General features: G+C 55.1%; 26 protein-coding genes across 27 annotated transcripts; 10 read left to right on the top strand and 16 right to left on the bottom strand.

The window, feature by feature from the left end:
* Nucleotides 1-5,106: 5,106 nt before the first annotated feature.
* IUM83_06092 (uncharacterized protein) lies at nucleotides 5,107-5,775 on the top strand (the record flags this gene model as incomplete). Its single annotated transcript, XM_067930272.1, has 1 exon — nucleotides 5,107-5,775. The coding sequence occupies one exon, from the start codon at nucleotides 5,107-5,109 to the stop codon at nucleotides 5,773-5,775; it is 669 nt and encodes a 222-aa protein (XP_067782614.1).
* A 6,383-nt stretch (nucleotides 5,776-12,158) lies between these two features.
* IUM83_06093 (Glycine cleavage system H protein) lies at nucleotides 12,159-14,195 on the top strand (the record flags this gene model as incomplete). The annotated part of the gene is made up of 3 exons (XM_067930273.1): nucleotides 12,159-12,410; nucleotides 12,498-13,242; nucleotides 13,840-14,195. 3 exons carry the CDS (start codon nucleotides 12,159-12,161, stop codon nucleotides 14,193-14,195), a joined length of 1,353 nt encoding a protein of 450 aa, XP_067782613.1.
* A 4,167-nt stretch (nucleotides 14,196-18,362) lies between these two features.
* Nucleotides 18,363-18,671, bottom strand: IUM83_06094 (mucin-like protein; the record flags this gene model as incomplete). The annotated part of the gene is made up of 2 exons (XM_067930274.1): nucleotides 18,363-18,552; nucleotides 18,610-18,671. The coding sequence occupies 2 exons, from the start codon at nucleotides 18,669-18,671 to the stop codon at nucleotides 18,363-18,365; spliced, it is 252 nt and encodes an 83-aa protein (XP_067782612.1).
* Nucleotides 18,672-22,804: 4,133 nt separating this feature from the next.
* On the bottom strand, nucleotides 22,805-23,530 carry IUM83_06095 (cell 12A endoglucanase; the record flags this gene model as incomplete). Its single annotated transcript, XM_067930275.1, has 1 exon — nucleotides 22,805-23,530. One exon carries the CDS (start codon nucleotides 23,528-23,530, stop codon nucleotides 22,805-22,807), a length of 726 nt encoding a protein of 241 aa, XP_067782611.1.
* A 772-nt stretch (nucleotides 23,531-24,302) lies between these two features.
* IUM83_06096 (Cell 12A endoglucanase) lies at nucleotides 24,303-25,022 on the bottom strand (the record flags this gene model as incomplete). 2 transcript variants are annotated; one of them, XM_067930277.1, is made up of 1 exon in its annotated part: nucleotides 24,303-25,022. In XM_067930277.1, the coding sequence occupies one exon, from the start codon at nucleotides 25,020-25,022 to the stop codon at nucleotides 24,303-24,305; it is 720 nt and encodes a 239-aa protein (XP_067782610.1). The 2 variants fall into 2 exon arrangements, with proteins under 2 accessions (XP_067782610.1, XP_067782609.1); XM_067930276.1 differs by having other exon boundaries at nucleotides 24,303-24,512.
* Nucleotides 25,023-26,263: 1,241 nt separating this feature from the next.
* IUM83_06097 (cell 12A endoglucanase) lies at nucleotides 26,264-26,986 on the bottom strand (the record flags this gene model as incomplete). Its single annotated transcript, XM_067930278.1, has 1 exon — nucleotides 26,264-26,986. The coding sequence occupies one exon, from the start codon at nucleotides 26,984-26,986 to the stop codon at nucleotides 26,264-26,266; it is 723 nt and encodes a 240-aa protein (XP_067782608.1).
* A 693-nt stretch (nucleotides 26,987-27,679) lies between these two features.
* On the bottom strand, nucleotides 27,680-30,849 carry IUM83_06098 (cellulose synthase 4; the record flags this gene model as incomplete). The annotated part of the gene is made up of 2 exons (XM_067930279.1): nucleotides 27,680-29,725; nucleotides 29,830-30,849. 2 exons carry the CDS (start codon nucleotides 30,847-30,849, stop codon nucleotides 27,680-27,682), a joined length of 3,066 nt encoding a protein of 1,021 aa, XP_067782607.1.
* Nucleotides 30,850-32,432: 1,583 nt separating this feature from the next.
* Nucleotides 32,433-33,421, top strand: IUM83_06099 (uncharacterized protein; the record flags this gene model as incomplete). The annotated part of the gene is made up of 3 exons (XM_067930280.1): nucleotides 32,433-33,179; nucleotides 33,244-33,264; nucleotides 33,374-33,421. 3 exons carry the CDS (start codon nucleotides 32,433-32,435, stop codon nucleotides 33,419-33,421), a joined length of 816 nt encoding a protein of 271 aa, XP_067782606.1.
* Nucleotides 33,422-34,010: 589 nt separating this feature from the next.
* IUM83_06100 (thrombospondin-like protein) lies at nucleotides 34,011-41,144 on the bottom strand (the record flags this gene model as incomplete). The annotated part of the gene is made up of 2 exons (XM_067930281.1): nucleotides 34,011-34,369; nucleotides 39,776-41,144. The coding sequence occupies 2 exons, from the start codon at nucleotides 41,142-41,144 to the stop codon at nucleotides 34,011-34,013; spliced, it is 1,728 nt and encodes a 575-aa protein (XP_067782644.1).
* A 780-nt stretch (nucleotides 41,145-41,924) lies between these two features.
* IUM83_06101 (necrosis inducing-like protein NPP1 type) lies at nucleotides 41,925-45,477 on the bottom strand (the record flags this gene model as incomplete). The annotated part of the gene is made up of 2 exons (XM_067930282.1): nucleotides 41,925-42,178; nucleotides 45,000-45,477. 2 exons carry the CDS (start codon nucleotides 45,475-45,477, stop codon nucleotides 41,925-41,927), a joined length of 732 nt encoding a protein of 243 aa, XP_067782826.1.
* A 618-nt stretch (nucleotides 45,478-46,095) lies between these two features.
* On the top strand, nucleotides 46,096-53,466 carry IUM83_06102 (thrombospondin-like protein; the record flags this gene model as incomplete). Its single annotated transcript, XM_067930283.1, has 1 exon — nucleotides 46,096-53,466. The coding sequence occupies one exon, from the start codon at nucleotides 46,096-46,098 to the stop codon at nucleotides 53,464-53,466; it is 7,371 nt and encodes a 2,456-aa protein (XP_067782646.1).
* Nucleotides 53,467-53,922: 456 nt separating this feature from the next.
* On the bottom strand, nucleotides 53,923-54,202 carry IUM83_06103 (uncharacterized protein; the record flags this gene model as incomplete). The annotated part of the gene is made up of 2 exons (XM_067930284.1): nucleotides 53,923-53,980; nucleotides 54,060-54,202. 2 exons carry the CDS (start codon nucleotides 54,200-54,202, stop codon nucleotides 53,923-53,925), a joined length of 201 nt encoding a protein of 66 aa, XP_067782645.1.
* Nucleotides 54,203-55,535: 1,333 nt separating this feature from the next.
* IUM83_06104 (uncharacterized protein) lies at nucleotides 55,536-56,010 on the bottom strand (the record flags this gene model as incomplete). Its single annotated transcript, XM_067930285.1, has 2 exons — nucleotides 55,536-55,695; nucleotides 55,760-56,010. The coding sequence occupies 2 exons, from the start codon at nucleotides 56,008-56,010 to the stop codon at nucleotides 55,536-55,538; spliced, it is 411 nt and encodes a 136-aa protein (XP_067782828.1).
* Nucleotides 56,011-71,983: 15,973 nt separating this feature from the next.
* Nucleotides 71,984-72,942, top strand: IUM83_06105 (Ubiquinone biosynthesis protein COQ7; the record flags this gene model as incomplete). Its single annotated transcript, XM_067930286.1, has 5 exons — nucleotides 71,984-72,175; nucleotides 72,258-72,317; nucleotides 72,389-72,509; nucleotides 72,587-72,723; nucleotides 72,793-72,942. The coding sequence occupies 5 exons, from the start codon at nucleotides 71,984-71,986 to the stop codon at nucleotides 72,940-72,942; spliced, it is 660 nt and encodes a 219-aa protein (XP_067782827.1).
* Nucleotides 72,943-73,104: 162 nt separating this feature from the next.
* On the bottom strand, nucleotides 73,105-73,461 carry IUM83_06106 (Dynein light chain; the record flags this gene model as incomplete). Its single annotated transcript, XM_067930287.1, has 1 exon — nucleotides 73,105-73,461. One exon carries the CDS (start codon nucleotides 73,459-73,461, stop codon nucleotides 73,105-73,107), a length of 357 nt encoding a protein of 118 aa, XP_067782643.1.
* Nucleotides 73,462-73,577: 116 nt separating this feature from the next.
* Nucleotides 73,578-75,776, bottom strand: IUM83_06107 (putative transmembrane protein; the record flags this gene model as incomplete). Its single annotated transcript, XM_067930288.1, has 1 exon — nucleotides 73,578-75,776. One exon carries the CDS (start codon nucleotides 75,774-75,776, stop codon nucleotides 73,578-73,580), a length of 2,199 nt encoding a protein of 732 aa, XP_067782642.1.
* Nucleotides 75,777-92,064: 16,288 nt separating this feature from the next.
* Nucleotides 92,065-93,593, bottom strand: IUM83_06108 (THO complex subunit 5 B; the record flags this gene model as incomplete). Its single annotated transcript, XM_067930289.1, has 5 exons — nucleotides 92,065-92,269; nucleotides 92,342-92,396; nucleotides 92,937-93,147; nucleotides 93,231-93,472; nucleotides 93,545-93,593. The coding sequence occupies 5 exons, from the start codon at nucleotides 93,591-93,593 to the stop codon at nucleotides 92,065-92,067; spliced, it is 762 nt and encodes a 253-aa protein (XP_067782764.1).
* A 1,607-nt stretch (nucleotides 93,594-95,200) lies between these two features.
* Nucleotides 95,201-96,700, bottom strand: IUM83_06109 (Glucan 1,3-beta-glucosidase; the record flags this gene model as incomplete). Its single annotated transcript, XM_067930290.1, has 1 exon — nucleotides 95,201-96,700. The coding sequence occupies one exon, from the start codon at nucleotides 96,698-96,700 to the stop codon at nucleotides 95,201-95,203; it is 1,500 nt and encodes a 499-aa protein (XP_067782763.1).
* On the top strand, nucleotides 96,345-96,575 carry IUM83_06110 (uncharacterized protein; the record flags this gene model as incomplete). Its single annotated transcript, XM_067930291.1, has 1 exon — nucleotides 96,345-96,575. One exon carries the CDS (start codon nucleotides 96,345-96,347, stop codon nucleotides 96,573-96,575), a length of 231 nt encoding a protein of 76 aa, XP_067782640.1.
* Nucleotides 96,701-97,288: 588 nt separating the features above from the next.
* Nucleotides 97,289-98,761, bottom strand: IUM83_06111 (Glucan 1,3-beta-glucosidase; the record flags this gene model as incomplete). The annotated part of the gene is made up of 1 exon (XM_067930292.1): nucleotides 97,289-98,761. The coding sequence occupies one exon, from the start codon at nucleotides 98,759-98,761 to the stop codon at nucleotides 97,289-97,291; it is 1,473 nt and encodes a 490-aa protein (XP_067782865.1).
* Nucleotides 98,762-100,245: 1,484 nt separating this feature from the next.
* IUM83_06112 (Conserved oligomeric Golgi complex subunit) lies at nucleotides 100,246-102,734 on the bottom strand (the record flags this gene model as incomplete). Its single annotated transcript, XM_067930293.1, has 5 exons — nucleotides 100,246-100,252; nucleotides 100,414-100,757; nucleotides 100,826-101,213; nucleotides 101,280-101,866; nucleotides 101,964-102,734. The coding sequence occupies 5 exons, from the start codon at nucleotides 102,732-102,734 to the stop codon at nucleotides 100,246-100,248; spliced, it is 2,097 nt and encodes a 698-aa protein (XP_067782820.1).
* A 1,477-nt stretch (nucleotides 102,735-104,211) lies between these two features.
* On the top strand, nucleotides 104,212-106,749 carry IUM83_06113 (Betaine aldehyde dehydrogenase; the record flags this gene model as incomplete). Its single annotated transcript, XM_067930294.1, has 1 exon — nucleotides 104,212-106,749. The coding sequence occupies one exon, from the start codon at nucleotides 104,212-104,214 to the stop codon at nucleotides 106,747-106,749; it is 2,538 nt and encodes an 845-aa protein (XP_067782864.1).
* Nucleotides 106,750-109,258: 2,509 nt separating this feature from the next.
* Nucleotides 109,259-109,834, top strand: IUM83_06114 (putative 2-oxoglutarate dehydrogenase E1 component; the record flags this gene model as incomplete). The annotated part of the gene is made up of 2 exons (XM_067930295.1): nucleotides 109,259-109,699; nucleotides 109,790-109,834. 2 exons carry the CDS (start codon nucleotides 109,259-109,261, stop codon nucleotides 109,832-109,834), a joined length of 486 nt encoding a protein of 161 aa, XP_067782605.1.
* Nucleotides 109,835-110,677: 843 nt separating this feature from the next.
* Nucleotides 110,678-111,715, top strand: IUM83_06115 (putative glycosyl hydrolase family 5 protein; the record flags this gene model as incomplete). Its single annotated transcript, XM_067930296.1, has 1 exon — nucleotides 110,678-111,715. The coding sequence occupies one exon, from the start codon at nucleotides 110,678-110,680 to the stop codon at nucleotides 111,713-111,715; it is 1,038 nt and encodes a 345-aa protein (XP_067782822.1).
* An 869-nt stretch (nucleotides 111,716-112,584) lies between these two features.
* IUM83_06116 (oxoglutarate dehydrogenase (succinyl-transferring), E1 component) lies at nucleotides 112,585-116,047 on the top strand (the record flags this gene model as incomplete). Its single annotated transcript, XM_067930297.1, has 4 exons — nucleotides 112,585-112,811; nucleotides 112,918-113,238; nucleotides 113,369-113,480; nucleotides 113,570-116,047. The coding sequence occupies 4 exons, from the start codon at nucleotides 112,585-112,587 to the stop codon at nucleotides 116,045-116,047; spliced, it is 3,138 nt and encodes a 1,045-aa protein (XP_067782584.1).
* A 12,951-nt stretch (nucleotides 116,048-128,998) lies between these two features.
* IUM83_06117 (Transglutaminase elicitor M81C) lies at nucleotides 128,999-129,645 on the bottom strand (the record flags this gene model as incomplete). The annotated part of the gene is made up of 2 exons (XM_067930298.1): nucleotides 128,999-129,009; nucleotides 129,102-129,645. 2 exons carry the CDS (start codon nucleotides 129,643-129,645, stop codon nucleotides 128,999-129,001), a joined length of 555 nt encoding a protein of 184 aa, XP_067782821.1.
* Between the last annotated feature and the right edge of the window lie 8,486 nt (nucleotides 129,646-138,131).

The raw sequence follows: 138,131 nt of genomic DNA on the forward strand, positions 1-138,131 counted from the left end.
GGCCCCCACCTCGACTCGAGCCTGTCAGGTGGTGAGCGTCGTGGTGCACGTCGTCGCTGCCAGCATGTCTGCTTCACCGAGCCCTCGGCAAGGGTGTCAGCTCCTCACGTCGGAAGCTCTCGGCCGCGCTCTCCGGGTAAGCTATGTGAGGTCTTGAAGCATCGCTGGGCCCCTCGTGCTAATCATCCATGTCTTCTTTTGCATACCACAGTATGACCCAAATGCATTCATCGTGCCCTTCCCTCCTGAGTTCACGGCTAGGTTGGTTGAGGCCTAGGCGGGGCCAATTTCCGTACAGCGGGGCACCCCGAGGTCTCCCGCCATTTCCTGTGCGCGACCCTCCACCGAGCGGTGGTGCTGCGCCCAACCCCAGCGCCCAGGCTCGCTCGCCACCAACTCCCGCTTCTGATTCGCACAGCGGGGTGGCAGCAAGCTCTGAGTCCGCGGGTTCGGGTTGCGTCAACGGTTCACCTCCTTGCTCCCCGTGGAGTCCTCGGATGGATGAGCCTGGCGGCATTTCGTGTAACCCTACCCGGCACTGCCGGCCCGAGGAGGGTGAGGTCGCGGAGGTGGCCCCTCGGCGCCCACCCCCCTCGCAGCGATGTTCTCAAAGACGCAGTCCGGAACGCCACCGAGGATATGGTCCGGGAGCTGCAGGACCACACTGAGCAGCGCTTCGCATACCTTGGCCACCTCGTGGTGGGCTTGGTGCGCCATCCTCCACTTCGTCTCGACTCTGATCTTGACCAGCGACTGGAGGACGCCCAAACCCTCGGCGCGGTAATGCATGCGCTGGCTCCAGATGCGCCGTCGCCCACTCCCGGCTGAGAGGCAGAGATGGCGGACCTTGGGGGGGGGAAGTTCGCTATGACCAGGAACAGCTCACATACAGTGACGCTTTACTGCGCCGAGAAGTCGACGAGCGTCGCAAGTTTGAGGTACTTTGCAACCAAGCCTCGTTCGAGCGCAACCAATTCGCTGAGGAATTCCGGGCTGCCCGGGAGGAACGAGACTTCCTTTCCCGCTAGATGGACATCGCGGCGAATGCAATCCAGCAGAGCGCTGAGAAGTCTGACAATTTGAAGGCTCGGTGATCAAAGTATGAGAGCTCGATCAGGGAACTTCGGGCGGTCATCAAGTAAGACCGAGAGGGGTTCAAGACGGGGCCAATATCGTACACGAGGGCGGTGGAGAGGTTTAACACATTCCTCCGCCAGTAAGACGCTCAACGAGACAGTTTGTGCGGCCTCGAGCTCCCCGATGACTCGTCACTTCAACCCGTGGTTTCCTCGTTGCTCGGAGAGCTCGACGAGCTAGGCTTGCGATCGTCTGAGGTCGCGGTGGGCTCCAAGCGTCCTCATCCGGTCTCCTCGGCGCCGACTGCCAGCTCAAGTGTCGTCCGCTCCCAAAGTGTCTCCGGGCCACTGCATACAGCTCGCGTCAGCATTCCGCCTTACTCCTCGGTCGAGCTGTCGGACGACGAGGGCATTGCTGCCCCGCCAGCCAAGCGTCAGAAGCGTTCAGCTAAGGTCTCAGCGAAGCCATCGTCTCAGTCCAAGCTCCCGCCGACGCCTGCGGCATCAAAGTCCCACGTTCAAGCCAGGCGTACCTCTCGCCTTGGCAAGCCGTCGGTGGATCTGAGGGCTAAAGCAGCAGCGAAGGCAGACAAGTCTCGGCCGGATTCTGGTACTATTCCGCAACTCACAGTCCAAGACTGGTCGTCGCTACCGCACGGATTTTCTCCTCCGAGTGGAGGCGGGACTGGCAGCACGACGACTTGGCCGACCGACAGGTCTCCAACGGCGAGTAGTGGTTCTCGTTCTCAGTCACCGCCGGAAGTCTTGGAGGTCGACGCCGACAGCTCGATCCACGCACCTCCTTCGCCGCATCCGTCTGACCCTTCGACGAACTCACTGCCCAGCTCGCCAGCTAGGCTTGAGGACACCGAGGTTCCAACTTCACCTGCAATCCAGTCGGGGTCTCCGGACGACGAGTTTGAAGCTGACCGAGACCTCGAAGAGAAGGCTCCGGCCCCTGTCGACCAGGATTTTTCATTCAGGGAGTCGGTGGTGATCAAGCCTCGTCGTGACGGCCGTCCGGTTTGTCCTGCTTCTACTGTGACCTCGCTCCAGTCAAAAGCTTCGGTCGAGCAGGAGAATGCTCCCGATGACTTCGTCTTGGGCCTCGATGGAACATCGGAGGCGGAGCCCGAGGTTACGGACCTTACCGGACGTGATGCTGGAGATGGGTTTCGGTTTGGGAAGCCGTCCGAGAATTTCTGGAGGGAGAGTCTGTCAAAGAGTTTTCCCCAGCAGCAGAAATCAGCCAAGGCGAAGAAGCCCGCAGCTCCTTCCTCAAAAGCTCCCTCCAAGAAATGTCGGCAGCGCAAGACATCGCCACCACCGAGTCTCCAGCGTGAACGTGGCGAGCCTTCAAAAAATCGGCAAACGGCTTCTAAGGATGCCACGACTGGGCCAGCTCGGAAGACCGACACCTCGGCTTCGTCCAAGAAAACATCTGGTCGCTCCTCGTAAACCTCGCCGGACGACGCTTTGGATCTTCTCGAGCCTCCTTTCATGGCCCCGGGTGCTTGGGCCTGCTGGCAGATGTGGCGAGGTGCGGGCCAATTCCCGGCTTTCCAGATCGAACCTTGAATAAACATAGACCGCCGAACGTCGGACTAGAGCTCATAAGGCTCAGTCTTGGGTTCTCAGCTGAAATACCTCAGCTGAGCCCAACAACGGCTCGGATGAAACTTCCCAGCTCCGGTCCTCGGTCAGGCGCGGCGTGTGCACCTCCCTTGCGATCCCCTTGACGGTTCTTCCTAGGGCTACGCTTTGGGCCCAGACGTCAGCCAGCCACAGCAACCTTGTTCCCACTTCAGATGTCTCCAGCGCTCTCCAAACGAAACCTGCTACCCACTCAACAGGTCTCAGCTCGCACGTGTCCAACCCAATCTGCCCCGTGTTTTCTCCAATACAAAACACGACACTCCACACGTAACTTGTCCACTTCTTCCGAGACCTTGGACCTGGTCTCCGTAGCTTCTTCACTTCCTCCGGCGGCTCCAGCTGAGAGCCGCTTCCACAGGTCTTCACTCGCCCCTCAGACCTAGAGTGGCCCCGAGAAAATTGGTTCGGTTTGAGCCTGTCCGTAGTCTGGGTTCTCGCTCTGCACCCAGGGACGCCCGCGCACCACGCTCCAAAATGAGCGAAATTCAGCAACCGCACTGAAGACTTGAGCCTATCTCAGCCCCCGCGTAGTCGCTCCGCCGAAAGCTCAGGAGAGTCACTTACTCCCCGAATATACGAAATACGTGTCGATAATGTCGTCCAGATCACGTAATAATAGAAAATAGGTCATTAAGCTCCTCCTCACACCGAGGCACACTCAAAAAGACAATATGGGGTTGAGTTTTGATGGAACCGGTCCTCGGCACCCTTTTACACAAGGAAACACTCTCACTTGCGTCCTTCGGGGCAAATTCGATTCTAATTCAATTATTACACATGCAAACAAAGACCTATCAAGTGGGGGCGCACAGCGCCGTTCAGAGAGCACCCACAAAGGGTGCTAAGACCATCCTGAGAGCTGCCAGTGTGCCTAAGGCATTCGGCGCTTCAACCTGAGTTTTAGCCAATAACGGGCCGAGCCCAGCAAAATCCAGCGTGGTCAGGCATGGATTCGGCAGATCTTCAACGAAGCTTCAGTGATGAGTGGCTGATCCCCGGTGGCTTATTGGTCGAAAGTGTGTCGTACCCGGGTACAGCTGGTCCCATCACGGCTGATATATGAGTCCGTCATCATTTGATGACGCGACCCTCCAGCAGCGCGCATTCACCGTGTACCCATCGGCCACTCTGAGCCCCCATAGTCTCAGGCGAGATTCCAACTGAGACCCCCGGCTTAAATGTCCACCAGTGTCCGCATCATCTGGGTCGCCAAACTGAGACTCCGGAGCGTCCGCTGAGCCCAAGCACATCCCGCTGAAACATCTGAGCCGAGAGATACAGATTCCAGCTGTTCCGGCTGAGACCACCCAAGCTCAGAGTAATGAGATCTGAAACCAACTGGCTTCAGCTGAGACCAGCTAGTCTCAGTGGTCCAAGCTGAGACCCGGGGACTTCAGTTCTTCCAGCTGAGACTTGGAGACTTCAGCGCCTTCACCACCAAAGCTGGCCGACTCTCAGCCGAGCCGCAGCGAGTCCAGCTGAGACCAGGTCGCCTCTGTTTGCCGCGCATCCAGCCATCAACAGGTGTCTATCCGGGACGTCTGAGTTCAGCATAGCTTAGTGGGGTGACCGCAATCCAACTTCACAGGAGTCAAGCCAATCCATAGTCAACTTCAGTCATCGTGGCTTCAGAGTCGCAATAGTCTCAGCGAAATAGCTTAGCCTCCCAGCTGAGACCTGGGGCTTCGGCCGACAGTGTGTCCATGGTCTCCGAGCCAGTTCTTGTTGAAGCGGCGGTTCCTTTAAGCCAGCTGCTCTCTCCTATCCACTAAGGGTGTGCGTGGGACATAGAGTGCGTTGGCGGCAGGCTATTGACGGGTACGCCAGAAAGATCTGAGCGAGCCTCGTCACACAGAAGATATTGGAAGTTCGGGTGCCTCGGCCTGCTGACAGTGAAGTCGCGGTGGAGTACTCGGCCGAGGGCATTGCTGCCTTCGCGGATTGGGGAAGCTCGGCCCATCCGTACCAGCAATTCTTGGCGAGCCTCCCTGCTGATCCTTGTTTGTTCAGCGCCGCCGAATTCATGCCGGACGAGCGCATCTCGATACGGGCAGATGGTCGTCCGTTGGTGGTCAAGTTCTGGCGACAGTTCAACGGCCGAGCAGTCGGCCCCACCGAGAAGAACGACTTGGGTTTCGATTTGTACGAGCGTTCGCATTGGATTTCCCCGGCTGCTGTCGAGTGATGGGTCCAGCAACTTGCCGAAGAGCTCGGTGAGAGTTCTCCCGCTTACGTCGAGGCGCTCGAGGCTTGGACCGACTACCACTCCAACCGGAATGGGCGTGCTGATCGTCTCCGCCTCCGGATCCCCTACCGCCGGTGGCCTCGGTGTTACCCGGATTCGCACGGGCGCATCCATTGTACCCCAGAAGTCATGTTCGAGCCCTCGGTTCCCATTTACTCGGTGGATAATTTGCTGTGGACCCCTATGACTGCTGACTGGTGCACCGAGGTGACGGAGCTGGATGGCCACGAGCCCTGGCGGTACGGTTGGGTGGATGTCCCTATGGCGCATCCTTATAACACCATCTTCGCTCCCTGCAACCCAGCGGTTCCGGTCTTCGTTCCCCGCGGAATGACCCTACAACAAGCTGCGTCAGCTGTCACTGTCGATCCCTCGCTGGGCTTCAAGCTGGTCACCGCGCCGTGGGTTTGGAAGTTCACTCGCTTCCACGATTCGCCGGCTACAAGGGCCTCTGCTGAAGCTGATGACTCGGCAGCTGAGGGCTCGGAGGCTGAAGAGGAAGAATCTGTGCGTTCCCACGGCGGTGCATCGACAGAGCGGTCGGCCCAAGGCTCGGTTGAAGAGGCTGCGGACGCTCACGGCGGTCGCGCGGATGAAGCTCCAGCTGCCACTCCTCGCTCGGAAGCTCGTGCAGTTCCTTCGGCCGAGCACTCAAGCGACGAGGACTTCGACGACGAGCGCGCGGCCGGTGGCTCAGCTCCGGAAGCTGGAGGTCGGAGGCTCAACCCAGAACCGGGGAGCCCCAAGAGGCGCGCCTCACGGTACTCGCTCGGGTCGCCTCCTAACTCGGACCCTTGAGACCTCGGTCTCTCGTTTCCACTTTCATGTTTGCGGCTGTAGTTAGCTCAGAGTCTCTCAGTTATTGTAGTGTCAAGGTAGCTAGCTCTCAGGCTTTCGCTAATCGTCTTTTCATCATCTTTGCGTATCTCCTCATCTCTCTCCAATCGTGATCTCCACTCGTAAGCTCATTCCAAATTACATGCAAATATAGAATCATGTTGGTGCAGGTAGTCATTTTCGTCTGCTTGGGTGGGCTGCATCGCCCCACCGGCAGTTCATCATTCGCGACAGATTGCAGTTAGTCCTCGTCAGCGACTTGGACCATGTGCAACCGTCGGTCGCAGCGCTTCTCGCGCAAGTAATCGTACAGCAGGCCGCCGCAGGACAAGTTGACGGCCGGCTCCCACGAGGGTTCGTCATAATCGGCCCACTTCACCAGAAACTCTCTGACCGAGCGCTCGGTGCTGTTCGAGAGTGGAACTCGATTGTCTAAGATCGCCTCCACCTCGTACTCGCCAGCGAGCTGGTCTGGCTCCCGGCTGTCCTCGGGCAGCAGCTCCTCGTCAAAGTCTAGTATCGATCCCTCGGTGACTTCTGGGGTCAACCGAGTTCTCGGCCGATCGCCGAATTCGCTCGCCGCTTTTAATCGCGATACATGTACCACCGGGTAAAACTGGTATCCACTTCTATCAGGCAGCTCCAACTCATATGCATACTCGTCGACCTTTTTCTTGATACGAAAAGGTCCATGCCAGCGATGTGCAAGTTTCTTTGTCAGCCCAGGTTTCACGCGTTCCATGTATAACCACACTCGATCTGCAGGTTTGAACAGAGAGTTCGCCACCGACTCTTCGTCGGTTCCATCAGTTCTGCCGACTCCTCGTTCACCGTCGGAAACGTCGCCTTGTACTGACCCAGGCACGGCTGCTCTTTCCAGTCTACTCAGCGTGGAGTTGTGCTTCTCAGCACGCCGAGCCTTCTCGGTCGCCTGATACTCTTTAGCCATAGTCAGGGCAATCTCTTGTTGCCGGTTGACTTCACGTCGCCACGCTAGGGCGGCGGACCGCCGGCCGAGCCCTCGCTTTAGAGATGACGACATCGCTCGAAGGCTCGACCGAGCGTCCCAACCATGCACGAGATAAAATGGGGTGTCTTTCCTTGTAGAATCATGCGAATTGTTGATAGCGAAGATGAGCTTTTCCACAATCTCATCCCAATCTTGCTGGAGCGGGTCCTCCGCATACACCCGCACAGACTGCATTACGGCCTTAACCGAGCGTTCCTGCTGGTCGTTTGCTTGTGGCCGATAGCTTAGTGTAGCCCGAGACCTCGATTGCATCATCTCGGTGAATGTTTGGAAGACCTCACTCATTAAGCGAGGGTCACGATCATGACGTATCAACGACGGCGCACCGAACCTTCGGTAGACGCACACCTCGAACGCTTGTGCCAGACAGAGGGCTGAAGTGTCGGTCATGGCTTTACCCATACCAAAACCCGTGAATGCGCACTGAAATAGCAACAGTGCAGTGTTCCCTCGCCGAGTCCTCGGCAGAGGTATAACGAAGTCCATCGATACAATTTGCATCGGGCGCTCGGCCACGGAATTGTGCGACACTTTTACTTGAGCTACAGTCCGGGCACGAGCGCACATGCCGCTCCACATCAGCGAACAAGCCGATCCAGTAATAGTCCGCCTCAACTCGGTGGTAGGTGCGGACGATACCATGATGTCCGCCTCCAGTGAGTCATGACAGCTCTGTAGGATCTCCTAGACCATCGTTGTCCGCACCACCAGCCTAAATGTAGTCTCGTCGGTCCGTTCATTTCCCCACCGACGGTTCACTCCAAGGAAATAAAGCAGTCCATCTTCACTCAGCGCAAACTTGTCAGCCATTTTCCAGGTTATCTATAACAAACGATAAATTAACACGCAAAAACTTAAAGTCATTGTTTCGAAATTATGACCTCCTCCAGAGTAACCTTACCAGTAATTGGCAGATTCCGGACCGGAATCTGGAAAGCCTAAATAGAGATACACTTGTGCGCCTACACAAAAACCACACCAATCAGCGTCCAGTTATTCATTCCGGACTGCGGTGACTAGGGATAGCAATCGCACTTAATTGAAAATTGCAGATCCTCTCTATGCGTCCATTCGGCATTCTTCGACAAGCGGCAGCGGACAGCGGGGCGTAGGAAAGCGGGGCGACGGACAGCGGCACAGCGGATAGCGGCGAGCAGCGTCCCGGCGGAGGACAGCAGCGCGGAGGACGGCGGCGCGGCGTAAAGCGGTGTGGAGAGCGGTGTCACGACAGACAGCGGCCCGGCGGGCTGTGCTGCGGAGGCAGCAGCGCGGTGGGTTGCGGCCCGACCAACGCTGCGGGCGCTGTGTCCCTCGCGAGGTACGACCCCCCTCCTCATCTCCAACGCCTGTGTAGCTCAGAGAAAGAGTAGGAAGCTTCGCTTCCAGATCGCCGGTTCGAACCCGGCCTCCAGCATTTTGGTTTGGTTTACTTGTGACTTGTGATGTATATCAATATGTATGTGGTTTGTGTGTGTTATCGTATGTATGCAGTGTGGTGTGTCGGTGCATAGGAAAATGGTTAGGCTACGTCGTTGGCCGTCCACTGGTGCGACGCAGGCGTGTATGCGTCGGAGATTGAGCCATTCGCCTTCAGCGTTAGATACTGTTCCGTGAGCGCTCTGTACGCTGCCGGGTGTGACGCCCGTAACGCTCGCCAGCACTTGCGAGGCGAGGAGGATTTTGTCGTCGGCCTCTTGCCGACGTAGCTGCGGAGACGCTCGGTCGCAGCGCGGTCGAGCGAGAGGGCGAGCCTCCATAGATCGTGCTTCCACGCTTGGTACGCGTCGACGTTCGACCGATGCGGTGGTGCGGTAATTGTACAAGGTGTTTGGTACAGTACAAGCATGATGTTGACTGCTGCTTTTGCGTCCGCTCGCTTGTTCTGGTCCTTCTTTCCGTTCACGGTTTCCCATATTTTGTTTGTGTACCAGTTAAAGACGCAACCAGCGAGCGTGGAAGAAGTAGCTGGAGCAGGTAGCAGAGCTGGATCAGTCGTGCTGACCGCGGTGGCATTTGCAGCAGGGAGTATAGCTGTCGTGGGTTTGGCGTCTTCTAGACGCGCAAGTCGCTCATTTATCGGCACTAACTGCTTCAGTATGTTCTCCATTGTCGATGCAAGCAGCGTGTCGCCCCCACTGACTGTTTTGCTAACTTGTCCGTGGTTTGTTGCGCGCCAGCGGGCGGTGAGGTACTCGCCCCATTCGCAGCACGTCGTGGTGCTGATGTGGCAGCCAAGACGAGCGTTTGCGGCCGCGATCGAGCGATGCAGCTGATACTCGTATCACGTGAGTTGTACAGTGGAGCCACTGTGCGCAGCGTCAAGGACGGTCTTCGGGTGCATCAAGAGGGCAGCGAAGGTGGCGTCAACAACGTCCACAGCTACATTGTATTGTGCGTGTGGAGAGCCAAGGACGTGTTGGTACAGCTCGCCACGCAGGGTAATAACTTGACCAAACTCGACCGCGGAGAGACGATGCTGCAGATCGCCAACAGTCGGAGTTGCGACAGGTAAGTCTGGTACCTCGTACCCTGCTAACACCTTGCCTACGCATTGGTCCTCACGTGTTGTCGTCCCAATGTAGGTAAAGGCCTTCGTCAGCGACTCTAACAGCCACGCACCCCTCGTTGATATCCACTGGACGGCGAGTTTTGGGCAGGTATTAGCGTACGCTGCAGTGCCGCGCCGCAGAGAGTGACTCGTCATATTGGGCGTCACAGCCTGGGCTACAGCAGAAGCCATTTTGGCAACGGTGATACGGATTACCTCGGTAATATCGCTGGCTACACTTGGTCGTTTCAGTTCTTTCTTGATAGGTGGTTTAGCCTCTTCATCGTTGGCCTCCTCCAAGCTTTCCCAATAGATGACAGCTTCTTCCTGGGAGTACGTGCGGCCGCCAGGTAGATCAGGGTCAGCAAATCGGGGCACTAATGGAAATAAATATTGAGAGGGTTGATCATAGCACACGAAGGGCATTCCGAAGGCATGCAGCATACATCGCTGCTATCGCACAGGTGAGTTGTAAATTGATACACCTTGAACAACTGAGGTCTTAATACGCGCAATATTTAAAAAGAGCTCTCCTGACGCCGCGATCGTCAACTGGTGCTTTCGGGCGAAGCAAGTATCGATAGCACGTGCCACATCATAGTTAATAGAGCTGCATCGTGCACATTTTTAGCCCAGCGGCAACGTCCGCGTGTATGACTAGGTGTCCCGCAAGTGCACAAAGATCATCAATTTTGCACCCAGGCGCATCACTCTTCTGCACATTAGCACGTAAATTTTGTTCTTCGATAGCGCTGGCCATTTTGTCGCGTATTTGCCCGATATGTTTCGAGTCGGACAGGGAAGTTGGGTAGCGTTCACGGAGAAGATGTACAATTTGAGAAACAATACCCTAAAGCAGTCGCCTGGGCAAGCAAACCATCCGCAGCACGGGCCCTGTGGCTCTTTTTAGTCTGTAGAAATATTGAAAAAGCTGTTAGCAATGAGTGGAAGTTTTGAGTGGGAAGAGTAACACCGCTAGCTATCGAACTATGCATGCTATCTAACACTGATTTTGACACTCCTGTCGAGGAGAGGAACTCCCCAAAAACTTTTTCTGCGCCTAATTGTGCCTGCCGGGGTATCGAGACCACGGGACGCTCGCTGCATCTCCTCTATTTAGAGTGACTATAGACGCTTCTACGTTGTGATTCTATCTTTAGTATTGTATGCACACTATCTTTGGGTGTGTTTTGTCCGGCACATGGTAGATTTATCTGATAAGAATACTAAATATATGAAGTTTTGTATAAATACTTATTTGCGCTAAAAGGAAAATTCCAACTTTTTCCGGAAATAAGTCGGCACACACTAAACCTACCCCTAAACCGTGAGGATTGGTTGAAATGCTGCAGCCGATCCACAAATTGTAAAAAAAATAACTGTTGATTGGATGGGACAAGTGCACCAGCTAATGATAGGGGTCGGGTGTCCGGCCAAAGAATACTTATCCTACAGTAAAAGGTTACTAGTGACAGCTGTCAGGTGAGCAACATACTCACGCCTAGAACAAAACAAACCAACCAAAGTGCAAACTATTGGTTCGAAGTTATATTTCACGACCTTTGAACCAATTCTAGCCGTTACTTTGGTTTGAACGTTACCAGACCAACGCTCTTGAACCATTCCTGAGGTTTGGAGTTTCGTGGTTTGGAGTTGAGCTTCAGCTGCAACCGATGGTTTGCTTTTTCCGCTGCCTGGTTGGTCAATATGGCTCTCTGTACTCCCGGCGGGCTCTCTTCAAAGGCCGCGCCCAAGCAAGCGGCATACCCGAATAATTAGAATCTGCGGCTGGTATCGGTAGCAAGGTTAGCTTATTCGCTTGCACCTCCTGGATGGCAGGATTTGCATTCCCGAAGGCGGTGAGCATCTCACCCTGATGCAGCTTTCGTCTTTGACAGCGGCTCCAGCCTTCAACGACGCTCGGCCTTTCGGCTGTGCAGCGCGGCACTTCTCGATAAGAGCCGCATCGTGAACAGTTTCAAACCGAGGTTTTTAGCCAACCACATTCTCATGGTTTGCTTTGGTTTGCAGTATCTCACTCGGTTCAAACCACTTCGAATCAAACCACGAAACCGTTTCGAACCTGGTTCATTGGTACTTTTGGTTTCGTTTGTTCTAGGCGTGAACATACTGTTCGGTTTATGCTTCTGTAAAAATGACGCGCTGTCTGTGATTCCCCGTTTTCCGTCTGTGATGTTATCGTTTTCTCCTCCTCATTTGTAGGTCCAGTTGCTAACCCTAACATTGAAAACGCAAATTGGCGTTCACTTCTTAATAGGACAGGGGCGATACGGTAGAATATCAGCAACTCTCCGACCTAACTTCAGTTTTGTATAGCCTTTAATAGCCAATCACAGCATTTTTATTTATTTAGGCTAATCATCATACGTCTCTTTTGGATTTCGGCCAATAGTTTTCGATAGGGGTAGGTGAGTCCGGTATGCTGGCACGTCCGACGTATCGGGTCGGAGGCACACGCAAAATATATATGGATGAATAACATCATCTCTCCGACCTCACTGATCTTTTGTATGGCGTTTTTTCGTGAATATTGACCGATGATTTGCATTGATTCTGTTTCCACCAATCCACTCGAGACATAGCTCGTATTTTTTACCAATAAAAGCTCAGTATCAGACAGAGGTCGGAACCCCCTTAACTCCGACGTATCGGGTCGGAAGCAAGCCTCAGATATGTATATCTGTATAGAGAAGGCCGCCCAGCCACATATCATTTAGATATCACCTCCCTCTCCGACCCATTACGATGAGCCTCAACGATCTCAAGCCCGCCAACACCAAGCGCGCGCGCTCGACCGCTCTAAAAGCGTTCGAGCGCTTCCTATCGAGCGAAGGGACCAGCCTCGAGCACGTTGGCGCTATGATCTTTGCCGAACCGAGCCGCGCAAGCGCCATCATCCTGACGATAATGGACAAGTTTGGCGTTTATCTTGCTTTCCGCGCTGGCTCGAAGGGGCAGTATCTGTCACGGCACTCCGTGGCACAGTACTACCGACAGGTGAAGTGCTGGCTGCTCGATGAATATCCCGTCCCAGGTGGTGCTGTTGCAAGGCAGCTACTAAGTATGGGTCGCACTCTGGAGTAGCACTGTATTAAGCGCGAAAGCGGTGGTTTCGTGAAGAAGGCGGTGGCATGCACCAAGACCGACTTGCAAAAGATGGTGGGATACCTGTATTCAACAGCTAGCTGCGCAGAGGACTACCAAGATGCTGCATTGCTATGCTTGCTCTGGTACCGGTTTGGCCGCGCTTCGGACTTGACCTTCGTCCGCAAACAGCAGCTCTCCATCGGTGCTGCAGGGGTTTTCTTCATCCGCTTCATTCGGATGAAGACGTCTGATGAGCAAGCGCTGTCGCTTTTCCCCGACGCTGACTTCCGGTCGTGTCCGTTGCTGGCTCTTGCGCTTGCGCTGTCATCTCAGGAAGCTCCATCGACTGCGCTGTTGAGCCATCTTCCAGTGCTAACGGCCCACGTTCCAGTTGAGCTGACTGCCTCTGTCCCCCTCCTGGAGATGCTTGAGGGCTGCGACGACCAAACTCCTTCAAGTGCACCAGCTCAGTCGAATTCATCCAGGGCACCATCACCTCTTGGGATCCACGCTCAAGTTAATCGTCTCCTCGATCGAGTTGCGGGTCCATCTGGAGTGGACGAACCGCTGAGCACGCACTCCTTTCGCCGAGGAGGAGCTCAGCATGCAAACGCTCGCTCGGACTTGACAGCGCGGTGGATCTTCGACCGCGGAGCCTGGAACATGACTACGACAAACAAGGAATTTGCGTACGTCTTCAATACACCGAAGGAGGACCACCAAGTTGCGAAGGTGCTCAGTGGTAGGGCACCAAAGCAAACCTCTGTACTGCCGTCGCTGGAAGCCTTCGACTCGACTACGCAAGATCAGATCCATGAAGTCAGCCATAAAATATTCAGTGCAAGCCACTCACTGGGAAATCCGGCCTTCAACATCAGCGCTGCTGTGCGAGAAGTGCTGACTGCGACGCTGATCCTTCACTATCCGTCGCTGTTAAAGATTAACCCACGCGGTAAAGTAGTCGCGAAGATTGAGCACTGCACCGAGGAATCCGGAGTGACGACGACCAACCTGCTCACTTGGTCACAGCAGCTCGCAAGATCATCAAACCAAGCAAACGGAGTCACTGAAGACATGATCGAAGGAAGTAAAGGAGCGAAAGCTGCATTCGATCATCAAACGGCCTTGATTGAACGATTAATCGAGCTAAATCGACAGCTGGAAGCACGCGTAAACTCGTTAGAATCTGCAAACGACAGTAAAAAAGACGATATAATCGCACGACGAGGTGAGCAAGGATCGAAGCGACTGCGAGAAGATGAAACAAACGTACCCCAGAAGCGCAGACGCTGTTCGAAGCTGCAACCGCTAACCGACACCTGGTTTGCGTGGTATGCAGGAGATCCGCGCGGCTGGAGATGCAACGACAAGCACAAAAAATCAGACGCCAAGCAGCTTGTGGGCTTCTTGAAGCTCTTTATCGAAGATGGATACGTGCTCGACGAATCATCACCCAGCTACAAGGACGATGTTCGTCAGCTTGGGGAGTTAGCATCAGGCAAGGTCATGGCGTTCTTGCGGTTGCGAAACGTACCCTCATCAGGATCCTGCGCTGTGCTGAAAGCGCTTCGGCAGCTGCATCGCGAAGGAAGCCTGGACGTTCTCATCGGAGACTATCGGAAGCGCCTTGCCATCGGAAGAGTTGTAGTTCCTGCACCAGTACACCATCAAAACACACTCAAGCAAGTCCCATAGTCCAACACAATAGCACAGTCATTGTTCCTCGTGTTTGTTGTTCTTGCTTCCGTTGATGCCGCTTGCGTGGAGGTCTGCATCGTTCATTCAATCATAGAAATTTTACCGATGGGTGGAATCGAACCACCTTCATCCCTTTCGGGAGCTCTTCCATTGAGCTACATCGGTGGGGGTTAGACAACAACATCGCAGGATACTTTACACTGGAGTGCTCGACGGGGAATTAACGACCACAGTTCTTCGTGGAAGCGACAACCCTCTTAGGTGCACCGATGCGCGGCACAACCCCCTCAATTCACCCTCCCGGGTGGTCAATCGAGCACTGAGTGCGCAGGGCAAACGGCGCAGTCAAACTTACGCGTGCACCACTCATTTGTTAGGTTATTTACGCGCGTAATTACCTGCTGTCATCCTATTTACGAAAACCTTCCCAAATTAGTTCGATATAAAGTTCTGTGATATGGTCGGATTCTGGTCGGAGTTGCATTCACGGTCGGAGACGTGATGATATGGCAAGACAAATTCTAATATAATTGCATATCACACGCATATTTGTCCCTGTACCGTCGTTCGGGTACACATGTACTCTGTAAAAAAAATGTACGAGCGTACATGGAATAAATTTATTAATATCCCACATTTTTTTTTAATATTAAAATGTGAATGCGTTGGGGCCTAGCGGCTCGCTACGAGTCAGGCGTGCATTAATGATGAAGAACTTCATTTTTATTTACGATTTTTATTTCAATATAGTGCTACTTGCAAAGTGGCGGCAGGGTCGCTGGAGGCTGCCGGAGGGCGCGGCGTGACGATTGCAGGTGCTCACCAAACGGGCAGCCTGGCAGCCGCCCTGCCGGGTAAGCCATCAAGGTCGTCGGCGCAAACTGCTGCCCCCGCTGCCACTGCCGCCGCCCCACCGCCGCCTCCTGCCGCCTCCCCGCCGTCCACCCCACTCCCGCCCCGCTTCCGCCCCGCTGTCACCGTCTCCTGCTGTCCATGCCACCGCCTCCTCCGGCCTTGCGTGATCGGTGTGGCACACAACTAAAAGCATAAACTAATATATCAACTTGTAAAGGTATGTGTTATGGGGTACCAGTGTTTTGGTACAGGTCGGAGGTCGGAGAATTTATCGCCGTCGGGAGCAAACTGTTATTAACTAAAGGCCGTTCTTAACGGAGCGGTAGGCTGGGTGTGCGGTGTGCGTAGAGAGTACCACTCTGCGCGTCGTCGTTAACCCTTTCACTACCAGAGATTTATTACGGGTCTCCTTCGACCTATAGCTCAGCAAATCAATTTATCGCACAGAAGAAATTTAACCAATCAAAGCGACAGATTAGTGCACGTGGTGTTGCTGGTTTGCTTTACGGTACTTCCATTCAAAAGTTTGAGGGGTCGAGCAGCATGCAGTCGCGCCCTAACCAGTTGTGTCGCTACTGCGGCAATGATCCGTGCGAGTGGGAGCAGTTCGGAGAGGACATCGTGGCGAGCCTACTGAGGATGCTGACGTCCGAACAGCGGCGGCGAGGCGCGCGCAACCCGGACGCCGTGTCGCTGCAGCTCTACCATTATCTTAAGTACGGGGTTTTAGCCAAGCACCACACGCAGCAACTGCCAGTCTGCATTCGCCAACACCTCGGACTCGTGAATATGCAAACGTAGGTAATATTTACATTTTATCCCTACGCATCTGGTAATGTAAGCTCATCTAGTTTTGAAATGGTCCTGTTCTTTTTCAGCCGTGGGCGGCCTGTAGCAACTCCATCGGCAGCCGCAATTACTTCGTCCAGTGCGGATCGAACTGTCAGCGAGCGTGATGTAAATGCATCACGATAGTGAAAGGCTGTAAAGCATTCCACGTGGTAGCCACGCAGGCACGCAGTGCACCCATCCTTAGATTTTTTGGAGAGCCCCCTGAGCGAACAAAGGTAGCAGGTTAGTTTTCCGTTCGAGTGCTTGGTGGAGTTTCGTGTGAGCATGTGCTGAATTGTGTCTGTGCCCACAATATTTTGAACAGGCTGTCGCTGCGGTGCTGCCTGTCGTTTCCGCCGAACTTGTTGAAAGTATGGTGCAGTCATGCTGTCAGCGACTCGACGCTTGAACTCGCGCAGCGTGACCTGCTTGCAGTCAGGCGGGGCTACTTTTCTCATTAAGCAGAATGCGTTTATCAGCGAGAGATCCATTGCCCACGTAAAGATGCTCATCTCTAACCGAGTTTCCTTCCGCCGAATTGGATTGGTGTTTGGAGTTGATCAACTCTATCTACCCCGTTCATAAAAATATTGTAGACAGCTATAATAGCTGGCACCTGTAGTATTTTGCGATGCAAGTTCTGTTCACTAGTCCATCGACGAATTGGAGCGAGACCATGACACAAATTAATTGCCTCTTGCGATGACCCACTCAGGACGCGTTGGGTAGGAGTTCCACTAAGATCATTTGAATAAAACACAACGGGCTTCTTGTCCAAGAAAATAATGTAGCCGGCATTCTTTGCGATTCTCATGGTAGGAATGAACTCCGTCCTTTTGGAAGCTGGAAGCTTCTTCTGGGCACGTTTGTGAGCCTCTTGAGCTTTACTCCAGTCAGGCTGAACGTCGACAGCAGCAACTAGCTCCCAGCTGCCGCGAGGCATTATTTTCACACGAGCAACAGACATTGCAATTTCGATCTCATTCCACTTCCCCATTTGTGACACCTTACAGGTTCCTATCATACGCACTTCTCCATCCGTGAAAGCTGACACAGCTTTTGCCAATGCATGTCTAGTATAGCAATTATCACAAACAATGATCCGGCGGCCTGCAGCGGCCTGGTGAATCTGGGTCATGTGCCCAACCATCGCTACCCACAGAGCCGAAGCTGAGTCACGTGCCACTGAAATATCGTCTCGCGATAACGTCCGCTCAAGCGGCCTCCGTAGTTCAGGAAACATGCTGTAATAGCGCTCTGCCGGATTCCTCGGTTCACTATTGCCAGATCCATTGTCGTTGATAGTATGAATGTACAAGCTCTCCCACCCAACTACAGCGTAAAAACGTATGCCGTACTTATCGGGCTTACTCGGCATATATGTCCTGGCGGACGATCGTGCTTTAGTTCGTACTGTGTTCTCGTCGAGGCTAGCAGCACCAACCGGAACAGCAACCTCCGCGAATCTACTTTGGATATGACGTAGCAGGTCTCGACTATGCCACAGTGGATCCATCAGCTTGTAGGTTTCGGTAGCGCTACCAGGTGCATGAAATTGGATGTTAGATCGTATACATTCAAACCTGTTCCGGGCCATAGTCTCAGCCACGTCCTTCTGCCCCAAAAACGCTTCTCAGACCAAAATTCCTTGATTTCTGTTAAGGGCAAGATGCCCATTGCGATCTCCAGACCCAAATACGCGTCAAACTCCACTGTCGACACCTCAGCTTTCCCACTCCCGCGCAACTTCGTGTTCGTCCAGCCTCTAAGAATCTCTCGATAGGTGGCGCTAAAAAAAAAGAGAAAATAACCCAACTTCTTGTCGTTCTACAAACGCTCGGCGCACTTGACCTAATTGAACGATGTGCAGGTCGCTTTCGTTAGCGATGCCATCGACATAGGCGTTCCCTGTTCGACCGCTTGGTGCAGCGTGCGTCGGCGCAGCCTGCATTCGTGTTGCAGCGAGAAGATCGCTAGCTTTAGCCTCCTCGTCATCGTTGTTTGAGCGTGGAGAGGGGGTATCCTCTTCCAGGCCAAGATCCGTGTCGATCTCCCAGTCTCCGGTGTCGTCATTGGCTGCATTGAGCAGCGCCTCTAAGTCCATTTTTCCACGAGGGTGGGGGGGGGTCTGTTGGCTAGATGAGAATAACGAGTATGGCAGGTCACGTGAACTGTTTGTGGCTCACACGGTAGTGCATTTTACAGGTTCAGGGAGACCTGTTAGGCTGTACAGTGCTTTGCCGTCGTCTCGTAGCTTTTAGTTTTGGCCAATCGCATCTTGCGATTAGACCTCTCATGGGTCCCTATGGAGGATATTTATCGCTGGACACCACAACGAAGGCAACCAGTCACCACAACGAAGAACCTGAAGCCTATTGGCCAAAATTAATGCAGTACGTGACACTGCAAACGCCCTTAATCTGATAACACTCGCGCCCCAACGAACGAGAGAGGACGGTGCATCCTCGTAGGTGGAGGTCATGGGAAGGCCAGCAGTAGGCTGCGGTGCCAGCTGAAGAATGAGCACGAGTATTCGCACTGGGCCTGGCCCCAGGTGTCGGTCGCGATGTCCGCGAACTCGACCACGGTCCCGTCGGCGATGCCCACATCAGTCACCTTCAGGTTCAGCGCCTGCTCGTCGAGGGCTTGTGAGTCGTACCTGCGCGACCTGGACGAGAGTTTCGCGCGCCTCGCGCTGCCCTACCACGACGTGCCCACGACCTACGTGCGGGCCGTGAGCGGCCAGTGCAGCAACATGTTCGAGTGCAGCGGCATCTTCGGCTCCATAGGCTGCGCGGCCAACTCGACGGAGAGGAGGCCATACTCAGCTTTGACGGCGTCGACGTCACGGGCTACGCCGTTAGCGGGGCGCCATATGAGAAGTTATGCGACGATGACGAGACCTGAGGCTACTTCGTGCGCGACGATCAGGCCGGCAAGTCCGTGTCCAGCGCTGCCAGCTTCGGCATGTAGGTGTTGTTGTTGTTGTCGAACTGGTGCCAAAGCTGGCACGGGATGATCCATACGAGACGAGGCGTAGAATAAAATCAAAACAACATCGTTTCTCCTCTTATTCCTGATTATTTCGCCTTGCAGCTTTCTCTTCTCCGTTGGCACCCACGAGTTGGCGGTCAATGGCGTGGTAACAATGCCTCGTGCCGTTTAAAGGTTGAGGGAGGAGGAGAGGAGTCATGCTTAGGGCAGAAGATGACGCGCGTGTTGTAGGAGATGAAGGTGGGCATATATGAAAACATGGATATCTTTTCTGTGACTAACTGTGATGTCTTCACTGTGCGAGCTGTGTGGAATCTCCGCGCACTGATGAGTAAGGATAAAATGTATCGTTAGCAACCGGCGGGTGATGGGTGAGCTTCGAGGCAGGTCGTTTTCTCTTGCTCATGGTTGTTTCTTTTACTCGTCTACGAGAGATGGTATGAGAGTATGAGACTCGTGTTGATTTCTTTCTCTATCACTCTCTCATGTTCACTCACGATCTGGTCGCGTTCTGGTCGGATGGCTAGGAAAAGACCTGCAAGTTCGATGGATGGATTGTATGGTCAAAGGGGTTTTCTGCTTAGGCTTTCCTCCTCGTGTATGGCACGTGTAGAAGTCACACAGGTGGTGTGAGGTTAATGGTTGAATATTACCTCGAGCTCTGCTCTCTAGTACGCAAGTGTTCCCTATCTACTCTTCGTCGACACTCATCCGCAGCGCTAAAGCTGTTAGATGGCGTCAAACCACTTGCATCCCTTCGCAGAACACATCCACTTTTTGTAGTCTCCGTTGTTGCTTTTGATCACTACGCACTTGTTAGCATTTACAGCAAAGTCTCTGATGAAGTGGCCTGCAACTTCAGGATCAGGAAACACTGCGTGCCGTTCTATCTGGTCGTAGCCATACTACTCCTACAAGTCGATAGGCATTGAATTTGTTGGATGATCTACACTGGTGTTTAGCAAAAGCGCTTTGCCAGCCCAGTACTGCACCCTCCGTCACGTTCGGCCCCTCTGCACGTCCCAGTGCGGCTTGACTGCGAGCGTTTGCCTCCTGGATGTCTTACGAGTCTCCCGCTAAAACGTCTCCCGCTAAAACGTCTCCCGCCAAGCCGTCGCAATGGCAACCCGGTTGCTGCTTCGTGAAGGAAGTGGCTCGTAGTTCACAGGTTTGCCTTTGAGAAGTTCTATTTAACGCCTTGCTAACCCCCAACGTGCACTTCAACCGTTCTATAAACAGACATTAATTTTGACCAATCGGCTTCGGGTTCTTCGTTGTGGTGTCTGGTTGCCTTCGTTGTGGTGTCTAGCGATAAATATCCCCCTATGCACCTAAAAACCACTCCAGCCGGCTGGTAGTCAAAGGGTTAAGGGCCGTTCTTAACGGAGCGGTAGGCTGGGTGTGCGGTGTGCGTAGAGAGTACCACTCTGCGCGTCGTCGTTAAGAATGACGGAGTGTAGGGCGGTAGGCCGCTGTACCAGACTGTACCTGTGTCCGAGAAATTGTCTCATTCACAAAACGCCCCGAACCCCCTGTGGCAGATACTACGTATGTTCCATCAGCTAGTCGATACGGACGACGAGGAATGGAGCAGTTCGTCCAGTGATGAAGAGATGAATGACATTGTCGTGTGTGTCGCTGCAGCGACGCAGGCGCTTGCCATTAGAGAAGATTATTTCTGTCAGTAGCGGATCATTTGGAGCGACCACGTAGCAGTCCTACGGCGGCGAAGCTCGTTTGAGAGGAATTATCGGATGGATGAAGGTTCTTTTGATCATCTGTTGGAGTTGCTGCGCCCAGATCTGCAGGTAGATGCGCTCATGTCGACGGTTCGCACGGGCGAAGCCCCGATTTCTGCCTAGGTAGTTTTGCACTGTACACTGCGATGGCTAGCTGGCGGATCTTACCTCGACATTTGCACTATTGGCCACATTAGCCACGCTTCATTTTGTCGCTGCCTCTACAAGGGGGTTAACGCAATAACCACATGCCCTGCTCTGGCCATCAAGCTTCCGAGAACACACGAAGAGATCGAGAGGACAGCAGCCGAGTTTGCAAAGTGTAGTCACGAAGCTGTATTTGAAGTTGTATTTGAAGTTTATGCATGGCTGACTGTAGTCCTTTAGCAGATTCTTCCATATCTGCTGCAGCTTCTCCGCACAATGGTACACGATAATAGCAGGATTCACGTCACCAAGACTGGCTAATCGTCCAGCAAATTCGTCAGAAAACAAAACGTTCAAAAGTCTAAAAGGGCATTGCTTCTGCTTCAGGGGTGGATCACTTCGAGTTTTCTTCTTCTTCTCAAACAACGCATCGTAAGAAGACTCGTTAATCTTCCTCTGAATGATCAAGTCGACCATAGCTGCTTTGGTCTTGTTCTTGTAGCCATGGACACATAGCTTCTTGCACAAAAATCGTAGTTGCTTGTACTTAAACGACGACCCGGGTAGATCTTTGATGTACAGGAATATTTTTTTCTCGTTCTGCACTTGCTCCGTGTGCTGCTCCGTGCACTGATCATCACCTGCACGCTCGCTAGATGTGAGTTCCTCCATAATGACTTCAACGTCGCCGAGAGTGATAGAGTCCAGTTGAAGGTATAGAGAAGCAGCATCAGCGGAAGCCGACGCCGACGTGCGAACAAAATCATGGCCAGCGAGCAGGGCATCAGCGCGTTCACTGCTTTCGACGATATCCTCACACTTCTCCTCCTCTGCCTGGTGATACTCGTGTCGCGCTGGTGGGGGGAGCGTGGATTCGCTGCTCGCATACTGCGCTACGCGGGGAGAATGACTGCCGCCACTACAGCCAGACAACTCGTCTGCTTGAGCGAGAGGACGGAAGGTGCATGCGATGGTCGTGTCCTGGGTGTCGGAGGTAGACACGTCGTCAGCGCTGGGACCCGAGAGCAAGTCAGAGGAGCTCGCGCTGGGCTGGACAATGGTGCGCAGCAACCCTCGAGGGCGTTCCATTTGGATGGAGAGTCTGAATCTGGGCAGCCTACCACGGACAGCGCACACACACACACACCCTCGTGGTGGGCGTAGGGAGCCTACCGATCTGTGATCGAAAATTCCCTCGAGGTAGTCCCGACTGCTGCACAGAGCCGGTGCGCAGCCTACCCGAGCCTACCGAGCCTACCGCACACCCGCTCCGTTAAGAACGGCCCTCATGCATGCAACAGTTCAGATTGTCCGAAACACGGCCTGCTACTTTTCGTCAAGAGGAAAATGTGGGGCCATGAGCCATTTGAGTCCCAACGCGGAGGCATCTTATTCCGGTAATAATGCAAACAAACCGAGCGAGCGCCCGCGAGCTATGTTCTTCGGCTGCACGCCTCCTGCTACTACATGTACGTCCTTGCCGACCGACGCTGGTCTTTTGGAACCGACAGCCCGTTGGCGCGATGGTACATGTAAAAGTTGGGCTGGAACCCCCGATCTCGGATGCTCGGTGGGGACCCGTAAGTTACGGCGTACCATATTACTGTACTGACGATGTCTCATACTACTACAGTACTAGTACACCGGTACATAGTAGTACGTAGGTTTGAATAGGCGATTATGGCCACCTCAAAGACTCAAAAACACCCATGTGCCGTGGGCCACAGCAAGCAACGGATTCGTCATGCACGACCGCACGAACACCAGGATCTTCCTCCGTCTTGCTTGCCAAGCAGAGTCAGAATGCCAGGTGGCATCGGGAGCACCAAATCGATTTGCTTTGCTGTACTTCGTGGTGAGGGCGAAATTCAGACGAATGCTGCATGACTGGACAGGAAGGAAGGCGTCGAGTCCAACCAATATGGGTTGCCGTCGCTGTGAGTTGATATCATCAAAGTCTTTTCATTCAGCAACTGGTTTCTACTGCGGACTAAATTCGCTTCGCCGGTTATGAGTCTACATATCAATCAGCTTCGGTGCTTAGGCCGTGTTGACGGCCGCCGAGTACTTGTACACCGTGAAGGTGGCGTTCTTGCCCTGGAAGGGCTCTGTGCCAGCCTGCACGTGGGTCAGGTACTGGGTCGTCTCGATCGTGTTATCCGCCGGGAGCTCGTCGAAGAACTGTCTGAGGTCGGCCGAGAAAGTGTAGGTGGTCTGCTTGGCCACGTACGTGAATACCTTGGTCTTGTTGTTCCAGCCTTGGTACAGGTTGAAGTCCACGCCGCCCAGGTTGACCGACTTTATGGGCTGGCCCGTGACCGTCAGGGGCCAGGCACCGCCCAGCGCGGCCAGCCACACCATGAGCTCGTACGCGGTATCGCCGCCGATGGTGGGGCTCGTGAATAGGTCGTACGCCACGTTGGTGATGATGTTGCCGTCGTACGTGTAGTTGTAGCTCATGGTGGTGGGGATCGACTTGACGTTGGCCACCTGCACGGGGTCGAACTTGAGCGCGGCGTTCGCGTACGACTTGACTTGCCAGTTGTCGCCGGCCCAGTTGAAGTGCGTGTGCCACGAGATCTCCGAGCCGCTGCTGCCGTCGACCGTGGTGCACTGGCCGCCCTGCGGGTCGTTGTCCTCGCCCCACAGGTTGTTGTACACCGTGTAGTCGCTGACCACCTTGAGGTCGTTGCGGCCACAGAACTCCTGCGCGTTGACGGCCGAGGCCGCGGCGGTGAGCGCGAGAACAGCAGATGAGAGCTTCATGGAGACTGACTTCGTTGGTGTCGGGGTCAGGAGGCAAATTACCGAGTGCGTACAGCGCGAGGAGTGGGTGTGCCGCGAGGATCACTTTGCTTGAGAAACAACCGGACCGGAATCCCAGCCGATGTGGTCCCATCCCGAATGCAAGCACGCTGTGCGTTCGTAAATTCTGCTCACAGCGTAAACGTAGTCCAACAGCCGGGCCCACAAGATACAAGACCTGACTCAAGCGCTGATTCGCTGGACTGTTGAGTGCATCACTCCAGCAGTTGCTCCATTACAAAATACTGCATCTGCGAAGCTCGCCATGAACAGCATGCGGCGCCCTGCCACGCTGGCTGCCAAGGAAAGAATCACGGCCACTGAAAATCCAGGTGTGTTTGTGCTCGAAGGCGTTCGGAAAACTCTCGTATCGCAGACGGAGTTTGGGACCTTGAGCAACACATCCGATCACAGTGCCATGGAGCAAAATTAACGCTTACAAATGCCTCCCCGACAGTACGAAATCGTCAGACGTGAGCTTGAAGTTGTTGCGCACTACTGTACAAGTACAGTCGCCTAATTCGACACCCTTATAAACCCATAAATCTAGATAATCGATATGGCGTTATAACATTTTCAAGTTAAACAAAATCCCAAGCAATTATCAACTATGATTTCGAATATAGTCCACGCTGTCGAATTAGAGGTGCACATCTGTGCATGAACAGTGTATTTTTTTATCTTCACATTTCTGACGCTGTGATTTGATGAGTTTTCCTTGCGTTGATGGGATTTAGTTGACCTGCGCCGAATAAGACGACACGACCAGCTTGGCGTTCTTGCCCTGGAACGGTTCCGTACCGGCCTCCAGTTTCTGCAGGTACTGGGTCTGGGGTAGCGTGTTGTTGGCCGGGAGGTGGTTGAAAAACTCCTTCAGGTCGGCCGAGAAACTGGTGGCCTGCGTCTTGGCGACGTAAGTGAAGACCTTGACCTGCTTGTTCATGCCCTGGTACAGGTTGAAGTCAACGCCGCCCACAGTCACGGAGGCGATAGGCTGTCCGCTGGTGGTCAGGGGCCAGGCGCCACCCAGAGCAGCCAGCCACACCATCAGTTCGTACTCGACATCTCCAGTCGCAGATGAGCTCGTGAACATGTCGTACGCCACATTAGCGATGATGTTGCCGTCGTAGGTGTAAGAGTACTTCATGGTCGTAGGAATCGAGGAGATCGCAGAGACCTGTTTGGGGGTAAAAGTGAGAGCGGCATTGGCGTACGACTTGACTTGCCAGTTATCACCGGCCCAGTTGAAGCTCGTGTACCAGGAAACTTGAGAGCCACTGCTGCTGTCCACGGCAGTGCATTGGCCGCCGGAGGGGTCGTTGTCCTCTCCCCACAGATTGTTGTACACGGTGTAGACGCCGGCCGCCTTCTGGTCGTTGCGGCCGCAAAATTGTTGGGCGTCGGACAGCGAGGACACCGCAGCGAGAGCAAGAATACCGGTCGAGATCTTCATGGTATTCGATTGTGGCACGGTTGGTGTTGTGTAGCAGTGCTGGTCAAATTGCAAAGTGGTTGAGATGGTCGAACGAGTGCCGAGCAAAGATAACTTTGCTGCGTGTATCGTTGTGGTCCTATCCCGAAAGCTTGCTCCACAAACAGGGATCTATATGTTGCACACTGCAACCTTTACTGTGTCGTCACGCCTGGCTCAGCCTCTTACATACCCGTATCCTGCTTGTTTGTTTCGTTTTCATGTGAGGTATATTACCGTCAATTAGTGCCTAACGACCTAGTGAATGCCAAGTATCCTGCTGGTACGAATACCGAATAGTAAGTAATATGATCATAAAGCGTGGAATTCCAAGTACAGATTGAATGAAGACACGTTATTTACAGTATTTTCTTACATTAATGTACGCTACGACACGATTTTGCCCAATTTTCGAGAAGTATAATGCATAAAAAGGCGTGATTCGCTATGGAACAGCGACACTTTCGACCGAATGACCCTGTCAACTTGCCCATAGTATTGCATGACGGCATCTCGAATAGTATATGTATGTATATGAGGCTGAGGAAAATACTGTAAAATGTATGTCGTTTAATTTGTGCAGGTAGATTGTCAGAAATGCCAGCAAAACCATGAGAGACGGCATCTCATTACGAGATTGCGACTCGCAATTTGCGAGAAGCTCGATTGGCTACAGTCGGACTGAATACACTGTGCATTTATTTTTTGTACTGTATTACTATCGGAGAGGAAGTGGCAATTCTCCCGCTTTGAGATTCCCCTTTGTTTTCCAGCCTGGAATCCAGGATCTGAAGTTGGGATCTTGACAAATCCAGCTTCGCGCTTGTTTAGAGAGAGTTTGTGCATCACCGACAAGACGGCAATGTCACACGTAGCTCCTCCTCTCGGCCCATAAAGCCGCGAGTGTTCAAGTATCATGCTACATGTACATATTTCGAGCGCGACATCGACCATCCACGGAGCTGCACTCGACAAAATCGAGCGATACGCGGCCCCTGGTTTATGGCGTACAGAATGGCACTTCGGCAGCAAAAACATTTTCTTTGAAGGAGGACAGAACAACAAGGCATGCCGGAAAACGAGAGCCCGCAGCCACAAAAAGGATTCGTGGATTATGGATTTACTTTTTAAAGGATGTACCTATTCGTGCAGCGGTGTACATGTAGCCTACGACCAAATCTGGACGCTATCGATCGATGAACCAGAAACCTTGCCATGTCGATTTACTTGACCTGCGCCGTGTAAGATGACACGACAAACGTGGCGTTCTTGCCCTGGAACGGCTCCGTGCCGGCCTCCACCTTCTGCAGATACTGGGTCTGGGGCAGCGTGTTGTTCGCCGGGAGTTGGTCGAAGAAGTACTTGAGGTCGCCCGTGAAGGTGGTGGCCGGCTTCTTGGCGACGTACGAAAACACCTTGACCTTCTTGTTGTATCCCTGGTACAGGTCAAACTCGACTCCGCCAGCAGTCACCGTCTTGATGGGCTTGCCGCTGTCGGTTAGAGGCCAAGCACCGCCCAGCGCCGACAGCCACACCATCAGCTCGTACTCGACATCGCCAGAGGCAGATGAGCTGGTGAACAGGTCGTAGGCAACGTTAGCGATGATGTTGCCGTCGTACGTGTACTTGTACGCGATGCTCGTGGGGATCGACTTGACGGCCGAGACCTGCTTGGGGCTGAAAGTTAGCGCGGCATTGGCGAACGACTTCACCTGCCACGAGTCGCCGGCCCAGTTGAAGCTCGTCTGCCACGACACAGACGAGCTGGAGCTTCCAGTCACCTCCGTGCACTGTCCACCCTTGGGATCATTTTCCTCGGCCCACAGGTTGTTGTACACGGTGTAGTCGCCGACCACCTTCTTGTCGTCGCGGCCGCAGTACTGCTGGGCGCTGACGGACGAGGTCAAAGTGACGACGGCGACGGTGGCAGGGAGCAGGAACTTCATGGTGCTTGTTGGTCTGAAAGCTAAGGCTGATGTTGCTGGTGTGAGGCAAATTGAAGAGTGAGTGAGAATTAATGTTAGTCAAGCTCGAGGAGCTGTTCGATCTGTCGACGCCGATGTTACAGCCGCCGATCTCCTGGCATTGCATCCCATCTCGAACAGCTTCGTCCGCACCTTTCCATGCGTTGCTCGCCGCTAATACAATGGACACATGATCTTCATGACATAAACAACTGGCCAAGGCTATCGCATGACAGCGGTTCACTCTTGGGGTCGCAGGCAAAGCTAGTTCTTCTGTCGGAATAAGACTCTTACATGCTGGTTGTCAAGGACAATTGGTATGCTTAGTAAAAAGACGCTAATGCTTAAGCGTATGGCTCCGAGCCGTTGGCTCGACGACAGTTGGGGCGAACTTGAGGTGTAAACGTCGAGGTGATGATGAACGCCTGCCGCTCGGTGGATGGGGAGGCTACAGAACACTCAATCGACGAGACAATGCGAAGCTACGCAGCGCGGTACTATCCACGATCTGTATTTTTTTCAGCGTCAGGCTCGGAGCGGCGCTATGAAGGCACGCTCTGCTCCGTCGCCGAATGATATGAAACAACCACGTCCTAGTGCATGCAAAACCGAGCTAGCTAGACGTATTTCAAGTGGAGGCTGCACTCGGCCACCTCCCTAGCCTCTAGCAATCACTTACCCGAAGATGGAGTGGTTGGGCGTCTCGACGTACACCCAGATACACAAGATGATCAGCACGAAGGCGAGCGAGAAGCTGCCCACGATGTTGCCCTGGTCCGTCATACTCTTGTGGCTCCAGCCGAAGTACGTCTGCACGCTCATACGCACCATGGGGCCCAGCTGACTTGCCAGGAAACCTCCCAGGAACAGCGACGCGAAGTACAACGGCGTACCGTGAGTCGTCGCCGCGTTGTTGTAGCCCGCGAAGTAGCGCACGGTATCCCACATCATACCGAAGACCATAGCGAGGAACACGAGCAGGTTCGGCAGCTCCATGATGCTGTTTCCGCCCAGGGCACCGGTGTTGGCCCACGCAGCCTCCTTGCCCGTGATCTTCCAGTAGATAGTCTCGAACACAGCCATGACGTGCACGAAGGCGTACGAGAACCACGTCTGCTGACTACGCAGCACATCGTCGTTATCAACCGTACGATTCGACAGAGCCGACAGGATACTCTGCGCCACGATCTTGGGAACCAGAGCCATGAGCAGACGCAGGCCAGATGTGTAGATCGGAGCCTGCCCAGTGTACACGAAGTAGCCCGTGATGTAGAAGAAGAAGATGGCCGGGAACGAACCGATCGGGTACACCGTCAGGTTCATGAAGAACACCCAGCGCATGAACTTGTTGATCTTGCGCTTCGGCGGCAGCTCCACCTGCGGCGGGGTCCACTCCGGGTCGACCAGACTCTTCTTGTTGCGCAGGAAAATCTGGAAGTTACCCTTGGCCCAACGCTTACGCTGAGCCAGAGCAGCAGCCACGGACTCAGGCACGGCGCCCTCGGCCAGACGAATACGGTCAGCCTCCTCACCTTCCAGGTCCTTACGGAAGTAGTAACCCTTCCATCCCTTGTCCACCATCATCTTGCCTGTGTAGGCATCCTCAGTCAGCGAACCGTACTGAATACCGCACACCGAGTCCAGGGCCTCACGACGGAAGATAGCGTTGGTACCAGCGAACGAAGCACAGTCGTAGCCATCCATACCAGTCTGCGCCGAATCGAAAAACGTCGAGTTACGGTGGCCGCACGGGTCGCCAAGACGCAGCTGCAGGCAATCCTCGAAGTACTGCGGCGTCTGCACGTAGCCGACCTGGTTCACCGACACGTGGTCCGAGTAGTCGTCGGCCGACACGCCTACGAACTGGTTGCTGTCACGCTGGCTCACGGCGCGGTTGCACTTGTTGCACAGTCCCTTCTTCTGATTGATCTTGCTGCCGCAGCTAGCGCACATCATGCGCTCGGACATGGTGTTCTGCGTCTGGCGACGGTGGACGCTCGACTTGACGTGTCCTGATGCGTTGTAGCAGTCCTTCGAGCAGTACATGATCTGAGCCTCCGGCACACCAGCGGCCTGGCACAGCGCACAACAGATTTTGCCGATGTCACCGCAGCCAGGAGCGCAGCAGCGCGTGATCTTGGAGTTCTGCGGGGCGTCGAAGAAGAAGGGCAGGGTGGCCTGGATGAACATCTCGTGCGGCTTCATGTCGTTATCCAGAATGATAGCGTAGCGGCCGCACGCGCCCTCGTTGTACAGCACATTGTTGATGTTGCCGGCCTTCGAGTGGTGCACCGGCGGCTTGATGCGGCCCACGAACGTGAGCTTGGGCAGGCCGTGGTAGTGGTAGTCGTCACGCACCGAGCCGACAGCGCAGTCGACGCGGTTCACGATGCGCGGGTTCGACGAGGTCGGCATCTTGACCGTCGTGTGCTCCTTGCGCCACTCGTCCACCTCGAGCTCGTACGACTCGCACACGCGGTCGTACATGAACTGCGCGACCTCGTGGCGCACGTCACCGGCGTCCTCAATGACGCCGTAGTTGACGCTGACCTTGGGCACGTTGGCGCCCGCCTCCCACTTGGACTTGCAGTAGCCGTCGTCGCAGATCCAGACGTGGAAGAGGTGCGGCGGGTAGTCCAGGTTCATGATCCTCTCGAGCGTGGCGATGGTGTCCTCGGCCGGCTCGGCGTAGTGACACAACAGGATGTCCACCGTCGGCCACTACAACGACAACAGCAGCAGCAGCAACGAAAAGAGATCATGAGTACCGCAATACACGAAACCAAAAACAATAATGCCAACCAGGTAGTGCGGTGCAATTCTACCTTCTCGGGGGGGAAGTGCGGCTCGAAGTCGCGCAGGTAGCGGGCGCCGCGACGCACGGGCTTCCACATGCCGAGGTAGTAGAGGAAGCCGAGCGAGATGCTGATGAACTCGGCCAGGTAGAAGAGGAAGTACGAGACCCAGTCGCCGATGTGGGGCTCCTTGAAGCACTGCACGGTCTCGATGCCGGCCGACCAGTGGTACCATTGCGGCGGGTCCCAGACGCCGTTGAAGGGCTTGTCACCGCACTGCAGCGTGTCGGCGTAGAGCAGCTGGATCTCGGCGCACGTGTCCGTCTTGTACTTGACGTCGCAGGGCTCGATGCCGAGCGGGAACCAGAGCACGATGCCCGCGAGCTCGATGAGCGCCGTGAGCACGAAGATGACGTACCAGAAGCGGTAGCTGAAGCGGCCCTTCATCTCGTACACGCGCACGTTGGGCAGGTCGCGCTTGACGACGTTGCCCGAGCCGGCGGACATGACGGTGAACTCGAGCGCGTCGAACCACATGGTGAAGTCCTGGTCCGTCTCGGGGCACACGAGCCACGCGCGGTGGCGCGTGTGGATGACGATGCCCCTCGCGGGCAGGTCGAGCCGCTCGCTCTGCTCGAGCTTGAAGGCGTCGCGCAGGTCCACGGCGCCCACGACGAGCTCGCCGTTGCGCGAGTTGAAGTACTTGCGGCAGTCCACGTCCGTGTGGAAGTAGTACATCTTGGCGCCCTCGAGCGCGAAGTAGCGCTTGCGCCAGCTCTTGGCCACGGGGCCCTTGAACTTGCGGCTGCCCTGCTTGTGCATCCAGCCGTGCACCGTGATCTTGCCCAGGTCCTCGTGCTCCTTGGCCTTGGTCAGCTCGCTGATGGCGCTCTGCGTGTCCATGGTGGCCTGGCTCAGCAGCTTCTTGCCGGGCGCGGCGGCGGTCGAGACCTGCTCCGAGTACGTGTAGTCGTTGGCCAGCGGCGTCTGCTGCGAGTACGACGCGTCTTCGGGCAGCGCGCCGAGGCCGGGAGGTTGCCGATTGGCCATGGCGGTCGAGGCGAATTGGGCGAACTAGGAGGGGGGCGAGGCTTTCTTTGTGTCTGGCTGACGGCGGCGGGGGAGCGCGCTGCAAATCCAGTCAGCTGCTGCTGGATGCTGTGACGGTCGGAGAGGCGAGCGCGACTGCAGCGGGGTGGGGGGCCCGATGGGATCCAGGAACGCGAGGCGATAGCCCAGGTATTAGACTGCAGCCAGACTGCCGGACGCTCGCAATGACAGGAACTGGCGGCCCCCAGCCAAGCGCTTGGTGCAGGCGCTCTCTTCCTTGCGGCCCCGTTGTATGGAAGACTGTATGGCCCGGCGCGACGCGACGACGCGTACGGTACGCCACCGTGCAGAGCAGGGCGCGATTATTTTGCTCCTCCGACCGCAGCCATATTCGGGTGCGCGGGTGTATATCGTTTTGCAGGGGATTTTGGTGGGGTTGAAGACAAATCAGGGCGGCGAGGTGCGGGGGGTATAAGGTGTTGGCGGGGACGGCGCGTGGGGCTGGAGGAGTAGGGGAACGTGACGTGGCCGCGCAAAGCCGGGCGGGTCGTGGCGAACACACGAAATTCCGCGAGCTGAACGCTCCAGGGCGGTGAAGCCACTTGCTGCATGCTTCCTGTGGGTGGTGCTGCCTGCATGCATTGCTATCTGTAGTCGCCATCTGCGCTCGCTGTCGCAGCGCCTTAGATGTTGGGCGGACGGCGGAGTGCCCTCAGCCGCGGGTGCGGGCTGGGGGGGGGGGGGTACTAATAGCAGCGGGGGAGGCGCCCCACGCGCAGTGGCTGCTGCGTATAGGCTTTCGGCAAAACAGGGGCTCCGAGGGAAGGCCGGCCGCTCCTCGCGACGGTCTGTCGTCGTTGAAGCCGAGACCTCTCTCGCTCAGCGAGACTCGCTGACTGGTTGTGTGGGTGTGTCGGCATCGATTGCCACTCCGTTGTCGCTTTTGGCACCGCGGTGTGCATCGCTGGAGCGCTTTGGTGCCGCCACCTACTTGACGGATCGGCGCCCGTCACGTTCGCCTCCCGCTAGTCGGCAGCGGCGATAACGTTGGCGGCGGTGATGGCTCCGGCGCCACGGGTGACAAGCAGCACCGCGAGCGTCTCCTCTCGCTGTCATCAAACGCTAGCGTGCCGCTCTCGGCGCGATTGGTGAGTTGCGCGTCGTCCAGCTTCAAGTCTTGTGGTACTTGGTGTGCTCCTGCACCACCCGGCTACATGCAATACCCTTGCTGGAGGACTGCCTTCGCAGTCAGGCGGCAGTGTTAGCGGGCGTGGAATATGTAGCGGTCGGGGCGATGGTCGCCTTCACCAACACACGTGTTTTCAGCAGGGTATAACAACACTCGGGCAACAAGTCGTCGCGCCACCAGCGCCAAGCTGCAATGCAGTTCAACGATATACACCGCGCCACGCCGCGAATATTATCTATTGAGCCTCAAGACGACGTCCTCGCCGAAGCACCACCGCCCGATGGGCTGCCTGGCAGCTCGTTTTCCACGCTTGCCTCACCCTGATTTAACCTGCGCACTCCTAATAGCGGGCCCTCGAAAATATAGAAGGCCGCCGCACCGGACCGCCTTCAACATGGCTACATGCGACGAGGAGCTCACTTGCAAAGATACTCGGCTGTGTGTAGCAATGGAGCTGGGGATGCACCTGCGCGGCCTCTCCGCGGACCTCGTGGCGCTCGTGGCCTCGTTCGCCTGGGACCTGGACTCCGCATCCGCCGCCGGCCTGCTGGACGTGGTGCGCGCGCTGCTGCGCCTGCGCCGCTCCAGCCCCGTGCGCTGCAGCTTCCGCGCGCTCAACGCCGCGGCGCAGAGCGGCTTCCTGGACGTGGTGCGCGCGCTGCACGCGAGCGCAGTCGCGCCGTGCTCCACGTTCGCCATGAACATGGCGGCGGCCCACGGCCACCTGGACGTGGTCAAGTTCTTGCACTTCCACCGCTCCGAGGGCTGCACGAGCTACGCCATGGACGCGGCCGCCGCCAAGGGCCACCTGGACGTGGTCAAGTTCCTGCACTTCCACCGCTCGGAGGGCTGCACCACGGCGGCCATGGACCTGGCGGCGGCCCAGGGCCATCTGCAGGTCGTGCAGTTCCTGCACCGCCACCGCTCGGAGGGCGCCACGGTCGCCGCCATCGACAGAGCAGCGCAGAACGGACACCTGAGCGTCGTGCAGTTCTGCAGAGAAGCCAGGCAGGAAGGCTTCACGCAGTTGGCGATACTGTGGGCCACTGCCAACGGACACATGGACGTCGTGCGCTATCTGCAGCCGATGAGGGGCCGGCGCAATGCACTGGGCGCGCTGCTCGGAGACGGACGGCTGCTTGTTTGTTAGGCTGGAGGCATGATGTGACTCACCCACATCAGGCACTCACATGATGTGAGTGGAGTTTTTGGCACTCGAAGTGAAGGTATTGGTGAGAAGTAGGGTTGCATGTTGTATTCGATCTTACGCAATGTGGTTTATGGTGTGTGTCATTGGCCTGTTGTGTCATTCGTTCTCTTGTCAATAAATCGCAGCAACGGCGCTCACAACAGCCAGAGCTGCGGCAACTTGTGCACGGCTGAATTTGGTGGTGTTAGGTTGTGGGAATACCCTAGAGGCTGCAAAAGACGACGACGCAGCCTTACCACCGCCAGTGGAGGTGGTGGGATGGTACTGGAAGCTGAAGACGATACTGCAGCGCTGCTGCTGCTGGTAGCGGCGATGATGGAAATGTTTGCAGTGCTACTCGAGGCAGCCGACGCACCCGACGATACGGCCGCGCCATCGACCAGGTACACCCGGAAAAGTGCTTCGTAGGGAAGGACATTAGCACGAAAATGTACGTGGTTGACGAGGCGGCTGCATCGCCGTCGTCAGCCTCAACTAGCAGTGATAATGTAGCACCTACAACACCAGTACCAACACCTCCATCAACAGCAACACTACTACTACTACTACAACCAACGCAACCACCACTACTAATACCACCTCGTCTTCGACAGCAATTTAGGTCGTGCACTCAACGTCGGTGTTCACCGTCCTGGCTGATGTGAGCGCTTTCGCTGCGATCTACTAGGTATTGACGAGGAGAATGAAGGCCTAGCACAAATAGCTCTACAGCGATGCATACATGAACACCATTGCATGATCGAATACAGCGTACAATTATGATCAGAATGCCCTTGCTTCGAGTGCCATAGTTTGGGCGTCGAGGAAGGCTTCGCTGGTGTCATCTGGCGGCGAGTAGTCACAGCTCTCCTCGTTGTAGTCGCACTCGCGATAATCGACCGTCTCAGGACACCAGTCGTCGCAGTTGTACGGGTCGTCCAAGATCACGCGTGTTCTTGTCTGCAGCCCGAGATCATCGCAACCAGTTGTCCAGTCGGACCATTCCCCCATCGTGCACTCCAGCCCGCGGCACGATCCTTTCTCGATTAGCGCTGGGCAAGCCGTGCCACCGTTGCTCGCTTGCGTCACCACCTTGCGCGTTCGTGATCGTGTACCAGTACGCGTCGTACACTTGGTCCAGGCTGTCCAGTCACCAACAACGCAGTTCACTGGTGTTGCCACCGTGCACGAGGCTGTGTCCGTCAAATTCAGGCACCCTGTTCCGCCGTAGAGAGGCGCTACCGTGATGTTTCGCGTACGAATCCAAGTCGACGTGGAAGCGTCGCACGATGACCATGAGCTCCACGAGCCAACCTCGCAGTTGACGGGGTCACAAGCTGCTGTCTCCGATAAGGGCAAACACGTCACTCCGTCGTAAAGCGGCTGCGTTGTCACTGTACGAGTCCGGGTCTTTAGCCCAGATGTAGCGTCGCAAGCTCCAAAAGCACTCCAGTCACTGACTTTGCAGTCGATGGGCTCGCAGAACCCTTGCTCCGTTGCGTTCGGGCACGCACTTCCTCCATACATTGGTGCGACTTGAATCGTACGTGTCCTCATTTTGCTGCCGGTCACCGGATCACAGGACGTCCACGACCCAAACTCGTTCATGACGCAGTCCACACCATCGCAAGGTGCTGAATCGGTCAGCACTGGACAAGCGGCACCATTGTATTTGGCCTGCTGCAGTATATCGCGGTGGCGTGTCTTGTTCCCTGTGGTCGTATCGCACGCCCCCCAAACACTCCAATCACTAACGACGCAGTTGACAGGATCGCAGGTTGCGTTTTGGGAGAGATCGGGGCACACCAGTCCTCCGTACAATGGAGGGGCATTAATCTGACGAGACCGAGTCTTGACCCCGACGACATCGTTGCACGGTCCATAGTCAGTCCAGTTGCTTACCTGGCAGTCCACTGGTGTTGCAGTCTCGGATTCGTTGGTGGCATCACAAGCCAAACCGCCACGAACCGAATGCTGAAGAATTGCTCGAGTTCGTGTCCGAATTCCCGTGACCGGGTCATACGCGCTCCAAGACCCCCAAGTATCAAGCACGCAATTCACCGGAGGACACGGAATTGTTTCCGTGAGCGGCTCGCAAGCTTTACCGCCGTAGAGGGGATTCTGCGTGATCTGTCGAGTGCGTGACTGGGTGGCATCGGCATCTGTACAGTTGGTCCAGTCGCTAAAGATCCCAACAATGCACGGCACAGGATCGCAAGGTGCATCCTGTGTAAGGTCTGGGCACTTGCATCCACCGTACAAATCGATCTGCTTCACACGCCTAGATCGTGTCTTGTTTCCAGTAGTGGCGTTGCACGAACCCCAATCGTCCCAGTCGTCCACCTGGCAATCCACTGGATCACACGACTTGGTTTGAACAGTTTCGGGGCAGCCGATACCTCCGTAAAGCGGAGCTTGGAGTACAGGACGAGTTAGTGTTCGACGTCCTGAGCTTGAATCGCATGCCGACCACGTAGTGTCCCAGTCGCCCACCACGCAGGGCACCGGATCGCAATTTGCGATCTCTTCCAGTGCCTCGCACGCAGTTCCCCCGTACAACGCGCGTTGCGTAATTTGGCGTGTGCGCGACTTTTTACCACAGCTCGAGTCACAGGAAGTCCAGCTCGTCCAGTCGCCCACAGCGCAGTTCACGGCGCCACACGGAACATCTTCGCGAGTGGCCCCACATACCAAACCTCCATAAAGCCCTGGTTGAATAATCGACCGTGTGTGAACCGAACTTGTGTCGGTGCCATCGCTATTGCAAACGCTCCAGTCGGACCAGGGCCCCATGATGCAGTCAACCGGATCACAGACAGCCGATTCTTCCAGGGCTGGACATTCGTTTCCACCATACATCGGTTGAGTCGTGACTGTGCGCCGATGCGTCTTGGTCTGAGAAGTAGCGTTGCAGCTCTCCCAAGACCCCCAAGGATCCACCACGCAGTGAATCGGGTCACATAGCAAGTCGTTCATCAAATCTGGGCAAGGCGCACCGCCGTAAAGCGGACTTTGGACCACAGTACGATTCTTCGTCTTCTTGAATGTCACGAGGTCACACGCGCCGTAGTCGCCCCAGTCGCTAACCTTGCAGTTCACTGGATCACACGCGATGGTATCATTGAGTGAAGGACAATCGGTGCCTCCATGTCGGGGGACCTGGGTCACTGAGCATGTGCGAGTGTGCAGTCCTGTAGTGGCATTGCAGAGACCGTAGTCACTCCACGGCCCAACTACACAATTGATCGGAGCGCAAGGCACGTCCTGTGTGAGGTCAGGACATGGAGTGCCGCCATAGAGCGGCTGTTGCGTCACATTTCGGTAGCGGTGCTGCTGGGGGTCGTCGGTATCGCACGAAGTCCACTCAGACCACTCACTCATTGCGCAGCACACTGGATCACACGGTTTTTGCTGGACCAAAGGTGGGCACGCTAAGCCACCGTACAGTGGTTGCTGAATAACTGTGCGAGCCTGCGTCCGATTCCCTGTGGTGGCATTGCAGTCGCTCCAGTCACTCCAGGCGGATACCGCGCAGTTTACGGGCTCGCAAGGCCCCTCCGATACCAGCGGGGCGCATACAGCACCTCCATACAGAGGCAGCTGCAGGATTGCCCGATGCTTGAAGCGCTTCCCACAGGTATTATCGCACGCGCTCCAGTCGCCCCAGTCCTGATCGACAACGCAATCCACTGGATCACACGATGCCAAGTCCTCAAGTGCGTCACAGGCCGTACCATTCCGCTGAGGAGGTCGCGTTACGTCACGCGAACGTCTTTTGGTCCCAGTGTTCGAGTCGCAAGCCTGCCACGAGCTCCAAGCACTAAGCTCGCAGTTCACCGGTGGACACGCTCGAGTTTGTTGAAGTACATCGCACTCGGCACCTCCACGAACGGCATTCTGAACAATTGAACGCTCACGGGTTTGAGTCGGCGTGTAGTCTGTACAGATACTCCAGTCACCCCAGTCGCTGAGGATGCAGTCAATTGACGGACAGTCCAACGACTCTGTCAACCACGGGCAGTCGACGCCCCCGTAAGCGGCAGGCACGAGAACAGCGCGTAATCGCGTCGTGGTGGCGTTATCCAGTCTGCACGGACTCCAGTCCGTCCAATTCCCCACAGAGCAGTCCACCGACGGACAAACCGCTGACTCGGTTAGATCGGGGCACTCAGCACCACCACGCACAGCTGGTTGGACGACGGTGCGGTTCCGAGTCTTTGAGTATCCGTTAGTGTCGGCATAGCAGTCACTCCAGTCACCCCAGTCACTCACCGTGCAGTTAATGGCCTCGCATGGCTGCTCGTCTTTCAGTACAGGACACATCAGTTCTGCAGCAATATCGTCCATATCAGAATCGCCACAGGTCGACGGAGGCGGCGGCTGCTGTACAACGGTGCGCGTACGAGATCGAGTCGGGGTGTCTGCTGTGCAAATCGCCCAGTCGCCCCACTCGCTCACGATGCACTTCTGACAGCTTCGCGTCTGTGTGAGTGGCGGGCAAGCTTTGCCACCGTTCGCAGCTTGCACACGAACCGTTCGTGATCGAGTCTGGGTATTGGAAGCAACGTCACAGTCACTCCAAGGACCCCACACGGTCACACCGCAGTTTACCGCCTTGCAATCCGCGACTTCTTCAAGTGGTGGGCACAATGCACCTCCCCCACGAGGTGTTTCTTCACATTGACGAGTACGCTGTCGCTTGCCATTAGAATCACACGCGCCGTACTCAGACCACCCGCTCACTTTACAATCTCTCGGAGCGCACGGGTCCGTCTGAGAAAGCGGTGGACACGCCTTCCCCTCTCCTTTCGGCTGAACCAGGATAGATCGGTGTTTTGTTTGCGTCCATGTGGCTTCATCACAAGCCCCATAGTCACCCCAGCACGAAACCTGGCAATCGACGTTGTCACTGCACGGTTTAGTCTCCGTTAGTGTCGGGCATGATTTTCCGCCGTCGTCCTTTTGGAGCACTCTACGCGACCGCGTCTTGGTGTTTGTGTTAGGATCACATGTACCCCACGCACCCCAGTCGCTCACGGTGCAGTCCACTGGCCTGCAATTCTGCGTGTCTTCAAGTGGAGGGCACTCCGCTCCGTTGCCGGATCGCGGGGTGAGCACCGGACGTGTGCGCGTACGGGTGAATTTGCGACTTGAACAGCAGCCCCAGTCACTCCAGTCACCGACTCGGCAGTCGATATTTGGGCTACAGCTACGAGTTTGCTGGAGATCCGGGCAAGCCTTCCCGCCAGGGCCCGCGGTTTGAGTCACATTGCGAGTACGCGTTTGGGTACGGGAGGCTGGATCACAAGTCGAGTAGTCCGACCAGTCCCCAACTTCACAGTTCACCCGCTTCGGACAACAGGGCTGCGAGTCTTGAAGCGCTGGGCAGCATTTGCCACCGTTTTTCGGCTGTGTGATGACAGACCGGTTGCGCACGCGCACGAGGAGGCTGGAGTCGCAAACACCCCAGTCACTCCAGTCACTCACGACACAGTCCACCTTCGGAGCTGGCCTCTCCTCCATCAATGCCGGACACACAGCGCCACCATCGGGCTGCTGCAACACTGTGCGGAATCGGCGCTCCTTCTGTTCATTGCCGTCGCAGGGCGTGAACGGCGACCAGGAGCTAACGCTGCAGTCGACGGGCACGCATGCTTGCACTTCTTCGAGCTTGGGGCACGCGGCGCCGCCAAAGTTTGGTGATGTGATAACGGAGCAACGCCGTGATCGCGTTTTGGTGGTCGGATTGCATCCGCTCCAGGAAGTCCAGTCGCTCACCTTGCAGTCTACAGGCTGACAGGCTTCTTCTTGAATAAGCATCGGACACTCGAGACCTCCGTAGGCACAAGGTGTCGTCACACTTCGACGGCGCATGCGCGTACCGCTCGTCTTGGAGCAGTCGCTCCAGGTACCCCAGTCGCTGACTTGACAGGACACGGGAGCGCAGGCTACTGCCTCAGTCAACGCTGGGCATGGTGCACCACCGTCCTGAGGAGAAGTCAAGACTACGCGAGAACGGGAACGCTGCTTCGTGACAGGATCACACGACGAATAGGGACCCCAGTCGCCCACTTTGCAGTCCACTTTGCAAGTTGGCACGGTTTCTTCGAGGGCAGGACACGTTTTGCCACCGTCAGCGTCGCGTAAAACTGTTCGTCGGCGGCATTTTGTCGCCCCACGGAGCTCATAGGGCCCCCACGGACTCACTTGACAGTCGGTCGGGTTGCAGTTTTGCTGGTCCACGAGCGGCGGGCACACTGTGCCGCCGTACTTGGCTGGGCTCACGATAGTTCGGGTGCGTTGACGTACACTTGAGGCTGTGCAAGATCCCCAGGCAGCCCAGTCACTCACTTGGCACGATTCAGGTTCGCATGGAGCTCGATCCTCGAGTACAGGGCACGCAGCACCATCGCCCACCGGCTGCAGCGTGATCGTTCGCGTCCGTTTGCGAGTCACAGTGGCAGCATCACATGCCCCGAACGAGCTCCAGGCGCTCACTTGGCAATCACCACAAGCCACCAGCTCCACTAACGCCGGACAAGCCGCACCGCCATCTTGTGGCTGCGTCACAACCGTGCGAGTGCGTCTGCGTTGAGTCCCAGGAGGACACACGCCAGCTCCGTTGGCGTCCCAAACCCATTTGTTCACTTGGCAGTCCACAGGCTGGTACTGCACCTCTTCTTGCAGCGGTGGACACGCTGCGCCTCCATCACAAGCTTGGATCACCGTCCGCGAGCGCCGCTTGTAGCGCAGCCCGTCTGTATTCTTGACGAAGTACTCGTAAGGGCTCCAGTCGCTGACAGTGCAGTCTTGAGGCACACAAGCTTGAGTATCAACGAGCGGTGGGCAGGCTGCTCCTCCGTAGCACGGCGTCGTCACCACAACGCGAGTGCGTTGACGCTGCAACGTCTTCGAGTCGCAGGAACCCCACGACGTCCAATTCCCCACAACACAGGGCACTGGATCACACGGCGTCGTATCCACGAGCGTTGGGCAGTCTGCTCCACCGTTGACCGTTGCCGTGACCACCGTCCTCGACCGCGTCTTGGTGCCCGTGAGCGGATTGCACACGGAGAAGTTGCTCCAGGCGCTCACCACACAGTCGACACACGTCACCGTCTCCTGCAGAGCAGGGCAGTCTTTGCCTCCGTCTTGTGGCTGCGTCGTGACAGTTCTCGTGTGTCCTCGGAGCTTCGTCGTGGGGTCACACACCCCACTCCAGGCCCACGCGCTCACGACGCAGTCCACAGGGTTGCACGGCACCTGCTCGACGAGCGGGGGACAGGGCAACCCGCCGTCAGGTTGGCACGTCACCACGCGCGAGCGAGTCTTGATCGCCCCCGAGATCTTGAACGCGCTCCAGGGCCCCACCGCGCAGTCCACGGGCACACAAGCTTGAGCATCCACGAGCGCTGGACACACCGCGCCTCCGTAGAGCGGGAACGTCTGCACGGTTCTCGTGCGGGACTTGGCCTTGAGCAGGCAGGTGCTCCACGGCGTCCAGTCGGTGACGGTGCAGTTGACGGGGTCGCACGGCACGCTGTCGGAGAGCGCGGGGCAGGCGCCGCCGCCGTCCTGCGGCTGCACCGTGACGGTCCGCGTGCGCGTCTTCCAGCCCGTGAGCGGGTTGCACGAATAGTTGCTCCAGGGCCCGACCTGGCAGTCCACGCGCACGCAGGGCTGCGAGTCCTCCAGCGGCGGGCACGGCGCCCCGCCGAACAGCGGCCACACGAGGACGTTGCGGCGCCGGGTCTTGACCGTGGAGTAGGCGATGGAGCAGCCGCTGAAGTCGCCCCAGGGCCCCACCTGGCAGTCGACGGGCGACAACGGCCACGACTCGGGCTCGGCCAACGCCCCGGGCAATGTCGTTGCGGCTGCTAGCGCCAACCAGGCGAGCCGGAAGGAGCTCGGCGGCATGGAGACGGAAGCTTCTGGTGCAGGCGGCGGATGGGATCGCTACGCGGGACTTGATGGGTCACCGATCGGCCGACTCGGCTCTCAAGTAGCGGGACGTGTTTTCACGAATGCAGGCAGGCAGGAGAGAGGAATCTTGGCGCCCGGATGCGTGTCAGCCGTCCGTCGGGGACTTTGACGGCCATGGGGCGAGATATCCCGCCGTTTCTCGCCCTTGACACGCATGAACAGTCGCTGGATCGGTGACGGCCACAGGCCGCGATCTTGTCGTGGTCACCGCAAGTGGCGAGGGCCAAAGGCGCGCATGGCACTTGAGTGAGCGATGCCACCAACTCCTTCGCTGGAGTGCGGGCGACTGGTGTCTGCCATCAAATCGCCGATGGCCATGCGCAACCCGAAAATAGGGCAGATTTGATACTCGATACAGCAGGCCATGCGACCGCAGGAAAGCGCAGCGAGCACGAAGTACAGGTATTATTACATACTTGCTCGTTCGGCGACGGAGGCACCGATCCGGCGCTTGCTCGGCGTTCGCCCCAGCTATCGCCCCGGCAGAAAAAATGCTCTTGGACAAAAGTGTACGCGACGCGGGACTCGAACCCGCAACCCCCAGATTCGAAGTCTGATACGCTATCCATTGCGCCAGCCGCGCTTGCTGGTCACCACCGATGCAAAAAAAGGAAGGAAAAAAAAACAAGTTATGCATGCCGTAAAAATATAAACCGGAAATCAAAGTAATTTGGTTTGATTCAAAGCCGAGAGTGCCGCTGGAAACGGTCGAGACTACAAGTCACTGGGTGGTTTAAACCAGCCGTACTCGAGGTCCGTCTCGAAGTTGGCATCGTTGAACGGGACTTGAATGTCCTGCCCGAAGTTCGCCGTCTCCAGGCCCTTGCGCGCCTCGTCCGTCAGCTGCGACCAATGGATGAGGTCTTGGAAGTCGCCCACGTTAAAAGCGACATCGATCGTGTGGTACCTGTCGAATGTGACGTTCCCAGAGTACTCCATCTGAGGGTGCGTGCCGGTCATGGAGTCCTCTGCCATGTCGGCAGGATGATACCCCACGTTAATTCATTCCACCCCGAGCTACTGCGACACCGAGCAGCGTTTGATTCGCCACTGCCGGGTTGTTGAGCCAGACGATGACGTTGATCTAGTCGTGGCGTACGGTGGGATTGGGGTTTCGGTCACTTGAGTTCTTAGGAAAGTACCAAGCGTATATGATGACCCAAATGTCGCGGTACCACGCAGACCGGCTGTAGACTTGCGAGCCCAAGGTCGGCCCCTTGCACTCAGCGTCGGACGCCTTGGGGTCCAACCCTCCGCTCGTGTCGCCGGCAGCATTCACAGCAGCGTACGAGTGGTAGCCGCTCGTGATCAATAGACTTGGTTTGTACTTGATAGCAGCCTTTTCGGAGATCGTTTTGGGCTCAGGTTCGGGAAATGGTTGCACGTTGTCGTAGTCGATGACACCAGCGCTCACTGCACCAAGTGCTGAGAGATTTAAGCCACCAGAACCCACACACCAGGCTTGAGGCTTGCTCTGGTGGGGATGCATGTGGCTATCCGACCCATTTCGGGACCGGGTTCTGATACCCCTCATTACACTATGGGGCATTTTTCGGCACTCGGGGCCTCCAGCCCACCCAACTATCCTACACCGGGGTGCGGGTTGGCAGGGCGGACCACTCCACGGAGTGGCTGCTCGTCCAAGATATTGCCTATCTCCGGCCTCCGTGGAAAGTCCCGCACTCGGCGGGGATCGATCCCGGTACCTCCCGGTCTCCGCGTCAGGGTTTGACCACTGGCCCACGGGGATCGGTTGCACCAAGTGCTGATAGCGCCATGGCTAAACGCAGACCATGTTTCATCGCGACGACCGGAAGATTGGTGACTGGTACTGGTGGTCGTGTGCTCTTTGCGGAGAATTGGAAAGTGATTGAATATGCCTTGCGCCCGTACCAGCTCTATCAGGTCTTGGAGTCCAAATATTGGACAGACTGCCAATCGATACGGTACATTCACTACCGTTCTTCACATTATGCGTTTCGACGACAGGGCAATATTGTACACATGCGTATCAGTTTTTAAACTACAGGTACTGAGTAGTATTCATGCAATGAGTAACTTTTAGGCATCACTCAATGGAAAACACCTTTTATACTATTTACTGAATGATTATTGTTAGTTTGATTTCTGGTTAGGTACATTACAGTCGTCCACTCTAGCTAACGACTCGTCCAGCAGTAGCCTACACAGCTTCTGTTGGCGTTGTTGGATCCAGATAATTGATTTCGGTCTTGTATATGTTAGACGTATTTATTTACAGTAGACTTGTGCAGATGTAACTTAGATAAATACGTACGGGGCTTCCTGCACAATTGATGCACAGCGGCAACCTGTTGTACAACGTGATCGCTTGGCTCACTCTGGCTTCATCTATCCGGAGCAAACAAGACGATCCCATCTCAAAGTAGTTCATTAGATAACGGTATCGTAGATTATGGAGCAAGGAATCGTATCCCTTGAGCCTCAAGGGCCTCAACTGTTACTTCAGGTTAATTAATTGTTGCGTACTATTACGCAACGCCATGTGCTGGATGTATCTATGAAAACAAATAGTAATACATGTAATCCATACCACGAATCCGTCGACCTTACCGTCAACACCGGCACCGCCGACTAAGACAAAACTTCTTCTCTGCTTTCATTTCGTCCACCACCTCTTTGTTGACGCCGGCTGTGCTTCATCTGCCAGCGTGGAGATAAGTGTTTGTGTTGATTCGAAAGAGTTGTTTGTTCGTATTTGAAAGTGCTTGGATGAGGAAATAAGAACGAGGTAGCTAGGTAATATTGATAATGCAATAAGCAATTTGCAACAGCATCGTTTCCAATTCGCGAGATATTATGCGTTCGTTCTGCTAGCATTTCTACCAAGCGACTGCCCCCAGTGGAGCCACTTTGTGGTAAGGCAGCACAAAAACTGTCCGATCCAGCCCCGCTCGAGATTCTTTTCGAAGTTGGGGTTATTATATGGGAGAGGAATGTCCGAGTCGAAGTCCGCTGTCTCCAGGGCATTGCGAGCAATGGATGAGCGCACCGGATAATCCCCACCGTTCACGGTACCGTACACTGTACTGTAGTGCAGCTGAGTCCCCCCCCCCGCCAATGAAATAATATTGGTTAGGCTGTTCAGCCAGCTAAAGCTGTCCTCCCAGTAAAATAATATAAATACAGAAATTATTGTATTTCTCAACTGTAATTATTTACTATTTGCCTGCAAAATATTTAAATCAATATTATTGCAACTCAATATCATACCTGTTGGACGTGTATACAAAAACACACACTAAAATTCAACTAATATTTGTATTATTGCTGTTTTCATTATAATTATATATTACTGGCCCCTTGAATATTGCAATGATTATTAAAGGAGATTTTCGCGTGCAATGCAAATTTTTATTTTATTTTCCGACCCCTGCACTCTCTACTATCCTACCCTAGTTGAGCAAGAGTAGAGCTGGAAGTAGCGACGTCCGGTTGCAGCGCTGTCCGTCTCGACTTACAGCACGGTTGCGCCAACTACTGCCGCTGATGTGCAGAGCAGCGCCAACGAGCCGAATAACAGGTTCGACGCTCCTGAGGTCACAGATGACCCCGTCGTTGCGTTTGTAGTCGCCGGAGTTGTCGTTGCTGAGGTCGTACTAGCCGTATCATTGGTCGAGGAGCCTAGCGAATCTGAACCCGACGTCGTCGTATCCAGCGGTGCTGTTGTTGATGATGAATTAACCAAGTAGAACTTTGCGCTGTATGATGAACTGCTATCGCCACTGCCGAGCATCACCACGCACTCACCAGTATTGAGGTCGGACTTGGGCACTGGCTCAAGATGATAAAACGCGTTTGGCCCTCCACACTCGTCGTCGGTACCCAGAACCTCCACTGTGCCGTTGCTATTCACCACTGTTGTCATGGACCACGTCCTGCCGTCGTCTTCGTGAGCGACATGGCAACTACCATCGGCTAGGAACGCACGGGTCAACATCGGCTGAGCGCAGTTGATGTCGTTGAATTCTTCTGTCACGACGTACGGGGAGCCATCGAATGCCGTGTTCAGGTACTCGGTTGCATTGGGAACGCAAAACATTGAAATGCCCGAGCCCTGGTAAACCTTGCAGCCGCTTTGGTCCTCGCACTGCCCGCTGATGACGTTCGCGAGCAACATCTTAGAACACCCCGAGTCCTCGTAGTAGGCGCCCACACTGTCGGTGCCAGCTGCAGTGTTGATCATCATGATAGCCAAGCCAGCAGCGGCAGGTCGCAGGATCTTCATGTTGAGCTTGGCAGGGCTGATGGGCGAAGAACGGGCTTGTGTGGCTGCGGTTTGGATACTGAGCCTTGGACCGGAGTGGGAAGACGGCAAGGACGAAGGACGAGGTGACTTTGTCGACGTTACGCCTCCCCTCCGAGTCTTGTTTGCCGAGCCGTTGAGGGCCTGAACTGGAGGCGCATGGGGGTGCGTGGCGCTATTCCTGTGCATTAGCGTCAACGTCATTTACAGGCAACAATCACTCCGACCTACTTCAACTTGACAATCACTCATGCCTGTCAAAAATGCGCTGAAGATCGCACCCTTTCGTGGGCGACTGCTCAGGGGCAAAATCTTTGCGAACGACCGTTCATGCTTGTCATCGGTGGCTTTGACCAGCAAGACAAACACTCATGCCTATCATCGGACGGTTGGCACGCAGCGGAGGAAAAGATCGCGCTTTGACAAGCATCAAGGACCCGAGGTGCAAGGCTCCGTCGCCAGTGGCCTCATTCCCGAAAACGCCGAGTTCGAGTCACGTCCAAGGCTCTCAGCGGTCAACAACAAGTCCCCCGCAGTGTCCCCAACGTCAATTCAAGTCGAGTCGAGCCAACTGTCAACCTGACACCCGCAGCGTGAGGCATGCACCTGGACCCCTTCCGCCTCGCCGCCTTGGCGCTGGCGCTGATGACCTCGTCGCGCGGTGCTTCAGCTGAAGGGGACACCTTCTGGGGGCCCCTTGGAGGGACCTCCGCCTATGGCACCTCCGCCTATGGCACCTCAGCATATGGCACCTCAGCCTATGGCACCTCTGCTTATGGCACCTCCGGCACCTCTGCCTACGGCACTTCTGGTACCTCTGCCTATGGAGCCTACGGGGGGTTTAACGTCGGCGGCACTGTGTCCAGCATCATCCAGAATGTCCTTCCTCCAGTCGACTGCCAAGTGGGGCCCTGGAATGACTACGTCGGCTGCTATTCCGCCTACTCCTCCACCAAGACTCGCCGTCGGTCTGTGATTGTCTGGCCCCTCAACAACGGAGCGGCCTGCCCTGCCCTCGAAGACACTCAGCCGTGCATGCCCCAAGACTGCCAAGTCGGCCCTTGGTCCGCCTACACCCAGTGCGATGCGTTGTGCGGCAAGAAGACCCGCACACGCGCCGTGATTCTGCCGGCCCAAGACGGAGGCGCGGCCTGTCCGTCACTAGTCGACACGGCTCCCTGCGACCCCATCAACTGCGTTGTGAGTGACTGGTCTCCGTGGAGCACCTGCCTGCTGGCCAAGAAGACTCGCTCGAGATACGTGCAGGTCTGGTCCCAGTACGGCGGCACGCCCTGTCCGGCGAACCTGCTCGACGTGCAGCCTTGCACCCCGGTGGACTGCGCTGTGACTGATTGGAGCCCGTGGAAGATCATCGGTCTCAAGAAGACGCGATCCCGGGACATCACCTGTCCGGCTGATGGGGGCAAACCCTGTCCAGCGTTGGTCGAGGAGGCGGTGTGCAACCCCGTCGATTGCGTGGTGAGCGCGTGGTCCTGGAGCGGATCGTGTGACCCCACTACGAAGCTCCGAACACGAACCCGAGGCATCGTCACCGCCGCTCAAGACGGCGGCAAGGACTGCCCTGCTCTGCAGGAGACCGTGACGTGCATCGACTGGGTGGTGAGTGCCTGGAGCGGCTTCTCCGTCTGCAACCCGCTCACGGGCACCAAGACGCGAACGCGGACGGTGGTCACGGCAGCGGTCAACAATGGAGCTGACTGCCCGACGCTCGTGGACACCGTCCCGTGTGACCCTGTTCCCTGTGTGGTTGGCAACTGGACGTCGTGGGGTTCCTGCGACTCGAAGACGTTGCAGCGCCAACGCACTCGCGTTGTGGTGACGACGCCGTGCTACGGAGGAGCAGCCTGCCCCCCGCTCGTTGACACTCAAGCTTGTGTGCCTCAAGACTGCACTGTCAGCGACTGGAGCCCTTACGAATACTACGTCAAGAATACGGACGGGCTGCGCTACAAGCGGCGCTCGCGGACGGTGATCCAAGCTTGCGACGGCGGTGCAGCGTGTCCACCGCTGCAGGAAGAGGTGCAATACCAGCCAGTGGACTGCAAAGTGAGCAAATGGGTTTGGGACGCCAACGGAGCTGGAGCGTGCCCTCCCGGAACCCAGCGCACACGCACTCGCACGGTTGTAACCCAACCACAGGATGGCGGTGCGGCTTGTCCGGCGTTAGTGGAGCTGGTGGCTTGTGGTGATTGCCAAGTGAGTGCCTGGAGCGCGTTCGGAGCCTGCGACGCCGGAACCGTGACCCGAAGACGAACTCGAACTATCACGCTGCAGCCTATTGGCGACGGAGCTGCCTGCCCAGTACTTGAGGATATCGCTGCGTGCGAGCCTATTCCCTGCCAAGTGAGCGATTGGACTGTCTGGGGCCCCTGCACAGCCTCCAGTATTCGCCAACGCACCCGAACTATCGTCACCCCTGCCAAGTACGGCGGCACCGACTGTCCGCCGCTCGTGGACCAGCAGAATTGCAACCCAGTTGACTGCCAGGTGAGTCCTTGGGGTCCCTACGAGCTCCTTGGCGCGACAAAATGCCGCCGACGAACGGTTCTACGCGATGCCGACGGTGGCAAAGCATGTCCTGCTCTTGTGGAAACGACGACGTGTAAAAAGGTGGACTGCGTGGTGGGCGACTGGGGGTCTTACTCGGCTTGCAACCCCATCACCAAGCAACGCTCTCGCTCCCGTGTGGTCGTCACTTCCCCTCAAGACGGGGGTGCAGCATGTCCAGCTTTGATCGAGTCGGTAGCCTGCGCTCCTGTCAATTGCCAGGTCAGTAGCTGGGGCACTTGGAGCGACTGCTCTCCGATCACCGGCAAACGCACGCGTCGCCGCACTGTGACGACGCCCTGTGCCTACGGAGGCACCGACTGCCCGCCGCTTATCGACGAGGACAAGTGCCAACCTGTGGACTGCAAGGTCAGCGACTGGACGCTGTGGAGCGGATGCAACCCGCTCACCAGGACCCGCTCGCGCATTCGCTCGCTGATCACCCCAGCCAGCTACGGCGGAGCGGCGTGTCCAAACCTTCTGGAGACTCAGGTTTGCGTGCCGACGGACTGCATCGTGAGCTCCTGGTCGCCCTTCACGTCCTGTGACAACAGTAACAACGGCAGCGGCAAAGAGCGTCGATTCCGAACGGTGCTGCAGCAGCCCGACGGTGGAGCTGCGTGCCCGCCACTGATGGAGGAGCGGCCAGCGCCCAAGGTGAACTGTGTTGTGAGTGACTGGAGTGACTGGGGAGTGTGCGACCCCGTCCTGTTCGTCCGCGTGCACAACCGATCGGTGATCACCGAAGCGAAGAACGGCGGCAGGTGCTGCCCAGCGTTGCAGGGAACGCAGCCCTGCTGTCCCAAGCGCGTAGACTGCAAGGTTGGGGCCTGGTCGGACTACCCGACTTGTGACCCAGCTTCCAACACTCAAACACGCACTCGCAATGTGACTCAAGCCGCTGGTCCTGGTGGTAGAGCTTGTCCCGATCTCCAGCAAACTCGCAGCTGTACTCCGAGCGTGGACTGCCAGGTCGGAGACTGGAGCGATTGGGGAGGCTGCTCCAAGAGCAAATTGGTGCGCACTCGAACACGTCAGGTCACCGTCCCGCGAACGGGCAAGGGGGCCAAGTGTCCAGCACTGAAGGACACGCAGAGCTGCATCCCTGTGGACTGCACCGTGAGCGACTGGGGAGACTGGAGCGCCTGCGACTCGGTCGCCGGCCTCAAGACACGGACCCGAACTGTTTTGCAAGATGCCGACGGCGGCAAGAAGTGTCCGAGCCTCACGCAAACGAAGACGTGCACCACCAACGTGGACTGTCAGGTCTCGTGCTGGGGCGACTACGGAGTTTGCGATGAGTCGGTCTGGAAGCGCACCAAGACTCGGTCGATCCTCGTGCAGCCGAAAGGCAAGGGCAAAGCGTGTCCCTCGCTCACACAGACGGATGCGTGCCCACCACGAGACTGCAAGGTGAGCGGGTGGTCTCAGTACGGAGCCTGCGACGCCAACGGGAACCGCAATCGCACTCGACAAATCGTGACTGACGTCCGCGGCGGAGGCAAAGCGTGTCCGCCACTCCAGGAGACCGGTGTTTGCAGCGCCGTCAACTGTGGCGTGACAGCTTGGGGCACTTGGAGCGACTGTGACGCCACTTCCAACATGCAAACGAGATCTCGATCGATCCAAGTGCAGCCTGCGTACGGCGGTACAGCTTGTCCACCGCTCACGCAGACCCGAAGCTGCCAGAAGTGCATCGTGAGCGACTGGAGCGACTGGTCCATCTGCACGGCGGACACGCCCACGCGATTCCGAACGCGGGTGGTTGTTCAGCAGCCCCCGCCTCCGTCGACTTGCGGCAATTCTGACACTGACGACGTTGCGGTGAGTTTGCAGTGCCCTGTGCTGAGGGACGTGCAGCCGTGTGATGCCATCAACTGCACCGTGACTGATTGGGGTGACTGGGGCGACTGCAATCCCGATACCTACGTGAAGACTCGCAACCGCACCATCGTGCAGCCCGCAGTGCGTGGCGGCACCGATTGCCCCGACCTCACGGACACTGCTGTCTGCCCCTCTGTGGATTGTGTCATGGGGGACTGGACGGACTGGAGCCCGTGCGGACTGAACGACCTCATGTCGTCGCGTTCACGTCAAGTGCTGGTGCCTGCTGCATTTGGAGGCGCCGAGTGCCCGTGGCAAATGGAGGGCGTCGACTGCCCGTCCATTGACTGCGTTCTCAGTGACTGGACGGACTGGAGCATCTGCACGGACGACACACCGACACAGACTCGCGAGCGCTCAATTGTCCAGGATGCTGTTCGAGGAGGAGCTGCGTGTGACGTTTTGGCGCAGTCTCGCACGTGTCCTCCCGTGAACTGTGAACTGAGCGACTGGAAGGCGTGGCAGGTGTGTGATGCCAAGACGGGAACGAAAACGCGCACGCGGGACATCACACGATCTCCTCAGCGCAACGGAACGGCCTGCGACGCGCTTCAAGACATCCAGCCTTGTGACGCTGTGGATTGCATCGTCGACCCGAACTGGGGCGACTGGAGCGCGTGCGATAACACCTGCGGCAAGCGCTACAAGAACCGACAGATCCTGCAGAACCCGCTGTATGGCGGCGTTGCTTGTGCTGCTCTGGTGATGGAGGGCCCCTGCGAGCCTGTGAATTGCGCCGTGTCCGCGTGGAGTGACTGGAGCGACTGTGATGCATCTACTGGCATGCGCACGCAGACTCGCAACGTCACGCAGCAGGCTTTGTATGGCGGTTTGCCGTGTCCTGCGCTGGTCCAGCAGAAGCCCTGTGATCCAGTGTGCTGCACTGTGAGTGAGTGGTCTCCGTGGACATCCTGCGATACCGACGACCCACAGCAGCACCGCTACCGAAATGTGACGCAACAGCCGCTCTATGGCGGCACTCCGTGTCCTGACCTCACGCAGGACGTAACTTGTCCTCCGATCAACTGCGCTGTCGGACTGTGGAGCGACTACGGGCTCTGCGACGCTAGTTCAGGTCTGCGTACTCGCACACGCTCGGCTACACAGGTACCTCGACATGGAGGCGCTGACTGCCCAGCTCTCAACAGCACCATCGCCTGTGATCCAGTGGACTGCAAGGTCAGTGACTGGAGCGACTATGGCGCGTGCGACGCCGTGACGTTCAAGAAGACGAAGACTCGCACGGTGGTGCAGCAGCCGCTTTACAACGGTGCGCCTTGCCCCGATCTGACCAACGACTTGCTGTGTGATCCGATTCACTGCGCCGTGGGCCCGTGGGGGGCTTGGGAGAGCTGCGACGCTACATCGCAAACCAAAACGCGTCGGCGAACCATCACTACGCAGCCGAAGTATGGCGGGTGTGCGTGTCCAGCATTGACCGATTCGGCGGCTTGCGATCCGGTGAACTGCGTCATGGGACCCTGGTCTGACTGGAGCATTTGCAATGCTGACGGCACCGACACCAGCTCATTCCGAACGCGGTCGGTGGTGCAGCCTGCGCTTTATGGCGGCTCTGCATGTGGAGCCACTCGCGAAGAAGTGCCATGTGGAGCTGTGAACTGCGTCGTGGGCAACTGGACGGGCTGGTCGAGCTGCGACGCAAGCTGCGGCAAGAAGTCTCGCACTCGTCAAGTCACGCAGCGCGCGTTGTACGGAGGAGCGGCATGTCCTGCTCTAGAGGACCTCGCGAATTGCGATGCAGTGGACTGCGTGGTGGGCGACTGGGATGCGACGTGGTCGGCTTGTGACTCGAACTCGGGGCTCCGTACGCTGACTCGTCCAGTGCTACAGGCAGCGCTCTACGGCGGCAAGGCTTGCCCCGTGACCATCAAGACCAAGTCGTGTGACCCGGTTGACTGTACTGTGAACGACTGGCAGAGTTGGGGTGTCTGCAACGCTGATACTGGGAAAAAGACACGCGTGCGCACTGTCAAGCAGGGCGACCTGTATGGAGGATGCAAGTGCCCCGACCTCACTCAGGACGCACCCTGCGACCCTGTTCCGTGTACCGTTGGGCCTTTCAGTGACTGGACAAACTGCACAGACGCCGATGCAACCACGTCGCGCACTCGGCCGATCACGCAGATTGCTCTCTACGGCGGTGATGCTTGCCCCTCGCTCACGGAGACTGCCGCCTGTCCTCCTGTGGACTGCGTGCTGGATTCGTGGGGACCTTGGAGTGACTACGACGCTGTCACTGGAGTCCGTACGAGAACTCGAACTGTCCTCCAGCCGTCGGTGCGTGGTGGATCGCCGTGCGACGTCACCTTGGACTCGCAGACTGCGCCGCCTGTGAACTGCCAAATGGGCAACTGGACCGAGTTCGGCCCGTGCAACGACGTCGCCGGGGTCAAGACTCGGTCTCGCCCGATAATCGTTGCTCCGAAGTACGGCGGACTCGCATGTCCTGATCAGTTCCAGAACACGACCTGCGACGCGGTGAATTGCGTGGTGAGTGAGTGGAGTAGCTGGGGAGCGTGCGATTCAAACACCGGCAACAAGACTCGCCGTCGCGATATCCTGCAGAAGGACAAGTACGGTGGCGCCTGCTGCCCGACACTCACAGACTCGGCTCCTTGCGATCGCGTGGACTGCGTCATGAACGACTTCGGCCCGTGGACGTCCTGTGACGCTACAACTGGGGCCAAGACGAGAACGCGCACGGTTCAAGTCGCGCCGTTGTACGGAGGAAGTGCGTGTCCGAGCACTACGGAGCAGGGATTCTGCAACCCCATCGACTGCAAAGTCAGTGACTGGAGCGCTTTCGGAGCTTGCAACACTACATCGGGACTGAAGACTCGCACGCGCACGGTGACCACGCAACCGCTTTACGGTGGAGCAGCGTGTTTGCCTCTCACAGATTCGGCGGCCTGCGATCCTGTCAACTGCCAGGTTGGCGCGTATGGCTCGTGGTCGGCATGCAGCGCAGCGACACTGACCTCGACGCGTACGCGAAAGATCATCGTCAGTCCGGCGTACGGCGGCATCGATTGTCCGTGCTTGACTGAGACGTCCCCGTGCAAGATGCCAACGCCGACGAACTGCACAGTTACTGCGTGGTCGGACTGGACCAAGTGCTCTAGCCGGAGCGGCACGAGGACGCATACTCGCAAAGTGGTGACGGCAGCGACCAACGGAGGCACGGCATGTCCTGCATTGAGTGAGACCGGTTCGTGTGCTGGGCTGACGTGCACGATGGGCGCTTGGTCGAGCTGGACGACTGGCTGCGATAGTTACGGCATGCAGACCCGAACGCGCGTGATTCTGGATGACCCATACACGTGCAGCGACTTCTGCGAAGCTACTATGGACTGGCGCGCGTGCACCTACAGCAACTCGACCAACGACTACTCCCCTCCTGCGGCGAGCCTCCTCCTCGCTAGTGGTGAGATGGCTCTGGAAGCTCAGGCGTTTGATGAAGATGGAGACCCAAGCCACGTACAGGCATTGTATGTTTAGTTTGCATGTTTGCTTCGACCAAAGTGTAGCGTGCCGATCGCTTTACCATTTCTTTTCTCTCTCGCTACCTACTTACCCGTTCAATATATTTTTGTGAAATGTGATCCGACAAGAGGAAGGTCATGATAGTAGAATACTCCGTTTTACTACGTAGTAGGGCTTTCGTCGCATGCGACTACAAAGTCGACGTCGCTAAAACTGCAAGGCCCAGCGTTAGTGACACGGTGGGCAGAGCTGAAGTTGAAGACGATAATGCGGTGGTTATTGTGTCGCTTGCGCTGCCAGAGCCACTCGAGGAAGCAGAGGAGGTGGCATTCGTACCATAGACCAAGTAGAGTTTCGCCGAGTGAATTTCCATGGGGAAGCAGAGGCCCGTGTTGACGTTCGCTTTTGGCACAGGATCGAATACGTCCCCCCAGTCGCCAAGCTCGCACATCTTGGTCCTGCTCTTGACGGTCACAGTGCCATTTGCGCTGACGAAAACCTGCAGTGCGTAGTTGAGGCTGTTGTGGCACTTGCCGTCGGCACGGTAAACATCGGTCGACGTTAGTTGCTCGCAGTTGGTGTCGTCGTAGTGTTTCAGAAGCACGTACGGAGTGTCTCCATACGCGTCCTTGAGATATTCGTCCTGCGTATAATGGCAGAAGTCATAACGAGTGCTGTTGCCTTGCACGCCCATTTCTTCGACGCATGGTGTCGTCACGGTGCAAGGAATCGGATTGATCGTCGAGTACATGGCAGTGGATCTCTCGTCGCAGGTGGGGCTTTCGTTGACCTCATGAATGCTTGAAGTGCCTCCAGCAGCGCCAGGTCGGATCACACGGAAGAGAAGCACCAGAATCGTGGCCAAGCTGCACGGTCGGAGAAGCTTCATTGTCGAACGGCGACGGACTGCTTGAAATGGCAGTTGCCTGCCTAGTTGAACACATTGCGTCTCATGCAATGACATCATAGCGCTTCTTTTTACGTTATTTTTGCATTTCAGTACCTAGAAATAGTCGTTTTAATCCCTGTACGCTGAGCTACAGTTTTACTCCCTTAGCAGCAAAGTGCCTTTACGATGAATCCTGCCATGACTGTCACAAGTTGAACTACCAGTCTTGACTCTGCGGAACTGACGACGATAGTCGACGGAGTTGCTGCAGATGTAGTTGTAGCCGAACTGCTCGTATCTGTTGTGACCATTCCCGCTATGACCGTCGTAGTCGCTGGGATGCTTGAAGATATGTTGGCTTTGAACGAGCTCCCAGTGCCGTAGGGAACGCTGTCCCCGTTATTCAGCTGCGACGATACACCGAGTACGACGTGAACAAGTTGGCGTCGCAGCCGACATGTACCCACATCTTGCCATCCATCCATCACTTAAACAACTCGCATGTAGCCTGTTTGAAATCGGTGGCACTTGCCATCCGCCAAGAACGCCGAGTAGATCGCAGTATTCGGAGTCCCGCAGTCGTTGCCGAAGTAGTTGTCGGTGCGTACTACAAGAAGGATATTCTACGTCTGACAACTGTAGATGGGGGGGGGGGGGTCAGAGAACCTCTGTTTTGTTAAGAATTAACTACAGAGTCCAGGATTTTCTGTAGGCTTTGCCTAATTGATACGTTGTCCGGTGGCCAGCTGGGGCTAGACTCTCGAATACAACACCGACTTAATGTTTCCTTAAGTCTTGGAGGTAAGCTGTTGAACTCATACATCCCCGGGGTAATTGTACCTCGTCGCGACAGTTTGATTAAGTTCGCCGGGCCTGACACCTCGTGAATTCTGGTTGTTTCCCACATATACGAATTGAACTTGTTGAAGATGCCTGGATCATCTGGGCGTTGGGTCGCCGGCGCAGCACCTTGAATCATGACATGTACTGTGCTGGAGAGTGAGATTTGACGGAGCTGCTGCAGGGCTACTTGAAGGATTTCTCCTATCCACTCCCGTGACAACTGTAGATGAAGATGGGGGTCTAATACAACGTAGTATTTTACGAAGCTGGTGGACAAATCGGGTTTCTTTTTTTTTTTATTAAAAAAGCAGGCGTCAGTGACTTGCCGGAGGTCCCTGTTTAAATGCTCCGATCACATGCTGGTCGTAACAATCGTGAACTGGCACGACACATCAATTGATGGTTTGCTGGACACCGACACCTGCAGATCTTTGGATCCACAAAATCCCGCATCAACATCAAGATGTTCGAGACTGTGCTCGCCCCTGCCGATTTCTTTGGCCTTCCTGCAACTGGGCCATTTCAAAGTTCGCATGTTAGTTTTTCGTTCACTTCATCAATACGTAAGATACGTACCTAAACCATCGCCGACGTCGCTTTATAGTAATCTTCAAAGTGCACTCGCGAAACATCTTAACCGAGTCCACGTTCTCCAACGGAATTGACGGCGACATCCACACCGGGCCTTCAACAGTATTGAGTTGTATCGTGCTCTGTCCCTTTTTAATGGGCTCGGTTCTTGTGCGATGAACGAGCTCCCAGTCGCAGATAATGTTCTTCTTGCGCCCATATCTGCCATCGGACTTCCACAATCCGGGCGTATCCATAACGCGCAGCGAGATGCACGCACATGGAGTAAGTTCTCCTTTGAGCTTCGTCAGCTCGTCTGGATACATCCAGACATAAGCGCCATTTCTGGCAGCGCAACGCAGGTTGGATCTAAGACCAACTGTGAATTCATCGAGAGGTGGGCTGTGAAGCTTCAACAAGTCTCTAAGAAAGCCCAGGCGCGCCAACCAAGGCATTTCAGTACCATCCGCAGACTGCACTTCGCCAGGAATTAAGTTGGCCCTCTCGAGAATTGGTTTGATCGTGCAGGCTTCTCCAATTAGGCTTGATGAACCTGCAATAACAGCGGTGGTGTGGATCAGCAAGAGATACGAAGAGACACCAACTTCACCATGCCTTACCCGATAGAGCCACTCCGACGGCTGTACTGGCAACAGCAACAGGGATTGCTGAGGCCGCGATAGAGAGTATTGATATGCCGACCTACGTAATAAAAATCTTAGTATCATTGCAGTGTGCCACCCTAGGGATGAGAGGGTGTGTGCATTTCTTTACAAGGTGGAATCACCTTAATGATGCTGGCGTGCTCAGCGACAAACGTTTCAAACTCGCTAGGAACCGTAATTTGAAGTGGGTCGTGGTAACACCTGCCAGTGAGATCGCTATGCATACGTAGCTCAATGATGGACCCATCTTTCGGGTACGACAAAGTCCACACCGCAGGAAATCGACGCTTATCGCTCTCGACAATCAGTTTTTCCAGTCTCTCCAGGTAATGATTCGTGCGAAGTTGTTCAATTTTCCCAGTCTTGGCCCATGCACACTGGAGAAACCATCCAAAGTCGGGGGGCAGCCAAGGTCTAGTTTTTCGTAAACGCTCCTCATCTAGTTTGTTCTCCATTAGTAAAGTAACTGGTTGTGGTTCGTCACCAACAACGAACCGCTCGACCCCTCGGTGCGTAGGTGAGTCTAATCCCGGGTAGGCAAGCAAAACTTGTTCCATCGCAATCACAAAATACCGCATTTCTGCCCACGCAAACTCGTCGGTCAGCGCGATGACTTTAATCGTAATAGTATCACATCGCGCATCCTTATTCCCGAAGTGGATTCTAGTGGCAAGCTCTCCAAGAACAAAACTCGTCAAGAAATCCGCTTCGACCAAACGTTCAACACCCGGCTGATAGCACTGCACAACGAAATTTACATAAATCGCCTTGGAAATGCCAACAGGCAACGAATACTGCCATGTTGCGCTGCCGGACCCAATGATGTGGTGCTGTTCCTGTGTGCTCGTTCGCTGTAGTGTTGCGCTGCGATTCGAACTTGTTCTCGTCTTCCAGTAGGTGGGAACGATGATGTCACTGTCGAACACCATCTCATCGCTGATTGCATACGCCAAGGAAAACTGTCGCAACAGACGCTTAAACATCAGCACCATATCCGGTGTTAAAACGTTCCACCACGTAAACGACATGAGTAGTGTGTGCTGTAGTGTACCGTCACGACGCAGCATATCGTAGCAGTCTCCTACCCGAGTCTCATGGGTATGGCTGATAATTTCGCTGACGATGTTAAGCATAATGGTCGGGTCCAAAATGATCCAGTTCCGAACATTCGGGCCTTCGTCTTCGTCTTCGTACCACAATATGTCCCCCAATCTGTGAAGTGTTCGAAGAATCTCTTGGCACAAACGTGCGCTGTTGTTCAGTGCACCAATATCCTTCAGCAAACGGGGGATCAGAACATCTTGTGGTAGGATCAGTTGTTCAACAGACTGCCTGGTATCAGCGGGGAACGATAGCCGCATTGTGTAGATGTATTCAAGAACCTGAGAATAGGTTGGTGTCATGGGGAAGCTGAGGTCACCGTGAGCGGATATCGTATTCTGGATGGAGTCTCGTGGTAGCCGGACAGACGCGATATTTGTCGCGCTAGTTGCCACAAGATCTTGGTCAAACTCCAGTGTAAGTGCGCGTGCCACAAATTCATCCTTTAGGGGCGGGTCGCAGTAAAAAAAAAGAGGTCGCAGAAAGAGAACCCGCCAATCAAACGACCCCTCACCTCTTTTTGCATGTACACTCCCAACAAGAGGTAGCAGAGGTCTTTTGGTCTCTTTTTCTGCTAGACACGCATTGACAGATCTATCGTAACATTTGTCATTCTCTCTCGTCATGAATCCAAGCGACACGACTCTGGCATGCGCAGCGGCCTCGATATGTGTGCTTGCCGTCGTCGTCTCCGACAAACGCACGTGGCTCGAGCCTCCGCAACACCAGTACACCGTGCCGCGAGCTGACTGGGATATGATTCGGTCCCAACAAGTCTTTTCCGTGGGCTGGTTTCGACGGCATATACGCTGCACTCGTGATGCATTTGAGGAGATATGCCGCCGCGTTTCGAGTAGCTGGGCCACCGTTCTACCTCCGTTGGGAAGCAACGCAGAGGTGGACATTTCCACACGAGTTGCGATCGCTATGAATTATCTAGCACACGGAGGCTCCATGTACAAGGCAGCTAAGCTAGTTGGCCATGGGAAAACGATTGCAGTGACGTCTATCCACCAAGTGCTTGCAGTGCTGGAGACCTGGGTCGAGAGAACCATCACGCCACCGACGCGGGCGTCTGACTGGGAGCTGATTTGCAGTGAGTTTGAGCACGTCAGTGGCATGCCGGGTTTTGTTGGGGCTGTGGACGGGTGCCTAATACGAGTAAAACGTTTTGCAGACTATGACGGCTGGTACTGCCGTCGCGGGTATCCGGCATTTAACATGATGGGTGTCGTAGACCACCGCCAGCGATTCATGGCATATTCGCTACGCAACGGAGCTCAAAACGACAAATCCGTATTTAATCGATCAATTTCGCCCGCGAGATGCTCGATACAATTCCACCCGGAACACACCTCGTTGGAGACGCGGGTTATCAACTTCTCACTAATGTATTGACCCCGTATCTGATCCTCGCGGAGATGACCCGAGCCAATCGTTGGTATAATTTGGTGCACAGTCGAACACGTATTGCGGTGGAGCAGTCGTTTGGAAGGCTCAAAGGCAAGTTTAGAGTGTTCAAATCGGATCTGTCACTACAAACGCCTACAGACATGGCGTTGGTCATCAAAGGCTGCCTTGTACTTCACAACTGGATCATCGACCTCGATGGAACACCTGCACTTACTCCTGTGGCTATAGAAGACTGGATGGAGATCGACCGCGCATGGAGGGCTACAGAAGAAGTGACGGGACAGGAAAAGCCAGCTCGCGACAAGCGCGACGCAATTAGAGATTACCTGTTTGCTTGTCGCGTTGAGCAGTTCCTGCTGATGTAGTTGTAATAACAGCGTTATCAACAGTACTCTGCATGAAGGCCAATATAGCAGCGTTTACTTGACGAGATCCATCAAGGGAGGCTTGCATCAGCTGGAGTGTTTTCTGTTGATTGACAACGAGAGCGGTGATCTGTTCTTCCATTCGAGCCATCTTGGTCATAAGCGGCTGAACGTCATGAGATGTCCCGTTGGAGTTCAATCGTAAGCTTAGTGACTCGGCCATCGCCGCCACCGCGCTCGCCAGATCCATCTTACGCTTTCGAGCCTGACGCTTATTGGCCGCGCCTTCAGTGACAATGGTGCGCGGTTGCTCTTCTGGCGAGAGTGAAGCCTCCGAGGTGATGGAGCCCGTTTGACCGAAGTCACGGTTTCCCATCCCACTCAGATCGCCAAAGTACATGATCAGCGTAGGCCAGATGCTAGGATACTCGAGCGGATGTTCCGTGCTATTGCCGGTCTGGGGCTCACTGGCCTTGATGTTGTTGAATGTGGTCTTTAACCCCTGGAACTTGTTCTTGAGCTGCGAAACTTTGCATGAGCGGCGGTTCTCCTCGTTAAAATCATCTAGAATGTGAGTCCAGGCTGCAGTCAGCTGCGCTTTGCTCTTTGAGCCCTTGAAGGCGGGGCCGTACTTGTGCATCCGGAGGAACAACAGCGACTCCGCGAGGGCATCGCTCCACTCTATGCGCTCATCTGGGCTCTCCACTGTTGCCCCTTGGGCGTCTCCTAGATCGGCTGCTTCTGTGAGGCTGGCCATGCTTAACTTTGAGCAAAAGTTACACTCACTCGCATGTGAATTTCGTAAGGGAAATGCGAAAATGTGCTGTGACCCGACCTCCACTTTATTTGCAATAAAAAAACCAAAAAGAGAAGAGGTGCGACCCGCCCCTTATTGACTATGCTACTAAGTACTGGAGAATGCTGACTCGCTAACTACCGTTAGTAGAAACACGATGAGCGAGTCGATTTTTTTCGCTCTAGAGGCTCTGCCATGACACCGTTTTGGAAACTGTTCCCAGCACGCTACTAAAACGCTGTGGCGCCTGAAAACGACTATTTAGTTTCATCGATTAGCTCTCAATGCGATCATATACAGAACCGATCAGGCTTATGAACAGACCCTGACATTTCAGTACGATGGGAAATGACAGTAGAGGTGACACTTAGTGTCGGGCCGACGTGAATGCGGCGGGGCATTCACTACGCAACAGGCAAGGGCAGACACAGGTGCTGGCAGCTTCGACGTGAGGCAAGCGTTAGCGAACCCAGGTGTCGATACCTTAAGTGTGCAGTCGGCGATGGCAGATGGCGGTTCTGCGGCTCATGACGTGCTACTGCTAAGGCTACCGTCTGTAGTTCAAGTGCATCGCTCGTTTGCATCGTCACGTTCCATTGCTCTAAGTTTTGGCTCGGGTATTATGGACTTCGTAGGCTACGCACCCGCGCATTGTTGCAGTTGGACATCAAGACGACGACTACGATGATTCGGACGATTCGTGCTGCAACACGTTTGCCGTTAGCGGGCACACTAATGCCAAGGGGGACATGAAGGTGGAAGTATCCGATGACTTGGATACTCCTATTTCCAGAAGCAAGGAGAAACCGGATAAGAAACTCAAGACGGAGTTCAGCATCGCATGCTGATCGGACAAGTTTAGAATTCGTAGGACCTACAGAATCTAGCTCTCACTTTTTATTTTCCAGTCATCGCAAAGTCGAGTTCAAGTTACGTAACGCCAACGCTTACTATGCCTGTAACCGGCGGTGCGTTGGCTTTCCTTGGCCCTGCCCAGACAAAGAAGCCGGCAGATTTTCAATACGTAGAAGTTGTGGTGGTATCGGGTGACACGTCAACGGTTGTTGCTGCGGAACCCGACGATGAACTATCTACGGAGGCATTCGAAGTACCGACTAGTTTCATTGTACTCCGCTTGGTCTCCGAGATAGAGCACCGTTTATGGCTAGGCTCCTACGTCGCACACCCTGTTATCTTTATCCGCACTTCGACTGAAGGAGTGGATGTTTGGACGTACGGAGTCGTGTCCGGCTACGCAGCATCGGACAGCACAAACACGCTTCACGTGACCAGTTCCGAAGGCCCTGTCCGACTCCCCTTAGTTGATGCGCACTCAGCGATCAAGGTGGACCCGCTCAACTACGCGCTTCAGGCAGGATGCGGCGTAAATGCCACAGTGCTCAACCCATTAGAACTACTCCACCAACAGAATGAAAATGTCACTGCTTGCAGCAAGAAACGGTCAAAAATCCCGTCAAGTATAACCGAGTCGCTGTCTGTCGAATTTGATGGGGACGCCATCACTCCCCTGGTGAAATCATTAACGCTGCAAGTGGTCTACGTTCGACGCCAGCATATTGTTGATTTCACGACGGCCCCTCGAAACAAACGACCTGGTGATCTTATAACGACCCGTCCGGTGCGACCAGCCGTCCTCATCAAAAGACCCGCGGCACCAGCTACATCGCCGCAGGACGGCTGGCCACTTCTGGGCGCAAGTCCGCGCGACGCACGCCGTCGCGACAACTGGAAAGAGACGGCGTCGGCGACTCTGGTGATGCGTCTGGCGCAGAGGAAGCTGGTGAAGATGACGACGGAGCGGAAGAATGTGCCGACATCGACTTCGATTTCGATGACGACGATGAAGGAGATATCAACGCTGTTCGCCACATAAATTGCACGCTGTCTAAGCGAAGGCGTACGCAATCACCCTCTGACACTGAGAACGAGAGTTATCTTATAGCCAAAGGTCCAACTGCACACCGGGATGGGATTGTATTCCGGCCAACAGGAGAATCCACGCTGCTATCGTGAACAAGCAACATGCAGGTAAGATCCCTCAGACACTTCTTCAATCTGTGCAACAGGCCGAATTCGTTGAGTTTCTCGCGACCCCGGGGGTGCTGCGATCTCTATATTACGTTGGATTTGGCCTCGCCTTATCGATTAGGCATTGTCGTCGTGAACTCGTGAACGACGAAATTGCCGCTGAAGAACGAGGTGTTAATATGTGGGATTTTTCGGCCAAGAATGGCATCGAACCCCCGCCCAACGCGAATTGCTACGGGGATATCATCAGCGCTCTAGCCACACTCCATAAGTTCGCCCAGGTGTTCTACAACTCCGAAGCCGCTAGCTTCATTGCGACGGCATGCGACTTCGTGATCAGCTACAACGACCACGCACAACCAAACCCGGCCATGGCTAGGTTGCTGGCGTTCCGGATCTATGGGTAGTTCGTCTTTTCCGAAACCAGCTCGTCACAGGTTTTTTTTAAAGACAACAACAGAAGTCTCTGCTCAGTTCACCCGCAATGATGACAAGCTAGCGGCTCTTCGAGACTCCCAACATCTGCTGACGATTGTAGGGAAACAGCGCTCATACCCCCAGGAGCGGCACCAGCGTGCTCCGAAGCTGAGTCAGGAGAGTTTCATTCCCCCGACAGTGTTTGCGACACTCCCCAAGGCAGATGACGGGCGGCGTTTGTGCCTTAAGTACTTGTCCTCCGACGGCTGTAAGGTGGTGAAGTGCTCTAGAGCTCACTTTCGGCCTGGAGCCCTCTCCGGCGAGGCCAAAGTACATATTGCTGAAAACTGGCATGGATTGGCGACAAAGTTTCAAGACTTATGATGTCACGTGCAGCGTAGTGGATCCAGGGCTGTTGATTCAGAGATGACCCAGGAAACGCTGTACGAACGGTTCTTCGCAACATTAGTCAGTATCCGCAAGAAAACTCAACTCAGTACGCTTGAGCACTGCCGCAACTATGCTCGTGACGCCGGACTCCAGTATCCAAACACTGACCATGCAAACACGGGTGAAATCGACAATGAACTAGTTCAGTTTCGGACCAACATCTGTGAACAACAAGGTCTATCCCTTGCTGACACCGTGCGTTTACTCAGAGGTCAGACCCCAGATGATCCAAGACCGAATAAGGGGCTTTACCCGCCCCCCTCTCGATTCATCACTGGTTTCAACGATTGCTAGTTGGAACGAAATTGGGATAAATGGCGTCACTCCTAGGTGGACTACCTCCTCACCACCACCCCAATCCCACCGCCCAACCAACCATCGCAGCACCGTGGGTAAAAAAAAAACATATTCGCCGCCACATTCGGGCGGGTCAACTCGAAGGACGATATCTTATCGTCAACTCGCGTCTTCTTGACATGCGGCCCAAAGTCTTTATCAGTCCAATCGTTACTGTTGACAAGGCAGGTGGCACACAAGGAGACATTCGCTTGGTCAATGACTACTCGTTTCAGGAAGGAAAGTCGGTGAACGATTACACGTACAGAGGAAATTTCCCTCCTGTCGCGCACAATCCACCTTGGGATATCGCTAAGCGTATCCACACCGTCAAACAATCGCATCCCCACTTGTTCGTGCTTATCATGCTCGGTGATATGTCTGGGGCGTTTCGCCATGTTCCAATTCACGCCGATGTAGTGCATATGTTCGGATTTCTTTTCGAAGGGTTCCTCGTATTGACTTATCGTGTGGTGTCGGGTGGTGCGGGTCACCTGCCTTCTACTCCTACGTAGCTACTGTCATCAATCATCTCTACGAGTACGGCAATTGCTTAAATCGACAATTTATCGGCAACGTGTGGTGTGATGATCACACGTGTGTGGAAGTCGACATGTACCACAACTGCCACGATGCCAATCTATCCCTTTGTCGAGCGATGGCAACGGTTCTCGGTCCGACTACAATTAACCAGCAAAAAATTGCAACGAGCAACGAAGTGCAAGGCACTCGGATTGCTATGGGATACCGAAGCGGGAAACGTCTCTATCCCAGTGGACAAGCTGGCAAAAGCCGCTGGCCGCGTCAACAATCTGATACATTCTGCGTCGGCATCTAAAACAATGATTCTTGAGACTATCGGAAGCCTCCGACACGTTGCCAATTGCTCCCGCCTGCTCGTGCATTTTTACAAGCTCTTCAAAGCATGGCATGTACATTTACACGCTTCGGACTTCAAATATTACCAACACAGGTGCTAAATGATTTGCGCTGGTTCCGAGCTGTGCTGGACCACCCTGAACAATTCAACAAAATCCCCGTTGCAGATTTCGCATCCAGCACGGAACCGACGTTTGATGTCTTCATGGACGCTAGTGGCGCATGCCTGTGTGTGCTAGAACCCATGCGACGGGAGTACATCCGTCAAAGATTTACTACTACTGACTCGCTGGAGTTATCAATCGACATCAGAGAACTACGCAGCGCAGTGCCCGCTGCACTGCATTGGGGATCTTATTGGTCGGCTTCGTCATCGGAAAAGAAGAGTGTTCATGTCAAGCTACACATCGATAACGCAGCGCTGTTAGCTGGGCTAACCGCCGCGCCAGTCGGCACCCGGTTGCCCAACTGTACAACATACTGCTATCCTTGGCAGAATTCCAGTACAATATTTTGCTGACGGCAACTCACATCCCCAGGAAGCTCAACGTTATGGCCAATGCTGGATCCCGCGCTTGGGATTCCTCGCACTCGCTTTATACCCTGTAGCCTAATCCCTCTTCTTGCTGGAAACATGTTCCACTAGACGCCCCGTTCACAGATCTCTCAAATATTTGGGAACAATGCTGCGAAGAAACTCCCTGGTTCGCTCTACCGCTGCCAAGTACCGTCAATACTGGCGTCAGTGGTGCGGATTCGCAAGGCAAATGAAGTGGTCTCGCTGGCTGTCTCCAGAAAACGCGTCACGCCGCCTCGAATATTTTGATACTCAACTGTGGGCTCATGGTTGGAATTTGAACAACCAAGGCAACCAGCATAGAACAATTCTCCTGAAACTAGCGGGCATCCGGTGGTACCACCGGCGACACAAGAATATTCGCCTGCCAAACAGTCCACGTTTGGAATTATTACTTGCCGGCATCAAGCGACTGTCATCTCCACGCAGAAAGAATCAACCGCTTACGCCGCCCTTTTTGCGCCTGCTTTATCGTTCTCTCGATATCACTCGGCCACAACAACGTCTATTGTGGGGTAGCCTGCTCATCGGCTGCTTCTTTCTGCTACGAAGATCTGAATTGCTCAAAATCGGGAAGTCCTACCACTTCTACTGCCTTAAAACGAGTAATGTCTTCTTTTCGGACGACAACGGCAGACAAACGCCCTACAAACGCGCCACATCGGTCACGATCGGGTTAGAAGGAGCCAAACACAACCAATGTGGTCGTGGTTCATGGCGCACAATGAGTTCGTCGGGAGACAAGCTGTTGTGTCCGGTGCAAGGTCTTCGTCACATCCTACGAGCAAGAAACCAGCTCCATCAAGAGTCGAATCGCCACCTCTGTGCTGGCCTCACGTCCCAGGCAGTCGTTCGTATCATCAAAATGACAACTCGCAAGATCGGTGTCCCATCGTCAAAGTACTCGACGCACTCCATTCGAATCGGAGGTGCAACGGCTCTAGCTGCCGCCACTGCCAGCAAACTCGCTATCAAGTTCATTGGTCGGTGGCTCTCCGACTGTTTCGAAGCGTATCCAAGGTATGCAGCAACATCGTCTAGGGGGCTATCAAGGATAATGATCCGCTGATCCGCACCGCAGTACCCGGCAACCATTCTGGTGGTGGGGCCGTTCGCCGCGCCCTACGACTCGGACAAGCTCAATAAATTTTCCCTATACCCCAACCACGACTGCGTAGGAAAGTGGAAGTATCCGTTGGCTTGGATACTCCTATTTCCAGAAGCAAGGAGAAACCGGATAAGAAACTCAAGACGGAGTTCAGCATCACATGCTGATCGGACAAGTTTAGAATTCGTAGGACCTACAGCATCTAGCTCTCACTTTTTATTTTCCAGTCATCGCAACGTCGACCCGCCTCGCCGCGCCCTACGACTCGGACAAGCTCAATAAATTTTCCCTGTGCCCTAACCACGACTGCGTAGGAAAGTTGATATACATGATGATACACAGGCTGTTAGAGATGTCGCGTGACCGGCAGGAGCTCCTCAACCTGTGACTTCGGATGCTAACGTTGCGATGACTCGTAGCATCATCGACGTGTTGACTGTTGTCATCCCGGAGCACGTACAAGTCGCAGGAAATTACACAGCGTCTACGAAGATGGTGTTCCACCGTTGCAAACACGTTGCGCAGACCGAGGCGTTGGTGCTGCAGTACGAATACTGGCCGGACGGGGTGCAGCGGCGTGCAGTAGTAGCGGTGGCCAAGAAGCTCTCGTACTGGCTCTTGCTCACGCAGGAGCCAGCTCGGGTCCACGGCGTACTCGTCCGAGGACAGCAGCACGTTCAGGCAGTCCGAGCACGTGCGCGGCTGTGAGTACTAGCTATCTACGTTCGAGTTGCCAGTGTTGGAACTCAACGCTTTTGGCCACGTCCCCCACAGTCGTGGCATTGCTGTCGGCCATGCTCAGGATACGCACGTCGACGGTCTCGGAACCAGCGCCGCTACAACAACAACAACAACAACAACTGCTGCTGCTGCTGCTGGTGGTGGTGGTAGTGTTGCTGCTGCTACTACTACTACTGCTGCTGCTGGACGTGTCATTGACGTTGGCATAGGGGGCGGAGGAGGGTCCGTGGCGGATGAGGAATTGTCCGTGGTCCCCAGCGGCTTGACCACTTTCGTAAGGCTAGAATAGCGTACCGCAACCATATACCTGCTAAAGCCTTTTTGCCTGCCACCTATCCGCTGAGCATGACATGTTCAGAGGCTACATGTGCATTCACTTTAACCCCTTCAGTACCACATTTTTGATCGTTTTTATCCTGTAGCCTACAGGGTTGTATAGTACTTGGTCCTAGTATTTGCGGAGTTTTGAAGCGGTCAAAGGGAATCCCGCCTGATCCCACTGATGTAGCGTATCCTACAGGATATCGACAACGCAACATATACCAATATCCTGTAGATGAGCTGTTGCGATCAAAATGTTGGTGTTGAAGGTGATGAGCTGATCGAGAACAAGCCAATTTTACCCCTAACACGAAATCAATCCGCGCAGTCTTTGTGCACTGCAACATTCGGTGGTGGTATGGTACTACTGTATTACTAGCATTCATTGTGGCCCCGCTTCCTCACTATCCTCGCTGTTCGAATTTGCAGCGGTTCTGCGGAGCTCTGCGGCGATACCGGACTCCTTCCGGAGTGTCCGAGCCGTTTCGCCACATTTCGTGCCAGATCTGGCTGCAAGTGGCTGTGTTCACGGGACCAGTCGGGTCGTGCGGGCGGGAGCGCTGACAGAGATAGATGATGCCACTACCATGTGCATTTGAGCACGTCCGGCAAAGATACGTCGTCTCCCATGCAGGCTTGTGCACGGCACGTCGTAAGATGGAACACACCTTACATACATACTGACGCCTTTTTCGTTGTATGCTGTCTCCAGCACGAACAAGTCGAAAGCTTTCAACCTGCTCAAGCACGTGTCGTGACGGTACCGCAGAACGAGGGCGTGCGTGTGCTCGTGGTGGACTACCAAATAATGCTTCTATCGAAAGATCGCCCTCGAAGTCGCTCGGGCCGACAGCCAGCAGCGTGATCTGCATCTCGTCCATAAAGTCACAATGCGTTGGCGTCGGTTTGTCAGGGTACTTACGTGCAAACAGCTGCGTGTATATGATGTACATGTTCACCAGCGCCATGTCGACCAACCCGATAAAAATGGTGTGGTAATACTTCTTGAAGCGCATAGCCCTTTGAATTGAAAAGCGCTGAAGGCGTTTTTGATCATGTGTATCAGCGCCCCCCATGCCCTCATTGTAGTCTCGAACCAGTTGGGGGCCGGAATTTGCTCAACACGCGCGCCATCGCGCCGCCCCACTGTTGTAAGGGCGGTTGAGCATCCTGTTGCGAGGAAGTAGACTGGTTTATCATCCATCCACGTGACCGCAACCATATTCGATAATACGCGCGACTGTGCAATCCGATAAGATCCCCTGTGGCCTCTGGACTCTTTCTTTTTGTAGACAATACCCGTGCAGAAGCCCAGACGATCCGTACGAATGGTCCTAACGTGGAAGAGCCCACGGTCAAGAAGCATCGAGGAGTGGAGAACACTTGTGTAAAAGCGGTCTGTAATGATAAGTCGATTCCGTTGCCCCTGTAGAACGATTTCTATATTGCGTAGTACTGCGTTCTCTGACTGCAACAAGTCTCACCGATCACTTTGTTCGCGGCCTTGATAAATTTCCGCTCGATAGCAGTAACCCGTTGCTGAGTCGCACGTCAAATGGCACTTTGTCCCCCACAGGTGGGGTTTCGCCTTTAGGTACTGCCGCATAGGGTTGAACCGACTTCTCATCGGAATCATGCCCTCATCAAAGGCAATCCGAGGCCCTACGGTCATTCCCCTGCTGAAGCTGTTGTTGATAGCATCCTCAACTGGCTTGATCTTCCAGGTTTTCACTCGGCGCGCGTCTGGATCATCATTGCTGCTGAAGTGCAAATAGCGAACGATCTCTTCAAATCGATGTCGTGCCATATACTTGCCGAACGTGCCTTTGGCTACTGCACCGTGAGCATTGGCTGCCCAATGTCGTGACAAATTCCCACGATGCGGACACATTGCCCGCCCACACAGCAACCCAATGAAGTTCACTAGCTCGTAGGGCTGGATCTCCTTGAACTTTGCCATCTCTCGGCGTCGTTGGGCGGGGCTCTTCGGTTTGAATGCATTGTTGCGGGCGCGCATACGCCGATTCCACTGTGCTAGTTGTTCAGGAGAGAAATTGCGTTGCCATCGCTGATATTCATTTGACGCATCCGCGATGTTCACCCACAGGTCTTTCGGGAGCATCAAAAAGAATTACCATTCGAGATTCAGGCCAGCTGCTTCGGCGATATCAGTGGGGACAGCATGGTGTTGATTCAGCTGAGCTGCAGGAAGCTGGAGACCACGACCTGTAGCAGACAGCATAAGAGAATTAATTTTGCGAACATATCCTGTACCATATATACAATGCTTACTCGTGTCTTCCATGCGAAGGTCCCAACCCTTGAGCGTATGGAGACGTAAGTCAGATTTCGACAAGTCTTGAGTGCTTGCGGAAACGTACAATAGATACAGTAGATCCGCTTCATCGTTGCTTGGCTCTTCACTGATGGGTTCCGGTGTGGAGGGCTTGGCTTCACTCTCGTAGCTGCTTTCGCTCTCACTCACATCGGGATGATACAGACTTTCGTCATCGCTAACGTCATCATCAACACAGAAGTTATCTTCATCACCTGACTCCAAAAAGCCACCGCAACTGGATGCAACGATGGCAGGTGTGTCAGTTGGAGGTGGCAGGGAGCGTCGTGCAGGGGTCGACATGGCGAGTACTCGTCGAACTGGAGGCGTGCTTGCTGTCGACGATGACGTCGACGCTGGTGAATGAGCCAACACCGATCGCTGCTGCGACGGTGTAATCGGGAGAGCAGCCTCCTTCGCTCGCTTTGCTGGTGGTTCCAGAGCCTCTGTGGACACCAATTAGCAATTAGAGTACTCAACAAGATGTTTAGTCCACCAGTATGGGGTTCCTTGCCTTGCTCGGGTACAAAGCGCAGCAGTTCATCTTCACCCCAAAACACGTCCACGCGGCGCTTTTCATTGGCCTTGTTGGCCCACCCCTTCGGCGTGTAGTACTTGGTAATTGTCGATATACCGCGCGGTGGCTGGTGGCGCCATCCGCGCGCACGAAAATTTCTCCACATTGCGGAGAAAGACAGCTCGACCATGGTTTCTTGAGATCTGGGTTCCAGGCGGCGCGTTTCTGAATGAGACGTGAGGGAAGCGCGCAAAAGGAGTGCCGGAGACACGCAGCAGGGAGGATTTTTCCCACTATGATACTACTGTTGGAATTATTAGCTCGATGTTTGCAACAACCCCATGAGACTTAATCTCAGTCGGGTCACTTGGTATTTGTATACGATTACTTGAATAACTATACGAGTTTTTATCCTGTAGAATACAGGATATCAAAAAATTTATCCTGTAGGATACAGCACGTGGTACTGAAGGGGTTAATGCTCACTAGCTAAGCTCAAGGATGCATTCGCCTCCCATTTGCCTTATGCAAAAAGCCTGTTCATAGATCTGATCAGTTCAGTATATGATCACAATGAGATTCTACCGTTCCATCCACTTCTTTTCAAAGCTATCCGCGCACTTCCCCACGTTTCGTTATTGCGTATGGCGTTGCTGTTATCAGCTCTTGACGCTGTGTATTTCCAGTTCCATTTCTATTAAAATTGATTTAATGCAAAAATAGCAAGCAGCAGAAGGCACTGCAAGCGTTTCCGGAATCCGGGTGTCATTTAAGGCGTACTTGGCATCATGAACTAACTGAAACGGATCGGAAGCTTGTTAGATTGCCTCTGTAAGCTCCAATTTGTTGATGTCTTGCTTCGGCACTATACTTTCAATCTGGGCTGATGATATCTCATAATAAATTGGAGAAGGTGGGTAAAAACTCAAAATTTTATAAATCTTTTTGCGACGCGTAAACTCATTTTTTTATACTTTTTTGCAAGGCGTCTTAATAGAGGTAATACGAGGTAAATCGGGCCAATTTCCCTCAATTAGAGAGGCCTGGGTATACTCCATGACAATACATGTACATGTGCGGACGCAGCTGTTCGTTGATTGAGATTTTTCGTTCGTCAACATTCTGGTTTGTCACAAGACCATCGCCTGGATGAATTGTTTCATGTTCGCACACCCGGCCTAAATTCGAGCGGATACCGATCGTTTGCAACGATGCACTGAGTTGTCTTCGCTACATTGTTAGCACCAACAGATACACTCTTCTAGTATCAGTACTTGTAATATGGAACTGGATCTTGAAGTAACACTGCACGGCTGTTGCCGGCTGCACCATGCCACTAGTAAACACGGGTAGCAAGTCGTCCATTCCTCAATTGCCCCTCCATCGTGAAGACCTCTCGGTCCCCACTCAGTACTGAAGCGGCATGGTCTACCCGTTACGAACATGCCTCGTTGCCGCTGCACTCGCCCTTGTCGCAATGCAGCCGCAGCAAATTACTGCCTCGCCGCTGAAAGACGACCTGGTGACAGAGTGCAGCTCGTTCGATCTCAACAACCCGGACTTTCCCGGTCGTGGCACTGAGATTCCTGATAACGGCGCGTGTACTATCACCCAGCCAAAATATCCAACCAAGCCCAACTTGGCGAACAACCCGACAGTGCCTGTGAAATACAAGAACTTGCTAGCCAACAACCCCGCCCCAGTTGAGCCATTGTACACGAAGGTCGGGCGCTCGATCATGTTCGAGGAAACCCCACCGAGTGGCAGCAACCAGGATGACTATCTCACAGCCCCAGGGACTCCCACCAAGAAGAGCAACACCGGCAATCTGCAACGTCCACAAGCAACGGCTCCTCCTCGTCGAGCGCTGCCGCTGACGACGACTTTATCAAACTCGAGAAGCACTTTGGCGCCAAAACGAAGATGAACCTGGCTTCTGCTGGTACGGACATAGGACGTCGTTAGCAGGGACTAAGTGACATCAATGTACCTCACTGAAAATCGATACCGTCCCCTCTGGATCCGATTGGGTTAAATACAAGGACTCAATAAACTTTCTATTTTTCATGAACCAATTTCCACAGGTATATTATGCATTCTGGCAATAGTTACCCTGCTAAGTCCGATTGTGCTTCACTTCACGTTATGGTGCGGCTCGAAATGACGAGCAGAGTTGTCCGTCGTCTCGGCGGCGTGCGCCGCGCGTCCTCCGCGTACGTGCGGCCCAACTGGCTGGAGCTCAACTGCGGCGACGTGCCTGTTCGTCCGCAGGCGCAGGACTCGGCTGTCAGCGAGATGCTGCGCGGCGGCCACGCGATGCAGGTCGCCAGCGCCAGGATGCTGGACGCCAAGGCACGGGCTACACCCATAGCTTATATTAAGTTTCGTGGGCTCATAATTATTTATTTATTTATTTATTTTACGGGGGGTCAAGGTGGCCGGCGCCGAGCGCGTGGTGAAGACGTACTCCGCGGGTCACTACGAGAAGCTCAAGGTGGACACAATGCTGGCAGGTGCTGGTGCTGTAGGAATAAATATTAAATTTTTTTTTCTTGTTATGGATAGGAGCTGCAAGACGCTGAGCACCAGGCGGTGCAGCGCATAGAGGGCGCTGTTCGCACCAAGGACTTCCGATTCCGACCGAGTCTGGTGCTCCCAGCGGTCGAGCTCAGCAGTCTCGTCGTCGGTACGTCCCCCCCCCCCCATCCAAATTCCACAACGAGAGTTGTGCTTTGGGTAGCACTAAACTGGTGCTGCGTGCAGGCGGTGTACTGAGCGCGTTGGGGGACAAGGTCAGCACGTCGTACGTGACAGGCGTGAAGATGGCTGTAAGCGACTACTACAACGACCAGATTCGCGAGATCTACGCCAGCAAGCCCGACATGGTCGAGCTTAAGGAGGTGAGCAGCCTTGTGCAGTGGTTTGTGCTGCTGCTTTGGTTAATGAAGTATTGATGATAATGCTGGCAGCTGTTCAAGGTGGCGCGTGACGAGGAGCAGGAGTTTGTCGACGCGCACACGCCGGACATTCTGGACCCGAACAAGGGCAGCCCAGACGCAGTGACGACGTTCGCCAAGGCGTCCTTGAAAGTGCTGATTCAGGTTGCCAAGGCCGTGTAAGAAGTTGCCTTGGTTGAACGTGTTTCGCTCGTGTTGATCAAATCTTAAAAATGCAATGCACAGCTGAACACAGCAGGAGTTTGCCAATGGTTTCTTATTTGAAGGTGGATGAATCAAGGTAAAGAATGATCCCTGCAGGTTGTCTAAGCTAACTACACGTGCTCATTCGGTGGACTTGAAGAGCAGTACGTAGTGCTGGTCGGCACGGAAGAAGAGCAGGTACTGCGTGTCGTACGCGATGGAGCAGCCGAAGCCTTTGCCGACGATGCAGTGCCAGGTCTGTCCGTATTTCTGGTCGAAGTACTTCTTCATGTCCGTGGCGATGTCCTTCTCGATGGCGTTGGGTGTTGCCTGCAGGATCTGAATCAAGTGCGCGACCGCCTCGTCCTTCATGGCCGTCCCTAGCTCGAGTCGCAGGATCGTGATCTTCGGCACTTTGCCGGACCCCACTCCGTCCTGCTGCGCGTCGGGCAGGGCTCCGTCTTCACCAGCGACCTTGGATGCATCGGGAGGGCCCATGAAGACTGCGACTGACTGATGGAAGTGGATTTGAGGCGTCGGTTCACGTCAAGATGTCCGCCCGTTAGTTGAATTACGCTTTCTAAGGATTTGCACACACAGGCTACGGATAAAAACTAGAGCCGCTTGAGTCCTCGCTGCTGCTTGGCGGAGCGCTGGGTCTCGCCGCTCCAGTACTTGCGCTTGACCCGGTCTACAGTCCGAGTCGAGTACAGCTCGAAAAAGGTGGAGGCTGTGTCGGCGATGCACGAGTATCCGGGCCCGTTGACGTCGCGCGTGTAGATGAAGATGCGGAAGCAGAATGGGAACGTCTGCGCGGGCGCCGAGCGCGTCGCCTTGCGCTTCTTCTTCAACATGGGCTGCACCTTCCACACGTCGGGCAGGAAGAACCAGGTGCTCCGGATGAAGCGCTTCTGGGGGAGGCTGCCGGGCTTCGTAACCGAGGAGTCGGCAGCCTGGTCGTGAGGCGACTCGGGCAGCAGCACGCGACGCTCTTCCATCTCGACGGCCTGGAAGCACGTGAACCGGAAATGTTCGAAGACTGCGGCGTTCGCGAACGACGGCGGCGCGTTGAGCTCTTCCAGCAGATTGGTGGACTCTTGCTGGGGCACGCGCTCGAACCGACCAAGAACAAAAACCTCTCGGGCTCCACTACCACCGCATGGAACCCTCGCTCCGTGCTCATGCTTGACGTGCTGGGTCGACGCAGCTGGAAGAAACTCCGCGGCGTTCGTGAATGCGTGGCAGTACACGGGGCCACGACACACGCCCACGCTCGAGTGTTTCCGGTTGTTCATCTTCATGGAGTAGAAGTCGTGGTGCTCGGGGCATGAAGGGAAGCACTGCAAGTTCTTGCGCCCATTTTTCCAGTAGCAGTCATTCAGCGCCGTCAAAAGTTGGATCTTGGCAGATTGGTTGAGTGCCACGGGGCTCGAAGCAGGGAGTGGCATCACCTTAGCAGTGAACACGTTATCAGCCTTTGGAGTGGGACCGGCCGAGTGAAAGCAGTTGGCACTGCGTTGATTAAGCGTCGAAGAGCGTAGTATCCGCTTGATAGCCTGGCCTTCGTCAACGCCGTGCAGCTGGTTCCCGTGGCCGCCAACATCGTTGTGGACATCGTGGGTCTTGCTGGATCCAGTGGGCGTCGTGCTGGCGGTTGAAGGAGTAGAGAATTGGTGCTGGCCTTGATTCGCCATCCAACGGGAGTCCGTTCGGAAAATATCGTCATGGCTTTGTGCCATGCGATAGATGGATGGCGCAGGCGACGCGTTCGAGTGGAGTTGATGGTGTTGAAACGAAGGTGAGTAATCGTGAAGAGGTGTTGTCATAGCGGCGGTGCTGGTGGATGCGCTGTCGAAGTACAGGTACCCGTTTGGTGCAGTCATGTGCGAGGAAACATTGTAAAAGGGCTGACCGTGCTGTTGGTGGTAGTGCTGGTTGTCGTAGACTTCTGCAGTGCCTCCGGTCCAGGAGCTCATATCTTCAAAAAGCAGCTCCGACGGTTCCAGGGTGTGGGGAAGGCATGGAGCGAAATTTTCCATTTGAACCGGGGAGGGGGCGTCAGATGGGCAGGGCAACGAGTCGCCCGACAGCTTTGCCGAAGTGCTCGAATAGTCCGCGCCGCTTGAGTGGAAATTAGGAGTGTTGATAGTGCATGGAGCACTGGTCGGAGTTGTCGCTGAGCAGGGCGCCTGGGACTGTGGCGTAAGACCTCCGAGTGTCGGTAAGGGGAAACCAGTGTTGCCCGATTCAGGCTTCCCGCCCAAGAACCAGCTAGTACCTGGGTACGGCATCGAGATGACCGGTAAATCATGATCCTCGCTATCCAACGCGAGCTTGTTCATGGGCTCGTTCAAGTGGCTGAGAGACGAAGCAGAAGAAGAAGACGCGAGCGACATCCCAGTGCTGGTGTAGTCGTTGTCCAAGTACGTGTCGTCAAAGGAGTTTGAAGAGATCGCGTGCCAATCCGCGTGAGCAGCAGCCCCGCTTTCAACACCCTCGTGGCTGACAGGAATAGTACTTGACCCAACGCCATGCAGCCCAGTTGATAAGGGTCCATCGTCGTTATTCTCGTGGTGGTGCATGTGCGGGAACCCACCAGAAGACCCGGTGTGCTCCGTTCCGTTCAGTAAGATGGACCCGGCATCTTCGCGCTTCAAACTCGGCCACTTGCCGTCGCTGGAGATGGAGCACCGCTGCTTGGGATCCGCATTGTTGGCCTCGCCGCGGTCAGCAAGCGCTGGCGGACTGGCCAGCTTCTTGTCAAGCGAATGGTCACCGAAAATCCGGAGCTGGAGTGTCGACGAGAAGGTCATCGGGGCTTGTTCACGGGGGTATGACAAAGTGGCGCAGCTTCTCGACTCGGATCGGTCAGGTCGCGCTGTGCGCAGTTCGGTGTCCGGCGCGCGTGGAGTTACGATGTGAGTAGGGCGAAACTTCATGAATGCCGCCGGAATTGGGATCGAGCAACCGAACGGCCTCCGCTCTCTGCGGGCGGGCGATCGAGTGGGTGGTGCTTAATGTTCTGTGCTTTCTGCTCGCTTCCGAGCGTTTGCACGAAAGCGATTGTCGTGTTGTCTTGGAATGGCTATGGGGCCAGCGCAGCGGTGATTTTTGCTAGTTGTTTCCGTGAATTTGGTGCTACTGGAGTAGTGCAGCTCCCTCGAGCGAATGTGCAGAAGGAGTTTCGGGGGCGGGGCGACGTCGCTGATGACGTGCCGCCGCTCGTCTGGTTCGTGGGCTTTGGCTAGCGCGGGGCTAGATTTCGAAAGCCCGCCTGGTTACGGGGCCCGCGTCGCGCGGCGAGTCATCCCGCCCCCAAACGGGACGGGGCCCGAATTCGCGGTTACCGGAACTTCGAACAACAAAAGCAGCGGCGCCAAGATATTACAGCGAATAGTACGTGACAGGCTTGACAGCTGAAACCCCGGTGCACATGACGAGAGCCTGTCATACTCTCGGGCCAGCGTGAGTTATACTCGGCCTTCGGGGTCAGATGCCCCGAAGCGGTCTGATCCGCCGCAGAAGCTGCATAAACACTGTCCCGTTCTCAGCTAGCGTGCGTTATCAGTCTGGTTGGCGCCGCTCGGTTGACAAGCATCGGTCTGAGCTGGCCTGAATCGAGGATCGAGCAGCTATGCAGCGGAGACTCGGCTCATGGGACCGGGCTTGAACCTCCGGGACTCGGCTTGAACCCAGCCCTCGACTGGCTCGCCGGATACGTGGAAACTTTCGCTCGGTGCTTCGACGCAATTGCGGACACCTCCATTCGACGCGAGTTCCGACGCGAGCGCGCCAAGCAGGTGGCGCGCTGGCCGCACAAGCGCGAGTGCGAGTTCGTCTATGGTTCTCGCCGTGCGATCGTGCGTCAAGCATGAACCGTCTTCCAGCAGCCTCCGACTGGGCGTGACAACCAAGTGCCGGCGATGCTCGCTCGCCGCATTCTTCGAAGAACTGTGAAACGCGAACTGCGACCGCATTAGCACTAAAACTGCTGCGTCGCGAACAGTGCTCTATAGCGAGCGAAGTTGGACTGCATGCTTGCTCAGGTGTTAGCGAGTGTGTTCCGACTGGCATTAGGAGCGAATTGACTGGCAACCACTGCTCCAATTTCGTTGATTTCAGTGGCCCGACTTAGTACGACAAGCATCTGCGACAGCAGCAGTTCCCTGCAGTTGTTTCTGTGTTGCTTCCTTGAAGCAAGCGCATTAGTAGGCAAGTACGATGATCGTTTCTAGCGACACTGTAGCATCGGCTGCATTAGACACTCATATTTTAGCGTTCACCCATCACAAGTGAGCCCGCGAAAGCAATGCATAGTTGGACTGGTGAGTCAAGTCAACTATTACTACAGTAGTACGAGCGCTCTTCACTAAAGAATCGATTGTCGTAAGAGCGACAATCGATGGACAAGATTTGTCTTTTTTGCTGTGAACTCTTCCTAGAACGAGCTCTGCTTTTCACATCCAGGTGGATGCACGACTCGCGACAAACGTTGGAACCCACAGCGACTTTCGCGTTCACGCATTTTTTGTTCTTGTTCAGCTTCGGATGCGGCTGCAGTGGTCCCTGCTCAGTGAAGGTTTAGATTGCTTTCTTGACCATTCTTCTTTCGTGTGTTACCGTCTCAAGAATGCCATGACCTGTGCCTTTTCTCGAAATAGCCTTCCGTTTTCATTTTTTTTAAATACCGTAATCCTTATGTGCTTACCGACATGCATCTGCATGATTTGCTACATGTATTTGTCTTCAAACATTGACCAGCAGTAATTGCAACGGTAGCTGCTATAATAACCAAATATTGTATTACGCGTTTACCATCGTCGCCGCCATCGCTACATCAGTCATCATCAGACGAAAGATCGCATTCATCCTCATCTACCATGGTGAACTCCACCAAGAACGCCACTTGTAGCGCTGCCGGCTGGGCGCACATACTTCAGACTTGCTAGGCGGAGGTCAGCACACAATAGCTCTAGTTGTTTATGCTCCTTACGCCACTGATATATCAACGTTCACTTCTGCTCCCTTGCGTGGCCTGTCAACTTCGGGAAATACTTGTCCAGCGCGGCGTCCACTTTGTTGTTAGCGAGAAACTGAACATCTCCAGCTTCTCATTCTTCGTGAAGGAGTCCAGAGCATGCATCGACGATTTTCGTCCGGCGCCACTCACGCGGCTGCGTCCTGGCGGCTTCCGCTTCATGCCGTCGGCTACATAAGAAGCAGCAACTGTATGATTAACTCTCGAATTTGATTGGCTCCTTAGATTTGTCAGTAAAAAGAATCAGTCAGCAAGCACATAAGAAATACGGTAAATATTTAATATTTACCGCTCCAATGTTTATTTAAAAAAAATAAACAAGGGAACGTCAAGGTTGGATTAACATAACTGATCGCTCAACGTTGTGTCCTGTTCTCAACTTTCAAAGGACTAGTCATTCAAAATCTCGAGAAACACTGTGTGCAGGCCTGTTATCTTCGCTGCTGACAAAGTTCCTCCAAGACTGATCTGGGGACAAAATGCCGATCCACGATGAAGTGAGACACCACGACATGAAACAAAGTTTATTGGCGCTTCGATCTATTCTCTAACACTCAGCTGAAATTGCATACAATCTGTGATCATCAGCTACCTACGTCTTCCTGCTTTGCAGGTAACCATTTCTCTCCGCGTGATCACCGTAAAGCACAAAGTTTGTCGCCACCCACACAACCAGCATAGCGAATAATTGCGACATCGAGCGCATGGGTGCAAGTGAAATATTTGTGGTGATGGTTGCGTTGGTAGCGCTTGTCTCGCCTCCCGATGACGATGACGATAACGATGAAGAGGATAGATTTCCTGTTAGGACATACCTCACGGAATTCATGCGGTAGAAGCTCTCGACGAAGCAGTCGTCGGGGCTAACACTCACGTTCATGCCATTCATGACGTACCAGTTGCTGCTATCAGAAGTATCAGCTGAAGCCAGGATTGCTACCCGAGACTTGTCGTCAGAAACCCATACTTTCATGGTACCAAGCGTGAAGTAGTGAACCCCACCGCCCGCAAGATAGACATCGCTGTAGTTGCCCCACGCGGTAGTGCCCGCGATTTCCTTTTCTTTGATGGCGGCTCACGCGGGAATCCTGGCCCTGGGGGCAGCGGGTCTGTGGTTATCAGAGTTGGCGAAGGTGTGGTGGGACAAGCGAAGGCAGTATGTCCTATGCGGCATTGACAACCACAAACAACGTGGCCGAGTATATGGGTCTCCTCGTTGGACTGAAGGAGTGCGACCGTCGGACGTGGACCCCGCTCCATATTGTCGGCGATAGTAACATCATCATCCATCAGCAAGCAACACGAACATCGCCGCGCGCCAAGCATCTACGGCCATTGTATTGGCAGTGTCTGCGTCTCGCAGACAAACTGGGTGTAATGTCATGGCAACATCACCTACGAGTATATAACAAGATGGCGGACGCTCTGGTTAATCTAGCAATGGATTCCAGACAAAGCGTCCAGCAAGGTCTCACCCGCGGGGCAAGCTCCACCTCAAAATGGGACAAGATTTTCAACCATGCTGCCAGCGATGACGGACACTGGCCGGAGCGCAACGATTTAGAATCCCCTCGGGGCTCGCGGCCTCGACACTTTAACATCTAGGGGCAGCTCGGGTTAATAAGCGCCAGAGCACAAGGACGGATGATTAGAGACGTCTGTCGTCAAGGTCATCAGCTGTCGTTAGCTCAAAGATGTTTAAGTGACACTAATGTACCTCAATTCGAAACGAAGATAGACATCGCTGGCGTACATATGTGTACATGAATTGTCGTCGAAGTACTCAAAACAATGAAAAAAAGTGCATTTCCTTCATCATTCCGGTCATTGGGGGGGGGGGGCAAGGAACAATGTTTAGGCTAGGACTCGGAGAGTCAGGTCGAGGGGCGTCGGCGAATCGTGGTGTAGACCCGAGAGATGGATTGCAGAGGTCAGCCCTGGGAGTGGTGTGGCGGGTTTTCGAGCGCGACCGCGGCGGAGGATAACCAAGCGGGCCGCAGATTGAACTTGATCGTTGTGCCGCCAAAGAACTTGAATTATTGTTCCCTACTATCCTGCCTAGCGTTGGGAAAACCTACCCGCCCGAGGACTGCATGCTACAGCCCTGTGTGTTGGGTAGGAAACCAAGACACCTAAATACACAAACACAGTCGCTCGGCAAGGATGAGATACGATCCCGGTCGAAGCACGGACGCTCTATCTTCACGTTCTGGGACGACCTCCACTCAGCGGAAAATGATGAAGTTCGACGCAATATCCGCACGTTTGTCATAGTGACTACACCCAGATTCGTAAGAAGAGTAAGAGTATGAAAAAATGTTTTTGTACTAAGGTGAGGTACTAGATGCGTAACATCATGAAATGGACATCACGAACTGCACGGTAAGAAATTCGCGGTAGCCATAGTTCGTCGCCGATCTATTTGGTTGATTGAATTGAGTCGTCCAAACGTGAATGCAGGAGCAACCTTACATCAGCCTCGTTTAAACATTGGCAGGGTTGATCACGCTCCACTGCTGGTTCGGGTTGTTCGGCGAGCATCCGTACAGCTGCACCTTGTTGTTTTGGGCTGGGTCCGTGTCGAGGCAGAAGCCGCGGTGCTTCACGTGCTTCAGTTTTCCGGTCGCACTCTCGAACGTCCACTTCTGGTTGGCCTCGTTGTCCATGCACCGGTAGACGTGGACAATGCCACCGTCCCAACCCTGGAACGCGTCCAGGCAGCGGTCGCTGCTCTTGGAGCGCACCTGCTGAGTGGCCGAGTCGAAGAACCAGGCCTGCTGCTCCTGCACGAGCCAGTCGCTGGACTTGATCGACGTGGACACGTTACCGCCGTTCTCGGACAAAAGACGCTTCGAACCAACGTTACGAATGGCGCGAGGGTCCATTTGGTGGATGGTCAGGTGCTGGAAGTTACTCTTGAGCGTGCCGTTCACGTAGAACACACCGAAGTCGTTCTCGATTTCCGAGCGGAAGTCCGTGTCGAAAGCAAAGTACCAGTAGAAGTCGAAGTTGCGCGAGCGAGCCACGTGGAACAAATCCGAGAAGTACTTGGCTTGGGTGGCGGGGAAGCCACGCTTTGCTTGGGGTGCGAGCCGCCCGAGCTCCACCCCGTCTCGGATAACACAAACTTCTTGCCCTTCTTGGCAGCGAGTACACGCACGTCATTGAGGTCGTGCAAAGTGTTAGCGACGCTCTCGCTCACGTCGTCGCCAAACTCGAAAGAGGAGTAGCCCACGGAGACGTAGTCCACCGCATCTACAAGCTGGGGGTTATTCGTATAGACGTCGTTGGTATCAGCAAGGGAGACCGGGGTGTTCTTACCGCGGCTACGGACGTAGTCGCGGATTTCCTTCACGTAGCTGACGGCCGTGTCGGCATCAAAAGTTCCGTACATGTAGATGCCAACGTCGAAGCCGACTACATTGTCGTCGTACAGTCCTGAGTCAATGAGCCCAGCCAGCTTGGTCTTCTCCTTCTCCAGTGTGGAGTGGTTGAGCGTCGTCCAGATGCCAAGATCAACTTTAAGACCCGCCTTCTTGGCAGCCGGGAGGATGATCTCAGCCTGGTTGCAATCGATCAGAGAGTAGATGACGGCCTTGAGCGCGTGCAAATCCTTTTGCATCTTGGACGCTGACTTGCACTTGGTGCTGTCGGGGTCCCAGTCCGGACCCGCGCGGGGGATATAGACGACTCCAGGGAACTTGACGTTGAGAGCCTCGGCGACATTGGAGAGCAAAGCACCACGAAGGTGATGAGTGCGATGAAGAAGGGTCGCATTACGCGTGGCAGGTCTGCAGTTGTTGAGGCGCTTGCCGGGTCGTGTGTGACGAACCAGGGAAAATTGAAAGTGAGCAATGGAAACAACGAATGGCAGGAAGTGTGCTTCAAGAACGCCTTCCGAGGACTGCTTGCCAACGATAGGGACACATGTATTCAGGGTAGTTCCTCTGCTGCCTACCAAATTGCCTTGCCGTGCCTATGTATACGGTATGCATGATGATGGAACGCTATACATGTACTACGAGTGGCACGACGATGAAATGAGAATAAACATACATGTATTAATCATATTAATGCGTATATTGTAGTTTACTGGGCTTAACCCGAAGCCCAACTCCCTTCTCATTACACGCCCCCGGTGCATGAGTATACACGAGTTGCCGCGTCCACACCTAGGTCAACGGTTCAACGCCGACTGCCAACAAGTGCGAGGCTTACGACGACCAGACGGCTGACGGCCGACCCTTCAACGACACGGCGGGCCTCGGGAATAGGGACGGCGGGGAGGGAGCTACATAGACACCTGGGCCCCGGCAAGCCACAGGCGGCTCCCACCGGATATGCAAATCGGGCGAGGTGACGCCCCGTCACGGCTGATGGTGCTCGGAGGCGTCGTCCTCTCACGGCCAAGGTGCGTTCTGGAGTGCACCTCGTGCCCCCGTGGTCTCTCTCCACGGTCCCGGCCACCCTACTTGGTACGTCGCCCTCATGTGCACTGTCCGCCACTTTCGCCTACCTTCGTTGTTACTCCAGGCGTTGGCCGACTACCCTCGAGTCGCAGAACCACACGCGGGAACCTGTGCTTCGGCGCAACTTCGTGTATTCCTTTAGTCTTGACCCACCACTAGCCAGTGATAAATCGCAACTGAGGGTCGAACGGCCAGACCGCCGCTCGTTGCCCCCACTTAGCCTACTCCCCCGTCGCCTAGCTACCCTAAGCTATCACACGGCGCCTTCCTACTCCTACTTGGACCTCTCCCTCTTCGCTCTCATCTCCGTGCTCGTGGCCTCCTGGCCTCACGTCGTGGGCTCACACGTCGCCCCTCCGCTCTCCGATACTTACCGCTTCTCACTGCTCACGCGTCGCTCCTCCCGGCGATCTTCTGCGGCTGCCGATCTTCAACTGCGACCTGCTCCCGTCGCTAGTACCCGTAGTCAGCTGGCTCGCCCCGACCACCGACCGTTCGCTGTCGTACAACTTCGTCCCCGACTTCACGCTGTGCACCACCCCGGTCACCGCGTCAAGTCGATCTCGACACACGTTCCGTCCAGCCGCTCCTGCACACGTCCGGCAGCCCAGTGACAGGGCTCCCTACTACACGTCATCCCCGGCATCAAGATCGTCCTCGATCTTGTGGGCATCGTCGAGCGCCTCGAACTCCTCGGCCGACAGCCAGCGCCGGCCCATCGGCCCTCCACGTCGTACGCCGTACTGCACTTCGTGCTCCAGTACGTATCTGCCTGCCCGATTCCGCACTCGTCGCCGCGCCCTCTCGATGATGAACCCTGCTGTTGGTACTTGCAGTAGCTCCGGCATCGGAGCGGGCTGTCGCGGCCGTCCTCGGCCTTGCAGCATTCCCACTGCAGCTCCTTGATGTCCGCCTCGACCATCACCAGTGACAGCGGCTGTTCCATCGTCAGTCCCGCCGCCGCGTTGAGGTCTAGGTGCCGCTCGCGCAGGCTCGTTTCCGTCTCCGTCTTCGTTTTCGGCATTGCGACCACCGTGAATCCGACGATCACGGTTTGTACTAGTCTCCGCCGCGACTGCGGCTTCCTGCTCATCACGCATAACTTGCCTGTGCGATGCGCGCGCTTCGCGCGCGGCGTCAACTGCTTCACGTCGTTGTCGCTGCAGCGCCGACTGCTCTTTGTCATTGCTCGTCTTCTGCCGCCGCCGCTTCTTCGAGAGTGATGCCGGTGCCTCACTTGCTGCTCCTTGCGTTCTCCCTGACGGAGGTGATTGCTGACTGCCACCTCTTATTGCTATTCCTGGCGGTCTCACCACCACCGGCCTCTCCGCCGTCGCTGTCTTCTCCGCTGCTGCCGGCCCCATGCCTTCTTGTCGGCGGGTCGCCGTCGGTTCTGATCCACTGGACCGGTGGTTCCGTTCTCCGTTCTCCGTCCTGCTGTCCGTCGGCTGGATTTCATGCCGGAGATCACTGTCGCCTCCCTCGTTGGTGTTGGCGTCCGCCTCTGCCTCTTCCGACTCGCTGTTCCCCTCTGACTGCAATTCCTGAAGTATGCTTTCCGCGACGGACCCGAGCGAACCACTTGGGCAGTGGCTCGACACGAGAAAGCTGCAGTGCACGATCAGCCGTTCACCATTGTCCTCACGGGCCACTTCCCAGTTGTCGTAGCCAGCGTCCTGAACGATCTTAGCAGGCCCCACCCACTGGTGGGCTAGCTTAGTGATGCCCTTGCCTCGTGGTGGCCTCAGTACCCAGACGAAGTCTCCCACGCCGAATCGCGTGGTCTCGCGCACCCTCTTGTTGTAATACTTCTCTCTGCGCAACTGGTCCTTTGCGAGCGCCGCTCGCGCTACCTCCGAAGCTCGTGTCAGGTGGTCAACCAGCGCCTTGTACTGTTCGGCGAAGGCACCGGTCCTCGCCGCCCGGTTTGTCTTCGTCCGCAGTAGTTCGTTTGGCGCGCATAGCTTGCGCCCCATCATTAGCTCGTTTGGGCTGAAGCCTGTGCTCGTGTGCCTCGCCCCGTTGTATGCGTATGCCGCGCATGGCAGCCAGTGGTCCCAGTCGTCCTGCGCCGCCGACACGTATATGGACACCATGTCCTTCCACGTGCGGTGAAATCTTTCGACTAAGCCCAGCAGCGCTGGTCGATACGGCACTGGCGTGAGTTGCTTGGTCTGCAACTCATTCACCAGCGCCTCCACGATTTGTCCGTTCAGCTCTGGCGCGCCGTCCATCGCTATCTCCCGCATCGGTCCATACACGAAGACCAACTTCTCGACCATGAACCTGGCCACGTCCTTCGCCGTGTGCGCTGGCGTCGCTGCCACGACGGCGTACCGCGTCGCGTAGTCGACGGCCGCAATGACATACCGATTGCCCTGGGGCGTAACGGGCAGCGGACCCGCTACGTCTAGTGCCCACCGATCTCCTGGTTCACCCACACCTTGGCTCCGCAGCGGGGGTATCACTTCCTTCGCTTTCGCTTTGCGCGAGCCGCAGTCACGACAAGACTGCACCCAACGTCGTACGTGAACCCTCATGTCGGGCCACCAGTAGCTAGTCGCGATTCTCGCGAGTGTCTGCGGCGTACGCAGATGACATGTGTATACCGAGTCATGGTTCTCACGCAGCACAGTAGCCCACAGAGCCGTGGGCAGCACTGCTCGGTTGCTGCCGTCGGCGTCCTTGATGCACACCACGCCGTCAACTTCCACAATCAGCCTCGCGCCGTACTTGCCCTTCTTCTTCAGATTCTGCACTGTCCTGTCGCGGCCTTGCTCTTCACGCAGCACTGCGTCCGTCAGCTGGCCGTCACTCCCAACTGTAATGCTCTGACTGCCGCGGCGGCTGTTGCCGTTCTGCTGTCCATCACCAGCGGCTTGCTGCTCCACTGCTACTCGTAGACTCTCGCCCCCAGGTGGCTGCCTCGCTCCGTGACGTTTTCCTCCGCCACGTCCTTGCTCTTCTGCCTCGTTGGTCGCTCTCACAGCAGCCACGACACCGGTTGGCGCTCGCGACAGTGCGTCAGCGACTACGTTGTCGTTGCCCGGCCTGTATTCTATCCCGAAGTCGTATTCTTGAAGTTGCAGTGCCCACCTATGTAGCTTCGGGCTCAACGTCGTCGATGTCATCAACCACTTCAGCGCAGAGTGGTCCGTGACCAAATGGAACCTCCGCCCGTACAAATACGGCCTGAACAACTTCACAGCCCAGATTACGGCCGCGCATTCCAGCTCAGAGATGCCATACCTGGCCACTGTCTCCGAGTTCACCTTCGAAGCGTATGCTATGGGCTGCTCCCCCTTGCCTTGGTCCTGCGTCAGAGTCGCTCCGAGCCCTACAGCCGATGCGTCGGTGATGAGTCTGAAAGGTCTCGAGAAGTCGGGGTAGGCCAAGATCGGCCGCTTGCTCAACTCCTCCTTCAGGTCGTCAAAGGCGGTCTGCTGCGACACGCCCCACCTCCAGACTACTCCTTTGCGTAGTAGTTTCGTCATAGGAGCCGCCCTGCTGGCGAACTCCGGTACAAAGCGTCTGTAGTAGCCAGCCATGGCCACGAATCGTCTCACTGCGTCTGTGTCTTGAGGCGTGGGGAAGTTCGTCATACTGCTGACGTTGCTCTCCACTGGCCTCACGCCATCGGCGTCGAGTTCATGGCCGAGGTACTCCAACCTCTCGGCCGCAAACGTACACTTCGTTGCTTTCAGTGACAGTCCCGCCCGTGCTAACCGCTCGAGCACCGCGGCCAGCTCGACCACGTGCTGGGCCACGTCGCCCTTGGTGAAGATGATGACGTCGTCCAGGTACACAAGACATGTCTGCCATGTGAGACCTCGGAGGACGGCGTCCATCATCCTCTGAAACGTTCCAGGCGCGTTTGCGAGCCCGAAGGGCATTCGCACGAATCGAAGAGTCCCCGTCGGGTCACGAACCCGGTCTTGTCGCGATCCTTCTTCGCGACGGGTACCTGCCAGTACCCTGAGTGCAAGTCCAGCGTAGTAAACCTCCTGGCACCGTGCAGGTGGTCCAGAGTATCGTCTATCCTCGGCAAAGGATAGACGTCCTTCTTCGTGATCTCGTTCAGCTGACGGTAGTCTATGCAGAAGCGCACGGACCCGTCCTTCTTCTTCACCAGGACCACTGGGAAGCCCCACGCCCCGTGGCCCTCCTCGATCACACCGCCGCGCAGCATCTCGTCCACGTTGTCGTCGATGACCTGCTGTTCTTCATGTGCGTGCCGCCTAGCACGAACTTTGATCGGCGCTTCGGCACCGGTGAGGATCTCGTGCTCCACGCCGAGCGTCGTTGCTGGAGGACAGCCTTCTCTCGGCTCCAGTAGCTTGGGGTAGGTGCGCAGTAATTGCAATAACAGCTCACGATCCTCCTTACTCATGTCTCCCATGTTTAGGTCCTCCTCGTTGCTCAATGGTCTGGTGTCGTCCTGCAGTCCGGCCAGCCACTGACGTACTCGCGCACGGTCCAGCTCTCCTTCGTCGGCAAGTACCGTGATTTCGTCGCTGCTGGGAGTCCACGTCTCCAACTTCTCCCTCGACGGCAGCTTGACGCTTCTCCCGTACAAGTTCATCACTGGTACGACGATTCGACCACCGCGAGCCGTCGTCAGCGTCGGTCCCAGCAGTATGTGCGATTCTCCATGAGCCTTCGGTGTGAACAAGCCCTCAGTGCCGTCGGGGGCTGCCACCGCCAACTCGATGTTCTGGCAGGTCGCCGTGCGCACTCGTGCGCGTCGCACTACTCGTACCTTCGCCGGCCGTGCCTGACGCTGGCCGATCATGCACCAGAATGGCACCACCTTCCGCACGTCGTCCGCATACCACTTCATCTCGCAGGAGACAAAGTCGATCTTGACTCCTTGCTGTAGCATCCAATCTTCTCCGACGAGGAACTCCGAGGTCGCACCCTTCACCACCAGTGCATCGACGACCATGCTCTGGTCGTACTGAGTACGGAACCGAAAGCGCCATACGCCCAGCACCTTCGAGACCGCCCCAGTGAAGCCCTCGACGTAGTCCACGGGTGGCAGCGTCGGCAGGCGCTCGCCAAGTGACCGCCAATCCTCACCCGCCACGCTGAACTGGGCCCCCGTGTCCAGTTTGATCTCTCTCTGCTCTCCCATCACTGCCACGCTCGCCGTCGGCAATGAGTCAACAACTGGGGCTCGTACGGCACGCAGTCGCCCAACCCACATTGGCCGCGGCTCGCCGTCCATCTTCGTGACATTCGTGTGTGCATACACGTTGCCGCTGGTGTACGCGTAGCGCTTCCGTTGCCCGCAAAGCTTCGATGCCGTCAACACCTTCGTCACGCGGGGCTGCTCGAACCCCGCCGCCATTGCCGCCTCGTAGTCCATTGTTCCCGCTTCTTGGCGGCTTCCGCGCCGGTGAAGCGCGTCGAGCGCGTAGTACGTACCCTCGAGGTGCTCTGCCTCCTCGATCAGTGCCCGCAGGTGGCGATTCGCCTTGGCACGTGCTTTGCGCACGAGTTTCTCGTATCTCCGTCGGGTTCTGGAACGCTGCAGAGACGTCGCCTCCGCCAACGACTTGCCGTCGCCGACGGTGAGCGGCATCTTCTCGTCCAGCACCGTCTTGGCTTCCGCGTCGGCGTCTTCCTCAGCTGCGTCGACGCTGGCCGCACAGCGTTGTCGTTCGGCACGACGCTCTCGTCGAGCCCGCACGTGTACCGCTCGATTTGAGTGCCTGGGCGCCCATCCGGACGCTGCGGACTCTGCTGCCAGTCCTCGCTGTTGGTCGCGCGCCTGCACGAGTAGCACCTTAGCCTTGGGCTGGTCCCGGGCCCGTAGCTCTCGTTCCAGCACCACTCGAGCAGGTAGCGCGTCTCCGTCGTCACCTTCCTCACGCAATGTGGACGCTACTACCCGCGTCTGCTGCGTGTTGCCGCCCTCTCCAGGAGTCGCGGAGGCCCTCTCGTCTTCGTACAGCTTGTACACCGCCTGCAGCTGTGCAGTCACTGCTGCGTCAAGTTCCTGCTTGCTCGGGACACCCTTCAGCTGGTCTGCGCCATCCCCAGTCGATACCACCGCTGCCGTCGTGCTTGGGACCGTGGACTTGCCTCGCGTCGCGGTAGCGCTCACCAGAGCCTCCGTTGCTGCGTTGCTGCGTGGCGTACGCTCGTGGGGCGTCTCGCCATCCCCAGCGTAGACCACGACGCGGCGCTCACTGCCACTTGTCGCCCGCGCTAGTGCCCGGCCGTGCTCTTCTCTAACTCTGTGGGCTGTCCCACGTTGCCGCCCTCGGACGCCAGCATCGCGAACCCTTCCTCGCGTGTGCGGGGCCCCTCGTCCTCGTGGTCTTCCCGGATCAGGTCCTGCGAGCAGTAAGGCCGGGGACCTTACGCTCGCGGGCCGTTTCCCGTCGTCGGTCCGTTGTCTTTTCCGCCGTCTTGCCTTGCGTCTGCGTCCCTAGCGGCCAGGTCAGACCGCTTCAGGTCGCATTCCCGCGCGTAGTGTCCGCTCCGCCCACAGTAGAAACAGTCGACGCCCGGCCTGTGAACGGTCGGCGTGCTTCCTCCTGGCGCCCGCTGCGCTTGGACGCGCTCCTGGTATCGGTCCAGGTTGCGTAGCCGACCCTCACGCGTCCCTAGCGTGGGATTGGTCGCGCTTCTCGCTCCTGCCGAGTCGCCGTAGTTAGCTTCCACCTTCAAGGCCTTCGCTGGCCGTCTTCCATGCTGGTCGCCGCTTTGCCGTTTTCCGCGTGCCCCAGACTGGTCACCGCCAGCCGTTTGAAAATTCCAACCTTCACCCAGAGGAGCTTGCCTACCAGTAGGTACCAGTGAAAATCCCGGTGGAATTGCCTTCCACCATTCAGTTGAACTGGCTCCTCCCGTCGATACCGGTCTGCCTTCGGTATCGTACCGGGGTGGGTTCTGTGTCGCCCCCCACATGGGGCCGTACCCAGTTGCTACATTCGTCAAGTTGCCCCGAAGTCCCGATTGCTCCTGGCTGCTCATCGCTCCGGTCGTCGCCAAGGGCCCGCGCCCTCGCTGGGTCTCCCGGTCGTCCCAGCGCGTCATCGCGGCCTCAAGTCCGACGCCGTACCCTTCTCCGTATTCGCCGACGTGTGGGACCGCCAGCCGCACAGCCTCGTCAAGTGTCTGCGGCCGGTGTCCTCGCACGTGCGTCGCGCCTTCGACGCTGTTCATTCCCTTGAGGAACGCGTTCACAAGCCAGCTCTCGCCGACGTCGCCACGCTCCCCGATCTCTCTCAAGGACTGCGCGTACTCCACGAGGCGCTCGCCTCGCATCTGTCGTCTTGCGTTCAAGCGGTCAACCACCTCCGGGGTCGTGCGTTGGGTCAGGTACTTAGCCCTCAGCATGCCCGCCAAGGTGTTGATGTTCTCCTCGCTGGGTGGCACGGACTCCATGACGGTGGCAAACCACCGCTTCGCCTCTCCGTCAAGGTGTGACGCCACTTCGTGATAGAGCTGCCCGTCGCTCCACTCTACGCCCATCGTCGAAGCCTGCCGACGGACCTCAGCGCGGACCGTTTTCAGCCACATCGTGACCGGCATGCCGTCGTCCAGCCCTTTGAACTTGGTGAGCTTCAGTGCTCTGGCTTTCTCGCGCACGATCACCTGGCGTGGTGGGGTCTGGTCGTCCGCCCAGGATCCCCAGTACCTCGTCGTTGGTGGCATGCCCGTGGCCAGTGATACGCGCCCAGGGTCTTCACCTCCCTGGTCGCCACCGCCACCCGCCGTCAAGTTGCTCATCGTCGTGTTGGTTGCTGCGCTCGGGCTCGTCGCCATGCCCATGGTAGCCGCAGTACTCGCGGTCTCTGCCGCGCTCGACGTTACCGCCGTCCTCGAGGTCGCCGCCGTACTCGAGGTCGTCGTCGTGCTCGGGTCTGTCGCCGCACGCCGCATTGCGCCAGCGCTGCTTCCCGGTATTCCAGCTCCAGCCGGCGCCCCGCCAGCCGTCGCGCTGCCGCCGCCAGGGTTCGAGCCTCCCGACCCGGCGTTCGTTGGCGTGTCTCCCGTTGTCGGTCGGATCATCTCCGTCTCGACCAGTACCGTTCCTCCGTCTTCCGTTTCCAGCGTCGCTGATGCCGTCAGCTGCGGCTGCCGTTGCTTTGCCGCCTCGCGAGCCGCTGTTTCCGCTCGTTCTTGCGACGCAGCTCGTCGCTCAGCTCGTTGATCACGTTGCGTGGTCATGTCCGTTCGTTAGCTCCTCTATAAGCACAAATAAACCCCTCGGTTAGCTTTCTCGTTTTCACTCTTATCTTTTCTCACTCGATTCCAGAGTCCGTTGCCCGCTGACGCTAAGCCCGCTAAGGTCCTCAGTCACGACCTAGCCCGGAAAGCGCCTGTCATGACCACCATGTAGTTTACTGGGCTTAACCCGAAGCCCAACTCCCTTCTCATTACACGCCCCCCGGTGCATGAGTATACACGAGTTGCCGCGTCCACACCTAGGTCAACGGTTCAACGCCGACTGCCAACAAGTGCGAGGCTTACGACGACCAGACGGCTGACGGCCGACCCTTCAACGACACGGCGGGCCTCGGGAATAGGGACGGCGGGGAGGGAGCTACATAGACACCTGGGCCCCGGCAAGCCACAGGCGGCTCCCACCGGATATGCAAATCGGGCGAGGTGACGCCCCGTCACGGCTGATGGTGCTCGGAGGCGTCGTCCTCTCACGGCCAAGGTGCGTTCTGGAGTGCACCTCGTGCCCCCGTGGTCTCTCTCCACGGTCCCGGCCACCCTACTTGGTACGTCGCCCTCATGTGCACTGTCCGCCACTTTCGCCTACCTTCGTTGTTACTCCAGGCGTTGGCCGACTACCCTCGAGTCGCAGAACCACACGCGGGAACCTGTGCTTCGGCGCAACTTCGTGTATTCCTTTAGTCTTGACCCACCACTAGCCAGTGATAAATCGCAACTGAGGGTCGAACGGCCAGACCGCCGCTCGTTGCCCCCACTTAGCCTACTCCCCCGTCGCCTAGCTACCCTAAGCTATCACACGGCGCCTTCCTACTCCTACTTGGACCTCTCCCTCTTCGCTCTCATCTCCGTGCTCGTGGCCTCCTGGCCTCACGTCGTGGGCTCACACGTCGCCCCTCCGCTCTCCGATACTTACCGCTTCTCACTGCTCACGCGTCGCTCCTCCCGGCGATCTTCTGCGGCTGCCGATCTTCAACTGCGACCTGCTCCCGTCGCTAGTACCCGTAGTCAGCTGGCTCGCCCCGACCACCGACCGTTCGCTGTCGTACAACTTCGTCCCCGACTTCACGCTGTGCACCACCCCGGTCACCGCGTCAAGTCGATCTCGACACACGTTCCGTCCAGCCGCTCCTGCACACGTCCGGCAGCCCAGTGACAGGGCTCCCTACTACACGTATATATTAATTTAATATATACGTAGGATTACATACAAACGTATGATTGTTTATTCTCATTTCATCGTCGTGCCGCGGGTGTAGCCTCTAGCTCTTCGTTTGAACTTTGTGTCGACCGGTATCCAGAATCAAATCCTGAGAACGGAATTTGGTACACACGTATCGCCGAACATCTACAGTATACGCGTCAATTGAACTGAAATGCCGTTTTATTCTGCTATGTCTAGAGTGTGTTCAACGATGCTATACCTTTGATTGCCTCGTACACCATCGAGTCTGCGACTTTTGCACCGAGCTGGCTGGAGCGCGAAAATCGTTTGATGTCTGGTGGCAATTCCGCGGAATGCATACGATGGATTTTGGTGCAAATGTACCGACAAACCACGCGGTCGATACCATCGTCGCATCTTTCGGTTCGTACCAAAAGTCTACCAACCATTATATCGTGTCAGGGACTCAACAATGAACGAGATTGAAGAGAAAAATATACACACACTTACGCTCCGACGGTGCTGCGCGTCACGGCAGTAGTCTTCTTGAGGGGGTACAACGCGTCTTCGTCCACGCAATCCCAAAGCAAAACGCTGTCTATGCCACTCGCCCGACCGTAAGAAAAATCTCGACTTTCAAGGAAAACCTGTTCCCCTGATGTTCCGCTCTTGAAGCGATGCTCGCTCACATCGTAACGGATTTTGAATTTTGTCGACAACAGCTCCATTTGCTGGACCGAAGAGCCCATCAGCGAGTAGCTCGGCCAAATAACACCACAGTTCACGATGGCGCTTCTGGCAGCTTGAAATATTTCGCAAGTGTTTGCTGTGTCAAGTGCATATACCGCAACCGAAGTGATGCCAAACCCCGATGAGCCCAGATTCAGGGCCTCCCATGAAAAGCTCGGAGTAGTGAACGGGCGAGTGCTCTTCGTCTCGCGGAGAAGGATCTCCTTGGCTAGATCCAATTTGGCGTCTGTACAAACCACATCGAAATACCGAGTGCGCGCTTGAAGATCGTTCGGGAGGTCCGTCACCGTATGAAGGAAGCTGCGCATGTTTAAATCAGCGCGGTATGGCATTGTGGCTGGAATCACCGACTTACAGCTCCGCACAAGCCCGTTGTGCCGGTAGATTTCCTGTCGAAGCTTGTCGTTTATGACTTCGGCTACCTTAAGCTTGTGGAGCTCCGCCTTTGCTGCTTCTTTCCAAGTCGATATGAAAAATCCAGAACAAACACCCTCGTGTTTGTCCAGCAGAGACTCGAGATACTCGCTTAGGTAGCGTTGTTCTTCGCGTAGCATATCCATCTCAATCTGAATGATACGAAATAGCATATCCGGATAGCTGTGTTAGGAGAAGTACTCCCTCCCGCCACGCAGCATTTCAAGTTTCAAACCTTTTGACATTGACGTCGCCGACGAGCGCTTGTGGCTTGCTGCACTCTTTGTCTGGCTTTGCTTTCGGCAGTTCGACCTCGTTTCACCGGCAACGTCGGCAGCTCGATATCATCTTCTTCCGACAGGAGCAGCTCCGACAGTAAATCCACGTCCTGAAATCCCGCAAAGTCGTTGGACACGTGTTGCGCTGCGCTGGACGAGTTTGCACTACCGCCATCAATCGCTACAAGTGCCGAGCATTCTGGCGAAACTCATCGGTGCTACAGTTAGTGCTGGGAAGTTGCAGCCGCTTGGTTATAGTCCCTCTCCCTACCTGTGTCGAGAGCCCGGTTAGCACTTTCGAGGTTCGGTGGCACAGACATCGCAGACTACCAAGCTCCTACTATCTCCTCTCCCTCGCTGACAAAACTCGTCTGAGGTCGGCCGCCAGAGTTGGGGTCACGTATTGATTCGTTGGAATTGGTCATCGCGTATAATTCTTGCATCCTAGCGGATGTATATTATTAATAGTTACGACACAGCATCGGGGTCAAGCACTCGTTATTCCATCTTGCTTCGATCTGATCTCGAGCGTTCATATGAACACACGTATCCATTGTTGATGCTGCCGTTCAAAAATTTTGCACTCCGTGTAGTTTTAATTTAGCAGCGATAAGACTTCGAGGTGGGCGTTGGCGAGTTTCCATCCGCCCGCTCACTACTCATTTCGCATCCAGTGCAGCCACCAAGTATTGTTGCGTTCCTACCCATGCGATTCCTCGTAGTAGCTTGTTCAATCCTGTTGGGATTAACTAGTAGCAAGTCCTCGGTCGTTGATTGCACCGATGTCGGTTCCAATTCCGCCTCCCTTGACGCTGGCTATTCCGGTTCTGTCGGCGATAATCGCGTGAGCGTTTACACAGGTTACGATTGCGGTTGAGTGCTCGAACGCATCTACGGTGGTGATTCAAGAAGGAGGGTGTGACGACTGGAATATTTTCCGATGCACCCCATTCGTGGTTGGGGCAGGGACAACTTGCTATGGTCAAGGAACCTGCAGTGACAGCCGAGATGCGTACTTGCAGTCGACGTTTGGCGACGTTGGGCTTTTTGTGATCGAATACTACGAGGACATCAACTGCAGCAAGTTGCTTCGTAGCGACGTGTATCTCGCTGACTCTGGGTGCCACTACTTCACGCTTGGGGTGATGCAGATCTGGACGTCTGAGGACAAGGCAATGGCGGCGCTGACAGTCAACTCGGCTTGTGACAAGATCGACTGGTCGGTCTTTATGGAGCTCAATGTGAGCGTCAACACTGGAGAGTGCCTCCCGAAAAGCGACTACCTCCCGAGGCTGTGAAGTATGTACTGGTGGGGGAACCCGTCTACTTCAATCCATTCGCTGCAAAACTGGCCACTGACACGAACAAGTCGACAACCGGAACGACAACTACAACTGCAACGACAACGACAACGACAACGACAACTCCGGCAACAACCGGGAACACTGACACCTCTGCGGCACCTTCACTTTCCGCGATGAAGGCGTTGGTGACCCTGCTCCTGGTGTCGATATCTATTGCTGCAACAAATTGAAGGGGGGAAATATGCTAACGAGGAGATAGTCAACACGGTATCTCTATTGAGGAAAAACTACTTAAATCCAGTTAACTCATGTTTAGCTGTAACTTGTCTGCAAAACAGATTAAAGAGTTGAAGGTGTGCCATGACAAACCCCTGGTAGCAGTCTCTGAAGTCGTGAAATCGTCAGGCTACTTCGGCGAAGTAGTACTTCGCCTTGCATTTGCAACTTCGGCACTCCATGTATTACTATATGGTAGCTAGCCACTCTAATTCACCTTTTCTTCTCAAAATCTTCTATTCATGTTTTCTGAAGATTCTAGGCTCTACTTCACGGCACCTCGACGTCACAGTTCACGCGACACATCGGCGGTCAGGTGTCAACTCATTCTACAGACTAAAACGCATCTAGAGCTTCCGCGATTGCTGCTGCGTCTGCTCGGCCGAGGTTGAGCTACTGGTCGTTGTGGTCTGCTGCTGCGTTTGGTCAACGGACGTTGAGCTTCCGGTCGACGAAACCTGCTGCAGCTCTTGGCCGCCGGAGTTGCTCGTCGTCGTTGTGGTGACGGTCGACGAGCTGCCGCTGCTGGACGGGAACAGAATCTGCTTGAGCTTCTCGTCGCGCAGCACGGCGCGTAGCGACCACATGTTGTCGCCGGTCTCGTCCTCGTAGATGCGCCAGCTCCAGTAGGTCCAGCCCCCTCCGGCCTGGTTCACCACGTCCGTCTCCGCCTGCGCGAACTCGTAGAACAGGTCCTGGTCGTTCTCGAACTTGCCGTTGGTGGCGAAGCACCACTCGCCGATGAAGAGGCGGTTGTGGCCCGAGACCGAGTTCCACGTGCTCACGCTGTTCTGGAAGTTGACTTTGACGCTCGTGTTCACCAGCTCCTCGTCCGACACGTCGTCGTAGCCCCACACGAAGTACGGGTGCCACTCGACCCACACGTTCGTGTAGGCCGGGGCCAGCATGAAGTCCGTGAGCACACTGGGCGACTGCTGCGACAGCAGTGGCGCCACGGTTAGCACGCACTCGCTGCCCGTAGCTCGGATGGCCGCGTACGCGCGCTCGTAGTAGTCGTACAGCACGTCGGTGGACGTGTCGCCGTTGGGCTCGTTCAGCAGGCCGAAGCCCAGGAACGCGTCCTCGTCCTTGTAGCGCTCGGCCAGGAACGACACCATCGAGATGGTGTTGTTGACGTTCTCGGCGTAGGACCCCCAGAACTCGGAGCCGTAGACGGTGGGGGACGAGTTGTCCGCCCCGTTCTGCGACCCTTTGACCGCGTGGACGCTCAGCAGCACGGCGACGTTGTACTTCTTGGCCCAGTCCGTGACCAGCGCGTCCAGGTATTTCAGCGTGCCGTTCGTGTAGACCTTCCACTCGGCCTTGCCGGACGGGTCGTTGTGGTCGAAGCCCACGATCCAGAAGCCGATGGGCACGCGCACCGTGTTGATGCCGACCGCGGCGATGTCGGCGATGTCGCTCTCGTTGATGAAGGTCGAGTGGTGGTACTCGAGGTGCGAGCGGATGGCGTCCGGGTCGCTGGCCTGCGCGATGGCCGTGTACTCGCCCTGCGAGGCGTTGGCGGCGCCCGTCCAGATGTCGGCGGTGGACGTCATCCAGTACTCGGCCACGAGCCACGAGCCGAGGTTCACGCCCTTGCTGCTGGTGTCGCCGTTGCGGATGCTGTACGCCACGTGCGTGGAGGAGTCGGAGCTGGACGTCGAGGCGGACGCTGCTGCGACCGTGGCCGACTCGGAGGACGCCGAGGTGTCCGATCCTTGAGCTTGCACCGTGGCCACGACCTGCTGCACGCTGTCGCTGCCCGAGGACAAGTCGAAGGTCGTGGCCGAAGTGGTGGTCATTGCCACGGCCGCTGCGGCCAGCAGAGCGGAGAGCGATCGCGGCATGGGGAAGTGTCGGGAGGTGGCGAATTGCAGAGTGGCGGACTGGCCGAGCGGCGTTTGCCTGAGCGGGGGCGACCGGCGCAGGCTCCCGCGGCATCATTCTGGTCCTCATCGGCGTCAGCGCCAGCTGCAGCCACTCGCCACGGGCGAAACTTGCTAGCCGTCGTCTCGTCGCCCCATACATGTACATGAGGTGGTCTGTGCATCGACCATCACGTGTCATGCTGCAGATGGCGCGTCGGAAAAGCGCGGCGCCCGAAATCAGGACCGCAGCGCTGCGTTCACTGCTTGCTCGCCTCGTGTCGGTCCGATCAGGCCCGAGCGCTCTACAGCGATCAACTGATGCGGATCGGAAGGAGTCTGTGGCCAGCTCCCGGCGACAGCAGCTTAGTGGTTGGCGAGGGCTCTACGCCTTAGACTCATGCGTCAGAGCAAATCTAGCGCGATCTCTATTCGCGTTTGTTTGATGTCACTTGTGAGTCATTACTCGTGACTTAGCCTACATGTACCACGGCACTATCACCCCACGCACACCGAAAAACATAAACTGCAACTATAGTTGCAGTGGTAAGGAATTGTATCTGTCGCCGATCAGCTCTGGGTCGCGTTGGGGAAGAAGATGCTCTTGAGGCGGTCGTCGCGCAATACGCTGCGCAGCGACCAGGCGTTGAAGCCGCTCTCGTCGCCGTAGAGCCGCCAGCTCCAGAAGGTGAAGCCGGCGCCGGCCTGGTACAGAACGTCCACCATGGCCTGGCAGAACTCGTAGTAGCCCTCCTGGTCGCCTCCGAACTTGCCGGCCGTGGCGAAGCTCCACTCGCCGATGAAGAGGCGGTTGTGGTTCTCGCGCGCGTTCCACGAGCTCACGCTGTTCTGGAAGTTGACCTTGACGGCTGTGTTGGTCAGGTCGTAGTCGCTAGTGTCCTCGTAGCCCCACACGAAGTACGGGTGCCACTCGACCCACACGTTGGTGTACGTGGGCGCCTGCATGAAGTCCGTCATGACGTCGGGCGACTGCTTGTACAGCAGCGGCGCCACGCTCAGTACGCAGTCGTTGCCGGTAGCCCGGATGGCCGCGTACGCCTTCTCGTAGTACGCGTAGAGCTTGTCCTCATCCGTGGACGCGTTGGGCTCGTTCAGCAGGCCGATGCCCAGGAACGCGTCCTCGTCCTTGTATCGATCGGCCAGGAAGGTCGCCATCGAGATGGTGTTGGCCACGTTCTCGTCGTACGCGCTCCAGTGCGAACTGCCCGGGTCGCACGGGGACGAGTGGTCGGCGCCGTTCTGGGAGCCCTTGGCGGCATGGAGGCTGAAGAGTACCGCGATGTTGTGCTTCTTGGCCCAGTCCGTGACCAGGACATCCAGGTACTTCAGCGTGCCGTTCGAGTACTGCGTCCACGCAGCTTGGCCGCTCGGGTCGTCGTGGTCGAAGCCAACGATCCAGTAGCCTACGGGCACACGAACCGTGTTGAGCCCGGCGGCGGCGATGTCGGCGATATCGCTTTCCGTGATGAAGGTGCTGTGGTGGTAGTCCAGGTGGGATCGGATCGCATCGGGGTCCGCCGCCTTGGTGATGGCGGTGTACTCGCCCTTGCCGGCGTCGTCGTCGCTCACGCCCTGCCAAAAATCCGCGGCCGAGGTCATCCAGTGCTCGGCGACAAGCCAACTGCCCAAGTTCACGCCGACGCTGGTCACGTCTCCGTTGCGGATGCTGTGCTGGATGTGGGTTGTCTGAGTCGTCGACGATCCGGATTGAGCTGGAGCCGAGCCCGAGGTGCTCTGCTGCTGTTGCTGGGTGGTACCGTTCTGACCTTGATCCGAGTCGCCGGACGATGTCAGCTGCGTAACCGTGCTGCCATCGCCAAGCGCCGACCCGGTGGAGTTCACTTGCGCCGTGGAAGTCGTGGAGCTCTGCGAGGAAGTGTCGTACTGCGAGACGTCGTCCGTAGCTCCGACTTGAGCCACGCTGTTGTAGCCGCTTCCGAGTGTGTTGAAGTCCATAGCGACCGCCGGGTTCACCGCCAATGCGGCCACCGCGGCAGTCAGGCAGGAGAGTCGACGGAGCATGGCGGAGTGGATCGGACGGGGTGCGCTCGAGCGGGCAATTTGAATTGTGAGGGGCTGCAGGACTTCGCTGTCCGAACGCGTCGAGCCAACTTCGACTTGAGGCGCTGTCGGATTAATCGCAGAGCGCGCGGTGGTATCGGCTTCGAGGCGGTGCTGGCTCTGGAACCACAGCAAGCTATTCGAGCCTCACCCTCCACATGGTTGTCTTCTCGCCAGAGTCCTTTCACTAGTTTTTCGTTGTCCGAAGATGAGGGCGTCGACTCGAGAGCAGATGGCGGCCGAATGAGACGGCAGCTGTAGCTGGCTGCCCGGATCCTTCCGGTCGGCGCGGATCAAATTGCTCCGTGAAGAGTGTCTAATGTCACGGCGGGGCAATGAGCTTCAGCTCCGTCCGGGAAGTGCGTCGAGTTTCGCGGCTTAAAGTGCATTTCAAACCGTCTGTACTTACTCGCTATCCTCTGTAGCAACCTCGAGTTGCTCAATCAAATTCGCGAAGGGCCTTCACGAACTTCACGGAAGGACCAAGCTGTAGGCATGTGGCGCTCGTGCGGCTTCAGCTGAGACCGTTGTCATTGGCTCATCGGATGCTCGCCCTGACATCCTCGTTTGATATTCTCGGCACGATCAGCGTTTAATGTGACGCGAGCTTGATTCAGCGGCGGCCATCTGCTTTCATCTCCTGTTCCAATAGTCCATTAGACTCAAATGCCACCGACTGCGGGCGTTGATCAGGAGCACGTGCCCCGTATCAGTTGTGTTGGACTGCGCTCGCGGCGTTCAGAAGGGTCCGGCCGTTGCTTTCGTGTGTGGGCGCTGAGCGATTCACTCCGATAATCCAGAATCGAACGACTCCATTTGCATCGGTCACCTCATCGCCGCAGTTTGGTGGCGAGACTCGAAATGCTGCGTTTGATCAGAGAAATCTTGCGCAGCTAATGGACTCGCAAGCGCTACACCACAGGCAGCAACGCAGGCGCGAACTAGACTTATTAGGCTGCATGCCTGTAGTGAAGTTGAGCTGCACAAAGTGTTGAATGAAAAAATGCCATCTCTGGTTTAAAAAAATCTGTACCAGTATTTATACCAGCGAGACGACTTTGAACGTCGGTGAGGGCGAACCACCAACTTATTATTCAGAACAACTGATCACGCCTAACCATTTCAAAGTGCACGCAACTGTTGTAGCACAATAACCAAGACCTCTTCACAGGGTTGGAGCTCTTCGCGGGTGTATGTTTGCTCCATCAGCGAGTTGAGATTTTCCACAGCATCCAACAGGTTGCGCTGTAGGAAACGGCGAACAAAAAGCAGATAAATAAAAATGGGTTAGTCGCGATGGGATTCACTGATCACAGACTTCCATTCTTACCTGCACGGGCTTGAACAAGATTGTCTCGGTTGACGCATTGCGTAGGTACAGGTGAATGGTCTGCAGGATATCCGGTAGTGTTTCGCGCAGTTGGTGAGATACGCTTGAGAGCACGTTATTGACTTCGGTGGGTGCTGTGAATGCGCATTGGCGGAAGTCGAGTGCCGTCGCCTTTTGTGTTTGCTGCACATGAGCGATCTGCTTCATCAATGCGAGCAAAGGCTGAGCTAACTGCTGCAGCACAATTTCGATAAATGCTGTGCAGCTCTTTTTGAGCTCTTGCTCCAACTCCTTCTTCACATCGGCTGTAGTTTCCTGGATATGCGGGATGCCACGAGTAAAGAGACCCACGATACCATTTGGACCTGAGAATCGAAATAGCGTCGACGCATCCACGAGAAGCTCACTCATCGCATCTGCGCTGCTCGTGAAGTCCAATGCCTTGCTGGTCTGTGCGAACTGGATCTCGAACGGTGTAATCTGCTCCCGCAACGTGAGCAGGTGCTTCACGAGGAATAACGAACCGTGCAGGCCTCCCTGGGTCGCTGCAATATCAGCAGAAGCCATTTTCAAAGACGCGGTGCAAATCTGAATGGCATCCTGCGCAAGTTCCTCAAAGATCTCCATCTAACATGACCACGTCAGAGCAGTGGTTAGCATCTGGCGTCCTTGAATGGGATGCAGCGGAAACTCACCTTGACGAAGTGATACCCCTTCGACAGACACATAAGCGTGTGCTCAAGCGACGGGTACCACGTAGCATACAGTGATGCACCGGTTTGCTCTGCTGCTATCAGCTTGGCTGGGTAGTCGAGGTCAGCGGCAGTAGGTACGTAGCCTTCAATCTCGTCGCGGATGTATTTCTGCATGCACAAGATTAGCCGTTCCTGTGCGTCTTGAATCATCCGGTGCATCACCGGCTCGGCGTAGCCCACAAGCGCTGCACGCGGGGTAATTGATGCCTCAATCACTTCGCTCCTTAGAACCTGGATGACCTCACACAAAACTTCCAGATCCTTCTGTGCTAAGAATTGTGGCCTTACTGTGTTGTACAGCAACCCACTCAGCTGGAAGATCAGGCGCCTAACAGGGAAAAGGCAACACCAATTAGCGCGTGCGCAACAAATAGCTGTGCACGATGGGACGTACTCGAATGCGTTCTCGTTGTCATCCTCGCTCTGATCGTCCTCACCCAGTGTCATATCCCCTCCCGAAAACGTGAAAAGCTCATCACTCGGGTCGTGGCCGAAAACCTTGAGGAAAAGTCGAAACTCGGCCTCGCACACCTTCAGCAGCTGGGCACAACTCGCACGCAGCACATTGACGATGTCCGACGTCTGAGAAACAGCGTCCAGCCACGCCCCCAGCACAGGCGACAACAACTGCACACGCTGGGTAGCGTACGCATCCGCCACCTCTCCGAGCACGCGCAAGTTCTCGGCGCTGTCCTGCGGCGCCTGGGCGTTCAGTCGTTCGAGCTGCTTTGCAACAGCAGCGAGCGGGGGCGCCACCAGCTGGAAGTTCACGTAGAAGGCCGAGGTTTCGTCCAGCTGGCCCACCAGCGACGTCGCCACGCCGCTCTGCTGCGCCGCCTCGGCCTCCTTCTGTACGGCCTCGTACACCGCGTCCTTGGCCGCGTCCAGCGCGCTCAGCGCGTAGTCCTTCAGGCACTGGATGCCCCCGGCCGCCAGCGTCCTGTACGCCTCAATGAAGCAGGCCGCGTCCTTGTACTCCAGCTGCAACAGCAAAAAGCCTCTGTCAGCACCGTCCACTTCACCCCCAACTACAGCTACAGCTACAGCTACAGCTACAGCTACAGCAGCCTCGCCCTACATGGTCCGAGAGGTAGGCCACGGACGCGTCGATCTTGTCCAGCGCCTGCTCGAACGCCGGCGTCGTGGGGTCGATGCCGCGCCGGTGCTGGAACACCTGCACGGCCTTGCTCGAATCCGCAGCGCTCGTAGTCGTCGTGGTGGTGGCTGCGGAGGCTCTGGCGCCGGCGCGCTCCATCAGCACGTGGCCGGAGCCGCCGCCGCCGCCGGAGGGCGCCGCGAACTTGACGCCGAAGCCGAGCGCGTGCGCCACGCCGTCCACCGCCGTGAAGTGCGGCATGGGCGCGGCGATGGCGGCCACGCGCGCGTCCAGCGCCTCCACCTGCTGCAGCACGGCCTCGAAGCTGCGGTACAGCGCCTGCGTCTTGGCCGCCACCTGCACGTGGCTGGCCTCCATCTCGGCCACCAGCGCCTGCGACGCGTGCGCGTGCGCGAACAGCGCGTCCCACTGCAGGGCGCAGGCGTCCACCTGGACGGACAGGCGCGCGAACGAAGCGTCCAGCTGGACGCTTGCACTGGTGTTACTACCGGTATGGCTACCGGTATTGGGATTGCTGCGGCGGCGGCAGCCCAGGCGCCGCGCCGCGAAGTCGCGCAGCGTCTCGGGCGCCTCCGCGCGCCGCTGCGAGCGCACGAGCGACGCGTGCGACTCCGCCTGCGTCCGCAGCTGCAGCTGCCGCTCCAGCGACAGCAGCAGCGCCTCCTGCGCCGCGCTCAGCCGCGTCTCCCGCACGCCGCGGGGCGGCATCCACGCCGTCGCCGTCGCCGCCATCGTGGCTGGCTGGATGAAGATTGATACCGGTATCTGTGGAGGTACGATATATCTACCGATATATCGTCGAGTCGAATCGCGCAACCGAATTTAACAAATAGCAAGAGCCCGAAAATACGTCTGGAACACGTTTAGAACCCGAAAATAAAGTCTGGAACGCTTCTTTTCGGATGACTCAAGTCATCGACTGCCCGAAATTAGGCCGGGAATAACCCATTCCCGAAATTAACTCGGCGAGTCTGCCAAACAAGCGGACATAAGATCGCGCCATAGATCTTTCTGGATCCGGGAGAAACTGTTTTTGCATACTTCCGCCCATATACAAGTTTGTGCGTAGTGAATTACGATTCTGGGTAGTACATTTGGCCCATGCACTTGCGAACTTCGACTGCTCGCCGCCGAGCGAGCAGCCTCCGCGGACCCGGCAGGCAAGGCAACAGCGGCAAGCGGGGGAGGAGCAGAAGAGAGCCACAGCCCTCTTCAGCATCCTGAAGAAACTGTTTGGCATACGTCCGCCGATATATAAGTTTGCGCGCAGTGCGTGAGAGCGCGGCTTTAGGAGAAAGCTTGGGTAAAGTTTCCGAAAACTACCTGCGACAGTGAGTAACCTCAGCAAGCCGATTGCCCAGCGGATGCGGCAACCACCCAGTGAAAGCGCGAATCGGCGTGGGTGGAAGCGGGGTCCCGTGGACCCACTCGGTCGCATGGGTGGGTGGCGTATTTCAGCGGCAGTCGCGGCGTTCGTGTACAGCGCTCACAGCATGCCATCACTTTGATGGAGTAGGGCACTGAGGCCATGGGCTTGAGGCCGACCCTGTCGTTTCTGGCATTCGTGCTACGCTTGACTCGCGGTGACCTTCACACACACACACAGACACACACACACCTGTTGCGTGTGGAGGCGGAAGTCGAAGTGGTTCGTTCAGTTGACAGCCAACTCGTTTGATCAGTTGCCGCGTTGCCACATTCCGCTGCTTCGGCGACAAGAGCGGAAAGAACCACCGCGTAGTCCAACTGCACTCGGAGAGTATTTCCAGCGGAACCAGACAGGTGTGACACAGCGCGCTGTTGGTTTTGCTTTTCAAGTGTTGAGCTATTTCGGCGCCCTCGTCTTCCCATCAGACCCGCTTCATCCCGATCGACGAGACTAAAATGCTCATCGAGTTCCTCGCAACGGCCATAGAAATGATGGAGGTGGCAGCTATTTTCACGGCAGTGCATGCTGTTCCTTCATCGCACGCGAGTTTGGCTAAATAAAACTGCTCTGTGCCTTTGCACATCAGCCAAAGCTGCTCAGCAGCGAGTTTCGACCGGGAAACCTGTCATCGCGTGGCGCCTCATTCTCTCTTTGTCTCCGGTGCATTCGGCAGCTCGAACAAGCCCAATCTTTGTTTTTTTACGACAGCCACCTCGCCGCAACTTTCCAGGAGTTCGAGGTTTGGCGACGATGGGGACGCGATCTCGACGAACGACTCCGATGCGCCGGCTGGCGGCGCTAACACTGCTGGCTGCGAGCATTTTGGCCACGACGCAGGCGGCACAGCAGTCGCTCGAGATGATTTCGAAGTTGCGTGGCTTCAGTACAGCAGCGTTCGCCCAGCAGCCGCAAGGCTATTCACTCAGCACCAACGACGCCAAGGCTGTCGTCAGCTATCGACGCCTTACTACGAGCACGACCGAAGCAGATGCATCGGCAAAGGCGAATCAAGTCGGCGCTTCGGTCCGCAAGGCCATCAAGCAACTCCGAGGAGGGACCGACAAGTTCTACCAGGACCTCATCACGGCAGTCAAGATCAAATTGTGCGAGAAGGACCTGGCGACGAACGAGATCCGCTTTGTGAGCTGCGACGCCGACAACGCCTACAAGGACGACAACGGAGATCCCGTAAGACTGCCGGTATCCTCGCTGACGGACGACGATACCGTTAAAGCCTACAACCAGGGCCTGTGCGAAGTGAAGCCGAACTGCTACTGGGCTGCAATCGAAGATGGCGACACGGCTCGTGCCAAGGTGTACGCAGACCCGGACAGCACGATGGATAGCTCTGGTGCTGATTCAAAAATCAAGGAGTGGGCTACGGGTGTCATCGGCTTTGTGATTCCGGGTATCGTGCTGGGTGTGCTGAGTCTGCTCACGATGGTCTTCTTCCTGATCTGCCGCTGCTGCTGCAACCGGTGTGGAGGCCGCTACCCTCGCGAAGAAGGCTACACCTGCATGCAGAAGTTTTTGCCGTTGCTCTTCTTCTTGCTCTTCGCCATCGGAGTCATTGTGGTGTCTGCTGCAGCCTTCCTGTACCGTGGCACGATGCTTTCTGCCGTGGACGATATGTTCAACGCGACATCGGGAACTCTGCAGAACGGCAGCGACTGGATAGTCACCATTCGCGACCCGCTTGCCGATATTGGCAAGACGGTGACCGGCTCGGCTGACAAGATCACGAAGCAGCTTGCTGGAACCGGTTTTATTGACACCGGCTTGAGTAACATCACCACACAGCTTGACGACATCGGCAACAAATACTCGACGGACCCCACGTTCCCTAGTAGCTGCACTCCAGACACGACCAAGACAAATGAGGATGCTAATGGCAACCCGTGCTATGAATGCACGACGTGCAGCGCTATCGGAACGCAGGCGCATGCGGCTTCGACCCAAATAGGCAACAACGCCGGGCCGGGTGTTAAGCAACTGAGTACGGTGAAGTCGCAGCTGAACACGGAGCTAGTTGATATCTCTGGTACGGTCGAAAGCGCTGTGGATACGCAGGTGTCAACTGCCAATGACCTTATCACCACGGTTAAAAAGACTCAAGACGACGTGGACAAATACGACAGCAAGTTCCAGACCTATCGAAACGACCTCGGATACGCGATCATGGCGCTGTTTGCTCTAGCCTTGGTGGTCATTGCCATCGGTTTCATCGGCATCCTCTTCGGGCTCACACCGCTGAAGATATTGGCCAATTTCATGAACATCGCGTACTTCCTCGGCTTCATAGCGCTGTTCCTCACGTTCATCATCAGCGCCATTGTTCTGGCGATTGGAGTTGTGTTGGGGGATGCATGCGAAGTCACGATGATTTTCTCGACTAACTGGACGGTGCCACTAGGAGACTCGGCCAAGGCTGTGGACGCCTGCTTCCAGAATGAGTCGCTGCTGGACGTGTTCAACCTCTCTTCCAAGCTCAACTTCGCTCGCGGTGGCATTGACTTCCCGGATCTCAATACGAGCGCGATGTTCGACTTCTCAGAGCTGGACGCTCTTTCTGACACCGCCAATGCCATGAACGCGTCTGCGTTTGGGTTTGACGAAACACAGTTCGGAGATCTGCTTGCTGCATTCAACGGCTACGCGTCACAGCCTTCTAACGCGTACTGCAAGCCGGACAATACCTACACTGCCGAGAACTTGCTACAGCCTTGGGTCGACAACACTGGCACACCTGCTCACACAACGTCTCAGTCGGCGGAAGACTTCATCACGACCTTCTACAGCACCAATTGGGACTCAACTTGTACGGGGGGTGATGGGGATAACGGCAAGTCATTCGCGTGTACATCCCATTCAAACCCGTGCCTTTTCTCGGAATTTATGGGAGAACAATTCCAAGCGTTGTTCGACTTGGCTACGTTCAAGAAGAGCATGGATGACTATGTGGCCGGTCTCAAAAGCGATGTTGCTGGCATCAAGACCACAACTGACACCTTCGAGACTGATACCAAGGGTTTGAACGACAACATCAACAATATCAAGGACGACCTGAACGCCAGTCTTATCAAGGACGTGATAGAATTCGAGGACGCCATGTACTGCACCTTCATCGCGGACGGCTTCTGGACCATCTACAACGCGCTGTGTGGAGACCTGATGCCGTCGATCACCATGATCGCGCTCATGCTGTTCCTCTGTGGCATCTTCCTAATCCCTGTAAACGTTTGCCTCATCATCGGTGTCAAGCGGCTCAAGGCACACGGCAATGGCCACATCATGGACACCGAGATGAAGTTCAAGTAAACAGTACCAGACAGAGGGTAGAATAGCAATTGCTGCGATGGGGTAACTTTATGAACACAACCTATTTTCTTTTCTGTAGTGATGCGCTGTGCGGATGCATATGTGCGGGTGCACGTGTACATGATGCCAAATTTCTCAGATGATAGATATGTGTGAAAACAAGGTACTCAACTGCTGTCGAAGCCACATAAAGCAAGATATCATCGGCCACCAACGGTACCATGTGTATCAATACGGAGCTATTGTAGCTATAACTTTCCTGTGTTTTAAACCAGCGCGAATTTGCAGTGAAAATAGTGATAAATATGCCAGCATGAACGATTGCACGCTTGGCAAACCAAAATAAGTCGCTCCTTATCATCCTACTTGTGTCCAGCAGCTCGTTCATTTTCGTACGCGCAGTTAGCCCTCGCCAGCGCTTTGGACTATTAGATTATTGCGCAAAAATATGGTTGTATGTTCTTGGAAGAAACCCCGTGGAATAAAGATGTGGCTTCTTGCGTCGCTACTCTTGTTACTCACCTTTGCTACAACAAACGCGTTAGCGGCCTCTTCCGCCGGAGCTATAAGTACTTATCGAAGACTCGACGCGATCTTGATTGAGAAAGAGAGGGCTTCGGCAAGAGCAAGTGGCGTGGGAGCATTTTTCAGCAACGCCATTCGACACGTCCGAGGAGGGACCGACGAGTTTTATCATAACCTCATCGTTGCAGTCAAGATCGTTATGTGCGAGCACAATTTGGTCAAGAACGTGGTGCGCTTCGTGAGCAGCAGTGCTGATAACGCCTATAAAGACAACAATGGTGACTGTGTCAGACTTGAGGTGACAAGCCAAACAGAGAAAGCTGTTGTGGATGCCTATGGCGAGGGACTGTGCGAGGTGCAGCCGAATTGCTACTGGGCTCCAATCGAAGATGGAGACACGATCCGAGCAAGGGTGTACGCTGATCCAGACAGTGCAATGAATAAAGGCACAGCCAACGCCAAATTGAAGGAATGGATTATCGGAGTCGTTGGTTTCGTGGTCCCTGGCGTCGTACTCGGCGTGGTAAGCCTGCTTACGATGAATTTCTTCTTGATATGCCGCTACTGCTGCAATCGATGCGGGGGACGCTATCCACGGAAGCAGGGATACACACGCGCGCAGAAATGTTTACCGCTACTGATATTCCTGTTTTTCTCCTTGGCCATCTTCGTGATATCTACAGCGGCGTTGCTCTATCGAGACTCAATTCTTGGGTCTGTGGACGAGATATTCCACGCTAGCTCAGGCCTTTTAGACAATGGTAGCCACTGGGTCGTCAACGTTCGCACACCACTCGAAAACATCCGCGACAAGGTGAACAGCTCAGTCGAGCTTGTGATAATGGAGCTCAACGGCTCCGATTTCATCGAAAATGGAGTCTACGGTCTCATCGGAAAACTCCGTGCGTTTGGTAACTTCGCCTCAAATCGCACGCTACCTGATGGCTGTTCCGTTAATTCAGATCAGTCCAAGGAAAAATACATAGGAACGAATGGCAACGTCTGCCTTCCTTGCGATGCTTGCACGATGGTTAGTATGGAGATCGAGACAGCTTCGGATCAAATCGAGGCAAAAGCAGACCCTGGTGTTCAGCAGCTTATCACTGTTCGATCCCAATTGAATGATAAGCTGGTTAATGTAGCAGACGCGGTTCGAGACGCCGTTGATTCTAAAGTCCAAGTCGCGGACGAACTTATAACTACGCTTGACGTCACACGTGAAAAGGTGGACAACTACGATGGAACTTTCCAGACTTATCGAGGAGACGTCGGGATTGAGATCATGAGGCTTTTCTATTTGGCAGGCGGTGTGATCGTTTTGGGTGCGTTGGGGATCCTCTTCGGTCTCACGCCACTCAAATCACTGGTTAACCTCATGCACGTGGCATACATTTCTGGATTCGTCACCCTTATCATCATATTTGTTATCAGCTCTGTGGTGCTTGCGCTTGGGATCGTTTTGGGGGATACCTGCGAGATTACTATGATTTTCTCGTCCAATTGGACGGTGCCGCTAGGTGAATCGGCTCGAGCTGTCGATGCGTGCTTCCAGAATGAATCCCTGCTGGATGTGTTTAATTTGTCCTCTCAGCTGGCGTTCGCTCGGGGAGGTATCAGCTTTCCTACAATAGATGTGAACTCGATGCTCGACTTCTCAGCTCTGGACAATTTTTCTTCCGAAATGGAGACCACAAAAGAGGACACGTTTGCATTCAGCGACGCCTACTTTGAAGAGGTTGTAGCATTCGTTAATTCGTACGCATCGCAAGACTCGCAGTATTGTAAATTGAGAGATAAGTACACCATGGAGAACGTGCTCCATCCTTGGCAAGATAACGGTGAGTCGTCAACACAGACTCCAGTGGAGTATGTCACCCAGCGGTACGAACCCCATAACAACAATTGCTCTGGAATTCCCCCTCCCGACTACGGCCAGCCATTTGTGTGCACCAGCCATTCGAACCCTTGTCAGTTCTCAACATTCATGGGCGAACAGTTCAGTGTCCTTGTCAACTTAGCCAACATCAACAACAGCATCGTTGTCTTCGTTGATGAGCTTCAACAGAACGTGACAGACATCGTCGACTTTACTCACGAGTTCAAGACCAACATCACCAACCTCTTGGGCAGAATTGAGAAGATCAAAGACAATCTTGAAAACAGTCTCATCAAGTACGTGAACGACTTCGAAAAGGTCATGTACTGCACCTTCATCGCCGACGGTTTCTTCAACATTTACGATGCAATATGTGTGCACATGGCTCCGTCGATCACGATGATCGGACTCATGCTCTTAGGTGTCGGGATACTTCTTATCCCAGTCAACACCACCCTGATCATCGGTGTAAAACGACTAAAAGCACGTCGATTCGGTCCTGTAATGGCCTCGGATGCAAAGTTCACTGACGTGAAACTTGCACGAAAGGTAAGCAGTGGCCGTAACTCCGATCCCCCGTTTTGAAGCTAAAATAAGTGATAACAAACAACACTGATTCTATTGTGTTGTGAGTTTCAGCGCCTTCGTACAAAAATTGACTCGGAGCAGTTTTCGACCCCGTAGACGGCATCAAGCTAACTTTTTACACCCCTGAAAAACGAAATCGGGTCGATATTTTTGCCCCCGCTGTCGTTTCTACCTCAATTAGGGTAGTGAATGGAGCCAAATGCTATCACACGTAGCTGCTTATCGAAAGTTTACAAGGTTGCGACGAAGTACGTTGCAAATAGCTGGCGGTAGGAAGTGTTGTCGGCTTCGTGGTCTATGCTCTGCTCGATTTCGCGAAGGCGAAAAACATGGTCTTAAAGGCATAGCGTCACAAGACTGGTATGACAGCATTTGCGGCACCAAAGATTGAAGGAAGTTATGGGAATGGTTTCGAGAAGCCCAGTGTTGTACTGCAACTCGGACAACATCATAAACTCGACGACTCATCGTTACTTTGATCCGACCGTCGATAGCATCGCATCGAAATGTCGTGCAACGCACACGCGTGTCGAGAGTGGCAGTCTGATAACGGCGGAGCCCAAGCCCACCTGACGAGGCTGGCATCGAATTGCAGTGTCTGATTATAAAAAAACTGGCATTGTACGTGGTGCTATCCACGAAACCGTGGCGCTCGCAGAGCTACCTATATTTCGTTGCCACATTTCGTTGTGACGTCCACGGGAAAGCAGCCACTGCACGAAGAAAACCAACATGCTCCTCGCTTGTCATATTTGTGCGACGGTGCTTGCACTACTGTCTCTGTCAGTGGCTTTTGCGGCGGCCGACGCTGGATCAACAAGCAACGACACTCGAATCCAATCAGCAGCAGCTTCCGCCCACGTCCAAACGAGAATCCGCAGTGGCTCGGTGAAATGCCGAGGCGTGAACCTCGGCGGATGGCTAGTGGCGGAGCACTGGATGACAGCTGAGGCGGCGTTTTGGGGAGGTGTCGACGATCGCGTCGCCAACTCGGGCGAGTACACCACCATCACGAAAGCGGCCAGTCCGGACGACGTCCGCTCCAAGCTGGGCGACCACCACATGACTTTTATCTCTGAAGACGACATCGAGCAGATCGCCGCAGCGGGGCTGAACACGGTTCGTGTGCCGCTGGGCTTCTGGATCCTGGGCTACGACAACCACGACCCGTCCAACCAGCATGAGTGGCTGGCGTACACGCGCGGAACGATCGTGTTCCTGGACCAGCTCATCAGATGCTGGGCCAAGACGCACAACGTCGCGGTGCTTATCAGCATTCACGCCGCCAAGGGCTCGCAGAACGGCGCTGATCACTCGTCGCCTGCAAGCCCCGGTCACTCGTTCTGGAGCCAATACCCGGAGAACGTGGCCAACACTATCGAGGTCGCGCGCTTCCTGGCCGACCGGTATCTGCACGACGAGGCGTTTCTCGGCATCGGCCTGCTCAACGAACCCAGCGGCAGCACGGACCAGACGGTGCTGTACCAGTTCTACCAGGACGCGTACCGAGCGGTGCGTTCAACCGGGAGCGACTGCGTGCTGAGCGTGGCGCCGATGCTGCAGAAGCAGAGCCCCAACGAGATGGTGGGCTTCATGGAGGCGCCGGCATTCACGAACGTCTGGGTCGAGTGGCACCCGTACTTCATCTGGGGCTACGAGCACACGCCCGACGACGAGCTGGTGAACGTGGCCGTCAAGCAGGAGTACAAGGCGCGCGTGGACCAGTGGAACGCGCGCGCGGGCCACAACCGCCTGTTCATCGGCGAATGGAGCATGGCCACAGCCTCCAACATGCGCAAGAACAACCCGGCCGCGTTCTACTCGTTCGCAGCGGAGCAGCTCAAGGTGCACGACGAGGCGGAGGGCGGCTGGACGCTGTGGACGTGGAAGGCGTCGGGCAGCGGGACGGAGGACTGGGCGCTGCAGAACCTGCTCGCCGACGACCGGCTGAATGGGCTTCTGCGCAGCGACGCGTGAGGCTGGGAGGCTGAGATCCTCACTGTGCCAACTGCGACCAGGACTGCAAACGCAACGTTTTGACCCGTTGACAGCGCATCTCCATGTTGAAGTGCACCGTACGAAACTTCAGAAAAGCCGGTCCGATTGCATTCGAAGCACCAAAAACTTCAGGATAAGAGAAATACGTTATGTATGGAAATCCTAAGAGCCACGGCGGACGAGTTCTTTTCTCAACTCTTCCGATTCCGAATGGTGCCTCCGTCTCAACAAGACAGACAACCGGAATCCGCTTCACCTGATTGTGACATGGCCGTGTCACAGCCTTGGGGACATTGCGTTTGCGCCTGGGGACAGTTTGGCCGTTGTGGGGACCCTCCTCGCCACCCATCCCCCGCCATACTGAAAGCAAGACATCAGCGCTTGTTAAACCACGTGCGAATTGCATAAAAGCTGGCATTTTGCGGCGATCCCGGCGATCCGAAAACCTAAATCCAAACGAGATCTTTTCTCCTTGTTGCCTCCTTTTGCGTTAAACCCCCTAAACTTCCAACGCCACTTGAGCGCATTGCGCTTGGAACGCTCGCCGTCGCCGCAGCAGCAGCTCCGTCTATTGTGGAGCGATTGCAGAAGGCGCAAGTTCAAGTTGCCCACGCAGAAAACCGGCCCCCACTCTGCTCTCTACGTGTGGCTCTCGTTCAATCGCGGTCTAATCAGGGAGGGGCGAGTATAGTCATTCCCCGTGTAACTCACCATGACATCCTCCCCAACCCACCTCCGGGAATGCTCAGGCTGTTTGGCAGGCCACTTACACCTCGACTGACCTCAGCCTCAGTTTCCCATCTGCAGCTCCAAGCGCCCTAGGAGAGAAGTTTAAGCTAGTGCTAACCATGACGCAACAGTGGCTGGCCGCGGCCTCCAAGGCCGTGCGCCGCAGCGTGCGCGCCAGCGCCCACTCGCGCGTGGCCCCCAGCAGCGCCGCGCCGCGCAGCAACGCGGCGGCCCGCTGGGCGCGCGCCTTCTCGTCCACGCCGCACCCGAGCGAGACCTTCATCACGGGCACCAACAACGCCTACGTGGAGGAGATGTACTCGAGCTGGAAGTCAGACCCCTTGAGGTGCGACAGACAGACGCAACTTTAAGCCAGTGCTAACCCAACTTTAAGCTAGTGCTAAACAAGCCAATTTTAAGCCAGTGCTAACCGGTATACGCCTGTGTTGCAGCGTGCACAAGTCGTGGGACGTATACTTCCGCCAGATCGAGAGCGGCAGCGTGCCCGGCGAGGCCTTCATCCCGCCGCCCACCATCCAGCAGGGCGTCACGCCCGTGCGCTCCGTGGGCGGCGCCGCCGCCTCCTCCACGGCGCAGAACGACGCGCTGGGGCTCAGCTACCTCATCCGCGCCTACCAGGTGCGCGGCCACGAGGCCGCCAACCTGGACCCGCTGGGCCTGCAGGAGCGGCCCGTGCTGCCGGAGCTGGACATCCAGATGTACGGTTTCACGGAGAAGGACCTGGACCGCGTCATCGCCATCCCCAAGAACTTGTACGCGCGCCTTTGTGTTTGCTGCCTTTTAGAGATGTATACACGTATACTTCACTTGTGGAGTATACATGTTGCCAAGTCAGTGGTGTTAACGAGGTGTGTGTGTGTGTTTTTTTTTGTCTCTAAACAGCTCGTCGGGCGTGTCGGGCTTCCTGGAGGAGCTGGCGGACGGCAACAACAGCATGACACTGGGCCAGATCCTCCAGCGCCTCAAGGAGACGTACTGCAGCTCCATCGGCGTGGTGCGTATCCAAATTTTGTTGTTTTCATTTGTAAAAGTCGCGGTTAAGGTGTGTTTAAAGTTGTCTCTAACCTGACTTTTCACTCGCAGCAATACATGCACATGCTGGACCGCGACCAGTGCAACTGGATCCGCGCCAAGATGGAGCACCTGGTGCAGAACGAGGAGTCGAAGGAGAAGAAGCTGCACGTGCTGGAGCGCCTGGCCTTCTCCGTCGTGTTCGAGCGCTTCCTGGGCAACAAGTACAACACCACCAAGCGCTTCGGCCTGGACGGCGCCGAGAGTCTCATCCCCGGCCTCAAGTTCATGATCGACCGCGGCACGCAGCTCGGCATGGAGCACCTGGTCATCGGCATGCCGCACCGCGGTCGCCTCAACGTGCTGTCCAACGTCATCCGCAAGCCGATCCAGCAAATCTTCAAGGAGTTCCAGGGCACGCACATTGACGTGGAGTCCTACAACGAGCCGGACGTCGAGGACTGGTCCAACTCGGGCGACGTCAAGTACCACCTGGGCACGTCCTACGACCGCGCGTACCCGGACGGCCGCCTGGTTCACCTGTCGCTGGTGGCCAACCCGTCGCACCTGGAGGCCGTGGACCCCGTCGTGGTGGGCAAGGTCCGCGCCAAGCAGTTCTACCTGGGCAACGACGACGAAGCCGAGAAGAAGGTGATGCCGTTGCTTCTGCACGGTGACGCCGCCTTCAGCGGTCAGGGCGTGGTCTACGAGACCATGCACTTGTCCGGCCTCGACAATTACGACACGGGCGGCACCGTCCACGTTGTGGTGAACAACCAGATTGGTTTCACGACGGACCCCAAGAATTCGCGCTCGTCGCAGTACTGCACCGACCTGGGCAAGGCCATGGACGTGCCCATCCTGCACGTGAACGGCGACGACCCACTGTCGGTGGTCAAGGTGTTCGAGTTCGCCGCGGAGTGGCGCCAGAAGTGGCGCTCGGATGTGATCATCAACCTGACGTGCTACCGTCGCTTCGGCCACAATGAAGTGGACAACCCGTTCTTCACGCAGCCGCTCATGTACAAGAAGATTGGCCAGATGAAGTCGGTGCTCGACACGTATATCGACCAACAGGTGGCCTCTGGCGCCGTCACCAAGGAGGAGTGCGATGCCATCGTGTCCAAGGTCTGGAACTTCTTCCAGACTACGTTCGAGGAGACGGAGAAGTGGGAAGACACCAAGAAGAGCGACTGGCTTGCCAACCGCTGGGACTCGTTCAAGAGCCCCAACCAGCAGTCCCGTATCCGCCCCACGGGTGTGCACATGAACGTACTTAAGCACGTTGGTGAGAAGATCAGTACCGTCAACCCGGGCTTCAAGGTCAACCGCCAGCTGGACCGCATCATGACGGCCAAGAAGAACACGATCGAGTCGGGCGAGGGCATCGACTGGGGTACCGCCGAAGCTATGGCCTGGGGCACTCTGCTCCTTGAGGGCAACCACGTGCGCATCAGTGGTCAGGATGTTGAGCGTGGCACATTCAGCCATCGTCACTCTGTGCTGCACGACCAGGAGACTAACAACGAGTATGTGCCGTTGAATCACCTGGCAACCAAGACCATCCCTTCGGCCCCGCTCGAGTACAAGACCCCTGGCGGTGATACCATTTCGGACACGCAGGCAGAGTTTGTGGCGTCGAACAGTTCGCTATCTGAGTTCGGCGTGCTGGGCTTTGAACTCGGCTACTCGCTCGAGAACCCCAACGCTCTGGTGATGTGGGAGGCCCAGTTCGGTGACTTTGCTAACGGTGCGCAGATCATGATCGATCAGTTCCTGAGCGCTGGGGAAGACAAGTGGATGCGCCAGTCTGGCCTCGTGATGCTGCTGCCGCACGGCTACGAAGGCCAGGGCGCTGAGCACTCGTCGTGCCGTGTCGAGCGCTACCTGCAGAACACGGACGACGACCCGAACGTGGTGCCGCTCATGGACGAGGAGAACCGAATGCAGATCCAGCACACGAACTGGCAGGTGGTGTACTGCTCCACTCCCGCGCAGTACTTCCACGTGCTGCGTCGTCAGATCCACCGCGACTTCCGCAAGCCGCTGATCTCGGTGCAGCCCAAACACCTGCTGCGTCTGCGCCAGGCCTCGTCGAAGCTCGAGGACATGGCGGAGGGCACGCAGTTCCAGCGCCTGATCCCGGAGGTGGCGCCGGAGAAGCTGGTGGAGGACGACAAGGTCAAGCGCGTCATCTTCTGCTCGGGCAAGATCTACTACGAGCTTGCCCAGGAGCGCGACGAGAAGGACATCAAGGACGTGGCCATCGTGCGCGTGGAGCAGATCGCGCCGTTCCCGTTCGACAAGGTGGCGGAGCAGGCCGCTCGCTACCCGAACGCCGACATCAAGTGGGTGCAGGAGGAGCCGCTCAACATGGGCTTCTGGACGTACGTGTCGCCGCGTATCGAGACGGCGCTCACGCAGCTCAACAGCGACTCGCGCCGACCGTCGTTTGTCGGCCGCGCCCCCGCCGCCGCGCCGGCCACGGGCTACCACGCCGTGCACCAGATCGAGCAGGACCGCATCATCAAGAAGGCGCTCAAGTTGTAAGTGCCGATTGGTGCCAAGGGAAATAGCTCGACTCGGCAGAGCGAGCTCGCAAGGCAAGCAGCTGGAGCAAACTTGCGTGCCGGTAGAAGGGCTTGACGTTTGTGACCATGTACTTGCCTGACATAAACAAAAAAAGTAAAGCAAAGAGATAAACCACACCTGTTCTACCGATGCTCGTCGAGAGCAACGTCTAAAGTCTACAAAATCGAAAGTCTGAACTTTGTTGTCAGCGAGTGTTAGAAGACAAAGCAAAACGACAATGCATGATCCCGCTGAGAACCTTTTAACGTTGGTAAAACGTACTACATTACTACGTAGTAACAAATTTACTTGCTATCTTCCGCACGGGAGTTCTTTATCCTTTCGAAGCGGGCATCGTCGAAGGCGAATCAGCACGCCACGGATTTATCCAGCAGCATTGCCACATGCGCGTAGCTCAGACCAATCTTGGTGACAAGTGTCGGCAGCTGGCTTGCCCTGCAGGAACCACAGGAAGTCCGGGTGGTTGGCGTTCGATTCGTACAGCCATTCGCCGCCAACGATCTCCTCGACATCGTTCAGCTCAAGCAGGTAGTCGTAGTAGGCTCCTACCGTGAACTTCTCGTTCAGACCCGAAGCGATCAGTCCACCGTCGGCCTCCGTCTCGTTGATCCACGACAGACGCGACTTGACGTACACGATGCTCGTGGCTTTTTCGTTCCACGGGTACGTCTCGAGGCCGTAGAAGGCGTTTGCAGCCTTTTGCGGGCTCATAGCCGTCTGCTCGTACACCTTGAAGCCAACCATGGGCTGGTTCCAGACCTCGTAGCCAGCGTCCCTGTCGATGATGAAAGTGGTGTTCAACAGACCGAGGAGGTTGGCAGCAGCGATGTGGAAGAAGCCAGGGTTCAGGTCGCGGTACGAGTAGTCCGTGTGGCTGCCGTGCGCGTCGACGGAATCGTTGTAGCCGTTGTATCGGGAGCCAGCGAAAACGGTGGAGACTTTGGCGCCGTAGTAGACGTCCGTGAGCAGTCCCTTGATGTCCTTGGGCTGGAACGTCCGCTGTTGAACCTGACGGCACACTTTGGCTCCTGCTCCAGGATGACAGCCGGGGCCCACGCATGGGAAATGCCGTGCCACGTCGGGATGCAGTAGCCCGACGTCTCATTGCCACGCTTAGCGCAAACGACGTTCGTGTTAGGGTCGTGGCACTCCTCGTTCGAGGTACACTTCGGCAGGCGAGGCTGGGAGTTGATGCCATTCTGGGCCGACACACTGTCCATGAACGTGGTCACGTCCAGACCGAACGCCTTTGCGTACTTCTCGGCAGCGCTTGGCTGGCCCTCGCTCCACTCGAAATTGATGCCGTCAAGATGAACTGGCCAGCTCGAGCCCGCCCACGGAGACCGGTTGTACACCGCAGTGGTCGGCAGGTTCCTCAGCTTGCGCTCCATTGTGGTGCCGAAATAGGCTCGAGCGTGGCAATGCCGTCGCCGAAAGCCCACTCGAGTCTGCGAGCGGTAATGCTCGTGGTCGAGGAAGAAGAAATTGCCGCTTGTTCCGTCGCAACGCAGGCGTCCTCATCGGCCTTCTTGCACGGGGCCTTCTCGGACATGACCTGCCTCCCCACCCTTGTGTACACCGGCTTAGACGGAGATACAGCAGTTCTGGACAGCAGGCTCTTGTCCGCCACAGGCACCGTCGAAATGGAGGGCAACTTGGGCAAGTTCGGATCCTGTGGTACAGTGACATTACAGTTGGCGTCTTCATCGATCTCACCGCCGCGGCCGGGGAAGTTCTCGTCACCGATGTCGAACGAGTTGCACGTGGTGAAAGGGTCGAACTCCAGCGACGTAGCGGCGGCTTGGTGCATCTGCCGTGCCATAAGGGCGACTGCTGCGGACACGAGGTAGAAACTTGGCTTGCAGACCATGGTTGCGGATTGGTTGGATACTGATGTGGTCAATTTACCAGAAATTGAAGAATGAGCAATGTGGCAGACTGTCATGCTCCGCTGGAAGAGCATACGTCCTGGCTGGATGGCAAGCAGCTAGGGCAACATCAAGTCGCATCCCCGTATCACGCTGGATTACTTGGATGCAGGACTGATAGCGTGGTAAGCTCGTGATCTGTCACTGAGTAAGCACGAGACATTGACACACCCAGTGATCTGCAGTGACACCGTACACCACAGCGTCTGTGGCACAGGCGCAAAACTTGCTGTACCGTGCTTTTTCTTCTTCTCTACAAACATACCGCCGTATCCTGGGAGACCAGCTTGCTGGTTTACCAGCCCACAAACTTTTTAATTCGTCACAAAATGTGTTCCCAGATACAGTGCTCCTCCCCGTTATGCGCATGGATACACTGATCTTATTAGAAAGGGATTATTGATGGAATTGGAAGAGACGGTATTTCATTGAAATTGTACGATTTTAATCAGCAGATATGGGAGGGGATGCGAAAGAAGAGGTTCCCAGAACAGGGAGGTTGGTAATGTTAGGAGGTAGCAATTAGCGCGAAACGAGAACATTCACAGCAACATGTTCTTCGCAAGCGGCCACAACAGTCGTCTGCAGGAGATGCCTGATAATAGTGAATTGGCAGCACATGTTTTTATCTAGCACAGAATTCGCATTAAGAATCCATAAACCACGATGCGCTCCGACAATGGCATGATCCTGTTCTCCCCCCCGCTGCTAGTGGTATTTTTATAGTAACATTGAGGTGCTGCATCCGAGTTTGAGACGCAACCCACGAGCAAATTTCAATTAGTATAGCTCTAGCTCTCTAGCTTGTTCCACAACCTGCACAATGGAAGTCTGCACTGTCCTTCCAGATCAAAGCATCGCCTCTAGTTTCAATAACACGGCAGGTACATGACAGCTACACGACATCACGAGAGTTCACGTTGTCACCACAGAGGGCTATTTCTGATCATTTTTACGGATACGTCAGGTACATAGATTGTCTGAGGCTAACCACACAGATTTTATCCTCCAAGGAAAAAAAGCAAGTAGAAAAAATGTTCTCCCAGCCTAAGCGAACACCCTTGTTTTAAGCACCAGCATTCGAGCTACGTGTACAGTTAAGACGAGCGACGCCTGCTCAGTGTTAGCGGCTCGGCCTTGGCCTTCTACACCTTCTACACACCCGATTCGTGACCAACGTCCGTACGACGAAATGTCGTGGCAACTATACTTGCATAATAAACGATAGCTGGCTGCCCACCAAGGCACCCTGTGGGCTGTCCTTGCAGCTTTCATTGAGTCTAACCTTATCAGCGATTCGAAGTGCATGGCATATACGACGCTACGATGCGAATTCTTCGCCATGAACGCGTGAATTAGGTGGTATCAAACTGATTGCTGCGACATTGCCTGCGCAGGGCAAAGCATTATACATGCACTCGAACCGGCGGGCGCTAGGCATTGCTCACACTTTCATGTTGGTTTTACAATACTTCTAATATTGTTGGTCTTATGGCATACAAAGTCTATTTTACCCTTACAAGAGCATACTGGTACTGTTCGTCATGCTGTGATTATCTATGTTTACGGGAGGCGGCAGTGATCGTGAACCACTTGATTGTGAGTCGCACCACTTCTCATGATTGTAGAATGCTTACTCTGTAGTTTACTCGATGCGTTGAGCTGGGAACCAACCGCACTGAAACCACCCGCTTCCGATGTCGGAGCCAGCGCGGTACAGTCGTTGCGCACGGAGAAACCGAATCGATCGCCTCGGCTCCAGGTTTAAAAAAATTGAGTTTGGAAATTGTGCTCCTGCTGTAATAGTTTTCGATTGTTTGTGGAGTACACCTCTGTAATAGATAACTTTAGATCAAGGTTAAGTCAAATTTTGGAACAAGACCTCCAAAACGTTGCACGCATTCCAGTGGAACCGCTGGACTTTTAAGTATCACTGTGAATTATGTAATCAATCCTGACTTTATCTATAGACTTCTTGTTCAAAGAGATGTCACAATAACTTTCGTTCTAATGGGTTTGCCCCTATCCATACCATTGTTTCTAGTGAGGTACATTGATGTCACTTAGTTCTAGCTAACGACGTTCTATATCCGTACTAGCGGAAGCCTCTTTATCTTTCGCTATCCGTAGCAGTACACAAATATAGAAAAGTAAGTTTATCTTTTTAGATAATATTGAAGCAACGACGATTGGGCAGTAAGGGAAATTCTTGGTATTGTCCGCAACATATGGGGATAAAGACGGAAGATATTGCAGTTGACTTTTCTTGTGCAATCCCCGTTCAACGTGGAGTCCACTCGTGTAAAACTCCTCACTCCCCAATTCCGTCTACGCCAAGCAAGCATCACTCAAGAGCCATCCGCCCACGGCATATATCTGCAAAACTCATGAAGTGAGTTTTGAGAACCCAAGTCCGCGTTGATGTCACCCCCAGGCCCTATAACTCCAGCCTGCTACCTGTGCGGTGATGCATCGCAAGTGGATTCCTCGTCCTACGATCTAAAAATCCCGACACACGCAACCACTGCCGCTGTTTCGACCATGCCTGCCGGTCGATCTCGGTGGAGGTTCCAACGTCAGATAATTGTATCACAACGCCAACTTCACGACAACACAAGGCTGTCACCAAACTGAAGACTTTGACACGTCAGTTGGCCTGCCACAAGCACTTGGCGATGCAACATCCATCAAATACGACTCCGGAGGGAGGCCAGAACGGTGATCCTGTGAAGGCACATCTAACGGAGAATTCGGGTATTCGCGGGGGCTTACAGGCATGGATGGCAACGGCGTCACTATACCCGCGGCTAAACAGCCAAATCTCGACAGCGAATAGCAACTATTGTGTCATTCATCGATCATGGACGCTACTGGTTTTTGAGAACTTGAGGCACTACAGAAGTCGTCAAGGACTACACTTACTGGCTGCCCACCTCAGGGAAGGTGCCCTGCGAGCCCGTCGTCGACGAAGCCGTCGGCGCAGAGGTCGGCGCAGAGGTCGTCTCCGAGCCAGCAGAGCCAGAAGAGGTCGATCCTGAACCCGTAGGCGAATCCGAGCAGGCTACCGACTTCGCCAGCAGCATGCTCACGTCAGCGTAGCTCAGACCGACGCGGGTCACCGTGTCGGCGGCTGGCTTAGCCTTGGGCAGCCACAGAAAGTCCGGGTGGTCTGCGTCCGAGTCGTAGACCCACTCACCACCGATGATGTTTCCCTGCTTGTCCATCTCGAGGAGATACGTGTAGTAAGCTCCAGTCGTGAACTTGTTCACCGCGCCCGAAGCCACAAGGCCGCCGTCCGTGTAGGTCTCGAAGATCCACGAAAGGCGAGACTTGACGTACACGATGCTCTTGGCAGCGGCGTTCCACGGGTACTTCTGGAGACCGTAGAAGGTCTGGGCGGCCTTCTTCGGGGTCATCTCCGTCTGCTCGTACACCTTGAAGCCACGCACGGGCTGGTTCCACACCTCAGAGCCTGCGGTAACGTCGGCGACGAAAGTGGCGTTGAGCTTACCGAGCAGGTTAGCCGAGGCAATGTGGAAGAAGGCAGGGTTCAGGTCACGGTAGGCGGCACTCGAGTGGCGACCGTACTTGTCAGGGGTGTCAGCGCCACCGTTGAAGCGGGTGCCCGTGAAAATCGTTGGCACACTAGCGCCATCGTAGACGAGGGAGATAAGCGCCTTCAGGTCCATGGGCTTGAACGTCACGCCATTGTGGGTAACGGGGCAGTTCGGCTCAGCCTCCAGGATGGAGGCGGGCGTCCAGGCGTGGCAGATACCGTACCAGGTCGGGATGCAGTAACCCGAAGTCTTGCCATCACGAATGGCGCATCCGCTTCCGTCCTTGAGAGAAGAGCAGTCGCTGTCCGTGGTGCACTGCGTGCGCATACTCATCGAGTCGATACCGTTGTACTTGGATACCGTGTCCATGAAACTCGTCACGTCCAGACCGAAGGCCTTAGCGTACTTTTCGGAGGCACTCGGCTGGCCATCATCCCAGACCACGTTGACGCTGTCCTGGTACGTGGGCCAGTACGGACCCGGCCAGGGCGACGGCGTGTGGACGCCCAGAGTCGGGAGGTTCTTGAGGTTCATCTCCATCTTGGTGCCGAAGTAGGCCTCCAGCTTGGCGATGTCTTGGTTGGTGTTGGCCTCAAGACGACGCTTGGTCAGAATCTTCTCCTTGAACTCGTGGCCGGACACAGCGCTATCATGTAGCTTGCGGGTGGTCGGCTTGCTCTGCTCCCAGCCGGTGGCGCAGTCCTTGGGGGCCTGCTTGACACCAGTCTTCACCTCTTGCTGTGCTCCCGTAGCCGGCATGTTTGGGTCGATATAGCCGTCCTGGTTGGCACCGACGGCCGGAACGTTCGCGGACATGACAACCGTGCCCACCTTCGTGTACACCGGCTCGGTCGGAGCCGTGGTCAGGTTGGCCAGCAGGTCCGGGTACTCCACGGGAGCGGTCGAGATAGTAGTGATGTTAGGCATCGTCGGGTCAACCTGCACCGTGATGGCACAGTCCTTGTTGGTCACCGGATCACCGCGAGCCGGGAACTTGCCACTGATCTTGTCAATGGTGTCGGCTGACGTGAACGGGTCGTAGAACAGCGAGGTGGCAGTCGTTTGCTGCATCTGCAGCGCCACGACGGCCACAACAGCAGAGACGAGGTAGGTGCTCGGCGAGAAGACCATAGTCGAGAAGGTGGAGGTTTGCCGAGGTTGGCGCAGTAATCTCCTCGCAAGCGAGCCGATTGAGGAATGAGTTGTTGCCAGGACCCCATGCTCTGCGAGCTCAGATGTTGCTCCTGTCTACGGCTCTGGTACAGTACAAGTGCAGCACTGGGCAAGAAAGGCTAACAGTTGCGTTCGTACGGCAGTTTGTCCCATCCATGGCTGACAGCCGCGAAGTAATCATGTCCATTTGTAACCAGAGAACAGCAAGACACAAGGTTTCCATCAATGAGTTCATGATTCGCGGCGAGAGCCGTTGGAAAGTCTTGCACAAGGAAAAGCACAGGATGGTGCTCCGGCAGTTTGGGCCAAACTTTGGCCACGGGGGAGCCCCGCACGGAGAGCAGATCTGCACCCTACCATACGTTGAGGCGAAACGTGCTTCCGATTCGGAAGTTCCGAAGCAGGACTGCGACCCTGGCTTGATCGAGACGTGATAAATATGCTCGTGCACTGCCTCTTCGACGGTCGACAGTAAAATGACCAAAGAGCTACATGTACTGTAGCAAGTTACTACACGTGTACGGCCCCGCGCAAAGGTACAGTGCACCACCGCCGTTCGTGTTCAAGTACAGGTCACCGCTTTGATATGCGTTCAACAATTCCAAACCCGAGGTGGCGGGGGAGATTGGTCAAAATTGCAGTCCAGTTGTTGGTGGGACGTTCACGCGCACCACATTGTTCCGCGCAACAACGTGCATGTACCGGTAGGTGCACTCTATGCTGGGCGTCCAGGCCCGGAAGACCGTGCAGCGCGCATGTGCTGTAGGTGTTGTTTGTGCAGTAAGCTAAGCTGCACTCTATAATATGCTGAGCGCCCAAGCCCATTACATGCCCACGAACGGAAGACCGCACACGGCCGCTCGTGCTGTGCCGGGGTGACGATCCACGATCTTGATGCACAATCTTTATCAATCGGTGACGGATTTTTTGAGCCGACTATTTTCGGGTACAGCACTGTACATACATGTACAAGTATTTTTTCGGACGCCGAGTTGTGCCATTTAGAGCGTGTTCTCTACGCAGTTGGAGGCCCCGAAAGCAAAAAACTATTGTCATTGGTCAAAATAACGCACATTACAACAACACAACTGGAGCTATTCGCCGTTTCCGTCTCCACCTTCTGAAGGTGGAGACGGATACGGTTGGGGTGCGATGGCTGAAATGGACGCGCCACGTATCGTGCATGCTGCAGCGCTCCTTGCAGGTGAATTCTACGTCACCCTCACAAGGGTGAAATCTAGATTTTGTCTGGCTAGGCAGCTGACTGTAGTACAGCATCAAGCGAGAGTAATCTTCGTTTCACGAAAACATGCCTGGTAACTTGCAACGATGTTTGTAGCGTGAGTAGAAGAGTTCTAAACCACCCACTGTCAGCTACTACGGGTAAGTCAAGGGAGAAGGAGTGGGGAGGGGGGGGGGGGCATTGGGGGCGCCTGTTGCAGCTTGCTCAGGCGCAGCGCCATGAGTCGCGTATGCAGCCGCATGTCCACGACTCTGTACGCGCACAACTCAGTAACGTATGATTGGCTAGTTTTGGTATTCAGCTCCAGCAGTGTAGCGAACACGAGACGCGTTCTCACTGCGACCACCTCCATCTCCAGCTGCCTAGCAAACACACTCTTATTAATAGGATGGCAGAGCAATGTACAGTACTGGAAGCGTCTATGGCGGATCCTATGTACTAGTAGGATCTGTAAAGTGCCACGCTGGGTACAACAGAACCGGGAGGTACACCAAGGCGGACAAGTATCCCAAGAGAGCAGCGTACGCGAATTCAGTAAAGCAGCAGGGCGGCACTTACGTGCGCTGGCCAAACGCGAGCGGCGGAGGCCGCACACAATGATCCGGGGTACGCGGCTCCTTCTCTGCTTAGATGCGTCCGCCCCTCCATGAGTCACTTCGCCAAGGGGTGAGCCACGTAAGGCCACCAGGCTCTTTGAAGACACCGGCGCTGATATCCTGATTTAGGACTTACCAGACATCTTGTACTTGAGTACACTTAAAAGTTAGTAGAATAGTCTGCCCACCACCACCACCACCACTGTGCATGTACAGTAGAGGGGGACGGGGGGGGGGGGGGGGGGGGGGCATGTACTAGGTTATTTTTCCGTCTTGTTGTGTAACTCGATGAGCAAGTCAAATTGAACCCGTGCTGGTAACTCGGAGAGCAAGACGATAGCGCCAATTGACAGCTACATACGGCTCGAATTTTTAGAGCTGCTTTTATGGATGGCATGTGCGAAAACGCTCTCTGCCGACACCCGAATCTTGACATAAATTAACGTTTTCGTTGTTCGAGACTTCAGTCTGATCATCCATCGGTGTGCAGTGTTGCCTCCACGCGGCGGTCCTGCAGTCATGACGAGCTTTGTTGCTGTTCTCGCTGGGCCTTTTCTCGAGTCCAGCGTCTGGATGTCCATGGCCTGGAGTTGGTGAATCCCGATAAAGCGGCTCTAATTTGACATGACTTTAGGTATTAAAAATGCGATTTCTTAAAGAGGTTTTGGTGTCACAGATAGAAGAACGCGCGTAGTTTCGTGAATATGAAGGCTTAAGAGACGTTTTTGGGCTCGCTGAATCGCTCTAAGCTACCTGTCTTGCAGGAGCGAGTGATCAGAAGTAGATATCAAATGAATCACCCCGGATCCATTCACCCCTTCCTCTGTCTCAAGAGTGATGGTAATCTGATTAAAGTCGCTTTAACTACTTTGGGAGTTGGCAGCTATTTCACGTCATTGCCGTGCTATTAGAATCGCCGTTGCTGGATTGCTTTCAAGCAGAAACAGCGATGACAAGCGGGCCAAATGCCTTTCCGCTTGGATTGAGAGTCTTAATTCATGTAACACGGTGGTCCTCAGTGATAACGGGTGATGTCAGAATGTCATTATCGCCAAACTGGTAGAATCCAGTTAGCGTTTACGTGTGTTAATATACCCCGAAGCTAGCTGTCTTTAGCGAATTCCTAGTACAGTATATTTATTACACTGTGGTTCCGTGACGTGGGAAGTGATAAACGTGCGCTTCCTCACAATAACTTCGCCCGGAACACCTCTGGATTGTAATTTTTAGCTTGGCACGCAACAGTAGCTAAATTCGAGGCTGCAGTAGTGCTTTTATTTGATCTAGAATACGTCTAGCAGCAGGAGCCTTTAGATATCTGCAAGTTCGATCTGCTAGGCAATGGTATACAGAAAGTTCTCCAGACAAAGAATGTTGTATCTATTCCTTTACAATACAGGATTTTTCTCTTTTCTTTAATCAAAATCACTGCTAACACAGTCACACTCGAGATAGCATTGTGTCTACTCCTGAAACCGGTACTCCATAGCTTGTAGCAATGGTAGTCCTTAACAAACCAGGGATATCTAAGGGCGTGCATATGGGTCCGTACAAGGCGCTATGTCATATGTAACTGGCATGATGATCCTATTAAATAATTCGTTTGTATCGGTAACGGCGCTATTCTTCGCGAATGTCACGGAATTCAACACCCAAATGGTTGGACTTTCAATGCCCGAGTTAGATTCTCGCCTTGTTTCCACGTGGATTCATTGCAGTACATACCAGCATGACCTCACCAACAGATTTTGTTGGATTATTATAGCAATCCATGGATCATGCAGAGATTGATTTAATGTCTGTCCAAAACGTTGTTAGTGGTTGACGGTTAGTACAATGCACCTGATGCTCCAGCTCCGCTGCTGCTGCATCTACACGTACCGGTCCAGTACAGTCGATTTGACTTGACTGTGGTATACATTCGCTTATATTTCATGTCAAATAAATATTCATCTCAGGATCTTAAAATTAATTTTCACAGATAGTTTACTTGTTTACATGAAACGTCCAGATTGCAGAACACAATGCCTATAGGATTGACTCCCCGGATGTCGCCGAAGGTGCGGCGTCTCTCTACGATCGATGATTGCGCATTGGTACGCTTTAGACGCAAAAATAATCTAATCTACCGCTGGCAGTCTGCAGTAGGTACATGCACAACTATGACTAGTAATTGAGGAATGACTTGGAAGCAGGAAAGCATCAGAATTCGGATACATGCTCATTTTGACGTCATGGAGCTAAACTAACGTCAGAAACGACGTTGCAGCTTGTTGTTTTGGCGATTTTTACCACACTGGTGAGTACGCTCGATAGATTTTGCCCGATAAATTCGTAGATTGCTCCAGTGTGGCAGATAAATCGACGATGACAGGTTCTGTAACCCATTGCGTTATAGACAAGACTAATTTCGTAATTTATAATATATATAATTTATTATTATAGATACAATACTAACATCGTAATTTATTACGAAGGACATAATTTATATTTGCGTGGTATTTTACGATACTTACTACGGGACGACTTGCGGGACGGTGAATTTTACGGGGCGACCCGTCAACTAACAACCAGACCATAGTCTAACGCCGTCGAACAAGAATCGATAATTGATTTATGATAAACAATAAGAATGATATCCTTTTTCAGCATTATTTTATCTGGGCGTGCGTGCGTGTTGTCGAGTTGTTGACCATTCGGAGAAGATTACGGTAAAATACCTGCCTGATTGGACATCGAACCTGTAACGTACCGTAAACCACGGATTCATTGCAACGCTTGTAAAAAGTTCCCATCCTATATAATTTGTTAGCAAATTCTAAGTTTTTAAGGCGTAAAAACTAAACGTGACGGGTCATCGCAGAACTTGCAGATTTGAAGAAATGGTTAGCCTTTTCCATACAAATATTAAGATAAAGACGTTGTGTCAACCCCACATAACTGATCTCTGCACCGTTTTTGCCGAAAACCTGACAGTTTTTACGTGTTGCATTGAGGCCGTGCGTTGCGGTGAACTCGTGGTTTTCGGTACAGTGTTTAGCTCCATTCGAGCTTAGTTCCAGTGGAAGAACTGCTGGTACCACGACTGACGCGGGTGCTCCGGCCCCTCTGGCTGGTGTTGTTGTTGTTGCTGCTGCTGCTGCTCGTGGTGGTGGTGGTGGTGGCGGTCTCCGTTGTTGTTTGTGCCCTGGGTATGGCTTCCAGCCTGGTTGCCTTGCCCTTGCTGGCTTCCGCCCTGGTTCGTCGAGGGCGTCGACGGGCCGGCGCTCGTGGTGGTAGCAGCCGGAGCCTGCGTAGCGAGGTTCTCCGGGGCAGGGGTCTCCGCAGTCGCGCTGCCCGTGTTGGAATTGGTCGAGCCCGTAGCAGCAGAACCGGGGCTCGAGGTCGAAGCAGCAGTGGAAGGTGAAGCGGACGCGGGCGCAGAACCCTTAGAGCCGGTAGAACTAGAGGACGAGGACGAGTCAGAACACGCGACCGACTTGGCCAGCAGCATGCTCACGTCAGCGTAGCTTAGACCGACTCTGGTCACCGTGTCTGCAGCGGGCTTAGACTTCGGGAACCAAAGGAAATCCGGGTGGTCGTTGTCCGAATCGTAGACCCACTCGCCGCCGATGATGTTTCCGTTGTCGTCCATCTCCAGCAGGTAGTAGTAGTAGGCGCCCGTGGTAAACGAGTCAACCTGGCCCGAGGAAACAAGGCCGCCGTCCGTGTAGGTCTCGAAGATCCACGACAGGCGTGTCTTGACGTACATGATGCTCTTGGCAGCGGCGTTCCACGGGTACTTTTCGAGGCCGTAGAATGTCTGGGCCGCCTCCTCCAGCGTCAACTCCGTCTGCTCGTACACCTTGAAACCACGCACAGGCTGGTTCCACACCTGCGAGCCAGCCTCGACATCAGCGATGAAAGTGGCGTTGAGCTTGCCAAGCAGGTTGGCCGCGGCGATGTGGAAGTATGCGGGGTTCAAGTCACGGTACGCGGCACTCGAGTGGCGACCGTACTCGTCGGGAGCGTCAGCGCCACCATTAAAACGGGTGCCTGTAAACACGGTGGCCACGTTGGCACCGTCGTAGATGTCCGAGATCAGGGCCTTGAGGTCCATGGGGTGGAACGTTACACCATTGTGGGTGACGGGGCAGTTCGGCTCGGCCTCGAGCATGGAGGCGGGCGTCCAGGCGTGGCAAATGCCGTACCAGGAAGGGATGCAGTAGCCTGAGGAAGCACCGGCACGAATACCACAGGCACTGCCGTCGTTAAGAGAAGCGCAGTCGCTGTCCGACGAGCACTGACGGCGTTTGCTCATCGAGTCAATACCGTTGTCCTTGGACACCTTGTTCATGAAGTCCGTCGGATCCAGACCGAACGCCGTCGCGTACTTCTCAGCCGGGCTGGCCTCGCCCTGGCTCCACTGGACGTTAATGCCATCCTGGTACGTGGGCCAGTACGGACCCGGCCACGGCGAAGGCGTGTGGACGCCCTCGGTGGGGAGGTTCTTGAGAGTCATCTCCATGGGCATACCGAAGTATGCCTCGAGCTTGGCAATGTCCTTGTTGGCGCTCGCTTCGAGCTGACGCTTGGTTTGCAGCTTTTCCTCGAGTTCGCGGCCGGACACAGCGCTTTCACGCAGCTTGCGGGTGGTTGGCGTGCTCTGCTCCCAACCGGTGGCGCAGTCCTTGGGCTTGGAGTCAGCCTCACCCTGCACTGAGTCCGACTTGGGCGCAGGGGTGACAATGCCGGTCTTGCCAGTAGTCGTTCCTTTCTTCACGGGAGCAGCGGTCACCGTAGACGTTCCCGTCTCGGTTGGAGCTGCAGTCACCGAAGACGTGCCCGTCTTGGTAGCAGGCGTGCTCGTGCCGGTAGAAGGCGTCGTATTACCTTCCTTGCCCTTAGGCGTGGCCTTGCCGAGGTAGCCCTCCTGCTCAGCGTTAGTGGCCGGAGCAGGCTTGGACAGCACAGCCTTGCCCACCTTCGTAGACACCGGCTCGGTCGGAGCCGTGGTCAGGTTGGCCAGCAGGTCCGGGTACTCCGCAGGCGCCATCGAGATAGTGGTGATGTCCGGCATCGTCGGGTCAACCTGCACCGTGATGGCACAGTCCTTGTCGGGCACCGCAGCACCGCGAGCTGGGAATTTGCCACTGATCGCGTCAATGGTATTGGCCGACGTGAACGGGTCGTAGAACAGCGAGGTGGCAGTCGTTTGCTGCATCTGCAGCGCCACGACGGCCACGGCGGCGGAAACAAGGTACGTGCTGGGCGAGTAGACCATGGTGGAGCGGGAGCGAAAGCTGTAAGGTAATCTTCTCGCAAGCGAGCAGATTTAGGAATGAGAAGCTGCATGGCCACCATGGGTTGCACATCAAGCGTGCTTGAGTGCAATTACTACCGCACGTACACGCTGGAAGGCCTCAGGGTGCAGCCCTTTGCACACCATCCTGGACAAGTATCAACGAAGAAACCGTGTCCATTTGTAACGAGGCTTCAAGGCTAGCGAGCACCAAAGCATCGGGATCGCCCGGATCCCGTAGAAGAAGCGCCCGCTCGAACAGACGAAGGGCGCAGGTCTCACCGAAATGCAACACGCGGTGCGAGCATGCATAGTGTAAACGAAAGAAAATGGCCCGTTATAGAGCTCTTTAGACTGGAAACATATGCACGCAAATGTATCAAAATCTGGGAATGTCTCCTCGTTTTAATGCTGCCTGCTTCGTCCGCGATGTCGCTAACGCAGTGTTACGACGTTTATTAAAGTTGTGCACGGCGCGCTAAAGGTAGCGCGCAGGAAAGCCCACACATCCAAGCCTAGGCAAAGTAAAGGTGCTGCCAACAGCTCAATCGCTCGCTCCCGAAGACTCCATTCACCTTCAAATTGGATTTGTAGCCTTTGATTCGTTTCCCACCGATGCGGGGACGCTATTACAAGGAGGTTCCTGTGGCCGGCGGGTCTATTTGCGCGTGAAACACGGCGGAGTATATGTACACGCACATGTGTTGCGTACACCCTGAGCATTGCTCAGTGAACAACCTGAGCTGTACAAGTTGAACACATAGAGTTGCCATCGCCTCAGCGTTTGAACATGTTCAAGCTGTGCCGGGGTGGTTCACAATCGTTGTGAGGAGTCATTTCGATGGCAATGATGACGCTTTTTGCAAAGCTGACTCTTTTGAGCGAGCATGGTAAGTCATCCGCGGCTACCGGTGAGCTCGCATGTGGAACGGTGGCATGCTCTTGGCATGATACGCGACACACAACTTTACTTCTTCTTGCGGAGTATTCCGGCGCAAATAAGCGACTGTGGCAGTCAGTCCCCTGTGGCGCAGTTGCGTCGAGCTATGTATCGCTAAACACACTGTATTAATGGCAGGATTTTTGTTGTCCGTGCGCTCAAAGAGCATCACACAGACTCCTCTTCAGTACTCAGAACTTGTAGTGTTTAAGGTCCTAGGAACTGCCTTCGTGAAAGCACTAGATATAATGCTGTAGTACCGGTACATGTATGTGACACGTGACGCCTAGTTGCAATTTTAACGATAATTGTCATACCCCCAGCGGCGCACAAACAAGGCATGCTTTTAATTTCTTGATCCTACGATGTAGGAACTTCTCCGACAGCTATCGAGCTGGGAAACCAAACCAGATGCCTAGGCAGTGCATGCCACAGCCTTCTTCAGCAGCATGCTCACGTCGGCGTAGCTCAGACCAACGCTCGTCACCGTGTTGGCAGCAGGCTTGGCCTTGGGCAGCCACAGGAAGTCAGGGTGGTCGTCGTCCGAGCCGTACACCCACTCGCCGCCGATGATGTTTCCAGCGTCGTCGAGCTCCAACAGGTAGTAGTAGTACTGTCCAGTGGTGAAGTTGTTAATCTGGCCCGAAGACACGAGGCCACCGTCCGTGTAGGTCTCGTAGATCCATGAAAGACGAGACTTAACATACACGAGGCTCTTGGCAGCGGCGTTCCACGGGTACGCCTCGAGGCCGTAAAAGGTCTGGGCTCCCTCCTCTAGAGTCATGGCAGTCTGCTCGTACACCTTGAAACCACGCACGGGCTGGTTCCACACCTCGGCACCGGCCGTCACATCCGCGACGAACGTCGAGTTAAGCTTGCCAAGGATGTTGGCGGAAGCAATGTGGAAGTAGGCCGGGTTCAGATCACGGTAGGCGTTGTTCGAGTGGCGACCGTACTCGTCAGTGTTGTCCGTGCCGCCGTTGAAACGTGCGCCAGTGAAAACCGTAGCCACACGAGCACCATCGTAGACGAGAGAGACAAGCGCCTTCAGGTCCATGGGCTGGAACGTCACGCCGTTGTAGGTCACGGGGCAGTTCGGCTCCGCCTCAAGGATGGCGGCCGGCGACCACGCGTGGCAGATACCGAACCACGTCGGAATGCAGTAGCCAGAGGTCTTGCCCGTGCGGATAGAGCACGAGCTACCATCCGTGAGGGTCGAGCAGTCGTTGTCCGTGGTGCACTTCTTGCGGCCGCTCTGCGAGTCGATGCCGTTCTTCTTCGACACGGTGTCCATGAACGTCTTGACGTCCTTGCCGAAGGCCTTGGCATACTTTTCGGCTGCGCTCGGCTGGCCCTGGCTCCATTGAACGTTGATGCTGTCCTGGTACGTGGGCCAGTATGGGCCAGCCCACGGCGAGGGCGTGTGCACACCCACAGTGGGGAGCTTCTTGAGGTTCATCTCCATCTTAGTGCCGAAGTAGGCCTCGAGTTTGGCGATGTCCTGGTTGGCATTGGCCTCGAGCTGGCGCTTCGTCTGCAGCTTGCGGGTGGCCTTGGTGACCTCCCACCCAGTGGCGCAGTCCTTGGGCTGCTCGTTCACGCCACCCTTGCCGATCTTACCGTCCGTCGAGGGGATGTTCGCGGCAATGTACGAGTCCTGCCCGGCCTCGGTGGACGGAGTGTCGTCCTTCAAGATAGCAGAGCCCACCTTGGAGTAGACAGGGACGGCCGGGGCCGTCGTCAAGTTGGCCAGCAGGTCCGGGTACGTGACAGGCACCGGCGCGATGGTGGTGATGTTGGGCAGCGTCGGGTCAATCTCAACCTGAATGAGACAGTCCTGCTCGGTAACATGACCGCCGTACCCAGGGAACTTGTTCGTGATCTCGTCTGTGGTGTCCGAGACCGTGAACGGGGTGTAGTAGAGCGAGGAGGCGGCCGTTTGCTGCATCTGCAGCGCCACGGCGGCCACGACGGCGGAGATGAGGTAGGTACTGGGCGAGTAGACCATGGTTGCGAAAGGAGACTGGCTTGTTAGCGGAGACGGAAGAAGCTAGAGCTGGGCTGCGGCGTCGACCAGTAGGTAATCTTCTCGCGGACGAGCAGATTTAGGAATGCGGTGACCACGCGGTGGTTTGCCAGCCACGCTACCAGCCCAGCTTGCCCTCCCACGTGCCTCCCAATTGCGCATGACGAGCAGAGCTTTGAAATCGCACGGCGCCCGGACGATGCCGCGGACATACGGATCACTCCTATAGCGTGAACACAACGCCCAAGGCAATTTAAGTATACGAGCACTTCTTTACGCAATTTCCACTTAACATCTGGTGATAATACGATGAATACAGTTTATGATCTGCAACGGCGCGTACTCCCTCAGCCTCCGCAGACCATGGGGATTTTTACAGTCGACTCGAGCAAGCTGCTTGCCATTTATCCCGCACAGATGCGTGTAAATTTTCATCATACCCGAGTTGGCGCCCTCACCCTCAGCTTGCTATTACGCACGACAATCCTCCAGCAACTGCTGGCTCCGGCTTGTGGGAAAATAGATCTTGGGAAGACGACCAGACAGCAAAACGTACTCCCCTTCGAACAGCAACATGCGTGATGTGCATAGAACGTCCGTATACTCAATTGGCGTCGACACAGTGATCAGCCCTACACTTGGGTCCCGTCTCAATTGGATTTGGTGGTATGGAGCTTCACGAGCATAATCTACGTTCACGCAGTTGAGACCTGCATTACATGTTCATGTACGTACATGTATTTGCAGGTCGAAAGCCGTGAGATGTACCAAAGAAGAAATCGTCGGTGTTGATTCGCAGCCTTGTGCTTCGCTGTCTTGATTATGAAGGAAATCCTACGGCCTTTGACGCGGATATCGTACACACATCACAGAACATGTTAAACCAGTCACGCAGGTTGTAAGTACAGTTCGGATGATGCGTGGAGCTCGAGCATCTCCAAAGTCGCAATCCAATATTGTTGTCGATGGCTGAATCCCGATACTCCCCGCCGCGGCGGTGCCTCTCACGAAACCGCTGTCCCCGTCATCGAAATCCAACAACACTTAAATTTCAGTCGTCTGATGTGTACCGTCGACAACGGTTGGATACCACGACATTAGTAAATGCATCAGCCGACAACAACGATCATGCATTGTGGCGTGGTGCTAGGTCGTCTTCCTCACGCTCTCGTGCGCGCTGTCCATTGTGCAGATGCCTAGCAGTCTCAGCCAAGTACTGATCTCGAAGAGAACTTCGCGGCTCTGGGCCAGGTTTTTCTGCCGCAAAGTCGTCGTACCGCATGCTCGCATGCACCATTTTATAAGATAGACGCGATTAATTCTCCAGGTATATTTAATATATAAGAAAGCCGATATGTGTCGCGCTTCTAATGAATCAGATAGACGAACGTGCCGCTTTAGTTTAAGTAATGTTGTTGCAATGAAAAAATCCCAATTATGATTATCTGTGTCACGGTGAATACATGCCTTAATTATGAGCCTCGTCGCCAAGCGGGACAAGCTTCCAACCTCTTCGGTATTGTTCACTCCAGTCTGCTCTACAGGCAATTCAAATCAAGATGGTGGACCATATCAAAGAACACAGTGATGCAGTGGGTGCCTCTGATGCGTTTGTGCGAACACACTGCTACGAAACCTTAGCACGCCCGTTGTTTTAAGTTGAGTTTGTGTTGAAAATTGTTACCGTTTAGAAGCTAGGTACCCCCGAAGACGCGCACTAAAGTATATCCGCCTCCGGAACTCATATCCTGTGATACTATCCGTGACGGCGGTCATAGCACAACCTGCACATGAAGTACTGTGGACCTGCGAAGTACACCGAAAGTCTTATCACATTACTGTAATGGAAAAGTTGGAGCAACGAAAATTCGGATAATTTGCAAATATTTTACGGATAAAAATACAAGCGGATAGTCTATTTCTGGAGTTTCGCAGAACCAACCCCCACCAAAAAGCCCCGAAATCTATCATACAGTTCTCTAATCAATATAACGATTACCAAATCCAGAATATCTTGTAGTAATACTATAATATATTATATAGTTAATCGACTCCAATTTATCTCAATGGGATACGATATTAACCATTTAATCAATCGTATTGAGTACTTACAATAGTCGATGTGAAGTGCTGCATTTGTACAGCCATTTGTCTTTATTTTTTGCGGTTAACGCTGGTAGCACTCAGGGCGAGCGTGGCATCAATCCCACATACCAAGTATCCCATGCCTCTTTGCAGCACCCCTTATTAGGTATCATCACCTATAACATCAGATTACAAAACAGGGTTCAATTTGACCGCGTTCTATAACGGATAAATAGCCAGGCATGTTCTTATACTCAAGTCTAGTATAAAATCTGCATGAGTAAGGAACGCTTGATATATATACAGACGAACAATATATAAGCTGATGTTATTGTGAAAAGCACTCAGAATGTCTAATCGGATAGTAAATCGGCTGATTTAGTGCCTCATTTAGAGACGGTAACCCTTATTTATTTCGATCTATCCCTTATTTATAATTGGGTACCCCTAATTATAATCGGTCTTATGCAGCATCGCGTCAAAGCTATTTTAGAGTCGGAATCGATTTGGTCTCTAAATAGGCTGAAATGTCAGCTCCAACCTCGGCATTCCGAGGAAGTCCGCACAAATAAATCCACCGAGCAAGCGGCTATGCAAACACTAGCCAAGATATCATTCAAAATAGGAGGAATCAACAGGACGAGCAGAACAAGCGTCCGTGTCGAGGAAGCGGAGTTTCGCTTCGACCCAGAGGGCAGCTTTGATGACCTCTGCCCGAGAGCGGAAGAGCGCATCGTAGCCGCGCTAGCTGCTTTCGATATTAGAACGTTGCGCCCTGATACTAATCTCTACGCAAAGCCACGTCAAGGCGCCACTAATAGTGCAGTACCACAGCTCTCCATCGAAATAATTATGTGGCATACGTCGAGTCTTCGCTGTCTCTCTCCCTCACCACTCTGTTCTGACAAGATGGCTTTAGAGCCCAGTTCCCAACTCCTATTTTAGCCGACTTACTCAGATTAGTACCCACATTAACTTCCTATTGAGTACAAATTACCACGTATCGTTTTTGCTCACAGCCCTGATTTACAGAGCTATACGGAGTGATAAAATCACCGGTTTTCACAATACTATAAATTTTAGACAATTTGTAGATAAAATGTGCTATTTTTGATTACAGTACTACTGGACAATAATTATACTAATTTCGTTTAATTATCCCAGGTTCGTTGAGCACGCCATGCGATTTGAAATAGTAAGGGACATTGTATTTTGGGTGTGTTATTTTAATATAAGTGACAATCGGGTCCGCTATTTACAGGCCTCTCAAAATTAGGTAGTGTGTGAAGGGACTGCGAAGGCAATTACACGTTACTGTTCGCATTCGTCGCTGGAGTGGCGGCGATATCGCCCGGCACTCACTCAGTTGAGAGTGAGTTCAGCGTCTTGAAGCAAGTCAAGAACCCGCAGAGAACAGCTCTAACCAACTATGCAATGGAAGGCCAACTCCAGTCGCTGCAGTACTTCTTTTTGATCTAGCGCTAGGAGTCCACGTAGATAATGCACTTGAATAAAATATACCACCTGAATGCCTAACTTGGATGTTGAGCCATTTGTATCGAACTACAATTCACTTGAATAAAGTATACCACCTGGATGCCTAATTTGGATTTTGATCGAACTACTTAAGAACTACCTAATCGATGTCAAATTAGGTAGGTAGGTATTTCTGCCTAATTTTGAGAGGCCTGGCTATTTAGAAAGACTGAAATTTGCATTATCGGAAAAACTGAGTGTACTCTCTTCTATTGCGTACCCTGCACCCAATCCTATTGGCAACCGCGTAATGTTTACCACATCTACAACGCTAAAACATACTCGTTTGAACATGTAACGGGTCACATGTATTATGCTTTGCAATGCGTTTGTCGTTTTCACCTAGTGTTTTGCCCGAGTTATAATATCTGGCGCCCGATATAAAAACAGATGGCCACTAACTCGACCAAGTTATTTTCACTAGCCTCGATATCGATATCGATTTACGCTATCTGTGGTCGAATTGCCGATCCAAAAACGCAATTCGGGCCGATTTATTTTAAATCGCGATGGCTGTGTACGGATTATAATGCCGTGCTTTATATATATATAATATGCAATTGGGCACTTACATCTGGACACTTGACGAGTGGTCGGCAGATCGCGCTGCCGATCTGTCGAAGCACCGCAGTTTCCGAAAACCTTCATCGTGCACAAGTGCAGCATGTACTCTCCCGACTACCGTTGACGAGCTGTTTTTCTTATGCATGTGTATGGAATTTGTATGCAGTATGTTAGCGATATATTTTGGCCTAACGTGCGAACACTGCAACGTTGGTACAAGTTGTTTTTGACCGATGGTTGATGAAGGAGATCGAACTAACCGCTCGTCGCGTTGGCCGAGTGCCGTGGTTACCCGAGTTCGAAAATACGTGAAAGCCCACCCTACATTTTATTTAGAGGAGCTACAGTGGTTCATACGAAACGCTTTTCCTAAAGTAAAATGGTAGCGTAGTACAGACAGAACTCCCAGAAATGATTCTCTATCACTTGATATGGCGCAATAAGTGATAATAATCTTCAAATCTGGGATCCACCGTTTTCACAAACAGTGCATTTGTATACTAGTTGATATTCTCTCTTTAAGCTAATAATTGATCATCCCCGCAGACGATTATTAAGAGCTTAGACCGGTTTGAAGTGCGAAGTGATCAGCTCTTGCTTCTTGTTTGCGAGCTTCTTCAGGTTATGCTCGAAGATCCATTTGCTTAAGAAGCTTTTCGTCATACTTACAGCACACGTCGTCTCGTTTTCACTCGACAGCCTACGCATGACGACACTGGCAGCTGCAGCAAACTCTGCATCGCTTGGAGCGCCTTCCAGTAGAGAATCAGGTGCGTTGGTCACTTCTTCTGCTTCCTCATCAGCATTCTCTGGGCTTGGCATCACTAAATCTAACACTGCATCATCAGAGTAGGCAAAATGCACTTCGTTTTCACCCGTTGGGTTGAGAATATCATCATTTGAGACAGTATTGGTCAGGTTGAGAGCGTTGACAGCAGCCTGGATGTCAGCAACGGAATCAGCCATGGAGCGCTTTACACTTAACGGATACACGCTCGAGCTAGTAGAAAAGTTGCAGGAGTAACCACATTTTCGCCAACAGTTTGCCACAGAATCGGTAGAAACCTCGCTCCACGCCGTCGCAACCCGCTTCATTGCTGTCAGAATGTCAAC

This window comes from Phytophthora cinnamomi, assembly GCF_018691715.1.
Source record: "Phytophthora cinnamomi strain GKB4 chromosome Unknown Contig104, whole genome shotgun sequence".
NCBI classification, from domain to species: domain Eukaryota; phylum Oomycota; class Peronosporomycetes; order Peronosporales; family Peronosporaceae; genus Phytophthora; species Phytophthora cinnamomi.